We start from the raw sequence: 114,112 nt of genomic DNA on the forward strand, positions 1-114,112 counted from the left end.
TAAAATGAGAGAATATGCAATGAATATTTTAGGTGAAATTATCCTACCTAAATATTTCTATTAAACCTCAATGAATCAAGATTAAATATTTAAATGAACATCATATCTGATCACAATGAGGTATGGTGTATGCGAAACTTATTTTGAAGCAGGGTCTTTCAATTCTTTCAATTCTATTTGAAAGACCCTGTTTGAAGTGAATAATATTGCGTTTTATTACGAAGCATATCTAATGTACATATATATATATTCATATAATCATATATCATATTACAAAGTTACGCCATTAAATTTTACAATTTATGCACACATGCATTATATACAAGTGACTACGCACATAAAACCCTAAAAACTTTGTAAATGTTACTGTGTTATTAATATATTTTACTATTTATAAGTTCCGCTTCATCAATTTTAACTATCTTTGAATTTGTGAACTAAAATGATATTTTTTAGGCAACATCTTCCTTTAAGTCAACGAGAAATATAACAAAATCTTTGCCAAACGTTTTATTCATCATTAATGCATGAATGCTGTTATTTTAGTGGCATAAGAGTTTCCCGTAAAGGTCAGTACAGTCTTTTTTCTAAGGTTCTGAAAGACCCGGTCTCGTGAATCAGTGGGCGGAGCAATCTCTTCTCTGGCGTAATGTCAATTATGAAACAAGTGTACCACTGCATAATTTTTACGCGATTTATCAGAAAAGCAACTGCATCCTCGACCAGCCAATATTTCGTTGAAGTCCAAACCCGTCACTGTGCGTATATTATCGAAATGTAAACTTCTTGTCACCTATCTGTTTTTTTGTTTGTTTTTCTAGTTTTATACCAATCTTAAAACAAGTTTTGATTTCTCCCTAAGTGAACAACGACTAATCCAACATGATTTTTAAATCAACGGTGAGAGAAAAAATAACCATTAAATTCAGTCCCGTAATGTCAAAAAACCTCAGTGGAGTCCCTTTAAAACTTAATGGTCTATTTATTACTAAATTTCTTAACATTTTTTTTTTACAAAATTATATATTTTAAAATGTATTCAAGGGAATGTGAATACCTGCTTATGCATCTGACGATCCAGATATTTTTTTACAAAAGGGCATCAAAGTTTTGGCAAGGTGTAATACATACATGTAGTCCAAAGTGAGTTTTAAGATTAGTAGGTGTCATGGGTCAATAGTTTACTTATTTTTCATTAGGTTTTGCTTGATTTCCGCTAAAACAAAAAGTGAAATAATTGTAAAAAAATCTTGCAAATTTGAGAAAAAATGTAAGATTACGAGCGAATCGTTGTATTTTGACTTCCATATATAAAGTACTAATTCAATACTACAATGTTATTGCCAACAGAGCTTAAGATGCAAAAGATAGTTCATGTTTATAGCAAATGAGTATACTTTTAGAAACTGTAACAAGATACCAAAAATAAATAGTTTTTTTTTTAAATAAAAATGATACTGAGACATAATGGGCCATTAAATTGTTAGGTTAATTACAGAAACGAGTTTGTTTTACTATTCGAATTATTTGCGTGCACATGACCTGAAAATGAATGTGTAAGGCTAAGGAATATACTATTGTTGATATTTATTGACGATTTATATATATTTAGTATACAAAAATATGAGTAGATACATTGCTGTTTTTGCTCTATCGCACGTATGCAAACACATTTACTTTAACTATAGATATAGAAAAATTTGGGTATCTTTGTACAGTGATTATGGCTGACCTAGCAAGTTTTTATCTATTATACCAGGTATGACCTACATTTGTACAAAGAAAAAAAATAACGAAAGGATTTCCAAAATCGCGTATAAGTAAAGTTTTTATTACGTTAGTTGTTGCACCTTGATTTCAATTTTTGCGTGGGTGCGTGTTGGGAGAGTGGGTCCGTAATTGTGTACAAGAACAGCATTTGTTTACATTACACATCAACATTTTTATTTTTTGAATCCATTTTTGTGTGTGGGTGTTTTTTGTTGTTTGTTTTGTTTTGGACAAAAGGGGATGGGTGGAGACGGAGAGGTAGGGGGTCGGAGAAGGGGAGGGGTGGATGTAACAGTGTACAATTACAATACTTCATATCAAATATGTACTAAAATAGCATGAAAGAACTTTTCATAAAATTCAAAATAAAAACTAGAAATGGTCTGAAAGTTTTCACCTTAAAGGAATGACAGAACAGAAAAAAACAAAAAAGAAAAATTTGACTGTCGAATACAACAAATTCGACATTGACTAATCGCGTTAAAAGTTTCAAAATCAATCATTTAAAGATACTGACCTCCATCGTCGAAATTCTTTCTGCTGTATCGGTAAATTAATCCAAAAACACATAACATACTGGCAAATCCCAAACACACACCCAAAGTTTTGTAGTAAATTTCAATGGCGGTTAGAGAATATACTATATTATTACATTTTTTTCTTCAGATTTTGTCATTGTTTATTTTTAATATTCAACACTGCCTGTTTATGGCTGCTATTAAAGTCGAAAAAATTTTATCCGTGTCACAGCACGTGTTAAATAAAGGTTAAAGAGGTAAAAAAGTTTTGGAGGCGATAAGATGAGTATTAAAAATCCTTCATTTTGCTGTTTGATTTATTATTTGTAAATTTGATTTATCCAGCTTTGAATTTAGTATAGTCCCGATCAAAGTTTAAGGGTTTTCAATATCAAAATGAAAATTAAAAAAAATAAAATGGCTACAATAACTTTATAGAGCCTGATCAGACAGTAAGATTAAAATAAGGCTCGTCATACTGAATTTCCGCCTCTTATCGTAACCTACATTCGCATTGAAAAGTTTTTAAGATCAATTAATTCTTTTTGGTAAAATTTAATGCAAAATTTGTAGAAATGAGTGGCAAAAAGTAGAAGAAGATGTGACCATTTCTACCCGTACACCGCTTGCCCTAAGCCAATGGTTAATACCACAACAATAAAACAAAAAGGCGCTTACGGGGCACACCATCCGTCATGTTTTTATAGGGCAACCGTTATAATAATAATAATAATAATAATAATAATAATAATAATAATAATAATAATCTTTATTTAAAGAAGGTAACACATGAAAATACACCATCGTAAAACACAAATAACATATCTTAATTTTAAACGTGGCCTTCTAAATAATATATAAAGACACACCCACAAAACAACATCATCAAACAAGAACAACTATATCATTTGTCAATTAAGATTTGGCCTTATAACAAACATAACTTGATAGTTTTGGATAATAACATAACATTTCGTGCAATTTTCTTTAACACGTTATTAACAAATAAACATACATAATAAGTATTATGATACTATGAAAGGAGAACAGGGAATTCGGTTAAAAATATCGTTCATTTTTTCCGTTTTAAAAATGTATTTCAAAACCCCCACCTTTTTTGGTTTTTCATTCGGGAAGTTTTTAAAAAAAAATCCCAAAAAAAACAATTCGGAAACCCCCAATTTAAATTAAAATTAAAATTTTTTGAAAAAGTTTCCAAATTTTTTTTTAAAAAAAAATTAACCCCGCCCAAAAAAAACATTGAAGACCAAAATTAAAATGGCGGCCCCCAATTTTTAATTAAATTTAAAAATGTTTTTTTTTTTTAAAAGATTCAGAGAAAAATTTGAAGAAAAGGATTTTTAAAAAAAAAATTAAATTCCAAAATTTTTCAAACCCAAAGTGTTTAATAGGGATGTGTGGTGGTTTTTTTAAAATAAATTTTTTAAAAAATTTAAACTCCAAAGTAAGGTATTTTCTTCCCCAGTGGGGTGGGACGTCGGGAAAAGGGAAAGGGAAAATGGCAAACGGGAGAACATTTTGGGGGCTTGGGTTTATTTTTCTCCCCAAAGGAAAACGTTAAATGGTTAAGATCCCGGGCTTTGGGTTTTTTTAATTATAGGGTAGGTCCTGGAGACCAAACAACTCCTTCGCCGCGAATTTTCATGAAAAGTTTGAAAATGTATTTAAAAGTAAAATATTGACAATAAAAAGTGACAATACGCCTTGCAAACAGAACTTACAATTCACCTAAATAACCAAACAGATGTCAAAATATGCAATAATAGCACATACTGCATTAGTCACGCAATAAAAATAGGGTGATAGGCACAGCAAAATCAATGATAAATCGCTGATAACACTTGTCTAATAATCTTAACACATTTTTCTCAAGTCTGATTTTATTGAAATATTTTATCTCATCTAGAGACTTGCAGCTTTAAGGGCATGACTGGTGACATGTCCGGGGACCGTACTCGTAAGCTGCTTTTTGTGTGTAGGCCCACAGTAAACAGTATTCGAAATATTTCTCTGAAAAGAAGAGACATTAGCTTTGTTGTTCAAGAAGGAATCTATTTCAAGGAATTCATTTTTTTGAACACCTGGCTGTACGGCGTTTCTTAGCATTTTTGGAAATGCTAATACTTGTAATAATTCAACAGCTGTAATAGTTTTTAAATTAAATTATTTCTACCCAAAAATGTAAGGACTTGTCAACGTGTAATAAGTTATTGGCGTCCGCGCCGAAGCGCGACGCCCTTATGGAATGAAATCAGATTTTGTGAAAGGGCGGCAGCAACATCTCGGGCCTTTTCGTCGGCGGTCATAAAAGCCGATCATTCCGATTGGTATGAGAGTGTTTGATTGTCGCGAACAATGAATAGAGAACTGGAGAATTTCGCAATGCAAACATTTTCAAATGAAATTATCTTATCCGTCAATTAATCGCGCTCTTCGGGTTTTTTTCTGTACGAAATCTGCTGTGGTCATAGTATTATTTTTACAATAGGTTTATCTCTTAGATTTGGTTCGCTATATTGCTAATCATGGTCATGCAACTACATAGTTAGGTGAAGAAGCAGGCGCTTGTTTTGGTTGAGTCTATTATGTTTTGTTTAGGGGGTGAGTTGTCATACACAAATTTACAATTTATACGCATTTATTTTGTTCCAATGATTGTTATTATCTTAAATGCTTCTGTGATTGTTGTTTTATCAATTCATTTGTAAATAAGGTTGTTATATGTCTTTTAACGGAATAATTTTAATGAACACGAAATTAGTTCACACCTACATGTGTATTGGTAACGTGATGGTTTAAGCCAATGAAACCACATCAATATTATTACAATCAGGCAGAGAAAAAGTGTGCAAAGAGTAAATCGATAATCTTTATGTAATAAACAAACTTTGAATTGCAAGTATTTTTTCATATCTTTTCGGCAGGATAAACTGTCCGAGGAGGGCCAGGCATTTTCGTATCGTAAAATGGCTGCCATTTACAGTATCAAGTGATTATCCCAAGCACCACCGCGACTTTGCGCGGGAATTTTAATTATAGCTAACCTCGGCGCGTCGCATAGGATAGAAAATACCTTTTTCATATTTTATTGTAATAAATATTTACAAACTGTGTCTTTCGGGTTTTTTTTTTATCAATATATAACCAATAATGATGTTAATATGAATAAATAATCATATCTCAAATTTGTGATTATGCTTCAAAGCAGTCAATTGACCGTGAATTTTCTTTTCATATTTTGATTTCCTTGAAATCATTTTTCTCATCGGAAGGCATGCAACTTTAATATGATGATACATTAATTACATTCCATAAAAATGTTTAAAGATATAAAATATCTCATGACATGTTTGTTCATTTTACATTACACCTTTAATTCAGCAAACATAAAGTCTTTACAAAAAGTAGTATGCAATCGTACCTATATTACATACGAATGTATGTAATATTTTTCTTGTTTATTAATCATTATGTAGTACACACAATGAGTTATTGTGTATTGCTGTACCTATAAATAGAATGATGACCTTAACATTGCTAAAGTCCGAAAATCTATTTATAGAAGTAGTTTTAGTTAACGAAACGGTCATTCGTGTAGCGCTATGGTTGTAAATAACGAAATGGAGAATTTTGCAGGAAATGAAATATGAAAAATGAAACATATTCAAACAACTAATTGCACTTTGGATATTATAGACCTGTATATTTTGGATATTATCGTTAATATTGATAGAATTTCAAGTTCCTGTGGAAAAAAAAATCTAATCTCTAGCATGCCTACCAAAGTTCATGATGAACAATGTCTTTCCAACAATTAATCAAAGCACAGAAGGCGCTGAATTTGTTTGGGTCTCAGAATGTCAGAAAGAAGAAGGTTGTGAGATTATAAACCAATTTGTTTTGGCATAGTGCCACCAATGCTTTCTAGTGTTTTTACTGTATTAAATTGGCTATAAGACTAATTGCAACACTGATATTCAATTCAATGTTTATTTGACTTAAACAATTTTTAAAAAAATGAGTTGCCCTAACTTGGATTTGAACTCCAGACCTCCCGATTACTAAGCGAGCGTGAAAACCCCTCGGTAACGGCCTGAAGAAAATCATATTATTCTAAATAAGGGTTTGTAACTTATTATTTCGACGCTAAACCTGTTGTTTAACACAGATGTAAATAATCATGGAGCTTACTATAAGCATGTATATCTATAAGGAATAAAACAATATTAGAAATATTCGACCATTCGGGAACTATTTTGCTTTAAAATTAATGCACCTGTCATTTGACAATCTTTACGCAGTGGTCTCCCCTGAATTTTTCGGCGTTAGTGTACGTATGAAGGGAAGTAACCGCTTCAAAAAAGCGAACTGCTTTCGGCATTTGCAATTAAAAGCATCAGGGTCTGAAATTTCGCTTCCATTATTTGTTTGGTCTGTATTTGTTTGGTCTGACGACCCAAACAAATAATCAAAGGGCTGCAACCTCTGTGGTATTTTCTTATCTTTGCAATCTAAATCATACTGACTATCTGTATGTATTTTCCTATATAAGTTTATTTTTATATACTATAATTAATCTTACGCAGCGACTGCGTCTATAACAGTTTGAGATTGATACATATGGAATTTTGCATGACTAGAGTTGCATCAAAAAATCATTTTCATTTTTTATGACAGCCATACTTTATCCTTGCATATCGTGGCTACTTCCTTAAAAAAGACACTTCAAAAAAAAAAGTTGCCTCGACTAGAATTTGAACCTTGGGCCTCTCACACCCTAAACGAGCGCGCTACCTAAGCACCACGGTGAAGTAATACTTATGTAGCTTGAATAATAACAAATACATTGTAATTCTAAATTGAGAATTTCCATTCCGTGTTTGTAATCCTTACTAATTTCGAGGTATTTTCTTCACTATAAACCTGTTGTTTAACACTGATGAAAATAATTTAGCGAAAATCTTCTCGCCAAAACAGTACGACATGTATATATTCGACTACTCGACAGTCAGATTTATGTGTACTACGCTCTGGAGTATTCGGTAATCGACATAGCTAAAAATAGCATTTTCATTGATTAAGCTTTACGGAAATAGCCGAACATTTTTCATTGGGTAAAAAAGATATTCATCCGCGAAATTTGTGATCGTAACCTCATATTTCTATTGACTACTCTAAACTTTTAATGCACTGTAATTCGTTAAATGCATACATTAAAAATTATTCTTTATTTTAAATTGCTGGTTTTTAAGCAGTTCTGAGTGAGAACTACTTTGCGTTGTTAGGTCTGTTAGGAAAATTTGTGTTAGACCGTGGATGTTAGCTTTGTATTTACTGATCTTGCGATCAGAAAATACAAAAACCAATTCATTATTGAAAAGTTTATAAGAATATCTGGTCATCAGATGTCTACTTGTTCATCTTCACTTGCTGCATTTCTTGTATGGACGCCCTTTGATTCTTTGCATCAATGCTTTTCTTGTATAGGATTGTATGGACTGGCATCGCATAGTCTATAAATTCAGCAAAACAAAATCACTTCACATAGAATAACTTGTTATCATATGTTTACATTGGAAGCTTACATTTAAACGTCTTTTTAAGTGACATGAACGTTTTTCTCAAATAGTTTATCAAGATTTTCAAAGGAAAAGAATTGTTGCATCTTTTAAAACAAAACATATTAAGAATGGAAAAAAATATTGATGATAATTTAAGGCAAGTTAGAAGTTCTGACCAAGCAAAAAAACCATTGCACCAGGTTCCCCAGGTTCCACAAAGGGCCTCTGTGACGGAGTGGTTAAGGTCGTTGACTTCACCAAGGACGTTTGATTCTTTCATTTGAGGAAGTTATCCAGCTAGCTTAGTGAACGTCGGTGGTTATACACAAGTACCCGCCCGAGTCTCAAATACTGAAATAATGCTCTCTCCACCAGTAAGCTGTGAAGTCGCAATAAAACCTCTTCTGTGTTGGTACGACGTAACCACCCCCAGCACACACACGCACACACAAAGAAAATAAAATCAAAATGTTATAGCCAAATACTAAGTGGTTGAATTGAACTTGTTAATACTTGTTAATCTCTGATGATGATTTTGATTTAATTAAGTCTTATCATATTCCCTACACAAGTTCCTGGAACAGATTTGCCTTTGCCATTCTTGATTCTGTCGCAAACATACTTTTGTCAGAATGCCAAAACGTTACGTCTTCCATCCGATGCTTTGCATCAAAACATAAGTAATACGTTACTACCTTTTAAGTTAAATATGATTTTATGTTGGGTACATTTGTAATACATTCTTTTAAGGTAAGTGTGGTTTTCATATTGTGAAGAAGTAAAACGTTACTACTGTCACGGCATTGAACTGTTCACTTATTAGTGTAGATAGTGCTTAAGCGGCCGGATAGCTCAGTCCGTAGAGTCGCGGTATGGTACTCCGAAGGTCCCGGGTTCGAGTACCGGTCAGGCTGCACATTTTTCTCATCCTGTGTCAGTACCTTTAAAGTTAAATGCGTTTTCATATTGTTAAGAAGTAATTCGTTTCTACAGTTGACCTTGTTTCCATTAGTCTAACAACTATATTTTTCGTTCAAGGCCATCTCTGTATCAATATATTCATTAACATTTCAAATGATATAAAACACACAAGGAGAGATGTGTAGAAAGACTAAAACTTGAAACGCTGATAACAACAACAACAATAACAACAACAACAACAACAACAACAACAACAACAGAACATTTATAGTATGAATAATATACTTTTATTCGCATGTACTAGTATAACGTTGATAAAAAAAATGAAGTAACCAGCATTATATTTGTCCATCGTGAATATCTGTCAGAATGTATTCAAAGTTCCCGTGAAAATCGTTCCCTTAAACAGCCGGATATGCAGAACCGATCTGGCTCCCGGCTTTATGACTGATGTCATAGGTCTGTATGGATACACTGTTGCCTTTCAGGGAGAAGTTGCAGCGGGCGTTGGGGTGCGACAGGGCACAGATTGTGTAAACGGCTAGATCGAACTCAGGACTGGTTCCCAGAAAAAACGAACCTTTTGATTTGGTGCCGCCGAACCACCGGAAAGCCGCCGCCTTTATGTTTGGCTGCAAAATACATAACTTTTTATTTAGTTAATACATGAGAGTTAGTTACAGTTTAAGCAACATGCACCGATCCTTTAAATATTCAAAGTGTTTGACATATAATATCTTTGTACGGCTAAAACATGCTTTCATTTATATACCATTGAAGTTACCAACGAGCCTATATCATATATCTGTTCACTTTACTTTAGTAGATTGTCATACCTCTTTACAAAATGAGAATGTAATGTCAAATCTCTTAAATCAAACAGACTTGTCAGCACGTCATAGAGCTTAAATGGATCCTCCGATTTATATTTACCTTCCAGATTTGAATTAAGGTAACGATTTGCATTAGATTAAAAAACTGTTTATTTCCTCAAACATTATTTATTGCTTAAAGAAAAAGAAGGAAATCCCTTTTACGGGATAAAAATCCAAATGTCATCTAGCTTGGATAGTTGCTATGATATATGCATAACACTTATTACACCCAAAATCATAAATGTGACGCCCCAATAGTTCAATTTTTAGAACACAAGACAACACAGCTTTTCCTAGTTCTGATGCGTTACAAACATCAACAATCTGATTAAAATCAGCTCCTTATTAACGCTTCGCATTAGGATCTGACGGGCACCAATAGGAGGTCACCTTCACGTAACCTTTCAAACAGCCTATCATCGGTGAGCTTTCACAACTTTGAAAGTGATGTGGTCCGCTAGAAAATTAATACTAAGTATGTGATTTTCACGATTACAAAAACAAACATGGCGTTGACCATTCAACCGGCAAGTAAACTAGCAAAACAATTTTACCCATTAAAAATTGAGTCTTTTACTTCCAATTTACTTTTTTAAAATTACTTTTTTTTCTTACAAAAATTAACAATTTGTTTTACTTTCACGGCCATCGATATTTTGATACTTCGTCTAATACCTTTCTGTAACGTACAGTTTGATTGCTTAGCTAAAAATAGCTTTCTCGGGAAATCCGAATCAAAATGAAGGCGAAACAAATACGGTGGCAATCAGATCTTCATGCAAGAAATAACTTTAGTAGATCTGAACGTTAGTCAGATTGAAACATGAAAAACTACAAACCTCTGACTGGGAGACCATTGACGTGTATGTTAGATCACCTGCTTTCTCTTGTAGGTAAAGTTGAATCCAGCTATGAAATCCCGATATACTGGTTCCCTGAATTATCATAGCATAATAAAATAAATAAGAAAAGTGGTGCGATATTTTAAATGCAAACTGAACATTCAGAGTTTAGTTAAAAATAAGTGGATTCTATATTTTGTCTTATAATGCTGCACGTTTGTAACGTCGCATGTCATTGGATAATCGTGACGTTAACATAGTTTTATGTAAACAGCTGCTGTAAATTTATGAAGAAATCTTTTGTTTCTCTCTAAAAAGGAAGTTTGCTTTATTATAAATTAAATTCGTTAAGGTTATGTGATAAGGTCAAATGATATTGCAGGCAAATAAGGCTGAATTTATGTTACGAAATTTGATTGACCTTTATTTCTCCAACCATCACATGTTCGAACCCTGAACTGTCGTCAAAATTTTGACTCGAGGACCGTGGATAAAGGTTGAACCACAACTCTTTGAGGGCGTCTCTGAATGCGGTTGCACTGGTTCCGACTTTTCCTACAATAAAGATTATACTAGATATTTGAGTTTAATATTCTATATTTCGAAGTGGGAAATTGCGAATTCGTCATAGGCAGACTTCGCCATTAGCAGATTCGTTAAAAGCAGACTTCGCCAAAAGCAGACTTCGCTATAAAATGTCTCCCCGTAACTCAGCGTTAAATTTTGTCAGTACCATTCAGTTATTTAAATGAATTATAAGTTAGAAAATGTATTATATTCTCACTTAGTTTCTCTTTACATATTCTTGTCAGGAATAGCATAAAATTGTGTTTGCAATGTTTCTTATTCTATTTAAACTGCTATGCTTTTATGTAATTTCCATTTGAACCATTGCAAGATAATCTCCCTGTACTCAATTTCTACATTTTATGAAGTCTTGTAATAATTCATTACACTGAAGTAAACGGAGTACGTTCAAACCATAAGAAAAATCAATTTCGTAGACAAAAACAGTTACTGCATGAGTATTTTAAAAAGTAGTATTATAAGTATAAAGTAGATACCATTTCTAACAAGGAACGCATTGGCTAGGATCATGGATTCAGTTGCCATGACAACGTCAAGAAACGTTTCTATTTCATTGTAATTGTATTCCAGCAAGATTTCTGCAAGTCCGATCTTGCGCTCATAGTTATCCAGAAGATTTATAAACGCTTGAAACGTCGGAAGGGAAAACTTTGCTTCGTTGACATTTGTGAATAGTCTATACATAAAATAAGAAAGAACGAAAGTTGTCAGTTAAATTATTGTGTTCAATTCCAAAGTCCGTCTGTTATTAGTTTGACTTCCTGTAAAATTACATGGAAGGACTGAGTATAAGGAGAATTTTCACTGGTCATTTTAAAATTACAAACTAAAATCGGTGAATTTCATTGGTCTTTTTAAAATAAAATGTAAATGATAGTTCTAACCATTCTAACATAACATTTAAGGTATAGTTTTTGCCACTATAGAATAAAATGTAAAGGATAATCCTAAAATAAAATGTTTAGGAATGAGGAAAGTATTTAAACTGTTAAGTTAATTTGAAAATGATTTCAAAATTTATAAAGTCAAACATAAAACAAGTAAAAGAGACATCTAGAATAAAAGTTGTCCTGCTTTGAAAAATCATCAATATCAATATGCTACTGTATAATTTAATTTCAATCTTTACAAAATAGGCATTTTCTTAGCTACAAGAAATTATTATGTCATTGTTATGCAATCATTGCTAACATTTCTTTTTTTGTACTTAAAACTTAGAAATAACATAAGTTTGCATGTTAATCAGTTTTACTTCGGCCGAGTATCATTTTTAAAGATATTTCTTGCTTTCAGTTAAATTTTATTTTTAGATTGTATAGCTAACAAAAAGGATTTTGCCCTGTCATCGATAGTATATATAAAGACAAATAATCTTTTTTTTCTAATTCCGTTTCTTTTTTGTTTGGTTAAGTTTAAAGGGACTCCACTGAGGTTTGAAAGCCTAAAAACATAACATTTGAATTTCTTAGTTAATACATTAATGATTTGGGGCACTTTAAACAGAAATATATGCAAAGATAGATAAGAAAAATACTTTGAAATAAATTGAAACTCGTATTTTTATGCTTTTCTTGGCCCGATTTGAGTGAAAAGCGTTTAAAATATTTGAATAATTATTCTGGAAAAAACGAAGTGCGCGAATGATCTGAAATTTTGCACAAAGATTAGAGGTATAAACCTACAACAAATGGTACATTTATCTGGAAAAAATATTTTCAGTCCCATCATGTCAAAAAACCTCAGTGGAGTCCCTATAATGGATACACAAAATTTACCATGTCATGATTATTTGGAATAAAGATGTATATCATGACATTAGGCTTTTGAAGAAACACCCCTGGACTATAATGATTAAAATTTGAAATGTGATTTATCAGTCAGTAATCTTATGTATGTAGCGATTGGAACTGATGTAGGTCAAAACACTCGTGGGGTATTTGGCAGCTATCTTTGATGATCGAGTACATGCAAAGTTATTAAGATACCCTATGGACTTTAGATCACACATGCATCCATCGTCGAGTACATGCAAAGTTATTTAGATACCCCATGGACTTAAGATCAAATATGCAGCAGTGATATGACTGTCTGGGTGTTCTTTATGCAGTAGACACTAGATCACAGGTGCTTTAATTAATTTTGTTTGTTTGTTGGGTTAGATAGAGAGGTGGGTATTATTACTTATTCCAGTGTGAATTGCTTCTTTCGGCCTTTTTGTACAATACAACGAGAACGGTCATTTATTAAACTGATATTCAACGGCATATTGTTTTCTAAAACCATTTTCAACTTTGAAGAAATATTTTTAATATAGCTGATTATTCAGTCGCTGAGTGCTTTTGTTGGTTTTATAAAAGCCCAAAGATGCAACATTATGCTATGCAGCCGGATATTGGTCTATTTTACTTTTAGTTTATACAGTATTTATCTAGCTCGATTGTATAGGAAGCTATAAGTTTATAGACACACTTTCAAATCCGTTCCTGGAACCAACCAGTACAGAGCTATGAATGTAAAGGTTCTTGCTCAAGGACACAATGACTTATCCCCCGACGGGGTTTGAATCCATGCTACTAGCGATCATAAGGTTACTAGTCTGATGCTTTAACAACTCGGCCACGCCGCCACTTGATTTTTATTTATATCTATAATTTGTGAACAATTTACTGTTAGACATACTTATTTCCTGTTGTACTAAGAACAATTTCTGACGATGTAAAACGATTTGTGTCGCTATCCCAGATGTCATTTATTACGTCACTCAAAGGATCAACCGGGGTTACTGGGCCGCCACCTGAAAGTTTATATTTTAATATCTTAATAAGCTGTTATTTCATATTTAGACAAGAAAAACATAGCAATAAGACATTTGAGACAGAAAAAAGATCTTTAATACTTTATGATACAAACACAGCTTTACAAAATGGTTAATAATTTTGAACCACCTCTTAAACCGCACAGTTATAAGTTCGAAAATCGTAAGGCCAAAAATAAAAATTATGTTTCTTTCCCCTTCCCAACCCATTAAAATTAGGGTTGGGTAGGTAGGTAGTTAGGTAGGAAAATTATTTTTTTTATATGTGCATACTAATAAATAATCTGCATAAATATATAGTGAACTATTAAAATTAATCTGTGCAATAGTATCTGTACATACATTACCATTTTCACAACTGACATATGCAACAATTAATATTAATTACTATGCTAGCTGTCTAAAATATCAGATTAGATTGTACCTATTGAACTCTGAAAGAAAAAATACTTTCGTCCCCTAAGAACCTGAAAACATCTTTTGGGTAGGGGCAAATTTGTTGGGTAGGTAGGGAAGGCGAAAAAAGGCCTAACGGTTGAACATAAACCTCATCTTCATAAGATTTAAAAAAATAGATAGATGTTCAGCATCTTTATTTTTATTTTAACTACCATCAACATTCGTTAAACTTTGTCATTGATATATGAGCTCCATTTGAATAGCAATGAGTTGAAAAGTTCCAGATTTTTAGTTCATGCGGACGCTCATTAAATCGTTAAACGGAATATGGCGAAATATGCGGTGTGTTCACCAATCTATAACGGGTATATTAATAGTTATAAGGCTTTTTGACAGGTTATATGACCCAAAAGATGTTTATATACGGCCATATAACCTGTAAAGAATCTTTATAGCGAATTTACAATACGGCACACTTCCTTTTTAGAGCAAAACATGAAATAAACTGATTATTTCACTGCAGCCGTGTATATTGTTTATATTAACGTCACGGTTATCCAATGAAAAGCGACGTTACAAAAGTGCAGTGATTGTTAAAAAGAAGATATTGGATGAGTGTAGGTTAAAAACTGAATTTATTGAAAGAGTAATTAAATTATATTATGCGAGCCACTACTGAATGTATTGAACTCGTTGAATAAAATTATATTATGCTAGCCTCTGACTGGCAAAATTTTATTTTATTCAACGTGTTCAATAAATTCAGTAATGAACCTACACGAATTTAATGTCTTGTTTATCACATACAAAAATAAAGACCGTTTGAAGTAAAAAAAAGCCATTTTTCATTGACGCGGCTGTAGTTTAACGCTAATATTTAGCGCATCTTAACACTAGGTTTATATAACGCAAAGGACTTCGCGTCAAAATATATGCACGGCGCAAAATCAGCACGAGAAAGTGATGAAGTCAGACTTACTTACCGTTTAAGCATAGGGCATTGTAGTCCGTACAACAGTCACCATACGAACTACATAGAGTGTTACACTGACAGGGCTTTGCCGAGTTGGCCGATTGTCCACATCGTCCATAACATGTTGCTGCGACAAAAAATAACAAACTTTTTTTTTGTCAGCGACGTGTGATGAAAATGTTGATTTAAAAATTACATTATTTTAAAAGGCGGCATGGGATAAATGTGTTAGAAAATGAACAAGAAAGTGTCTGAAATAAGACATTGAACAATTAAAAGTTGTTATAGTAAACATGTATAGATCTAAATAAATGAAATCAATAAAATATTTTTTTTCTTGGATTCAAAAATTTGCCAAAAACCAAAGTTATGAAAGGGTTTTAAAGATTATTTTGTATTATCTAAAGCATAAATATTAATTATAAATTAATTATAAAAACATATTTAAAAACTGGCGGAAAATCAGAACGTTGAGATGGTGGTGGTTTTCTGCGTTTTCACTCCGGATCACGGCAGTAAGCCAAATTGAATTTACCAGAGAACAGTCACCACGTCATTCCTGGGCGGGCTGTTAAGCAGTTAAACAGTATTAGCTGCCTTCAATTTCGCATGGAACTAATAATTTCTGTACATGCCAGAGCAGACGTACAGTGGAAATGACTGTAGAAAGGATTTCATGATCATTTACAACGAAAGTGACATGCGCCGTCCGGGAATCGAGCCCGGATTGCCCTTGTTGTTTGTTTAGTCATAACAAAATTTTGTATTTCATACCTCCAAGACAAATGGTACTATAATCCACGCAGCAGTCCTCAAAGTTGATACAAGCCGAGTTACACTGACAGTTGTAATTTGAGTTTACTCCTTGGCCACACCTACCGGCGCATGAATCTATATATATGATATAAAATAGTTCCAATTGTTACATCATAATGGTGTAATAAAGAAATGTACAATTCAAGGATACGAAACTGTAGCAAAAACCATTCCAGTAACAAACAGTGATATTTTTGTTATGTTATTTAACTTTGGAAAACTAATTTGTAATTAAGCATTTTTACTCATTTTGTGTTATGAATAAAAATAAAATCATGTTGATATTCTTTTCGATACACGTGCGAACTACTTTAATTCGCAATTAAAAGAAAATGAGTGCACGCTTAGCGCAACACAGTAATTAATATCTCTATAATGATAATAATAATAATAATAAATAATAATAATAATAATAATAATAATAATAATAATAATAATAATAATCATAATCATAATCATAATAATAATAATAATAATAAAAATAATAATTATAATGATGATGATGATGATGATGATGATGATGATGAATAAAACTTTCGAGTCCGCTTCATGGAACCAACCAGTATTGGCATCATTTGAAACAAAAACATAGTTGTGTGCCGATTAGGGCTCAAGCCCATGATGTCTGGGTTGAGAGGCAGACACTTTATCTACTAGGCCACAGTTTCTCTTATTCCGCTCGAAACGAGGCAGACATTTATTGATGAAAATAACCATATTTTGAATAAATATGAAAAGTTTTTTTTTTTTATACATAAAGCTCTTAAAAGTCTGATATATATTTTTCATCAGTTTATATAGCTTTTTTAAGTGCTTGTAGTATAGGGGCGTGCCGCTTTAATGCATCGAATTTAATTGTTTTACATCAATTATTTTTTGTGATCAATTATAATTTATTACCACAAACATGGAATGCGGCAACGGCATAATTGCATTATTCATGAGTATTTTGTTTTGTATATATATTTGCATAAATTATCATTCATGCATAACATAAAAATACATCACTTTAAATAATTTTAAATACCTGCAGAAACATTTAGAAATATTCCAAAAAGAATCACGACGCCCTTGAAGAAAGTCATAGTTCTTCCCCCAATGAATCCTCCTCGCTCGTTAGAAAATAACACGCAGACGACACCGATTTTTATTAAATTTAAGGCATCATAAATATTGCTGAAAACTAATTTTAAGTTTAGAATTGATAAGATTTGTTTTGGTACCGTCAAACTTGTAGTTCAGTACACCTCGGAACTAAAAAATAGCTTCATGGTTCTTCACGTCTTTGTGGGGCGTCTATAGCTGAGTGGTAAAGGTCGTTGACTTCACACCACTTGCCACTCACCGCCGTGGGTTCGAATCCCGATAGGGACTTTGGACTTTTGTGTAAGGAAGTTATCCAGCTAGCTTACAGAACGTAGGTGGTTCTACTCAGTTGCTCGTTCGTGCCTGAAATAATGCACGAAATGGCACACCAGGTTGACTTATACTGTGTTGATGCGATGTAAAAACAAAAACCTGGCGTCTAAAAATATTTTGTTTTAAAATGACCTGTTATTTACAATCGTCTCTGAACAAAGACCAGTCATTTGATACGGGTTTGACAATCCGTTCATTTTAAATTGATTTTTTTTTCAAAATCTTAAAAAAGCGTACCACTAAAATTTAAAAAAAAGGCTAAAGAAAGATCAAGATTAAATTCAAGGCAAAGTTACTGCCAAAATTCGAATTGCAGCGGATATATCTGTACTGTTTATTTAAAGGAAATCTCACATACAGGCTACCATTTCAGCCACCTTAACCACTCAGACACGGAGGTCCGGATACACGAAATAAGCAGAGATGAGATACACAAAGTTGAAAGAGATAATCATACTGGGACCAGTAAAATCAGAAGTGAACACTGTTTCTTCAACAGTTAACGTTGTGTTCCCCAGAGTGTTATGAAGTACACTGTATTAGAACGTTGGTTTCTGTTTAGAGTTTGAATTTCTCAACTTGATATGGGAGTTATTGCCCTTTAAATGTTTTTCATTTATCATATACGAGCATCGTACAAAGCTTTTTAATAGCTATTCTTTTAGATATAAACATGTACTTTTTTATCGAAAGTTATGTACATTGTACTAGAAAGTTGGTTTGTGTTGAGAATTTGAATTTCTCATCTTTATACGTTAGTTATTGCCCTTTAATTTTTCATATATCTAATATAAAGCATTTTCATAGTTGTTAAATATCCTCGGTCAGTTCATAATGTGTTATCTCGAAAGTTAGGTACAACGTTCTTGAATTTAGGTTTGTGTTAATAATTTGAATTTCTCAACTTGATTTATAGGAGTTACTGCCCCTTTTATTATATATAAAATAAAGCATTTTTAATTGTTGTTAACAAAATTTCTCCATGGTGGATTTTTTCAAAACGTATGTTCACTGTATTTACTAGGATGTAGATGTGCATGAAACAAAGCATTTGAATTATTTTCCTGCTTCATACGGAAGTTATTGTCCTCTAAGTTGTTAAATATAGGGCCTATTCAATATAAAGCATATATTTTTTCCGGAGCATGACTTAAAACATAATAGGTGGATAGATCGTATCATTTAATCGTGTCCGAGAAACGTCACTCTTTTGTTTAATTTTAGTTATTACGCTTTGTAATTTTAATGGTTCATAAATATTATAAGTTCAGTCTCTGACAATAATGTTACTTTAAGGGAATCGATTTTTTGGCTAACTGGTCTAAAGCGCTGTTACTTTGTTTGTAAGCTCAAAGTCGCGGGTTCGAATTCGTCCCAAGGCACGAATTTTTACTAATATATTTGCATCTTTCTGTTCCAGAGAGCTTGCAACTTCGTAGGTAGAAATATTTATAAAAGAACAACTTAGTGACAAAGAAACATAACCCTTTTTGAATTATTTATTAAAGGTATAAAGTAATTTCCCTTTGTAATATTTCATATTCAATATTCAATTTTTGTACAAATCATAACTAAAAAAGATCAATTTGGAGGTATTAATTAAAAATTTAAAGATTAAAATATAGATGTTAAGGGTAACAAATCAGTCAATATCTATGCTAGAGCTATTATTATAGTGACCTACAATTATGATCCCAAAGTCATGTATTAAGTACCAATTGAACAACTTCAAGAGATTGAAAGATTAATGTGATTAACCAAGAAGTTCAAAAAGAGTCATATTTCCGTCAAAACTCAGGTTAGAGTTATGGGCCTCCGATTACATGACATACGCAATCGTTCAAGAAGTTAAAGTAAAACATTAAACAAATTATTAACAAAAAATATATGTAATTGGTCCGGACACTTTTCCCAATTGAAATGAACTGATTTTAGAAGTAACCTACAAAATATAATCTCATCATCATCATCATCATCAGCAGCAGTAGCAGCAGCATCATTACCACCATCACCACCACCATCATTTTCATCTTCATCATCTTCAACATAAACATCTTCGCCGTCGTCTTCATCATCATCATCATCATCATCATCATCATCATCATCATCATCATCATCATTATCATCATCATCATCGTCATCATCATTTCCATAACCCTCCTCACCACCACCATTATCATCATCATCATCATCAACAAAGAAACTTTAGCATCATAACCAACGTTGTCTTTATCAACTGCTTCACCGTTTTCGTCGTCATTGTTAACATGTTATAATACATTATATGAAAGTACACTGGCCTTACGTGATATTAAACACGTGTCATTTATTGTTTTCACGAAAGACAAATGCAAGCCCTACTCGGTAAAAAAGAAACATAGTAGTGAATCAAAAGTTGAGTCATCATGAATTATGTTGTACAGCGTTTACGTGTCCTGTTGTAAAATCCCACCGTGTTGGCGTTAGTTAACAAATGATATGTTGAAATTTCATTCTAAGAAAATAAATTAAAACCAACAATGCGGATTTTTTGCGTTTTTGTCTTTTATTTAACATATATATTTTTATATTTTATATTTTAACATCCTACAAAATTACCAAAGTCAATCCCATATAAGCTGGCTCAAATGTATAAATAGGCAGTTTCTGAATTTAATTAACATTTAGTTTTAATATCTAAAAACGTACATGAATATGTTATCCTTTATTTTGATATTTACAGTTGTGAACATTCCGCACGGTAAGTGTATGCATATATTAAATCATCTATTTTACTATGCATTGTACACTTTGTTTAATTCTGTTGGCTATATGAGAAGTTAATAATAAGTGATACTTACATCAGGTAAGTTTGTAAATTAATCGACTTTTTTTTAAAATCATACTTTAAATGAAATACTGAGAAATATTGATGAAATAAAATACGTATTTTCATTTTCAGTATTTTCATTGTAAAAAGTTATTTTTCATTGCAGTGAAACATATTTTCCGTATTTTCATTGCCATCTTGTCTACTTTTTTTTCAAAATTCGACTGATACACAAAATTAAAAGAGAAGTCTTTGGAATTGTAGGGTAAAAAAAGAACAAAGAATATAATAAACAGAAAATTCAAGTGTTTTTTTTATAAATATGTGATTTATATCATCTCATCGTAAAAATTATATTTCACTCTTGGCTGCCGCCACTTATGAAATATTTAGTTTCATACTACTCGATAAAAATAAATCTCGTATTTTTATGGTATGAAAACATCATATTTCACTCTTGGCTGCCGCCACTCATGAAATATTTAGTAAATATGCAGCACTGATAGTGTTTATTTCGTTTATTTATTTCGAGAGCTCTTTTTTAACTCGACTTATTGACATTGTCTTGGTCTATTTACTTGACATATTGCCTGATTAAATAATTCGTCATTAAGCTATTTTTTGTTTTAGTTTAACAGATGAGATTGATCATTTCTATAGAGGATATTATTTTAAATGCATCCAATCCATGCACTTTTGTTTTTCTATGTAATTGTTTTTAAAGTGTATTGTATTGAGTAGATTAAGTTTAAAGGCACATTATGCACATTTTTTACTTCTTTAGAAAGGGAACATATGAGTTTTAGGTCTGTAAGTAATGGTTTTAGAGCATGTTTCCTAAAAATGTAGAGCTAAATTTAAATGATTTATAATATAGGAATGTACTAGACAAATGTTATGTGTTTTCATTATGTTTTTGTTTTGTTCTAGTTGTACTGTCTGCCGGCCCCTACAGTGAGCCGCACTGCGCAGCCGGACGTGACACCATTGTTCATTTGTTCGAGTGGAAATGGACGGACATTAAGGCGGAATGCGAACGATTTCTAGGGCCTAATGGGTATTGCGGTGTACAGGTAACATCTAAGTCTGAGTATATAACAAAAAGCAAATGGGTTGGACAACAAGTTCTAGCAACATTAGAATAAATCCTTCCCAGATTAGTCATTTTAAGGTAGCCGTCGTGGAAGCCTGAAATAACGCACGTTATAGAGCCTTGGGCCGTCACCCTGTAACATGATTGAATCAAAGGGCTTCAAGCTCTGTGGTATTTTCTGATCTTTGCAATCTAAATCGTACTGTATATCTGTATGTATTTTCCTGAATAAGTTTATTTTTATATACTATAATTCATCTCACATGGCACCGAGATGCAGCGACTGCGTTTAGATTGTTTACTATAACTGTTTGAGTTTAATACATACGGAATTTTGCATGACTAGAGTTGCATCGAACAATTATTTATGTTCATTTTTTTATGACAGCCACACTTTATCCCTGCATATCGTGGCTACTGCCTTAAAAAATACGCTTGAAAAAGATAGTTGCCTCGACTGAGATTTGAACCCAAGACCTCTTACACCCTTAACGAGCGGGTTACCCCTGCACTTTGGGGAAGTTATACAAAGAAAGCCTGAAAAAAATCATGTTCATGTAATTCTAAATTTAGAATTTCCATTTCGGGTTTGAAATCCTTATTAATTACGAGGTATTTTTGTTGTTTAACACTGATGTAAATAATTTAGCGAAAGTCTTCTCGCCAAAACAGTCCGACATGTATATATTTTACTACTCGACAGTCAGATTTATTTGTGTACAACGCTCTGCAGTATTCGGTAATCGACATCGCTAAAATAGCATTCATTGATTAAAATGATATTCATCCGCGTAATTTGTGATTGTGCATTTATTGACATTTCTATAAGCCAACGCTACTTTGCGTTGTAATTTGTTGGATACTTGTAACAAAATGAAAATATTTCTTTCTTTTAAATCGGTAGTTTTAAGCTGTTTTGAGAACTACTTGTTGTTAGGTTTGTCGTGCAAGTCTGTGTCAGAGATTGAATGTCAGCATTATATTTCTTGATCTGCGATCAGAAAATACAAAAACGACATTTCTTTTTTTTGTGAAAATGTGCCTTAATTTTAAAAATAGCATAGTTTCTAAAATAATATAATGACGAGTACAAAAGTTTTTAAAAAAATACAAAAAACTACAGCAAGACGTTAGAAAGAAATAAAAACTTGGTAAATCTTGGGATGTTCCTTGTCAATACAAAAGTTTATTTGAATTACTAATTAAGTAAAGTATAAGTAAAACAATGCAGGCGCGGTTACCTAATATATGTAATCAAATATTTCATGAAGATTTTTATGACTAACAGATCTCGCCTCCAAACGAGAACGCAATAGTCACCAACCCAAACAGACCATGGTATGAACGGTACCAGCCCGCAAGTTATAAATTAATCACCAGGAGCGGTAATGAGCGGGAGTTTAAAGACATGGTAACAACGTGTAACAAGGTTGGTGTGAGGTAAGAGACGAAATACTTCGTTAAAGGCCCATCAGAAATGTTTTTATTTCTCAAAAGTACTTTTAATTTGGTGTACTTTTATAGTAAACAAAAAGTTACTGATTGGTGAATTACCTGAACCATCTTTTTTCTGTTGCTTTTTGGAAATAAGTATAGTTATAGTGAATTACTATTTTTGTTACGGAAGTCAGAATACTACTTTGTTTACATTTTGCTACTTTTATTACAAATAATTTTCGAATTTGTCGCTACTTCCTTCAAGTAATAGGCATCAAACATTCTCTGAAAATATCTTTTAAACATTATGAAATTCATGTTTGCCGTTTTTAAATATGTAAAATTTAATTGTTTCTAAGGCATAATGTGCCTTTAAGAAAAGTAATTAGCGGATATTTTAGTTTCTTGTAATTTAATATTGAATAGCATTAATATATTGTAGTTGATAATATGTATTGGTTTTATAACAATGCTCGTTGACTATATACTGATAAATACCTATACTAAAATCATTTGTATATCGAGATAACATAAGGGAAATAATTCTGCAATGCATATACACTCGGCTACGGTGATTTGTCCTGTGGAGTTATCTTTCTTATTAACATTGTTGTTTGTTTTTTAGGTTTTTTTTTAAATTTATGTTTTATGTGTATTTGTTTGTATAGATGATGTGATTAAATTTATTATTTAGTTAAACATATTTTATTTCAAACAATGATTCAACATAATAAGTAGATACATGAATGAAAAAGGATTAGAGCCGAAAGCTATAAAACTTATAAAGGTCTTCTTCTATATATTTGTACTATGCAGTTATAATTATCATGACAGTATTTGTAATATTGTTTGAAACAATGAAGTTAATTTGTTTTGACAATTATACAATATAATAGTGATTATTTTTATATGTCAGGGACATGTATCAAATCAACATTTTATACGAAGTAATAATATAAAACAAATGATTTTTATATTGAGTATAAATAAAAACACTTTTTTTGTTAAAAAAAAACTACCTCCTTGATGTGTGCTGACGATTGGATATTGGCTATATGTCAAAAAAGTAACAAAAATGACTATACTTGAGATAATATTGAAGCTCCTTTCCACGGTTATATTTGATTGATGTAGGAAAATCGCGGTATAATTTACATAATGAATATTTCATGTAAACTATATGGTATAGACCTACTTGAAAAATCTACTTAATTAATAAATCGGGTCATGTATTGACATAAGTGCGTTATGTATATGACACCTTTTTATTTTCAGAGAATTTATGTAGACGCGGTAATAAACCATATGACCGGAGGTTTCTCCGGAAATGGTACGGCGGGCAGTTATTTCGATGGTGCAAATTGTGACTTCCCCGGCGTTCCATACGGTAGTGGGGACTGCAACGGCCCTGACTTGTGCCATACAAGTGATGGGTCAATTCATAACTATGGAAACGCCATAGAAGTCCGCAACTGCAGATTATTTACTTTAGCCGATCTTCGTCTATCCGAAGACTATGTAAGAGGTAAAATTGTGGACTACATGAATAAACTTATTGATATAGGAGTGGCTGGATTTCGGGTGGACGCTGCGAAACACATGTGGCCCGGTGACCTTCACATCATTTTTCGGATGTTAAATGACCTTAGAAGTGACGTATTTGGGACAAGCAGAAGACCTTTTGTTTTTCAAGAGGTTATTGACATGGGCGGTGAGCCTATAAAAATGTCCGAATATTTCGGTACGGGGAGGGTTACTAACTTTATATACGGTGTAAAGCTAGCAGACATTTTCTTGCATAATTCGAATCAGGCCAAGTGGTTGGACAGTTGGGGCGAAAGATGGAGTATGCCTAATACGAATGATGTAGTGGTGTTTCTTAGTAACCATGACAACCAAAGGGGTCATGGCGCGGGAGGTAAGAACATTTTACAGTTTCTTTATTATTTATCTAACCACTACAATGATTGCCTTTTTCCTTATGTGAAAGACTTTCAAGCCAACTTCTTTTAAATATTTGTACAATGTGACCATACCCCGGGGCCTGTCTACACTTTTGCCCGATTCAGAAGTATCCTTTCTTATATTATTATAAATATCTTTGCTCTTACTCAACATAAAGTGCAGAACACTGTAATTATACAAGTTACCCATGGTACATTCATATTTCGAAAACATTGTTACTTTTGGTTTCCTGTTATAGTTTCTAAAAAATACTTTTTGGCCAATTACCTGAAATATCTTTTGCTTCCTGCAGATCCGTAAACATTACACAATTAAAGTGAGTTAGTGTTTTGTATGGAAGTCAATATACTACATGTACTTTGTATATTTTTACTAGTTTTATGGAAAATAATTTCACATTCAACGCTTCTTTCTTAAGGTGATATGCATCTGACATGCTTTAAAACTATTGTTTAAATTAAATAAAACTCATATTTGTCCTTTCTTTGGAAGGCATTTTTTTCTGAAGTATAATGAGCCTTTGATATAGTTTAGATTAATTTTAGGCTCGATTGCGAAAAAAAGTTCAACTGGTGTCATATAGAGGTGACAAATGAGTTTGTTTTGTTTAAAAATTGACAACATAAAAACATTTTACGGATGTATTTTGATATACGACTATTTGTTACAGGGGAGCCAATTACATTTTACCATCCCAAACAGCTAAAAATAGCAACAGCGTTCATGCTTGCACATCCTTATGGTTTTCCAAGAATTATGAGTAGCTTTTACTGGAACAGGTAAATAAACACATTATAAACTCTTTCAATTAGAAAACGGACTTTTAAAAATGTACGTGCCGTTAAACATTCAAAAAAGAAAGATTAAGTTACAAAATGGTACAAAATTGTGGTTACAAATAACATATATCCGAAATTGTACACATCTAAGGGGGAAAACTCGTCAGTTACTGATGAAATTGATGGGCATAATTTATGTAAAAAAACGATTTGCATTTCAAATAGTAGAAGCGTATTCTGTACTTTCGATGATTTATCTATTTCTGTGATGTTTGGTGTGAATGTATGATTGTTAAAGGCCCATGAAACTCCAAAGTTGATCTCACTTTTATTATTTGAAAACCTTTCATTCTTGGTGTCCTTTTAAATTTTCGAAAAGAGTAACTCCTTGGCAATAAAACTAAATCATCCTTGGCTATTTTGGCGTTTTGTAATAAAATACATTTGTACAGTTGTAGTGATGTAAGTAAAAATACCATTTTCTTTACATTTGGCTACTATTATGACAACTTATTTCACATTCAGTCCAACTTTCTCCGCGTGATGATAATCCGACATGTGAAAAGATGATAAAACACGTTTGTTCTTTATAAAGATATATTATGCTCAATTTAATATTTGAAAAAAAATGATAATTACTAAACAGTTTCTTTTGAAATGTAAAATAAACATCTTTTGTGTTTTACCCTAACATGAGCATAGTACATACGTATGTATCTTTAAAGACTAAAACCTGTACTCATTTCTGAGGGTAAATGGGCCTTTAACAAGACAAATTACATGATACTTATTGTCTTATATATGTTTAATCATTCCGATCTCGTCATTCTTATCTTCCCTTGTGTATTTTCATTCAGACAGAACAACTGGGAGGGACCACCACACAACGCTGATATGAGTATTAAAGATGTTGTCATCAATCCTGACTTGACATGTGGAAACGGCTGGGTGTGTAATGCTAATTAACTCCAATATCTGCACCACAAATTTATTGTCTTAATTGATGAAATGATATTTAAGAAAGGTGTAAAGCGAACTATTTACCTGTAACTTGAATGACATTATGCCCCAGACATAGTTTCATTTATTATCATTTCATTTCAGGTAAATCGCACATACCTTTCTTTATTTATTCTACATGAAAAGACGTTTCAAATTTTCATTAAAAAAACACCCCCACTCTGACCTGAACAGAGTCAAAGAAGCAGTCATTTTATCCTTTTCATCCCACAATAACGCGTTTATTCCACGAATATATCATAAAAATGTTGTGTGTATACAGGTACTTCACATTCTATAACTGTTAGTCGAAAACCGGGATCTCACAAAAGACAACTCAAACATGTAGTGAATAATATTGAACCACACAATTTTGATTCTTTTAATTAATAGATATGTGAACATAGATGGCGCCAAATTTTCAATATGGTTGCGTTCAGAAATGTCGTTGCTGGTACTCCTCTCACAAACTTCCGGTCATATGGCGGCCAGCAGATCTCATTTTCACGGGGAGGCAAGGGGTTTGTAACCCTCGTTGGTGACGGCAGCACTCTTAATCAGACGATAAACACAGGACTTCCGGTTGGTGACTACTGTGACGTCATTTCCGGGAATTACGTGAATGGAACTTGCAGCGGTAAAGTTATACGGGTCGAAGAGAATGGTGAAGCTCATATTTCAATCAAAGGTGATGCTGACGATCCAGTGATTGCTATTCATATTGGTGAGATATACAAGGCTGTTGATATTTATTCTTTCTTGTCAAGCAGAGTGACGATCTATTTAAGAAATAATATATTCCAAACTGTGATTTTATCGCACAATAACATCACTTTATGGAGTTCGGATGCGAGGAATTATATCACGAGGGCGTAGCCCGAGTGATACAATGATGCGCATCCGAACGACAAACAGTGATGTTATCAGGCGATAAAATCACTGATTTGGATATATATTTTCGATTCTAACACGACATCAACAAATAAATGCTGCCGTACCTATTATAAAGCAAAATTGCGCTTGTTTGTTTCCGTTCTTATTTTCAGCGCGGTTATGTCACATGTGTTAAGATTACGTCACATATCTACATATAGAACGTCAACAGTGATTCTATTGCACTATTGCATAATAACACACACTTTTGGTTCTTTTTTATTCAATAGGAAAAATTCGATTCGTGTAAGAATTAAATATATATCATTATTTGTTAATTATCTATGAGTTTCCTGATGAAAATACTGTCATTCACAACAGTTACTGACATCTGTAGAAAATGATACGTGGAAGTGAAAGATTTGGCTTGCCCGGCTATAGACTACACGTGTATATTTAAAAGGAAATCAAATAAAAACAATTAAAATTAAAAAGAATATATAGAGTGCAATCTATTTTCAGGTGCAAAGATTTGAAGCCCAAAGAAGGTGACGACATAGACCGATGTACTTGTAAAATAAATAATGAAATCCATTTTTTGGCTTTGTTAACATAAACTTCACATGCTCAAACCATGCAATAAAATTAATTTAAAATATGAAATGTATTTGTCTTTGTTTTCTTGTGTTTATTTATCTCGCCGTTATTTAAATATCGTCACCCCAAAACTTTAATAGAACGATATTGAGTGTGCATGTGTTTTAGCCATCACCCTATAACGTTACAGAATAATATTGAGTGCGCATGCGTTTTAGCTAACATCAACATTTACAACCTGAAAGCTGCAGAACACAATAATGAGTGCGCAGGCGTTTAGCTACAGCCTATAACGTTACAGAAAAATAATGAGTGCGCATGCGTTTTAGCTGCTAACTGGGACCGAATATATGTTATTTTGTGTCCAAGATGTCAAGAATGCGTCATTTACATTTTTTAACGGATGGCGTTACGTAATTATACTGAGTGTGCATGCGTTTAAGCAATCAATGTTGACGGACAGTGAGTTGTTAAAGATCAACAGAGTACGAACTCGTTTGCTTGCTGGTGACCTTTAAAAAGTTTTTCCTTACTTGTGTAATGAAAGATACATGTATTATGAATGATACAATTGTTAATGAATGATACATATTTTATGAACGATACATGCGTAAAGAATGATACTTTTACTCGTATAATGAATGATACATAATAATGAATGATACATTTGTTTATGAATGATACATATATAATGAAAGAAACATGATAATGAATTGCAAATTTGTAAATGAATGATACATGTGTTATGAATGATAATTTGTAATGAATGATGCATGATAATGGATGATGCATTTGTTAATGAATGGTACACAAATATAAATAAACATATCGGCATGTCTTGTCAAACCACCACAGTGTTCAATGTAAAAATTAGCATGTATTCAAATGATAAGCTGAAGTAAACATAATAAAAGTTTAAAGGTTAAAACAATCATACTGTGGTTCTATTGGTGTTAAAGTTGTATTTCTTCTTGTTGCTGTATTACTATTAATCAGTATTAATATTAATACACAACAATCTGATCTAATTAAAAAAAATGACACAAAATTTCAGTATCTAAACTAAGATGACTGAGAGCTGTTTTTTTTTTAAAAAAAATACTTGATTATGGCTGGCTTTCAAGAAAGTGAACTCCTCTTTGGTTGTCTTTTTCATTGGGTGAGATGTACGTCGCACCAACACTGTGAAGGTCTTTTGGCGACTTTCAACGATTATGGAGAATTACATTGGGTGTGTTCACCTACCCCACCACGTGTATTATTTCAATCACGGACGGACGCCTGGGTAGGATCACTGACGTTGCGTTAAAGCTAGCTTGATAGCTTCCCCACAGGAAAGAAACTTGCGTTTATAAATGCTATATTGTAAAATAAACTATAACATAATGGAATCTTATTATAATCAGCTTCTTAATTACGCTACGCATTAGGATGTAACATTCACCCATAGGCAATCACCTTCTCGTGGTCTTTCAAACAACCAATCATTGGCGAGCTTTCATTATTTTGAAAGCGTTTCAGTTTCTAATTCTAACCGTTTGAAACCCAATACTAGTTGGCAATTTTCACGATTTCGAGAACAATTATGACGTTGACAGGTAAACTGTCAAAACAATCTTGCCCAATAAAAATTGAATCTGTCATTTCAAGTTAATGTGTTAAAACTTATTTCAAACATTTTTTTTCACTGATATACTTCTTCTAATGCCTATCTGTAAAAACCGGTTTGATTGCATGGCTAAAAATAAGTTTCTCTGGGAATCCGAATTATAAAGAAGGCGAAAATTATACGGTTGTCATCAGATCCACATGGAAGAAATAAGTAGATCTGAACTTTAGTCAGATTGTAACAAAATGTGAATTGACATCTAATGAATTTTAAAACATACGACTTTTGATGCCCTTTCACTTACACTTTCAAAGTTTGAAACTATTCAAATAATTGTAGTCATTTATTCCTTATCAAGTTAGTGTAGTTCAGTTTATTTCTGTTGAAATTAGTATAGTTCAGTCATTTAGGGACAATATTAGGTCTCAAAGTAGTACAACTATGTCGTGGCAGAAATACAGAAGTTTTGGTTGATAAGAAGAACTTACATAAGGTCATTAACGCATTCAGTTCTTCCAGACGTTCGAAAAGATGCGATTTATTTTCGCTTCATTATTTTTTACGATTTTTGTTCCGCACGGTAATATTTTCTCTCTTTTTTGCTGTCTGTATAAATGATTGATTGTTAATTTTTAAAAAATGGCGTAAAAGTGTGTCAAATTTATCATCAAGTTGAGATTTATTTAAACATTTGAGATATTTAAAAAATATAATCAGTATGGTTGTTAATATGATAGTATACATTGACAATGAACTATGTTTGATTGGTCAACGAATAAGGACCATTCTTGTTTCATCCAAATTTATGGAATAGAAAAGGAATCAAATACAGATACTTTTGTTTCATTTCCGGTGCTGTTTTTATTTTTGATACATCTTTAATTGTAGCTGTGGTCGCTGGTCCTTACAGTGACCCGCATTGCGCGTCCGGTCGTGATTCCATAGTTCATTTGTTTGAATGGAAGTGGTCTGATATCAAAGCCGAATGCCAGAGGTTTCTAGGGCCATACGGATACTGTGGCGTCCAGGTAAATAAATTGAGCCTGTGAAAATAATAAGCTTTAATGCAAAGATATTATAATATCCAATGCCATATTAGTATGAAATATTTACTTTCCTATCTATATTCTTTGCTTCGCAAACTCTAGAAATACTGTTATGTGTTGGTTCGCAAACTCTGGAAATACTATCATAAGTTGATTCGCAAATTCTACAAATACACTCATTTGTTGATTCGCAAACCCTGCAAATAATCTCACGTGAGAGATAATTGTAACATATCATCACATACAACAACAACAACAACAACAACAACAAACTCGCAGTATACACATTTTCTTTACATACATGCCATACACACTTGTCAATTTAATAAATATTTACTTACTAACCTACCTACCTATATCTATAAACAGGAGTTGAATGGCTGGAATTAGTTGTTAGACACCATGATTTGTTCAATGTATAAATGGTTGGACCACATTTATTACAGAATCTACATCCATTGGACCCCTGAAAATTGACAGGGATAAAAATCCCTGATGTTAATAGAAAAAGACAAAACATTCGCAAAATGCGATTGAAACTCTCAGAACCTGCACATTAGTTAATATATTTCTATTCAATAAGTAAATGTACAGTCTGTAGGAACAAATGTTTAATAACCTACTTTTATCACTGATTATATTGACTTTGACCCTGATAACGCTATTCCCAATTCAAAGTTGAAGAACAATCAAAGCGTACTATTATATGAAGACATCGGTAAGTAAATTAGGACTATTCAATTAAGTGACACAAAAGGTCGAACGGCGACTTTATGCTCCCGGAAGGGCATAAACATTTAAAAAATGCCCCAAATGATTCAAAGGAAAGACACATTATAAATGTACATGCTCTGCACATACTGATGTTTTTGTAGGTGTCGCCCCCGAACGAGAATGCAGTTATAACTAGTCCAAACCGGCCTTGGTGGGAACGATACCAGCCCGTTAGTTATAAGTTAATATCAAGAAGTGGAAATGAACAGGAATTTAGGGACATGGTGAACACGTGCAACAAAGCCGGTGTAAGGTGATGATCGTAATGTTGTTGCTCAATTTGTTTCAAAATGGTGTTTTTTTTAACACATGAATATTTTTAATGCATATTTGTGAAGATATTCAGCTAGATTATCATTCAGCTTTTTATGAAAGCAAACGAAAAGGAAACCATGCATTAAAATATTGACATTCGGTTAAAAATAGTAGAACTTTTTTCTTTTTATTATTGTCCTTATCATTCCATATAAAAAAGAACTTTTAGGTTTAAAAATATGCATCTATATTAAATGCGTTGCATTTCACCAAAACATTTTTGACTTGTTGTCCATTATTCTCTTACACCTTACGTATTTTTTTCTATCGTACAGAATTTATGTCGACACCGTTATAAATCACATGACCGGCGGATACACCGGAACCGGAACTGGAGGCGACCAATTCGACGGTGTAAGCTGTACTTTTCCAGGTGTACCTTTTAGTAGTAAAGACTGCAATGGCCATGACAATTGCCATACAACCGATGGTTCAATCCATAATATGAACGACCGCGAAGAGGTTCGCAACTGTAAACTTTTTGGACTTGCAGATCTTCGACTGTCAGAGGATTATGTGAGGGAAACAATTGCCGGGTATTTTAATCATCTTATTGATATGGGCGTTGCTGGCTTTAGAGTTGATGCGGCGAAACACATGTGGCCAGGAGATCTGGAAAATATCTTTTCTAGACTTCATAATTTAAGGAGCGATGCTTTTGGCTCCGGGAAGAAACCGTTTATGTTTCAAGAGGTAATCGACCAGGGCGGTGAAACAATTAAAATGTCCGAATATTTCAATACTGGGAGAGTTACTAACTTTGTGTATGGTATTAAGCTAGCTGACGTTTTCCTCCGAAATTCAAATCAAGCAAAGTTGCTTGGTAACTTCGGTGAAGGGTGGGGAATGCCAAGTAGAAATGACGTCGTTGTGTTTTTAAGTAACCATGACAACCAGAGAGGTCACGGAGGTGGCGGTAAGTGATTTTTCCGTTAAAATGATTATATCAAAAATAATAGAAAGAAAGCCCGCTTAATCCGTTTTAAAATTTAACAATCCATTGATACATTAGTAATTGTATCTTTGTGAATATAACTGACTTTATCTTTAAGGTGCACCCATCACCTTCTGGGACCCGAAGCCGATGAAAATTGCAACAGCATTTATGCTTGCTCATCCTTATGGCTTCCCGAGGATAATGAGTAGTTATCGCTGGAACAGGTAACAATTCTTTATGTATGCACACCATGGTCTTAAATACGGACAAACAATTGGTCCAATGTGATTAGATTATAATAATTGTTTTAGACGCATTTACAAGGACTTAATATTGTTTTACTTAAAGCTCATTTTGCCTCAGAAATAAAGATTTTTTTATAAAATCGTAATAATTGATTTAGAACATGTGAGATACTTTCGACTTTTGAAAATATAGCTAAATATGAAGTGGATTGTCATAAAGATAGCAAAATGTAAACAAAGTAGTAATTTCACTTCCATACAAAATACTAATTTACTATTATAACTATACTATTTGAAGAAACGCGAAAGAAGTAATGGATGGCTCAGCTATATTGTCAATGAGAATTTTTTTTGAAACTGAGAACACAAACATAAAAAAACCTTTGAGAAATGATTTTAGGATTAATCGGGTTTTACAATCCGTGTTCATTTAAGCCTACCTTAAAGTGTCGCTGTAATATGACGAAATTCAAAATGCCTATATGTGTAGTATTTTAAGTCTGATCGTGTTCTTAAGTAAAACACTGTTGCTTAATCACATGGAGGAATCTAACGTCCTTGTAGGATTCGAACACGCAGCGGTGAGTGTCAAATGATTCTAAGCCGGATACCTTTACTACTTTGTTATTGATGACTCTATTCTTGTAAATTTGCATTCTAATACATTATATTCCTTAATGTATCTATCTTGTGTTGATAAAAAAAGAACTTTCGACGGCGGAGATGACACAAATAACTGGCAAGGACCACCCCACAATGCCGACATGAGCACACAGTCTGTTGTTATCAACTCTGACATGACATGCGCTGGTGACTGGGTATACCACTTATTGTTTGATTTTACGATATTCAAGATTGACATTTTAATTAGTACTACTCGTCCTTTTGAATTATGTACATTCCGAAATTTATGCAGTTATATCAGTTATGTTTCTTTCATACCATTTGTATGTAAAACGCCCAAATTTTGTTATAATTATTGAAAAAAAAAGATAAAAAAGATCAACAAGGAAAGGCAGCGTTCAATGAACGCAACCCGCACATGACCCAGCAACACTTTGCTTCACAATACCAAGATACTAAAATAGAGTTCAAGCATAAGCAGCGTAAACCTTAGAAAATTCTAAGGCAAGTTTATAGCCACGGGTGTTTGGGACTCAAAATATATTGATAAATTACATGCCTGCAGGTACTTCAATAACATAATACTTTGCAAGTCTTATTGAAGAATTAAGTTTTGCTATAAATGAAAACCTAAAGGGGGATCTAACTGCCGGTGTCATTCCTTTTGAAGAATGATGCCCCTGTGCACAAGTCCATAGTTCACACGTTCATTCGTAAGTGCAAGTATGAGCACTTAAATCACCCGCCAGTCAAGACATGGACTAAAATGATCATCTTCTGTTTCTAAATTTGAAGTCCCACTTGCGTGGAACGAGATTTCAGGGCAATGATAACTCAATGCTGCAACACAAGCTCGGTTTGGGGTCAAAACAGATGAATTGTACTAGTATTTGAAAGGCATATACTGCCTAAAAGGAAATTGGACCAGATGCATTGAGGTAAAGGTGGTTCTAGTGGAAATAAATGTTGAAACCATCTGTGACTTCAACGAACTTATTGAAATACCCTCGTACATGCTAATTCAGTTTATAACATTAATATACATGTGTTTATGACGCGAATTAGTTATTATAAGCACAACCGTCTGGTTAGCTCAATAGGCTACATATATACATTTTTACCATAACCATAACCGTCCAATAAGCTCAAACGGTGGACTGGGGATCGATTTCTTGACGGAGCAGGTCATGTTCGTTGTGAAATCTTTTCTTTAGTCATTCGCACTTTACCTCTGCTCTGGCGTGTACAAAACTTATCGATTCTATGCGAAAATAAAGACACTAGTACTGGTAAGCAGCCTGTCCTGATCGATACGGTGACTTAATTGTGCTCTGGTGCATACTGTCGTGATCCGGAGGGCAAACCACTATAATGTCGTTGGTATGCTTCTGACTGATTGCCGATAACATGGTTTTTTAGTTAAAGACAAATTTTTGTTGTTAAATAAGGAAACTGTTAAGCACATTTATTGTTTCAAAATTAAAGCCTTACTCAACCCACTACATGTATTTGCAAATTTGATTAGAATGTAAGGTTATCGGACATACCTTCTATGAATTTTTCAAATGAAAGCAACATACCTCTTAGAATTTCATAATTGATACTAATGTGTATTTGAAGGTGTGCGAGCACAGATGGCGTGAAGTTTATAATATGGTTGCGTTCCGAAATGTTGTCGCCGGCACGCCTCTGAATAATTTCCATTCGTACGGTAATCAGGCCATTTCCTTTTCACGAGGGGATAAAGGATTCATCGCACTTGTTGGTGACGGAAGTTCTATAAATAGTAATATTTATACTGGACTTCCGTCTGGAAGTTATTGTGACGTAATCAGTGGAAATTATGACAATGGCTCGTGCACTGGAAAGACAATTCACGTTGATGGAAGCGGAAATGCACATATCAACGTAAATGGTCACACAGACGACCCTATGGTCGCTATCCATGTTGGCAAGTATTTTACATAAATCTTGAACAAGTATTATTTATTTATTATAGTAATTTCATTTCATATCAGATTTAACTTAACATCTTACATGCACTTGTCATAATAAAAGTTGTTAGCAATTTCATACGACAGCCAATTTGTTTTCATTAAGCCAGAAGATAAATATATAAACACAAAAATCTTTAAGTAATTTCGTTAAAACAACTTAGGCATTCTTTTCATTAAGCATTTTCTTTCAAATTATTTTCAGGTAGACTTGCAACACGATTGTTAACTTATTTCTTCTTTTAGATAAGCGTTTTTTGTTGTTGTTTTAGGTGCAAAAGTGGGCAGTCCTAAGAAAGTCACAACATAGATGAACTTCAAAATGTAATTTATGATATGTTTAAATAAATTTTTATTTGACCCGATTCATATATAAAATTGTGAAAAAATTACAAAGTGTTGTAGTATTTCTATGGTAACTGAAAAGAAAATGTCACGAATATTCGTGTCATATCACTATTTATAAACATTCATAATCTATTTTAAAGTTGGCCTGTCTTTGTACCGATAAATTTACCATCAGTGCAAAGCCGCAAGTCCCACAGACATTTGGTAACAGACACTATCCCACACTTACCCTATCCAATCACTTTGATCCACCACTCTCAACACCTCATGCAGTAACCGTTCACATTGTATTGCAAACACTCGTAGGGTATCTGTCTCAAAACCTATTTTGGTATAACGTACCAAGTGAATAAAATCAACAACATTTACTACAAAGACAAATTAAAGTTTACATTATTATCTAATTGTAGACTCAAGAAAAGTACCACAAAATACCTAAATAATACTTAGTGCATGTTACAATTATAAATGAACCATCAATTATATGATCTATACACGAATGTTTAATAAATTGTACTGTCACACATTTAAGATTTTTTTTAAAACAAAACTTCAAAGTAATTTGTCATTTTTATTTTGTTATATGCCTAAAAAAGAAGTACGATATCAAAGTAGCTTAAGAGTAGCTAAACACATAGTAGGACACTTTAAATAGGAAATATGGAAAAGATTAAGATTGTTCAAGATATGTACTCAGAATTAAATGGTAAATCGATATTTAGTACGACTTTTAGCCCGATTTGAGTAACATAACAAACCACTTTTCTGGTCATTTTGCACAATCAATACAAAATGATTATTCTGGAATTATTAAGTAAATGATTTGTACGCATATTATTCATAAGCATCTACACCAAACGATATAAAGCTCTTGGAACAATTCCAGTTACGTTATGGTGACCCCTCTAGAAATAAAAAAAATAAAATAAAAATAAATAAAAAAATGAGGAGGAGGAGCAGTCCCTTTTATTGAAACCTCCTTTAAAAAAACGTGTGAGAAAATAAATATAAGCCCTATTAAATCATTGATTTGATGAAACTCTTTTTATTTCACATGTAGTTTTGCTGAGAATGAAATTGAACTTATATTGGTTGTTTTGTTTGTTAAGTTTCCGTGTTTAACGTCGCAGTTACACGAGTATGGTAACATTGTCAGCTTTATTGTGGAAAAAGACCTCAGGTGCCCCTCTGCACAATCAGGCACGAACGAGCACATGAGGAGAATCACCGACGTTCCGTAAACTAACTTTATAGCTTCATCGCTTGAAAGAAACTTGTCAGTTCATTTTGACATTTTGAAGATGATGAGATACGGTTCATTTTCGCTTCTGTATTTTTTTACTGTAATTGTTCCGCACGGTAATATTTTCTCTATCTTTTAAACTGTTTGAATTATTAAATTTTGAATGATTGCGTAGAAGTGTGCCTAATTCGTCGTAAATTAGAGAGAAGTTTAAAATTTTAAAATATATAAAAAAAAAAATGAAATCGATGAGGTTGTTAATATAGTGGGTTATGCAATCTGACTTAAGTTCAGATCTACCTATTTCTGTAGATCTGATTACGACCGTATATGTTTCGACTTCTTTATAATTCGGATTTCCTGAGAAAGCTAGTTTTAGTCATGTTATCAAACCGGTTTTTACATAGTATCAAAATACCGTTATTGAAATAAAGAAATTGTTAGATTTTTGTTAGAAAAAAATTGTTTGAAGTAATTTTTGACAAAACTTGAAATAATAAAGTCAATTTTTAATTGGCAAGATTGTTTAGCCAGTTTACCTGTCGGCTATATGGACAAGTTTGTTCTCGAAATCGTGAAAATTTTCTACTCAGCATTGGTTTTCCCAGGGTCAAAATTAGAACCGCAAGGCTTTCAAAAATATGATAGCTCGCCGATGAGAGCTGATTGAAAGATCACCAGAAATAACTTCGTAATTGGTCACTGTTAGATCTTAAAGCGGAGCGTCGTTTAGAGCTAATTTTAATCAGATTGATGGATTATGGATGAACTTTGACAAACAGTTAAATGTTTGATTGTTCAATAAATCTATGTCAACACATAAGAACAGTTTCTGATTCATCTTAATTGATATCAACAAAAAAAACAGTCAAATGCAGGTATATTTTCTTTTCGGTGATGTTTCATGTTTTAGCTGTGGTAGCCGGTCCATACAGTGACCCGCATTGCGCATCCGGTCGTGATTCCATAGTTCATTTGTTTGAGTGGAAGTGGGCTGATATCAAAAGCGAATGCCAGAGGTTTCTAGGGCCATACGGATACTGTGGCGTTCAGGTTACATATTTAATAAGTACTAATTACAGACAAAATTTTTATGCATGCATATTTGCTAAAGTATATTATTATGAGATATACATCCGATTATTGGTCCTCTTCCCTTTTTAATAAATGTTAATGACATTGCTGAAAACGTACTTAGTTTGACTCGTCTTCTTTATCAGTAACAAACGATGATCTAAAATTGATAGAAATGATCTTAAAACTATTACTGATATGGCAGACCAATGGCTTGTAACCTTTAATCCTAATAAGACAGGAGTATTTTTTTTCTCTTAAAAGAAATGAAAGACCTTTTTGTACTTAATCAATATTCAACTTAATTACACTCAACACCAAAGGCTTTGGATAAACCTTAAGTGATAATAGAACTTGGCATGAACATATTAATAATATAACTAACTCGGCGTCCAAAATATTAGGTTCTATGCGTTTATTAGAGTTCAAATTAAATAGAACAACATTAAATAAAATTTTAATTTCTTACATGAGGCCTTTATTAGAATATGCTAGTGGTATCTGGGACAGTTGTACCTGATATAAAAAAATGAAAACATGCAATAGGAAGTTGCGCTCTTAGTTACTAGTTTGACTCGCTCAGTGTCTATAAAAAGAGGTTGGGTCTCTTTTAGCAGATCGCCGTTTAATGCAAAAATTATCAATATATATTATCAATTTATAAAGCTAAAAATGAGGAGCTTCCAAGTTATTTGGACACTTGGTTTCTAAATTTTGTATCAGAAAGTAACCAATAAAACCTTAGAAATAACGATTATTACGTGACAATAGCACGACGAACAGAAATATTTTCTAGATCATTTATACCCTCATTAATTTCGGCATGGATAATGATATACGTGACTCGCCTTCTTTAATGCGTTCATTTCTAAACTTTAGGATAACTTGTCCCTAAATATTATTTAATTGGAGAAAGATTAACATCTGTTTATCATGCACGCTTAAGAAATAGATGCAGTAATTTGAATGATAATCTGTATAGAAATCACTTAGCAAACTCCGCTGTTTGTGAGTGTTGCAATATCGAGGAGGATGCTGAACATTTCTTTTTTAATTGTAAACTTTTTGGCGTTCAAAGACTCCAACTTTTCTCTTCCACTCGCCTATTTAATCCATTAAGTACAAGTACTCTCCTTTATGGAAAGAAAATTTATCAGACGAGGAAAACTCTTTTCTATTTCATGAGGTTCAAAAATATCAAAAAATACACATAGATTTAAATATTAAAAAATAAGTAAAATGTAAAATTAACAATCATTGTTCCAATTTAATCCATCTAATTCCCCTTATAAATGACATATTTTGACAGCCATTTCATACTACAATGCATGAAAATGATAATTCTTTTAATATTCAAAAAAATGATAAGCATTTTTTTATTCTGTTACATTTAATGTCAAATTCCTTTTGCTACTTTATTTTTGTATCCGTCTTAACATTTGTATTTGCTAATGCGTTTAGTGTTTAAACATGTTTTCGTTTCTATATCGTATATTGCATAAGTGAAAGACAGTGACTAATGTTGCTAAAACTTGTTGTTCAACCCTTTTGACATTTGTTGTTTTGTGAAAATAATGTTTTTTAAATTGTAAGCAAAGAGCAATAAAATATTATTAAACTTAAAAAATGATTATGCTCTTGAGCCTGTAACTATTTATTTTTAGAATGATGTCAAAGTTATATTTTTACCAGATATTATGATATCTTAGGCCAATTTGAACGCGTTTTCTTTAGGATACTTGTTCTTTCGGACGTCCGTGGCCGAGTGGTTTAAGTCGTTGACTTCAAATCACTTGCCCCTCACCGCTGTGGGTTCGAATCCCGACAGTGACTTTGGATTCTTTCATATGAGGAAGCTATCCAGCTAGCTTACGGAACGCCGGTGGTTCTACTCAGATGCCCGTTTGTGTCTGAAATAATGCACGGAAGGGCACCTGAGGTCTTCCTCCAACAGTAAAGCTGGAACGTCGCGATATGACCTATACTGTGTCACTGTGACGTAAAACCCAAAACAAACAAACAAACAAAACTTCTTCTTTGTTATGCAAACTTAAAAAAAAAGCATGAGTAAAACAACTCTATACAAGCCACATTTTAATAATGTTTATAAAATTGTCAAAATATTTCGCTAAAAACGATGGGCCTTTACCCTCCGAACCTGCAAATTTGTCAATGTATTTCAATGAACAACGGGAAAAAAATACAGGTTTAGAAAGTGTAAAAAGCTATTTTATCACTGATGACATTGACGTTGACTCCCGTGACCCCTTACTCTGTCTAAAGTTAGAGAACCATTAAAAGTATCTGTCGGTTAAATATGAAGACATTGGTAAATAAATAAAGAAATAATAAAAATAAAAGTATAATACAAACTTAATAAAAAAAGTTTTGGTGACAATCATCTAGTGATCTAAAACCTCACCTAAATAAGAAGACAACCGAATGTACTTACTTGCTAAATACGAAAGATATAAAATATGTACGGGAAAAATATATATCTTTTAGGCAATACCGACCATGATCTCACTAACTCTAAACTCCACTTTGATTTAATGGATAATTCAAAGTATCTACTTATATCTACTTATATAAATGATAATTGAAATATGAAGTGAAAAGGCTAAACCCGAGGAAAGAGAGAATGACCTACGGAAGGGAGAAACGGCGACTGTATGCTCGAAGAGGAGCATAAAAAATCGAAACAATGCCTCAAACCATTTAAAGGGTTATCATTTTGAATTAAAGACACATAAAACATGCACATGCGCTGCACGTGAATGTGTTTGAACATTTCATAAGGAAACTCTGGTATTGGTGTTATTGTAGGTGTCGCCCCCGAACGAGAACGCAGTTGTCACTAATCCAAACCGGCCTTGGTGGGAACGATACCAGCCCGTTAGTTATAAGCTAATATCAAGAAGTGGAAATGAACAGGAATTTAGGGACATGGTAAACACGTGTAATGAAGCCGGTGTAAGGTAATGATCGTTAATGATGCTTCTAAATCTTGGTGCTAAATGTTGTTTCATAATATTATTTCTAAACGCATCAATATTTTAACAAGAGCGGTCACGCAAAGGTGACGAATGCCGCCGAAAATGTTTCTTAAGCACTGCAGAATGGTATTATGAAAAAAAAGTATAAAAGTCAATTATTGCTTAATATTCTTCATGTGAAATTTATAGCAAACTTACCACTTTGGGACATGGGTCTTGGATGCGACACATCATCTGGATGTGATAGATATATTTATGCCAAGTTATTTTAAAATCTATATGCATGACACTATTACTGTATTGGAACTAATGTGTACCTTCATCTTTTTATGTGCATAAATACAATCAAACTATTAGAGTGGCCTTAACCTTGGAGGTAGGAACATGGGTCTTACACACAAAACGTTGTCTTGATGTGGTAGACACTTGTGCCAAACTATTCTAAAACTTTTAAATGCAGGCCAAAGTTACAGCCAGGACCCCAATGTTTATCTTCAAACTCTTTTGAGAAAATGAGTACTTCTAACTGTAAGAGTGAACTTGGAGATAGGGATATGAGTCTTGAATGCGAAATGGTGTGTTCATGTGGTAGACATACATGCTACACTATTTGAAAAACATTCTTTGCATAAAGAAATTACAGTCCAGACACAAATGTGTGTACCTTTAAACTCTACTAGTGATAATATGAAACCTTCAAACTGTGTCACCTTGTCCTTTGGCTAACGGACATGGATCTTAAATGAAACACATCACCATGATGTGATTGACTTTTGTGCCAAGTAATTTTAAAATCCTTCTATGCATGACAAAGCTACAGTTTGGACACAAATGTCTACCTGCAATCTATAAGTCTGACCTTGACTTTTTAGGTAGTGCACAGTCCGGACAGGAATGTGTACATTATTCAAATTATAAGTGTGACCTTGAATTTGGAGTTAGAGACATTAGTCTTAGACCCGATATGTTGTCTTGATGTTATAGACATTTATGCCAAGGTATTTTAAAATCCTTTGATGCATGACAAAGTTTCAGTCCTGACAGGAATGTACCTATAATCTTTAAACCTTCAAAATGTAAGTGAGACATTGACTTTTGAGATAGGGACGTGGTTTTTTGTACGAAACACAACGTAGTGCTGTGGTAGACATTTGTGCTAAGTTGTTTAAAAATCCATCAATGTTAGACAAAGTAAAATTATAGACATAATTGTTGTGTAAGTAGGGACGCACGGATGAACAGACGGTCATGAGCCTTAGCCGCGATACATCGTCTCTATGTGGTAGACATTTGTGCCAAGTTATTTTAAAATTCTTCAATGCATTACAAAATTAATGACCGGACATGAATATGTATCTTCAAACTCTTCTCGAGAAAAAGAGTGCCTTCAAACTATAAGTGTCACCTTGACCTTGGAGGTCCTGATGTGGTAGACATTTATGCCAAGTGACAGTCCGGACGATGCGATGTCAATACGCCTACCTTTGGGGGCATTAAATGCAAAATTGTGAAGATATTAAGCTAGGATACTATGCTGCTGTTGGTGATATGTGGCATAAACATATTATTTGTTGAAGAAATATGCATGTTTCCATCATACGTAATGAGTCATGATTTGATGATTTGATTCTAAATATTCCTCATAGAAAAATATTTATTTTTTAGATATATACATGTTTAATAAATGCATCACATGTCTCTCAAACGTTTCTTTTACATCTTACCTAGTTTCTGTTGAACTTTATACAAAACAGAATATGTGTCGACACCGTTTTTAATCACATGACTGGAGGATACTCCGGGACCGGAACTGGAGGTGACCATTTCGACGGAGTAAGCTGCAGTTTCCCTGGTGTGCCTTTTGGAAGTCAAGACTGCAATGGTGGTGACAATTGCCATACAAGTGATGGTTCGATCCATTATTACAACAACCCTGAAGAGGTTCGCAACTGCAGACTTAATGGGATGGCAGATCTTCGCCTGTCAAAAAATTACGTTAGAGGAAAAATCGCCGAGCATCTTAATCATCTTGTTGATATGGGCGTGGCGGGCTTTAGAAAATTGATGCATCAAAACACATGTGGCCAGGAGATCTAGAAAATATCTTTTCTAGACTTCATAATTTAAGGAGTGATGCTTTTGGCTCCGGGAAGAAACCGTTTATATTGCAAGAGGTGATCGACCAGGGCGGTGAACCCATTGAAATGTCCGAATATTTTAATACTGGAAGAGTAACTAACTTTATATATGGTATAAAGCTAGCTGACGTTTTCCTCCGACATTCAAATCAAGCAAAATGGCTTGGTAACTTCGGTGAAGGGTGGGGAATGCCAAGAACATATGACGTCGTTGTCTTCTTAAGCAACCACGACAACCAGAGAGGTCATGGAGGTGGCGGTAAGAGTTTTTTCTCGTTAGCTTTAGCTGGTTATATTTGAAATAATATAAAAAACCGGATTAATCCGGTTATATTTTCTTCTCGATGCTCATGTAAACATGAATTGGAATTAATTTCTAGACTTAAGAAACAGTATGAACGCCTGCATCTAGGGAATTTCTTATACGTATAAAAACGAGAGAAAAAACATCATGAGCAACAACAAAAAAAATGATAAAAGGGCATGAGATTCGATAATGGTCATGGTCCTATTTTGGATATTAACCAATGATCGTTTAGCAATGGGATACAAGAGCCGTAACTACTTCTGATTTTCAATGCAATATAACAATGTATTGGAGTCTTTTGAATCTGAATATTATTATTATTATTATTGTATTATTCCAAAAAACTGATTTTATCTTAAAGGTGCACCTATCACATTCTGGGATCCGAAGCCGATGAAAATTGCAACAGCTTTTATGCTTGCTCATCCTTATGGCTTCCCGAGGATAATGAGTAGTTATCGCTGGAACAGGTAACAATTCTTTATGTATGCAGGCCATGGTCTTAAAAACGGGCAAACAATTTGTCTTATCTTTTAGATTACAGTTGTTTTATATGGCTTTCACATTTAATAGTGATATGCTTACATTTTGTTTACGTTCCGTCTATTGCAAATATTTAGTTTTGATACATGTAGTATTACAGACACGATCGGGCACTTAGGGAGAAGATGGTAACTCCATTGCATGAAAGAAACCTACCACCTGGCTGGATTCAATCACGTAGCAGTAGGCGAAAAATGACTCTAAACTTGAAACCGTAGACAAGTTGTCATTTATTTCCTACTTTTGGTTAATTTTCATTTTAGTTATGAGTAATACAACCATGAATAATTTCAATAAAATATTTAATTTCATTTGATCGTAAAAAAGGAACATCCAAGGTGACGATGACAAAAATAGCTGGCAAGGACCTCCCCACAATGGGGACATGAGCACACAGTCTGTTGGTATCAACTCTGACATGACATGCGCTGGGGACTGGGTAAATAATAATTTGTTAATTTTAAATGATTTAAATTTGAATTAGTACAAATCATTCTTACTTATATACTTCTCAAAGTTTGCTAAACACCAAGTTTTCCACATAGCATCTAGCATTGTACATCATGTAATGTTTTGATATTTACATTGTTAATCGTGTGGTAATATATCGAGAGTGTACCCTGTATACACCTAACCTCTAATGACAGGTCATTTCCACGTGCAAGTAGTGCGAACAAGGTGACCCTGTATTTTTATAGTCTTTATTAGAAACAGCATACACGTACCGACACATGTAGAGTGTTCATTCATCATTTTCCATTAAAATATTGAACATTTACAATTAAATGATGGCGAATGCAAATGTTCAAATGCCTTTATCAGAATCACAGTTATTGCGGTGGAGCAGGGGGCTCGACATCGTGATGTTGATGAGGTATTTGGTGCGGACCATACGGTTATCACCCGAGCCTGGGCGAGATTCCAACAGCATGATACACCGGTTAGACGACACAGTGGTGGCAGAGGAATGGTGACTACTGAGGTAGAGGATCGTTTTCTGGTCATCCAGGCACGAAGAAACCTTTTTGCAACTGCAACTAAATTTCGTTTTCACCTTCAAAATGCTTCAGGTTGCATGTGTCAACACAAACCATACGTACACGTTTGCATGTAAGTGATCTGTGATCGAGAAGACTATGTTATGTCTAGAGACAACTGCCGGCTCCGATATGATTGGGCCATGGACCATGTTGGTTGGAGCAGGATTGGAGTCCAGTTGGTTGGAGTCTAGGCAGGTACTCCCTGGACTTCACAGTTAGGCGTGCTAGAGTATGGCGAAGGCCAGAGAACAATTCCATACGGTAAACATTGCGGAACACGACCGCTATGGTGGCGGATCAATTATGGTCTGGGATGGAATCAGTTGTGATGGACGTACTTACCTCATTGTACTCGACAGAGGCACAATGACTGTCCAGCGTTATCCAGATGAGATCCTCAACACCCAGGTAAGGTTGTTTGCTTGTGCAATTGGTAATGTGTTAATTTTGATGGCTGGTAATACCCCCCCTATACAGCCAATATCGTCCAAGAGTACTTGGCCCCATCCCCGGATCTTAATCCCATTTACCATGTATGGAATGAGCTTCAGGTCCGTATTTAAGCCCCTCAATAGATAAATACAGAATCCCTAAAGAAAGCCCAACACGGCAAAATTGAAAATGTTGCAGGCTCGGTTTGATTGAGCCTGTTCATGGACGGTACTGGAAAGTGCAAGTTACCGTCCACGCCCCTAGCACCGGCTTAAGCAGAATTCAACATTTAAACATGAAATAGTAAAATTTTGAATTTAGAAACATCCGCAGATGTGTACATACGGCGGTTATCATGGAACCTTCAATGTGACACTTCCGTGCCATTCCATGAAAAGCGGCGTATGGTCCCCAAGTAATAAAAAGCGTGTGCCCTAAACGAGAAAACAATGGGCAGAACTAAATAAAATGGAATTTTGAAAGGGGATCAGAGGTTATGAAGCCTGCATATCACAGATAAGACGTCAAAAAAAACAAATTTAAAAAGCAGGCAACATATCCTAAGGGTGATTCAACATTATTCAAGTAGGAATACTGGATCCACCCAACTAGAAAATGCCGAAAAGTTGAAACTAAAAATACCACAAGCACAACAATAATGTCGTGCTGAACGATCTTCAAGGATCGAAAATATAACATCATTGATTAAATGTACGGGGAGACTTTTTACAGCCGCCACACGGCACAAATAACACGGATGTGATCATAAAATAGATAAATACAGAATCCCTAAAGAAAGCCCAACACGGCAAAATTGAAAATGTTGCAGGCTCGGTTTGATTGAGCCTGTTCATGGACGGTACTGGAAAGTGCAAGTTTTCCACGCCCCCTGGCACCTCCAGCAATGAAGTACCCAGGAGCTTGGTGCCGCCCTTGTCGACGAGTGAAATACCATCCAACAAGCCGTCCTAAGAAACCAGATAGGGAGTATGCAGCGACGGTGCCAAGCTTTCATTGACAACACTGGGTCACATACTCGCTATGAAGGCAAAATCAGTTATTTGCAAATTTTTGGGGGCAAAAAAATGAGTTTATCACAAATTCGACCATATCCGTCTGAAACAAAATTTACAATCAAAACAAATCAACATAAAAACACATTACAGTTGGTCACAAATTCGTTAATGATGTTTATAAATCGCTATGTCATATTAAATCTTATATTTGAAATACAACATAAGATATAGGTACAAATTACTCTTGGTGCTTACTTAGAGTAGTATATTATACAATCTGATATTCATACATTTTAATTATATATTCATGGTTCATAAAAGTTGTAATTGTTTAACTTTGATGTAAAATGTCAAGGGGAAAACTATAATTATTGTTAGTGTAAGTAAAAATATATATGTGTAATATCTGTAAAACACTTATTATTCGCGAGAAATTTATTTTCGCTAATATTCGCGAGTTTTCTAAGACGCGAATTCATATTTCTCGCGAATATTTCACTTTGTCTATACACTTGTCCGAAAATGAACACTATCCGAAAATGCGTACACATGGATATATATCTGCGGGAAAGTATCGAAACCAGTTCCAGTTACATCATGTTGCTATTCAAGTGTTGCAGCATATACATATCGTACAAATTACTAGTATGAAATATTTACCTGTAACAATTTGGTATTATTGAGGAATTGGAAAGAAAAAACTTCTTCGCTGCATATTACCTGTGTTAAGGAAGGTAACTGTGACTTGCACTAGAATTAAGTATAAACAAATTAATGCGTCTCACAAATTTTAATGGTATTTCTACAGATTGTTATAATTAATGTGAAAATCTGTCCAACTTAATGAATTAATTAAATTTCCAACACAATTTATCAAGGTCAATGTCTATTGAACAATACCGGCCTGCAACCACCCACGCTTGATCATCTCATTCTCTGCATTTATTTTCTGGACGTTTTCCAGATGTACTAGCACGATCAGTGGCATCTTCAACGAACTTATTGGCTAAAGTCTCCTCCGATGTCTCTGGTACGGGCAGCCGGCTGTCAGTCATAGACGCCCTCTTAAAGAACGAAGTAATCTTTTTACTAGACATCACAGAAGTACGGCAGACTAGAACGTGATACGAAACATTCAATACTAGAATTACTAGTAACAATGCTAGAGGCACGTAGTATAATCAGGGACAATACATGACAAACATCAAATAATTATCAAACTTTATTGACATATTTTTAGACAGACGGTTTCATTAGCAAGCTATCAGAAAAATCGATACAGATATAAATGCATTTGTCGCACAATAAACGACGCAAAGTTAGTGAACGGACAGGACAGAAAATATTCGAAAGACATCGGGTTTCCGGTTTCACATTTTTCGGAAGACGCGAATTCATGTTGACGCGAAATAATTATTTTTGACATTTTGCCTCTAATTCGCGAAATAAGGTTCTCGCGAAAAATAAGTGTTTTACAGTAATATATGTATATATGAAAAAATGTGTGTTATAAAATATATATGTCTTACGATATGTATATAATAAGATACGTGTGCAATTGAATATGTATGCAGAAAGATATGTTATGGGATATAATTATGTGCAATAAGATATTAATAATGTAAAAAGATATGTTTGTTATACGATCATACCAAATGAAGAATTTTAATTTGGTCATGTAATAATAAAGAATTTGGTGAAAATCCTTTTGCAGATGGCCTAGGTGAATATTACATTAGCCAGGTTCATAGACTTTGATATTCACCACATCATCATACAATAAATGTAAAATAATATTGTGCAAATCAAAGCAATACATACTAAAATACAAATGTAGTTTTATTTCTTATTATTTTAGTATTATTTTAATAGTAATTTCTTGTTGTTTGATTTGGAAACTATTGAGCACATTTCTGGATTCCAATGAAGCCCTTACTCTCCCAGCATAAGAAACTATGACCACGTTCAGTTTCATTTCGTTTATTATCAGCTCAGTTCGTATATATACAAATACAAAATATTCTATAAATACAATTTGAACAAACTGAACCCGGGTCAATACAGTTCAACGTCATGCTTTTTCAGGTAACAGGACGGTTCTAACGTATAACCTCGAACACCTTTAATTTATATTTTATACGTTTGTTTAAAGGTATGCGAACACAGATGGCGTGAAGTTTACAATATGGTTGCGTTCCGAAATGTTGTCGCCGGCGCGCCTCTGAAAAATTTCCATTCATACGGGGATCAGGCCATTTCCTTTTCACGCGGAGATAAAGGATTCATCGCACTTGTTAGTGACGGAAGTTCTATAGATAGTAACATAAATACTGGACTTCCGTCTGGAAGTTATTGTGACGTCATCAGTGGAAATTATGACAATGGCTCGTGCACAGGAAAAACGATTCACGTGGATGGAAGCGGAAATGCACATATCAACGTAAATGGCCACACTGACGACCCTATGGTCGCTATCCATGTTGGCAAGTATTTTACATAAATATTGAACTAGTATTATTTATCTATTATAGCAATTTCATTTCATATTACATTTAACTGAACATCTTACATGTACATGTCATATGAATGTTGTTAGCAATTTCATACGACATCCAATTCGTTTTCATTAAGCCAAAAATAAAAATATTCACACAAAAATATTTAAGTAATTTTGTTTAGAAGACCTAGGCATTCTTTTCATTAAGCGAATTCTTTCAAATTATTTCAGGTAGACATGCAACACGGTTGTTTACTTATTTCTTCTTTTAGATAAGCATTTTTGTTGATGTTTTAGGTGCCAAAGTGGGCAGTCCTAAGAAAGTCACAACATAGATGAACTTCAAAATGTTATTTATGATATGTTATTAATAATAGAAAGATGTACAAGAAACGATATATATATATATAAAATTGTGAAAAATATCAAAGTATTGTAGTTTTCTGCTCCGCATATATAAGGTAGTAACTGAAAAGTAAATGCAACGAAAATTCGTGACATATCACTAATTATAAACATTCATCATTTACTTTAAAGCTGGCCTATCTTTGTACCGATCAATTTACCATCAATGCAAGTCTCACAGACATCTGGAAACAGACCCTATCCCACACTCCACCCTATCCACTCACTTTTATCCACCACTCTCAAGACCTCATGCAGTAACCGTTTACATTGTATTACCGAATACTCCAGAGCGTAGTACACAAATAAATCTGACTGTCGAGTAGTGGAATATATACATGTCGGACTGTTTTGGCGAGAAGATTTTCACTAAATTATTTTCATCAGTGGTAAACAACAGGTTTATCGTGAACAAAATACCTCGAAATTAATAAGGATTACAAACACGAAATGGAAATTCTCAATTTAGAATTACATAATGTATTCGTTTTTATTCAAGGTACATATGTATAACCTCGCCGTGGTGCAGAGGTAAGCGGTCTCGTTGAGGGTGTGAGAGGCCTATGGTTCAAATCCTAGTCGAGGCAATTCTATTTTTTTTTCATGCAAAATTCCATATGTATCCATCTCAATCTGTTATAGAAGAAAATCAAAACGCTGTCGCTGCGTAAGATGAATTATAGTATATAAAAATAAACTTATACAGGAAAGTACATACAGATAGTCAGTATGATTTAGATTGCAAAAATCAGAAAATACCATAGAGCTGCAGCCCTTTGATTATTTTAATATATGGCTAAAAATACGATCTCAAAGTAGCTTAAGAGTTGCTTAACACATAGTATTTAGAAATCTTACACAGATCGAACGGGACACTTTAAATAGGAAAATATGGAAAAGATTAAGATTGTTCAAGATATGTACTCAGAATTAAATTGTAAATCGATATTTAGTACGACTTTAAGCCCGATTCAATAAAAAAAAAACCCTCTTTTCTAGTCATTTTGCACAGTCAATAAAAATAATTATTCTGGAATTATCGAGAAAAACAGCTAACAATTTGTATATCATTTATAAAGATATACACCAAACGGTATAAACGTAATGGCGACCTCTGCAAAAAATAAATAAAAAAGGTCAATAAACAATTAAAGATTGAAATAAAACAAAAAATAAACAAACAAAGACCTCCTTTATAAACGTGTCCATGTATACTTGTTAGAAAATAAAGATAAGCCCTATTTAATCATTGATTTGATGAAACTAGTTTTTATTTGACATGTAGTTTTATTGAGAATAAAATTGAACTTATCTTTGGTCGTTTTGTTTGTTGGGTTTCCGGGTATCACATCGCAGGTACACGATCAGAGAAAGACTCCAGGTCCCTCTCTTTGCATAAAGTCATGAGAACCACAGACGTTCCGTAAGCTAACTTGATAGCTTCATCGCATGAAAGAAACATGTGTATATAAATGCTATGTACATAAAGTAATAGAATCAGTAACGAGTTATTTTTTTTTTTAAATCAAATGACATTTGACACCTTCGGTTTGTTGTTTTTCAAAGTTTGAAATTATTTAAATTCTTTTAGTAGATTAATCTTATCAGATGAGTATTGCTCAAACTATAAGGACAATATGAGGTGTGAAAGTAGAACAGATACTAAAGTCTGGGTTGATAAGAAGAATTTATATAAGATCATTGACACTTGTCAGCTCTCGCAGACGTTTTGAAGAGGAAGAGATGCGTTTTATTTTCGCTTCAGTATTTTTTACTGTAATTGTTCCGCAAGGTAAAATTTTCTCTCTTTTTAGCTGTCTGTATTTTTAAAATTAAGATTAATTTAGATATTTTAGAAATATAAAAATAATGAAATCAAACTGGTTGTTAATATAAAAGTTAATGTAAATTGACGAACTGTAATGTTTGATTGTTCAATAAATTAATGTGTCAGGCAACACATAAGGACAGTATCTGATTCAACCTAATTGATGGCAGATACAGATATATTTTCTTTTCGGTGATACATTTCATATTTTAGCTTTGGTCGCTGGTCCATACAGTGACCCGCATTGCGCGTCTGGTCGTGATTCCATAGTTCATTTGTTTGAATGGAAGTGGTCTGATATCAAAGCTGAATGCCAGAGGTTTCTAGGGCCATACGGATACTGTGGCGTTCAGGTAACACACTTTATCAATACTAAATAAAGATAACACTTTTTATGCATGTATATTTGCCACGCAGTATAAGTATAAGGAATACTACGGCTTGCTTTCTTAAATGTCTTTTACTGTTAAAAGAAAATGTAAGTTACAAGATATTATGATCTTATGCCGCATTTGAACATGTTGCCTTTACGATATTTATTTTTTGTTTTGCAAACTTGAAAGAAACAACTGTAAAATGTATTCCCATACAAGTCATCAACATTTAGATTATCTTGATAAAAATAGCAATACACATAATGCTAAAGACGATCGGCCACACTCTTGAACATGCAAATTTGTCAATGTATTTCAATTAATTACATTCAATTGATACAGGTTGTATGAGAAAAATATAAACGTCTATTTAGAGCACAATCAATCATGACCTTGACCCCAGTGCCTCCAAACTCCGCTTTGATTAATTGGACCAATCAAATTATCTACTTAACGGTATTAGTTGAAATATGAAGTTACAAGGCAAAACTTGAGGAAAGACCAAAGGTCCTGCGGAAGGACAAAACGGCGCCTGTATGCTCCCAGAGGAGTATAAAAAACGCAACAATAACACGAATGATTCTAAAGGTATCATTTTGAAATAAAGACATAGCAAGGATGCATGTGAATGTATTTAAACATTTTATCAGGATATATGTTATTGGCGTTTTGATAGGTGTCACCCCCGAACGAGAACGCAGTTGTCACTAATCCAAACCGGCCTTGGTGGGAACGATACCAGCCCGTTAGTTATAAGATAATATCAAGAAGTGGAAATGAACAGGAATTTAGGGACATGGTAACCACGTGTAACAAAGCCGGTGTGAGGTAAATGTCCTTAAAATGTTTCGTTATGTTGTAGCTACACATTGTTTCAAAATAATGTTTCTAAACTCATGAATATTTTAATAAGCAAATTCGTATGGATATTCAGCTAAGTTACTATGCAGCTGTTTGATATATATATCTTTATAATGTTTTTTTGTGGAAGAAATAGGCAGGTTCACATCATACGTAATGAAACATGATTTCACATACTGTTAGAAATGATTTAAATTATTTTTTTTACCAACAAATTAGATATTCCTCATGGCAAAAGATCTCTTTCGGTTTCAGATATATAATACATCACATTATTCTAAAACATTTCTGACGTGTTGTCCTAAATTCTCTAATTTCTTACCTAGTTTCTTTCATTGAACTTTATTCAAAACAGAATTTATGTCGACACCGTTATAAATCACATGACCGGAAGTTACTCCGGTACCGGAACTGCAGGTGACCATTTCGACGGAGGAAGCTGCAGTTTTCCTGGTGTGCCTTTCGGTAGTCAAGACTGCAATGGTGGTGACAATTGCCATACAAGTGACGGTTCAATCCATAATTACAACAACCCCGAAGAGGTTCGCAACTGCAGGCTTGTTGGTCTTGCAGATCTCCGACTGTCAAAGGATTACGTTAGAGGAAAAATTGCCGGGTACCTGAATCATCTTGTTGGTATGGGCGTAGCTGGCTTTAGAGTCGATGCAGCGAAACACATGTGGCCAGGAGATCTAGAAAATATTTTTTCTAGACTTCATAATTTAAGGAGCGATGCCTTTGGGTCCGGGAAGAAACCGTTTGTATTTCAAGAGGTAATCGACCAGGGCGGGGAACCCATTAAAATGTCCGAATATTTCAATACTGGAAGAGTTACCAACTTTATATATGGGGTAAAACTAGCAGACGTTTTCCTCCGACATTCAAATCAAGCAAAATGGCTTGGTAACTTCGGTGAAGGGTGGGGAATGCCTAGTACATATGACGTTGTTGTGTTCTTAAGTAACCATGACAACCAGAGAGGTCATGGAGGTGGCGGTAAGAGTTTTTTCATGTTTATTGGTTATATTAAATAATAGAAAAAACCCGATTAATCCGGTTTTATTAACTACTCAATTGTCATTTAACACATGAATTCTAAGTAAAATTTTAGACATTAATTACAGTATATCAGCCTGCATTAAGGGAATTTCTTAAAGTCATAAGAAACGAGAGAGAAGAACATCATTAGCAACAACAACAAAATGATGAAGAGGCATGAGAATCGATAATGGCCATGGCCCTATTTTGGATATTAACCAATGATTGTTTTGCACTGGGATTCAAAAGCCGTAACAACCTTGCTTAATTCGTTTTTAAACAAACCATTGATGCATTACTTATTGTATCTTTTTGAATGTAACTGATTTTATTTTAAAGGTGCACCTATCACCTTCTGGGATCCGAAACCGATGAAAATTGCAACAGCTTTTATGCTTGCTCATCCTTATGGCTTCCCGAGGATAATGAGTAGTTATCGCTGGAACAGGTAACAATTCTTTATGTATGCACACAATGGTGTTAAATACAGACACAGCATTTTTCTGATCTTTCAGATCACAGTTGTCCTATAAGTCTTTCAAGCAGCATTCAAAAGTGATACGCTTAAAATTTGTTGACGTCCCGCCTATGGCGAACTTTCAGCTTTAATATATGCAGTCTTACAGGCTCAAGTGGGCAGATAAGGAGAAGATGGTAACTCAATTGCATGAAAGAATCCAGCGACCTAGCTGGATTCAAACACGTAGCAGTGAGGAGTATCCAAAACTTTTTGACATGCCAAAGCTAGAATCTGAGAACTTTTTGTTCTGGGTCAGAATTAAGCTTACAGTATATCGGGGATTTATATATAATTGCCCATACATAAAAATAGCACAATATCTCAACGTATCATACTATTAGTTGGACTACATTGAGGGGTAAAATTCTTAGCCTGAGAGTTTGAACAATTTGTTATTTATTTACCACTTCTTGTTAATTTGCATTGTTGCCTTTATACATCTATTTCACATTTTCAATTAAAAATACTTTCATTTGTATCATTTGTGTTCGTAAATAGGAACTTACAAGGTGGAGATGACAAAAATAACTGGCAAGGACCACCCCACAATGGAGACATGAGCACACAGTCTGTTGGTATCAACTCTGACATGACATGTGCTGGCGATTGGGTAAATAATAATTTGTTTATTTCGAATGATTTAAATTTCATTTAGTACAAATCATCCTTTTTCTATTTTACATAATCCGATATTTGTACATTTTAAATATATATTCATTGTTAATAATATTTGTAATGGTGTAATTTCAATGTAAAATGCCAAAAAACTATTATTTTTTATTGTAAGTGTAAGTAGTAAGATATGTTATGTAATAGATATGTGTGTAATAAGATATGTGCACAATAATATATGTGTGTAAGGAAGCATATTTGTATGTGATAAGATATGTTTGCAATAAGATTTTTATGAAATAAGATGTATGTGTAATAGAATGTAATGTATTAAGATATGTATATTACAAGATATGTATGCAATAAGATAAGAATGCAATAAGATTTGTATGTTATAATATATCTGTGTGTAATAAAATGTTATGTATTAAGATATGTATGTTACAAGTAATGTGTTTAATAAGATATGAATGCTTTAACAGTTATTGTATGAATATTTTATGATATTTGGTGAATATACTTTGGTCTCGTTGAATATGGCATTAGCCAGGTTCATAACCTTTGATATTCACCACATCATCATACAAAAAATGTATAATAATATTGTGCAGATAAAAGTAATATATACTAAAATAGTTTTATTTATAATTATTTTAGTATTATTTTAAGAATCATAATCGTTTGATTTGGAAACAATTGTGCGGTAATGAAACCCTTACACCACCAAGTATAAAAGAATATGGCTGCGTTCTTTTTCTTTCCGCTAATTATCAGGCCTGTTTGCATATATACAAATACAAAAAGCAGAAACATTCTATCAATAAAACATAGTCACAATGATGAACGGCATCATATCTAAGAGTGTTAGGCCATTTATCAGTCCATCCCTGGATACAAGTCCAATAAAAACTACGTTCCACTTGTTGTAGCGTTGGTAGTTAACCCTCCAGAAAAAAGGCAGTAGGCCATTTTGTATTCACCAGAGCACAGGTCAGACAACGTATCGTATTCGTTACTGGTCAACTTACATTTCACAAGAAACTCAACCGATATCTGTACATACCATATCTGAGGTACAGTGCGTATGTCCCTAGAAAGGTTTAATGAACAATTACGACGAAAGAGACCGGAATCGAACCCGGGTCGCCCGATACAGTCAAACGCTCGTCCTATCCAGGTATCACTTTAAAACAATTTTGTAGTTTATACTTGCGTTTGTTTAAAGGTATGCGAACACAGATGGCGTGAAGTTTACAACATGGTTGCGTTCCGAAATGTTGTCGCTGGCACGTCCCTGAAAAATTTCCATTCATACGGGGATCAGGCCATTTCCTTTTCACGCGGAGATAAAGGATTCATCGCACTTGTTGGTGACGGAAGTTCTATAAATAGTAACATAAATACTGGACTTCCATCTGGAAGTTATTGTGACGTCATCAGTGGAAATTATGACAATGGCTCGTGCACAGGAAAAACGATTCATGTGGATGGAACTGGAAATGCACATATCAACGTAAATGGCCACACAGACGACCCTATGGTCGCTATCCATGTTGGCAAGTATTTTACATAAATTTTGAATTAGTATTTTATTTGTTTTATCAGTCACAATTCGAATACAATTAAGCCCTAGTTTTTATTACTATCGTTATTTATATCTATTAGAACAGTCGTTAGCATTTCATCAGGCAGCCAGATTGTTTCAGTGTTTACAACCTTACTAAACAGTGGCTTTTTTACTTTTTTGTGATCTGTGTAAAGGAGAGCCCACGAAACTTCTGATGTAGAGCCCTCGGCCAAAACATAGCTAAAACAGGTAAACACATCCGACTAAAAAGAACCTTCAAAACATCGGAGAATACTATGCCACGTAGAACATTTTTCTTCTCATTTGTGATGCAATGTCGATTCGACGTTGCTAGAACGTCTACAAAATATTAACTGGTGTGTTATCTTTTACGGCGAGACACACCTCTAGTGATTTCCCTACCATATAGTTAATGTTGACCTACATAAGCTTGCATGTAACATTGTGCCTACCTCACCTTTGGCACATCACAGAAAATAGTTCTTAGTTAATAGAACTTCGTAAAAAATAAAATACTTACATTTATTCAAATGTTATCCAGACATCGATACGGTGATTGAGGCATCGACAATATGAAAGTGCCCTGGCAAATGTGATGGAGTCAATATTGGCGATTAATAATCATTTTTAGACAGAATTGCATTAGTTGATGCAGACTAACTTTCATGAAGTGTTTAAAGTGACATTATGTCCATCAAGGGGTATACAGTGACTGAACAGTTTAAAGTCTAATTAAGTTTACAGTTTGTCATAATTCCTTTCAATTTTATTAATTACCTCGCATGAACTGTAAATAATTCACGTAGCTCAATGACATTACGCCAAAGCAATGCAACGCTATTTAAAAGTTACTGTCAAAACAGTGATCACTGAACCAAAGAATGAATCTTTGACGCACCACATCGGCGAAAACAAATAAAAGAATGCGCATCCAAGGACCAAATTTCCAAAAGTTAATCAAATTATCTAGATGAAAGAAACTATTTTTGCAAATTTAACATTCCACTTCAAGGAAACGCTTTAAAGAACATTTAATTTTTAACTAGAAAGTTATCCAATCAGTGATGAAGAAGAAAATGGCACATTTTATACTTTGACAGATACATATAGTGCGGTAGTAGATAAAGAAGGACCTATCTTATACAATTTTGAAATTCTCCTTTAGTCAATCCATGAATATAAATCGGAATGATTCCACAATATCGAAACTTATTCTTAGTTGTTTTGGCTCCGTCACATTTGCGAGAGCTCTTTCACATTGCCGATGGCGCCAGCACCATGTCGATGACTCGATCACATTTAAAAAAAATGTAAACATCAAGCTCTGTGAAACGTGTTTTTTGTGTTGAGCGAGTTAGTATCTTCGATAAACGATAATGAAATAACTGAAGATGCATCACAACGTATTAATAGGAAACACACACGTTAATAATTAGTAAAAGTTCTAAGATCATCATTTTGGGATATTTCGTATCGAACTAGCATTCTAAAATGATGAGGTTTAAAAAAAATAAGCATATTTTCTAAAAATGGATAGTTTTAGAAGCTGTGTTTACATGTTTTAGCTTTGTTTCGAGCACTAAACAGATCACGAAAATGTGAAGAGCCTTTCTTTTGTAGGGCAGTTACTTATAATTCACACAGAGCTTTCGGTAATTTTTATTTAAAACACGCAGACAATCTTTTCATTAAGCTTATTCATGTTGGTGAATTTAATTTGAGATATGCTTGTACTATGACTTTAAACTTATTCGTCTTTGTTTTTTTAGGTGCCAAAGTGGGCAGTCCTAAGAAAGTCACAACATAGTTGAACTTCACACATTATCTATATTATGTTAAAAAAAGATGTATTTGAAACGAATTTATATAAAGTTTGAAACATTATCAAAGCATTGAAGTTTTTCTGCTCCATATAACTAACTGAAAAAATGTGCATGAACATTACCCGCCATTTACCTGTCATTTTTGTAGAAATTCATCAGCTTTCTTACCTTTACTACTGGCACTTTTGGAACAAATCCCCAACTGCCCGACACTTCCACTCATACGCACGCATGCACGCACCCTCAGTCCACTTTCAAACTCTTAGTCAATTACCATTCATTTACATTTTAACGCAAATGGAACATCTCTAAATAATAAAGTATGTATAAAAGATACATTAGGACTTTGAAAAATTTCAATTAACTATAAACATGATAAAGGCAGAGTAAGTTGAAGATTGCTTACTGAATGCTAATCTGTTTCAGTTCCCTAGCCCCCCCCCCACACAGACAAATAACTTTTTAATAAAATTTAAGTATGTATTAGTGTATGTATATGTATGATATGTTTCAGTTCAACATTTTTTTTCCTTAGATTAAATTTCTTGTAACATTGTACCCTCGCACAGATTAAAATCTTCAAAATTATTGTTCATTTTTGTTATTTAGCTAAAAGAGTGGAAAGAAATTTGATGAAAGATATTAATTGAAACATCCCCACGTGTGTTTGTGAGAAAAAACCCAGATAAGTCCTCTTAAAGCATCCTTTTTAGAAAACATTTCTTTTATTTGACATCTAATTTAACATATTTTATAAATGAATCTAACATAAGTATTACTATTAAAGGTATTTTTTATTTAACAAAACGAAGGGTAATTTACGGCACCTGCTGACATGGCGAAGTATCAGCCAAGGGTCACGTACAGTATATATCTTTTGAGACTTCACAAAGAAGAGCTGTTACAAAACAGTGATACACATAATTTTATCCAAATTAACATTTCTCGATTTTATTCATTCGTTAGGCGTGAAGTATGCATGAGATCTAGATGTGAAGACGAAGGCCTTGATACTTCTTTATTACGTGGGAATGTTCGATTAGCTAGTTCGTAGTATTAAATAAATGTTTTAGTCATTGCCCTGTCTAATTAACTCAACGGGTGGAATAAGACGACACTGTCAACTGAAATTCAATGCAATTTAGAAACAATTTGTCGTCTGCTACATTTTTTTCTTGTTTTATCAGATAATTGCTAGGTAATTTATTTTGTTACCTAACTTGGAGTGGCAATTAATAGTTAATTCATTGTAGACATTTTTAATGTTTGAGAACAACCATAAAAAGACTTGATTTAGCTAAGGTGCTCATCGGACCGGAAATGTATGAAGTATCACAAGGTTCCCTTCACGAATCGGTTGGTGACGTCACGTACTGTTTCTTGTTCAGTAACAAACACTTTTTACGCACATTCAAATAGTTGTTAAAAGTGAAAAATTCTAGCATAAAAGAAACATATGGAGAAATTTACAATATTAGTCAGTCTATATATTTTCTTCTAAAAATCTTGACAATACTCGTATGACAAATTATATAATAAATTCCACTATGTACAGTAAAATAATAACGTCAATACTGCTTCCAACATGTCGACCATAATACTGAAGAGTCGATCAATCACATAACATTTCTAATAATCAGAGTTTTATGTTAAAAGTTAGATAAATATTTGTTTTAAATAATAGCTACAACAAAACATGAATATTACATTGTATGTCATACTTTAATTTCTGTATGTTCATTGTGAACATTAGTGTTAAGACACGGTACTGCTTTCTTACAATGAATTAATAACTTTTATTGTGTATAGCAAGATAGAGAACCTTACGTAGCAAATTAGAAAACATAGCAAGCTAGAAAAGTAACGTAGCAAGCTAGAAAACGTAATGTTACAAACTAAAAACGTAGTAAGCTAGAATCCGTAGCAAGCTAGAAAAAGTAACGTTATAAACTAGGAAGCAAGAAAACGTATTAAGGTAGAAAAAGTAACGAAGCAAGTTAGAAACTTAGCAAGCTAGTAAGGGAAAGAACAAGCTATAAAACGTAGCAAGCTAGAACGCTGCAAGCTTGAAAAGTTATAGTTAACTACATAACGTAGCAAGCTTAAATTTTTAACGTAGAAAGCAAACAATAATTAGATACTCTCTGAAAAATTTGTATTGTAATTGAAAACCCTGTTTAAAGCGGCCGTTTATTTGAATGTCATACAAACTTCTCCTCAAATAAAAAATTTCATTATAAAAAAAATGCAATAATAAAGAAAGTTTTTATATTTGACTTTGTGAACAAAATATCATGAAATTTCAAGTTTACTTCAGAAGAAATTACCCTTTATAATCTAACTTCATGTACCAAAAACCTTTGGATTTTGAAAATTTGATGTGAAATAAATATGAATGTAAAGTTAGTATTTGCATGTTCAACCATATTTCACACTGCGATGTTGTGTCTCGAGCAAAACGCACAAAACATCTGCTTAATTTTTGCCCGAAACTCCGTGTTCATAAATCCATAAATAAAAGGGTTTATCATTGAATTCACAAAGTAGGTCCTTAAAAACACATTGTAAAATATTTGTTCCACTTTACTTAGTTTAGTCGGTATGTCGGTGTTAGAATACCGCAACGTGACAATCACAAGGTAAGGGAGGAAACTCACAACAAATGCTATTGTAACCATCCGCATGATTAACGTATTCCTACGCAAAATGAACTCTTTCACTTCTGCGTTTGTAAGTTCATCGGAGATAATTCGGTTCAGTCTTGACCTACTTTCTATGCTTTGACTTCGATAAAGAATTCCTCTGACACTATCAGCAGACATTGGGGTCATTGGAGTAAGGCAACTATTTGTACTATTTGTAGACCCTGATGAAAGGCGACCATCTCTGATTTTATTTTTGTTATCGATTTCTAAATATAGCAATTTTGCATTCGGATTCTTTTCGTTTTTGGGTGTTTTAAAAGGAGTTCCGTTTGCGCTTGTGTCAAAAGTAGTTTGTTGCTTACAAAGATTATTACGTTTCATATCTAGTGAATCGTCTGACCTTTTGTCTGACCTTTTGTCTGATTCACTACAAACATCATCTAATTGTAACGACCTTCTTCTTTGATTTGTAATATTTTCAGTTTTAACTTCTTCTTTATTTTCCTTTTCAATATCGTTCACTACAATGCTAACAGAAGATTCATTGTTTTGTCTGGCTTGAGGCCTTGCCAGATCGTTTAGGGTTTTCATGTCCAGACGATTTATGTTTTCGAGTGAAACCGAGCGTGAAGTTTTGCCGTACCAGCTCAAACGCTCGCGGTTATCCGCCGGAGTATTTGGCACGGTTCCGGTGAATGCAGACATCATGCTTATGCCAAAATACCTTAGACTGTGCTTTTGTTCGTCAGTAAGGTCAGTGCTGGTTGACATAAAAAGAGTGCGTCCAATAAGTAGATAAACCATCGTCAATATGATGAACATTATGATGTGTCCGCCAAACAAAAAGAAGTAGAATCCGGCTGGTAACTTGTAATGATCGACGTAAAAATTTGATATAAGACATGTTTTAGCTTCAACTTTAACAAGTTTATTTGTAATGCTATCTTCTACCTCAACGTCATATGTATAAGTTCCGTAAAATATAAGTGACGGCCATGACAGAAAAAGACCGAGCAGGACCGCTGTAAGACATGTCCTCTTTGCGTACTGAATACCTAACTCTCTGCCGAAAAATGGTCGACATACCATAAGATATCTGTCTATAGAAATAGCCACTAAGACAAATGTCGATGAAACGGTTGCCGTAAAAGTCATGTATCGTGAAATTTTACAGATGACGTCATAATCAAAATTCAAAGGGTTCCACAATATGGCGGCTTCTGTGGGCATATTGACCATGCATGACATTAGATCAACACCGGCAAGTGTTAAAATAAAAATGGTCGTCTTTGTTAATTTCCATTTTGATGTAAATATATAAATCACAATAGTATTTCCAGTGAATCCAATGATCATATAGAAAATCACAAATACAAATGGGTAAATATTGATCCCCATTAGCTCACGCCTTGCTTCTTCAATTAGCGATTCATTGCACAGGGCGTTGCTGGAATTACTGTTTCCATATGACGTATTATTTGACGTCACATTCGACGTCATATTTGCTACCGTCATTGTTTCAGACTGTTATATCGCACATTGCATACTCTTGAGGTAGATGGACTCTTCTGCCAAATAAACTCTAACTTTATTACATCATGATTGTGACGTTAAACATCCACCTTCGGCCAGTCTGAAATATATAAATGACTTTGGTAAGTAACAAGTTACATACGTTTTCATTACCATTTTCATAACCACTCAAAATACTCCCAAAATTTACTTTACTGGTTGTTAGAAATTCTAAACCATTTAAATGCAATAATATAAAGAGAGGTTTAATAATCATATTTAAAATTAATCCATTTAAATATCCTTTACGCAAAATTTCAAGGTCCATAAACCACCAAATAATTATATCTTTATTTCTTTCTTTCTCATTTTTAGTACCCGTGATACTTCCGAAAACTTTATTTTATATATTCATGCTATAATACCATTTTTTTTACGTTTTGTTACTGTAATGTTTTATTTATTTTACATTCTGCGCTACTTACTTCCGGTAATAAGCAACCAATATGCTTTTAATCCATTATTTAAACATTATTAAACACGTGTTTGCACTTTGTTAAGGACAAAATAATCATGCAGTTTTTGGGTTTTTGGGTATAATGCGCCTTTAACCAAGATACTGAGTGAAAAAATAACACCCAAATTATTAAGATCTGTTCAAAGCAAGTAATATTGATGATACAGAAAAGTACATTACAGTACAATAAGTATTTTGACCGGTTGTATAGGGTTCAACTGTAGGTAAATTGAAATTGAAATTTAACGCATTGTGAATACATAGTCTAAATATTGTAATAGCCCACCATTAATGTTAGTATATACATAATATACGTAAAATAAGTATGATATCTGCAAATTAACTGCATGAACAGAAATATGATAATAAAACGTTGAAAGGGTTTACAAATATAACTGGCAAATTTACTGTTGAATTATAATGTTTTCATAAGCTAATGATGTTTTAAAAAAAGAACTTTAACAAAGAATCCAAAAATACAATTACAAGTACATTGTATATCTCAATATGTTTTAGGCCCTATATAGGTTGCCCTATTTATTTATCAAATATGTAGCATGTATGTAAAGTATGGACATATAATTATACAGCTTATGAACAGTTATATTATTATACAGTGATGCATTTAGAAATTATCTATAACAGCTTTTGTTTATACAAATTTATTTTAATTCGATTGTGTTGATAGCTATAAGCTTAGAATCCGTTCCTGGAACCAACCAGTACATAGCAATGAATCTAAGAAAAAACAACGGTTTACCCCCTGACATTGTTTGAACCAACGCGATCAGCAATCCTTATATTAAAATTTAAAAAAAAACATGCAAAGGTAGGATATCAAGTAAAATTTGTCGTATATAATATTGCCCAAAATTTGTCTAAATTTTATATTTCTATGAATATCATAGTAAACATGTAAAATATTTTAGACATGCACTTTATAATATATACATATATATATATGTGAGGTTAATGAACCATACCTTATTATCCAAACAAAACTTCCATTTCTGTTTTTACGACAACTTTAATCACCAATTTTATATTTATCCAGAGTTTGTCATAGCCATGAACTATTATACTTTGTACAATGGATCATAAGAGTTTCATTACGAAACGAATGTGGTACATTCAATTATAATAATGATACGATTTTCATGGCGAGAAATGACATTTGTTTCCTATAGCAACAAAAAAAGACATCTCTTACAAAAGAATCAGCGAGGGAATGTTTAATACGCATTTCACGCATATTATGATCTTTACATGTTTCGCCGCTTTAAATACAAAAAAAAACGAAACAAGATATGTTATCAAAATAAAATATAATCGTATGAATCGAGAGCATTTATGTCATGCACTTACAATTTTGTTTTATGATTAGACATAATCGTAATGTACTTTTAACTGTAAAATGTTAAACGTTTAACATAATGACACATCTTCATCCCAGTTTTAAAGCGAAATGTGCTAATTTGTGTTGTGATGTGGTGTTCTCCTAAGCAATTCATAAATACTTGTACATTAGTGTAGTCATTTGAAATGTGCCACAATATTTAAAAAAAAGATTTTTTTTTCTCGTACAAACTAACAATTAACAAACATTTAAGAATTTGTAACAAAGTGTAAAATTTATGAACATTTACTACAACATGTGTTGAAATTTTGCGTACTGGATTAATTTTAAATATTATCAAAATTCTCTTTATAAAATGAAAAAATTCATAACATTTATAGGATTTCGGCAAAAACTTAAAATTTCAAAATTGCAGCACATTAAAAAAAACAAAAACAAAAATGCGTACTTTAAAGGCTTGTAATAAACCATTAAATATAATATATTTTTATTATCTGACCTATAATTCTTTAACAAAACATAAAAGTTTAGATAGTAGAGTACAGTTTTCTTATACAAAGAGATAATGTTTACATTTATACTATGAAATGTTGACCAACCATGGAAATCAAGTTAATTGCAAAATTATAAAACGTCTTAAGTCGCAATATATAAAAATACGAAAATTAAGATATACGCTATATTTTGCCTCTAGACTTTTTACTTTAAATTTAATAATAAGAATCAAAAGGCATCAAGCATTTCCAACAATTACATATCAAATCAGGTAAGGAAATACATCATGATGTGTTTGAGAATTATTGATGTTCTAAGCATTCTTGAAAATTTCGAATTTCTTATCGTTTATATATATGTATATATCCTTTTCTAACACTCTGAAACTAAATCAATACTTTGTTCAATTAGGATCACCCTATTTCTGACTATGAATCACAAGAAAGTGTAGCGTACTTTGATGTTTACCTCCTACAACATTGTTCAAAAAAGGAACCTAAATGATAGAATAACAAAGTCGAGCTTTATATAGGCTAAATATTTTACTTTCAAACAACGTCTTTAGATCTTTGCCTTTTGTTTCAAAAATGTGCTCTTTTTTAAATCTCTATGGCTTGATTTTATAGTACAAGCACGTAACCATTTGCAATACATTACAGTTCAAAAAAGTAGTCTTTGTTTTTGAATTCTGTGGTCTAGTTTATTTTGAGCTTTAGGAATTAACGTATCTTAGCATTACGAATAACGTCAGTCAAAGAAGATAACCTTTGCATACTGCCTTTGATCTGCACTTTGATTGTTCTGAATTAATCTAATTCTTTTTTAGGATTAGTTGCCAATTGATAATCAGTCTTATGATTTACTTTGTTAAAAATTCTCTGGTATTTTACGTAAATTCAGACTTTTCAACTTTTGATACAATTTGCGTTTCTTTCTGAATAAATAATATTTTTAAGATATTACAAAAAAAAAAAAAAAAAAAGAAAAAAAGAAAAAAAATCGTGTTACAATCAATTTCTTAACAAAATATATTTAAGACATTTTAGCAAGAAAGTTAGCCTTTATCTGATGATGCAAACATTAAAAGTACTACGCCGAAAAATAGTGTATCGTTCAATTTAACTATCTTATTTTCTAAATAAATTACTATAAGGAATAGACAATTTTTTTTTGTGATATTCAGATGCAATTGATCCCACCAAACTTTCTACACGTTGACATTGTTTACAAATAAATATAGACCCACCTTACATCAAGTATAAAACGTTTCTGTCAACAACTCACCAAACAGTGACCACCCGTTGACATTTTTTTCTAATAAATTTTAAAATCACTCGTTATAATATCTGGAAAGTAAACGCAACTTTACTCAACGCAATACTCATCTGTGGATTGGTCGAATGTTCCACTATTGTTAACTATTTGAAGTAACATAGTGTGATATATCAAAAATGCCTTAGACATTCTTTCATTTGTATTTGATGTGTAAATAACAGCCGAAATGCATGATTTCCTTTCTCATTGTTTTGATGTAGATAGATTGTAAAAATAGACTAAAGGTTATCGCAGAAAAGATAAAACAAATGAAGCTATTCTTATCTTACTACGCCTCCATCTTTGCTGATTGTTTTCTGATATTGAATGATTCGTTCTGGTTGAAGACATTTCTGTATTTTAGAAAAAAATATTTCCAGCCATTATAATTTACTCGAAATATTTTATTGATCCGAAATATTTTATTACTTACTTGATTCATACCACTTAAATGATGTGTAAAAGCATTTCAAAATTAAAATAAATTGAAATCATCTGTGCGCTCATTTTTAATGATTGCAACATTTTGTTGGTTCTAATGCAAACAAATATTGTAAAAAACAAATCACTAAGACAATTTTCCAGGTATATTCCACTATTTCTTCAAATCCATTGTCGGTTTAATCAGATAGGTCCATTTATAAACAAAACATTTTTGTCATACATTTTACATTTAAATATACATATACCAAGATTAAGAACGAACAATTAATATATTTTTGTTCTACATATTCTAGATATATATAATAATTAGTTATAAATCAATTCATAAAATATATATTGATCACAATGTGTTTTACTTGATTATAGTGTTATTTGCCTGTTCATTTGAGATTACAATGCATACAAAGAAAAAAAAATATATAACAGGTTATGCAAAATCAGGCCTCCTTTAGCTTATGAGTGGAAGAAAACTATAAAATACTCCGTGTGTACTTTTGTACAAAACAACCACAAAACAAAACAAAATACTAGAATGCTCAAAGAACTTCTAATAAGTAAAGAAACTGCTAATTAAAACAGATTCTCCTCGCCTCTTTACCTTTTGAATATGCTTTTCTGTTTTATTAATCAAAATTGACATAAATTCTTACGTTTCTAAGCTTCCGTCTATTTCCTGAAGAATTTTAAGAATAATCGATGCGGTTTTTCACATGCAGTTAATTAATATCCCATATTATCAGTGTTAGAGCTATAACTTTTAATCTATCTAATTAACAAATATCTATCGTTAATAAATGGAATAATTATTCTTCTTTGTGATAGCCTTTTTTTACTCATACAGTATAATAGTTCAAAAATACACTATATCTATCCTCAATATAAAGATTTTTTTTGTAAATTTCATAGTAACCACTACTGATACAAGCATAGCAAAGTTTGAGTGTATACAGCAACTAACTAACATCTTAGAACTGAGATAATTACCACGAAATATATGTTAAATAGATTATGAATATGTAAATACACGAGGAAAACTTTAAGGCTTCTCGTCTTACAGCTTTAAGATGAAGGATTTGAACGAAGTAAACAAAGGTTCCTATGAAAGAGCTTTCTTCTGTACAGTTAGAACGGTTACCTCTAAACATTAACAGTATCAAATCTTCCTTTCCTAAAGTAAGACTTCTCAATAAATCTGTAAATCAAACCCTTTTCAAGCAACGCTTCTCTGTAGTTAACATCTTTGTCTTCCAAGGCTATTATCCTGCATAGAATGCAATGTACGTATGAAGAGAAAAGAATAAGCGCACATCCTATTTTTTATTGTATGTCGTTAAATTATATCACAGTATCACATAAGATGAAACATTCTTGTTACGGACACATCTTTTAATAGCAACAAGTTGTAATAGACAAACCAAAACAAGGCAATTTTAGTTTTACATACGTTTGCTTTTTAATACAAAACACCCTTATTTTTAAAATTCTTTCAGAGTAAAACAGAAAAAAGCAGCTCTTCTTTGTAATGAACGGTGTCTGTATGTAAATGGTTCAAAACAATAAGACAATATTTATGAGCAAAGACGAGACACATGATAAGATCAGACTTCGACAACTACTTACATATGATTATCAATAATTTAGCCTTTTGCATGCTGGGAAAATTATTTTTTGCTTAAATTGTCGACTGCTTGAATATTGGTGATTGCTGAACAGCTTGAGCTGGCGTCTTTTTAAGTAGCAAACTGTTTGCGAGGGCTGTTATTTAGCTAAGGCTTGGCTTATAAAACATTACATCAAATGACAGCAAATAGCCGATAATTTTACATATAATTTCACATACGCGTATACCATAAATGAACAACTGCTTAGTTGACACTATCAGTTCCATTGCCAAATACGTATTTCGAAAGCATTTTGTGTCTTGTTGTTTTATGTAACGGCGTCTGTTTTTCTTTCTTGAATACAACATTTCTTTTCTATTTAGAAATAGATAACAAAATAGAGAAAAACAGAATCTCTGATAATATGAATTTAGAAACCTCCGCAGATGTGTTTTTACGGCGGTTTCAATAAACCTTCAATGCGACACGTTAGTGCCCCTCCATGAAAAGCGGGGTATGGTCCCCGATTAAAAAATGCGTGTGCCCTAAACGAGAAAACAATAGGGATAACTTAATGAAATGGAATTTTGAAAGGGGATCTGAGGTTATGAAGCCTGCGTATCACAGACAATACGTCAAAAGACAAAATTTTAAAAGCAGGCAACATAACAAAACATACTTTTGTATTAACATTATTCAACTGAACATTCAGTTTACAACACTTTTATAATTAAACAACTTTTTAACTATAAAGGTAGGTGTGATATGTTGTTAATTTTTTTTATTATTCGAATAAGAATAATCAGTGATGCTAGTAAAAGATGGTTACGATTATTTAACAAAATATCTGTTCAATGCGTGAGCTTATCTTCACATTTCTTCATTGACATTTCTTGAAGATTAATTTAATATTTGTAAATCTCAAACCAACATTGAATACTGTTTTTATTCAAAATACTTGAAATAAAACAAATGTATTTCAGCTTAGAATTAAGTTAGATGTAATGTATTACATTGTTTTATCATCAAATACAACACTATATCAGTCATACGCCGTGCGCTAGTCAGTAATAGTTGTCAGTCCATATCTAAAACAAAGCTGATTTTTAAGAAGAAATTACATTACCAACTTGTCTCCGTAATTCATCCATAAAATCCCATGAAAGTCCATAAGATCATAGAATAATCAAAGAATATATCAACCCATAGGCAAAAATGTAAGTGCACTTTCCACAAAAAGGAATAAAATCCCATGAAAGTCCATAAGATCACAGAATTATCAAATAATATATCAGCCCATAGGTAAAAGTGTAAGTGCACTTTCCACAAAAAGGAATATAGAACGCATTTTTCTAAAATGAAATAATAAAATCAAACACTCGTTTCGTTAAATGAATAGCTTTCCTTCCAATTGGTAATTGACCAGATAAGCATCGCTCAGATCATTAACTACCAGAGATAGGTGAAATACGACCTCATTGTATCTGAAGAGAATATCAACACTTGCATTCTTATTTTTCTCACCTCACCGGATAGATCAATAAGAATAATTCAGGTGTGTGAATGGATCATAAGATAACTCTTTTAGTAAGAAAAAATAATTAAGGAACAATTAAGTATTAGTTGTTTATGGAAAATGCATGATATCGAAATATTTCAAATGCATAAGTTTTTGTTTTTATCGAGTTTTAATCATATTTATGTGATTTACTTCCCATTAACTGGAAATTATTGTTCATTCTCAGTATATACAATATTTTTCCATAGAGCATACTTTTAAGTCATTAAAATATCTAGTAATGGATCCTTATCTTTCTAAAAATGTTTTGTTTTCAAATGCATTAACAAAGTCCAATGGCGACCAAAGCTTACAGATTATTTGAAACCACTCTATAATCCGCTTTTTAGAACTAATTAATACGGTTTCATATAAGGAAATATATTCAAGTGACCCTTGAATGCACCCCTCGAGGCATGTTAACTATCAGGCCATCAGTTCAACTGGTATATAATTGATAAAATATGCTAACGTAGTTGCTATTCAGAGGTTTTACATATTCTTCTGCTTTATTTACTTCTCTAATCCCATATATAGCACAAGGAATCCAAAAGGAAACACTGCAGCTGGAAAATCTCCACATACAGCTGTCATCTAATATCAAAACTATATTTGGAACTTATTTGACTGGTTGGTTCATTCATGAAGAATTCTGCTTAAAGCTCTTTGCAAATACGTCCATTCTACCGACGAAAAAACAATAGTCTGTTTCTTCCAATGATTGAAGATGCCTTCTCGTATATGAGAGTTCGTTCATATTTGTTTGACGTTAAAGAAAATCAAATGAGAGTCATAGTCATGTTTTTACAGGCTCCACTGCTTGTTTAATATAAAATGTCAAGTTTGGTTACAATAATGTTCAAAGAAATTGTGTAGTTTGTAATTTTTGTGGTATGGATAATTAATCAAACAAACTAATCGGTCAATAATATCTATTTATCGAGTGTTGAATTTAGCGCTGAAATGAAATAAAATATAAATAAAAAAATAAATAAAAGAAAAGAAAATTAACTTAAGGGACACGAAAAAATGATATAAAGATACTTCTTTCTTTCTCTTTAAAATTGATAAAAACATGTAGATAGGTACACTGTATAGGTAATTCTTCTATGCAGTATGATTTACTTTATTCTTTAAATTTGATTTTCTTGGATAAAATAATTTTAATTTTCAAAGTAGACCTTACATGCGAACTATAAAGAAATATTCATCAATTCAATATGACATAAGATTTAAATGACAGTAAACAATGTCAGTTTTGATCTTTTGAAATTTATCAAAATACTTTTTTGGCGCTTTCTTGAATTGTTTTTACAACAGATTCTCTCCCATAAGATTTATTGGAAGTTAATCTGGCTTATGAATTATTAAGAGGAAAAAGACGTGACGATACATTGATTAGAAGCGACGCAATAAACTTTCAAGTGACCTGCATTTGTGCCATAATTTTAAATTTAATCCAAATTGAGTAATTGTTCCTGACCATGTTTGAAATATTAAAATTTTATGTTGAATGATAAATTTAATAGATTTATATGCAGGATAGTTATAACAAAATACAGGATCATTATGTTTTTCAATAGATAAAAAGTTTAATATCTAGATATTCAGAATTTGTTTCTATCAGTGATGTGTAGTAAGACCACATCAAAAGCGATTCCTCGAAAGTGTTATTTTTTTCGTCTTCCGTCTATTTCATGAAGAATTTTGTGAAAATAATGTTTTTATATCGATGCGGTTTTTCACATTCCGTAAAATTAATAACCCACATCTAATTAACACACAACTATCGTTAAAAATGAAATAATTAAGCTGAATTATTACAATAATACCGTACAATAGTAAAAAAAACACTATAGCTATCCTCGATTTAAAGTATGAATTTTGTAATTTTTGTAAAATAAACACTACTGATGCAAGCATGGCAAAGTTTAAGTGTATACATCAACTAACTGATGTTTAGAACTGAGATAATTACTACAAAATGTATGTTGAATAGATTATAAATATGTAAATACACGGTTAATTCTTTAAGGTTTCTCGTCTTGCAGTAATAAGATGAGGGATTTGAACGAAATTAACAAAGGTTCCTATGAAAGAGCTTTCTTCTGTACAGTAACAACGGTTACCTCTAAACATTAACAGTATCAAATCGTCCTTTCCTTAAGTAAGACTTCTCAATAAATCTGTAAATCAAACCTTTCTCTAGCAACGCTTCTCCGGAATAAACATCTTTGTCTTCCAAGGCATAGAATGCAATGTACGTATGAAGAGAAAAGAATAAGCGCACATCCTTTTTTTTATTTCAATTTTTTTTTATCAAATACAACACTATATCAGTCATACACCGTGCGGTATTCAGTAATAGTTGTATGTCCATATCTAAAACAAGCTGATTTTTAAGACGAAATTACATTACCAAGTTATCTATGTACCTTTTCCGTAAAATCCATTGAAAGTCCAAAAGATCATAGATATATCATAGAATATATCAGGCTTAATGTAAAAATGTTACTGCACTTTACATAAAGGAATATTAGAACGCATTTCTCTAGAATGAAATAATAAAATCAAACACTCGTTTCGTTTAATGAATAACTTTCCTTCAACAGATAAGTTTTGCCCAGATCATTAACTACCAGAGATAGGTGAAATACGACCTCATTGCAACTGAAGAGAATATCAACACGTTATTTTTTATTTTTCTCACCTCACCGGATAGATCAATAAGAATAATTCAGGTGTGTGAATGGAACATAAGATAACTGTTTGAGTTGGAAAATAACAACAACAACAAAAAACATCAAAGACCCCCCCCCCCAAGAAAAAAACAATATATTATTATACTTTTGTATTACATTTTCCGGAAAATGCATTATATCGAACTATTTCAAGTGCATATGCTTTTGTGTTTTTATCGATTTTTGTCATATTTATACGATTTATTGTCAATTAATAATTCACTGGAAATTATTGTTCCTTTTCAGTGTTAACAATATTTTCCCCATTGATCATGAAATATCAAGCAATTCATCCTTATATTTCTAAAAATGTTTTGTTTTAAAATGCTCAATGGCGATAAAAGCATGAAGATTATTTGAAACAACTCTCTTATCGCTTTTTAGATTTAATTAGTACGGTATCATATGTATAAGAAAACAATCAAGTGACCCGTGAACGACCCCTCTCCCTCCTCACTCCCTAAGGCATGTTTACCATCAGGCCATCAGTTCAAGTTGTATATGTATATTGTAACTGATCAAATATGCTAACGTAGTTGCTTTGTTTTTATGAATATTCAGAGGTTTTTCTTCTACTTTATTAACTTCTGTAATCTCATATATAGCACAAGGAATAAAATAAAACAACACTACTAGAAAATCACCATCGACAGCTGTAATCCAGTATCAAAACTATATTTGGAACTTATTTGACTAGCAGGATCATTCATGAAAAATACTTATAACGCTCTTTGTAAACACATTCAGTCTACTGAGAACAAAAGCAGTAGTCTGTTACTTCCAATGATCGTAGGTGTCTTCTGGTGTGAGAGTTTCGTTCATGACAGACATGTACATATAGTAATGCTTTTACAGACTCCTTTGCTTATATAATATAAAATGTCAAGTTTGACATTCCATTTAAAATTCTTTTATATCTAGTTCCGCCCATTGTTTTTCGTTTAGGGCCCACGCATTTATTGTAATTAGGGAAAAGTACGCCGCTTTTCATGGAATGACACGACAGTGTCAAATTAAAGATTTCGCTATAACCGCCGTATGAACACATCAACGGATGATTTCACCATTATCATGAATAAATGTTGCATTCTGCTTTGACCGGTGCTACGGGGCATGGACGGTAGTTTGCAACTGTCACAACCGTCCATAAATAGGCCCAATCAAGCCGAGTCTGCAACATTTTCAATTTTGTCGAGTTAATTTTTTTAGGGATTCTGTTTTTCTCTGTTTCATTTGATTACGTGTTTTTTATCAAAGAAGTTTGCACTGTTTGCAACTTTTGTTATGTAAATACTCTTCTGTGCGCTTTCTTTGATATTTTTTATTATGGGAACTTATTACAGTGTGTAACAGATTCTCTCCCACACGATTTATTGAAATATTAATCTGGCTTATGAATTATTAAATGGAAAAAGACACAATAATTAGAATCCACGTCATAAACTTTCATGTGACCTGCTTTAGAGCCATTATTTTAAATTAACTTGATAAATTTTTCATGGCCATGATGAAAATATTAAAAAATTATGTTGAATGATAAATTTAATAAATTTATTCTTTGATATTTGATGTAGGATAGTTATAACAAAAATGCAAACTCATTATGTTTTTTAATCTAAAGCGATTCCTCGATAGTGTTTTAAAAAACAATGTAAATTATGTTAGTTTACTGTATATTAATTTTCTCTTATGCGTTTCCGAAGTAGCATACTCGTTACTTTTTTTTTAATCGAAAACCTTAATTGATATATGTTTTCATAATAGCAAAGTGATGTTTCAGCAAAATAATAATAATAATAATGAATAATAATGAATAAATAATATTTTTTCTTGGTAAATGATAGAAACTTTATTGACAAAAACATAGTATAAGTCTTATTTCATATGCAGTAATAGTAAAAATGCAGCAACTTATGATTAAATAGAGGCAATTGTTTGTGAAATATATTTAACAGATCATATTCATGCCAGTGAATTGATTAAAGCTTTCTTTTAAAAAAATACATAACAAAAATTATAATTAGCAAAACATATACATGTTGCTACCAAAAACCTTAATGGGTCCAAAACGCATATCAAAATAACCACCCTTATCACATAACATTTTCAAGTATGTCTAATATATAATGAGCACACGTGTCTTTTCTTTAAAAACAAGGAACGTGAAGAACATATTTCGGCTATTGTCGCTGACATGCTAACTTAAATTAACGCAACAAAATAACAAAATAGTAATTGCTAGATTCGTTGAACTTTATTATGTTTTTATAACTCTTCTTCAAAAGGTCCAACATTAATTTAAGGTTCTTTACTAAGAGCATTATTGCAAAACATATTTAAAGAATTAAACTAAAACTTTTCAGTCAAATGGTATCCGAATATTTATAAGTAAGACACTTGTTACAAAATATATGCGTTATGTCAAAACGTTTGTCTGCCAATTTCTATGTACATACCTGTAAGTGTAAAAGACGAGATGACATAACCTCATCTTTCACTCTTTCTTTTAAGTATATTGTAGTGTAATGCTGTTGTATACATTCAAGTCATTAAAAAATCTTTGTTTATTGGGTACCATTTATTTAATAGATTTCTGTGCTGGCACACAAGGCTTGGAATTCACTGAATAAACGATTAAAGATCATTATGAAACATACTTGAGAACATTCTGAAATAGTAAGAGCATATCATAGTAAATTTATTCTTTTAAAGGGACTCCACTGAGGTTTAAAAGCCTTAAAACATACATGTAACATTTGAATTTCTTACATAAATGAGCTTGGGCACTTTAAACAGAAATATATGCAAAGATAGTTGAGAAATATACTTTGAAATAAATTGAAAATCGTATTTTTATGCTTTTCTTAGCCCGATTTGAGTGAAAGTGTTTAAACGCTTTTCATTTTGGGTCATTTTTTACAATTGGAATAATTATTCTGGAAAAACGAAGTGCGCGAATGATCTGAAATTTTGCACAAAGATTAGTGGTCTAAACCTACATCAAATGGTACATTTATCTGAAAAAAGTATTTTCAGTCCCATCATGTCAAAAAACCTCAGTGGAGTCCCTTAAATAGGGAGATATCGCGCCTTCCATCATCACCCATGGACAGACTCAATTAAAACGGACTCCGCGATATATTTATGTATTAACTTCATTGCTTTAGGAAAATCTTCCTTTATACAGTATTTTACAGGGTCATCCAAATTGCATACATGACTAACTGATTTAACTAAAAAATATTTTATGTATATTGAAATTTAGAAACGATAAATGATTCTTGTTTAATTAAAATATATAGTTTCATTCATTCATTCATTCATTCATTCATTCATTCATTCATTCATTCATTCACTCGCACACTCTTAAAACATATATGTCTTTGAATGTAAATTTCTAAATGTTTCACGTTTTTCGTACGTACATTTTATACTTGTTTGCAATAAAAATAACTTCTTTTGGAACTTTTGGAATGAAAATAATGAGACGTACAAAAATAAATCCATGGAATGTCCTCAATCAAGATAAACGGTTTTGACAGTTTAAATAGGAATTTAATGATCACTTTTCGAAAGCACTTCACAAGCTCTTCGTGCCATAAATCCATATTCAAAGTTAAAGGATTCTAAAGTTCTAGTAAAAAGACAGCTTTAAGTGAGTCCTTGAATCATCAGTCAGCGGAATATATTTTCTTAGAAAAGCCTGAGACAAAAAACTCTTATTTATACAAGATTCAAAGGTAAAGCATAATAGAACAATGTATTTAAATACTTGTTTGTCTAGGATAATACTTTGAAGTTTTGATATTTGTTTTCTGGTGGCCACTTTGATGCACCAAATCAATTTATCAGTATAATTTTACAGCAGTTCATAAACAGAAGAACAATATTGTTTTACTGTACGTACAATTGAAAAAGTTATGAAATTAATGCAATGCTATTTTTTGAGGATAAACGTTCTTGTGAAACATATTTCTCCTGCCAATCAAACTGTTTTAAGGTTACCTGAAATGTATGTACAGGATCAATTTAAAGATATTATAAAGCCAAATTAGAGAATTAAAACAAGTGAGACACTTGGTATGATATTATTCAGATATTAAATCTTAGTTGGTAGGGGTATAACTAAATCGTTAATAATAATAATAATTGTTAATCATATTATAAGTTATTTCTTGATATCTTAATTGCTTCTTATACATGTATATATCACCACTACTATTATAACGAAAACAAAATGTGGAATAATAATGTCAGTGTCAAATATGTTTTTATGTCTTTCTTTGACATTCTACTGTACACTCCCTCTCAATACTTAACCTTCCCGATGGACATCATATATCAAAACGTCTGTCTGAGCATTTTATTCCCCTTATGACTTTCTAAACAGTCAAGTATAGAGGAAACGGACAGGGGATTATTCTTCAAGATTGTGTAATCAATGGATTTGATAATACAACTATAATGTATTTGAAAATAGCTCAGATAATGTAGTACGAAAAGGACTGTTAACCAAAACATTGTGGACTAAATATGATTATATATTTTACTGTAAAATTGTAATTTTTAATAAAGGCAGTAAACAAACTGGCAAAAAAACAGATAATAAAAATGCTGTTACACAAACTCCACACTATTTGTTGCACAAAAATGAAAGTTTATGTTTCATTTCTACGATCGATGCGTTCTTTTTACGATCTTAATTAATTAGAATCCCAAAAGTATGCGATGTTTGAGCAATAATTTTTAATCTAACAAACTGCTGGTGGTAAAAATTCTTCGCTTCTTGCTGATAAGGATTTCAGCCGCCATGTCGGAGAAATATGGGGAATACCGTTGTTTATTTCGCATTTTAGGGCCAAAGCTGTGTAACAAAAAACTTAAGGTTTGCAGGATTGAAATAATGTACATGTTCAGTATACTAAACTAAATTTCAATAATGATTAAGAATATCATAATTTAGGACAGTGCATTCATAAATCATTTTTTGTATTATCCTTTTATCATGTTATTTTAGATATATGCATTCATTATGCAATTTTCGAGGGTCACCCTTCGAGACGTAACATAGGAACAAATGGTAAGTAAAAGATAAACACGTACTCAACACTAGACCAGAGCGAAAACCATCAGAATGATGAATTAAAAGAGAAATATCTTGTCGAAAGAAGACATTCACAAAAGCTTGCTGAAATTGGCTGGTGATAAATGTAACAAATTGTTGCTGAATTGTCAACATTGCACCGTTGTTTTACAGGCATTTTATAATGATATGTAACAATAGAATACTTGACAAATCAAGAAATGATGTCGATGTATGATTGTCTGAAGAACATCATGAACTGCTATAACAATGCGATATGCTGTTTTTCATCAAAGAAATCAAACTATTAATATCATTCAAACGTGAAAATATGTTACCATAAAATTTTACCTTATTCATTTTAATAAATTTACCGTAGGAGTACCTTTAGAGCTGTGGTTGCAATCTTGACAGCCAGATTTACTTTTAAACCATTGCAGATAACTATTTCTATCATTGCTTACAAAGTATTTAAAAGTAAAACGTGTCTCTCACAGAAGTACTCACAAAAATTAAAATACGATTTCTTCTTTAATGTTGATTAGTTGGTTGTCATTGTTCTCCGTCCAGAGTTACAGAATGATAATTGCATAAACTTTTGTAGGTTAACATTTTATTGCTATGTTGTGACTTTAATTAGTTGAATTGATCTGTTTAGTGGATTTTTAGGAAATAAATAATTGGAATTAATTTTAACAAAGCTCCAAAAATTGTTGAGCTACATGACTTTGTATTTTTATAATAACTTTCAATACGGTTTTATAAATAAAGTAATATTGAAGAAAAATAATGTAATATATTAAAGAATTCTAATATTTACAGCAGTCAAGGTGTGCGAAAATACTTTTGAAATTGTTAAAACATGCATGTGAGTAAAAATTTAACTTACCTACAACCATCCTTGTTTTTTCTAAATCTTTACATTTATTTGATTAAAAGAATATCCTAGAATTGCAAAATAACGATGAATAATATACCTGATGTGTGATATATTACAACTAAATTTAAGTGTAAAACACCTGTATTTTATCTTTTGTTTAAACAAAGGTGTACAACATTTTCGAATTATATCATTAAAACTTACTTAAATTTTTATAATATTTACAAAGCATTCCAAAGTTGCTTGTATTAATCCTATGTAAAATCCACTGAAAGTTCCGAATAAAGAAAGATTATAGAATATACCAGTAACAACGTTAGAACGTAAGTACCCTTTACTTTGGAATTTATAACATATTTACAAAGAAGTGGAACACTCGTTTAGTTTAATGAATAGCTTTCCACCTAATTGGTACATGTTAAAAGACATTGAGTAGATAATCATTGCATGCTTAGATCATTTACAACCAGAGGTAGGTGAAAATGACCTCATTGTATCTGAACAGGTTAACACTATCAATTTTTTGGAAGAATATATGTTTGCACATATGTATATATTCAATATTTACCATATTGCCATGTATAATTAAAGTGACATTATGCCCATCCAAGGGTATATAGTGAGTGAACGGGTGAAGATCAAAATAAGTTTTCATTTTGTCATTATTCCCTTTAATTTTATAATTTAGTTCACATAAACAATAAATAACTCACATAACCAAATGAAATGTCTGTAAATATGCATTAGAATTTACCTATAACGCTTAGTTTAAAAAAAGAGTGGGGCAGTCTTTTTATATTTTAGGCAGATGTATAATTTTATCCTGAACATTTTTCAATATCAACTGTTGGTTAAACACCATTTTGACAATCAATCTTTTGAAATATAAAGTCAATTCAGTTCTACTTGACTATGAAAATATGAGCATAATGTCACTTTAATTGATCACATATTTTATTTATGTAAAGCTCACTGATCCTGTTTAATAAATTGCATTATAAATCTACAACTTTTACTCTCTGTCTTTTCCCAGTCGTTTGATAAGGCCAATTCGTCATTTTCAGGTATGTTTACTTTATTTTCGGACCAAAATGAATATCATTATTTAGTCAATTAAAATAATTTCATGGGCATAATAATCAATAAATTTGTGCGAGCTGTACATTTATCAGGTTCATTCATTATTATTGTAAGAACCTGATATGTATGTATGCATGGTTAACTGTGTTAGAATCGCATGTAGTTTATATTCAAATATGGAAAAATCAGCTATATTACTATCAGGCGTGTACGTCCATAAACGAAACGTTTAATTTTCCTTTCCGAACATTTTGTGTTTAGTTGAAAGTAAATCTATTGAATTTATTCATTTAAAATTATTTGTTACACACAACTTAATTAGAATAGATACATCTATTGTTTTGAATTACTAAACAAGCCATTTCAAATTAAGTTAATTAATAACAATTTTGCATAATGCACACAAATGTAAATCTATTAAATAAACGATGATTTATAAAAATGCTTACATGCGTCACACTTTTCCCCTATCAAACAGTTAGGGCGATCAAATGCATTATTACACAATAAATGCCCATAATAAAAACGTATGTTTACACGTCCAATGACGTCAAAGATAACGTCAAAAATCCAAATGATGTTAGATAAGTAATATTGCACATGTAATTATTATAGCTTAATGATGATTTGTGTGTGATAATGGATTTTTACAGCGGTGATTACCTAGCAAAACTGTTTGACAGATCATAATGTTGCTAGAAAAGGATTTTAATGTTTTTGTTTTATAATATAAACATTGCAAAAATAATAATTTGTAAAACACGGATAGCAACTGTCGGATAAATGACAACAAACAACGCTGCTGTTATTGCACACTTTGCTTTCCTAATGTTTTATACAAATACTTGCTTTAAACTGAAATCGTGTAGGCTATAAAAAGAAGTCAGGTTGCTAAAGTGTAACTTTAAAAACTTTTGTTTAATCTATCAATTTTCACCTTAAAACCAATGCAAAAAGTATAAAATAATAAAATATTACAAAAGTATCATATTTAGCACTATTAAACATTTACCTCATTGACTGGACACCTACCTGTTGCTAACACAATTTGACAGCATCCCTAACAAGTTTTGATTGAATTCCTTTATCCTGTCTCATTCGACACATTGCTTTCTTTTATCAGCAATAAACGCGCTTTCTATTCCTTCTGTTTTCATTTATTTTTCCCATTAACTTGAAACTACTTCCAGTTTAGCTGAATCGTTTTTCCAAACTCCAAATTTTTTTTAAAAGAGCAAAATAGATAATCAGATTTCCAGAATCAAACGGCTTTCGTATGCTCACATTCAAGTATTGTTCAGATGCTTCTTACAAAATATGGGTTATGTCAAAGCGTTCGTTTGCCAAGACACTTTTTATGTACATACCTGTAAGTGAAAAAGATGATATGTAGATAACTAGTTACATATGATTATAAGTACCTAAATATAAACTTATGTCATGTTTTATTCTAACTTTGAGTGTTGGAATGTTGTAGGTTAAGGTCATTAACCTTTACAAAGAAACAAAACTTTCTTATTGGACACAGACTTCATTAATTTCTTTTGAGTCGGTCATTCACAAAACGCGAAAGATACAACAAAGAAATAATGCACTGCCACTTAAAAAAAGGCTATTGGCAATGTGGTGCAATAAGAAAAAAAAACATTTATTCAAGAAGAACAATGCAAAATTGCCAAAGGCCAACTAGCACGAAAAGTTCATAAAACATCAAGGTACACAAAGATCCTGAGTATCAATTAAAATGCTTTATATAACATATTAATTGAAGTAATAAAACTATGTACATGTTTTGAAAGATTAAGTTAAGAATTGTCTGCTTAATTTATCACTATAACAATACATTTATTTTAAAACTTTTTTTGAACGAAGTATTTATATTTTACAATAAATGTACTTTGCATAAGACTTAACATGTTTCTTCTGTAAACTTAAATTATAAATAAATAATATTTTTAGTATAAATAATGAGCAGTAGACAATTGAATGGAATGTTTTCAATCAAAATAAAATGTTCTGACTGTTAATATAGGAAAATGAAAATTTTTAGGAGGCACTTTAAATGTTATTAGCGCCAACAGTTCTTGTTTAAAGTTCAAGGGTTGTAAATTCAAAACTAGATTTTCCTATTATATAACATAAACTTCGGCACAGGACTGTAATAAAGCCATTAAAAATACGACCCCCCCCCCCAAAAAAAAAAAGATTACCAAAAAAAAAAACACCAACAACAAACACCCCCCAAAAACAACAACAACAACAGCAGCAAAAAACATAATTTCATTATTGTAATAACACCTTGACGTGACGTCATTTCCGTTATATAAAACATAGCGTAATTTAAAGCGCGCTTATGTTAGCGTAACACTATATGCGCGACTGTTAAAAAACACTATAATAGATGCTATAAAAGCCCATTAATCGATTTATTTCATTATGTGCCTGTTTTCAATGAAAATAATTCTATTTTTATTTGGAATAAAGGTATTTAATTAAGATTTAAAGAAGACTACGCCCGTCATAATTGTTAATTAGTACAAGGTAGAAACAAATTTTTATTTCTTTAGAAAGGGCAAACATGGAATTTATAATGCTTAAGTAACGGTTTTATAGTATGTAAGGTGCTTGTTATCTGGAGACATTAGCGATAAATGTAAAAGAATTTGTCATGAAAGTACATGTAGCAAAGTGTAAACAAAGTAGCATTTTGCTTTCCATACTAAATTCACTATAATTCACAAAAGCAAGAGATGAAAAAGATGATTCAAGTAATAAGCGAATGAGATACAGTAAAAGTACACCAAAATTAAAACACTTTTGAGAAATAAAATAAAAACATTTCTGATGCATAATAGGCCTTTCAAAACTATTAAACAATTTACAGTAGCGGTAAACGGTGTAAACGATTTTCCAGCCTATCATAAGCTCTTGTGAAGAACGTATAATTATCAATCAAGAAGTAAACTACTATATCCTTGAGCGATATAAAGATTTATTTTATTCTAAACATACAATTGCTCAAACCTTAAATATATTAACTTCTTTTTTCAATATTTTGTTAGTCATTTATGATTTAAAAGAAAACACATATAATCAAACCCATTATTAGTTTACAGTTATGATTTACGTAAAATATTCTACTTCATCGCAAAACAGAACTAAAAATATAGTACAAGCACTCGCGATCGGTGTGTTGCTTTATATTACCATCATTAAAACCATGTGCAAAGTTTGCTTACCTTTGCAACAGATTGTTTTGTTATTAATTAACTATTATGTAATCAAATTTAATGACCTTGAACCTCTTCTATTGGCATATCTCCGTACATTCAGATAAAATAATTCGTTTTATATCTATCTTGAAATCTTGGTTATTATGTGATATGCAATCAGTGTATTTTATTACAATAATAAAATGCGATATTTGTGTTTAGTTGAAGTTATATTTGTTTCTTTCCGTGAATAACAATAATCTTGTTGATACGTAGATTGATCTAATTTAGAACGTTATAAACTAATACATGTACTAGCAATTTCTTGATACTTTTTTTGGCTTTTTACATTTCACCTTAAGTATTACAGCAACTATGTGTTTATTTCAGTAAAAAGCATGTTGAAATATTTTTATTTTTGAGCTCGACAATAAAATCCCTCTTCATACAAAATTCACCGAAATGTGTTATATAAGAAATTCTTTCTCAGAATTTTATTTCCCTTATGAGTTTCAGGTATTGAAGAAACCGGCAGACGACTTACATTTAACACGATAAGTTTGGCAGATGACGCAAGATTACTCTCATTTATACAGTGTTAGCAACGTGTACTTTCAATTATTTCTTAGACACCATGTCGTCTTATATGACAATAAACTGTTTTCAAAATATTGAGCACTGGCTTCACAAAAGTTTTGATGTTACAAGTAGGCGATATAATTATGATTACGTAAACTTATTTCTAATATTTCGAAGCAGTGACAATGCAGAATATACAAAAACAGTTTTAATGGAAACATAAAGCTAGCCAAATGCGAAATTAACATATTTTCAATATGATTTTGTGTGTGTTACTGTTTATTTTACAGCGGTAATTACCTAAAAACTGTTTGACAGATCATTATCTTGCCAGTAATAGACTTTCTTGTTTTATAATATAAACATTGCAAAAATTATAATTAGTAAAACACGGATAGGAACTGTGGTATTTATGACAACAAACACGCTCCTGTTATAACATGTTCCTTCCCTTATATTTTCTTCAAATACTTGCTTTAGTTTTAGACTGTAATCGTGTCGGCTATAAAAAGAAATTAGGTTGCTACTGTAAAACTTTAAAAGTTTGTATAAGCTATCAATTTTATCATTTAGAACCATTACAAAAAGTATAAACATGATTACAGAATGTGTCAAAAGTATCCTATTAACAAATACCTTATTGAAAGGACACCTACATGTTGCTAACATAATTAGGCAGCATACCTAAGTTTAGATTGAATTTCTTTATCCATTCTCATTCAACACATTGCTTCCTTTAATCATCAATATTCCTTCTGTTGACATTTATTTTTTCCCCATAAACCTTTAATTTCCAGTTAAGTTGATTATAAAATCCAAATACCACAGTTCATTTGATTTTTTTTAAAGGAGCAAAATGGATAAGCACATTAAAAGAATCAAACGGCTTTCGTATGCTCACATAGATACTTCTTACCAAATATGGGTTATGTCAAAGCGTTCGTTTGCCAAGACACTTTTATGTACATACCTGTAAGTGTAAGGTAACTAGTTACATATGATTATAAGTACCTAAATATAACCATACGTCATGATTTATTCTAACTTTGTAATGCTGTAGGTCAAGGTCAATGATCTCTACATAGAAACAAACTTATTCACAGGATACTTATTTCATAACAATACAACAAAGAAATTAAGCACTGCCACTTTTAAAAGGCTATTTGCAATGTTGTGCAATAAGAAAAAAAAACATTTATTCAAAAAGAATAATATAAAACTGCCAAAAACCAACTAGCACAAAATCTTTCAACATCAAGGTACAAAAGATCAATAAAAATGCTTTATATAACATATTAATTGAAGAAATAAAACTATGTACATGTTTTTTCATTTTTGTGAAAGATTAAGTTAAGTATTTATTTATTTATTTATTTATTTTAAAACTTGTTTAAACAAAATATATAACAATGAATTTAAAATAAATGTACTTTGCATAAGACTTAACATGTTTTGTAAACTTCATTTCTAAATAACTAATATTTCAAGTAAATATAATTAGCCGTAGAAAATTTTAATGGAATGTTTTCAATCAAAATCAAAGGTTCTGACAGTTTAAATAGGAAAATGTTCTTAGCGCCATCAAATTCTAGTTTAAAGTTAAAGTGTTGTAAATTCAAAACTAGATATTCTTATTATATAACATTAACTTCGGCACATGATTGTAATAAAGCCATTAAAAATACCCCACCAACCCTCCTCCAAAAAAACCCCAACAAAAAACAACAAAACAAAAACAACAACAAACACACCCCTCCCAAAAAAAAACAACAAAAAACCCCCAAAAAACACAAAAAACAACAACAACAAAAGAACAACAGCAAAAAACATCTTGACGTGACGTCATTTGCGTTATATAAAACATAGCGTTATTTAAAGCGCGCTAATGTTAGGGTTACACTTTATGCGCGACTGTGGAAAAAAAACACTAGAATAATATATGCCATAAAAGCCCATTAATCAATTTATTTCATTATGTGCCTGTTTTCAATGAAAATAATTCTATTCTTATTTGGAATAAAGGTATTTAATTAAGATTTAAAGCAGACTACGCCCGTCATAATTGTAAATAAGTACAAGGCACATTATGTCTCAGATAATGATTATATAATGGTTTTAGAGAATGTTAGATGTTTTTTATCTGGAGATATTAGCGATAAATGTGAAAGAATTTGTCATAAAAGTAGCAAAATGTAAATATAATAGTATTTTGCTTTCCATACAAAATTCACTATAATTGTCTTTATTGACAAAAGTAATTGACCAATGAGTAACTTTTTAAATACAATTAAAGTACACGAAAATTGAAACGCTTTTAAGAAAAAAATCTGATGCATAATAGGCCTTTTAAAACTATTTAACAATTTACAATAGCAGTAAACGATGAAAATGATTTTCCAGCCTATCATAAGCTCGTTCATATCATAGTTCAGTCTTGATTTAGCAACATGTGTGCGAAATATTCTGAATCATTTCATGGATATTATTTGATATTTATTGACGTCTTGCATAGATAATGTTTTAGATAAATAGTTTCACACCGCCTGGCTAATACATGCTTCTGGCTAATGTATGTATTCATTTATAGAAACATTTTGTATAAATATCGCCCTCTTTACTAATGCATTCTGTAATACAAAGACGCCTGAAAGCACTTTACTTCACATAAATATAAATAAGTATACCCCTTTTACACAAAGATTCTAGCATATCATAAGGTTAAGATTTCAGGACTATTTTCCATATTTGAAATAAATACCTACAGCTATTTAGTGAAAGAGCTTATTGAGAAGTTTGAGATTTTATTAGTTTTGCTGAAGATTTCTTATTTAACTATTGACTACATTTATTTAAGAATATTTCTTTGCACCTCTTTGTGAGTTGTTTGATATAAGATTTTCTTAGTTTTGCCGAAGATTACTTTGTTTACTATTGACAACATTTTTTTGATCATTTGTTTGCCCCATTCATTTTGCGACATATTTTCAATATTTGCATATTAAGAACGTATATCTAGAAGTAATCTACTAATATAAAAGGTGTGTGTTTTATTTTTTTTTTCTAATCCTAAACATGTATCTTTATTGGACTTGGACAAGTGCTTTAACGTTAATTTTATTAATGTCTTTTCAATATTTTGTTAGAATTTTTTTATGATTTAAAAGAAAACACTTGTCATTTAATCAAACACATTATTCGTTTACAGTTATGATTTACGTAAAATATTCTACTCTGTTGCAAAATAGAACTAAAATACCCCAAACAATATATTGCTTATAGTACAAGCTCTCGGTTTGTTGCTTTATATTACCATCATTAAAGCCATATGCAAAGTTTGCTTACCTTTGCAACAGATTGTTTTGTTATTAATTAACTATTATATAATCAAATTTAATGACCTTGAACCTATTCTATTGGCATATCTCCGTACATTCAGATAAAATAATTCGTTTTATATCTATCTGGAAATCTTGGTTATTATGTGATATGCAATCAGTGTATTTTATTACAATAATAAAATGCGATATTTGTGTTTAGTTGAAGTTATATTTGTTTCTTTCCGTGAATAACAATAATCTTGTTGATACGTAGATTTATCTCATTTAGAACGTTACAAAATAATACATGTACTAGCAATTTCTAGATACTTTTTTTGCTTTTTACATTTCACCTTAAGTATTACAGCAACTATATGTTTATTACAGTAACAAAAAACATGTTGAAATGTCTTTGTTTTTTGAGCTCGACAATAAAATCCCTCTTCATACAAAATTCACCGAAATGTATTATATAAGAAATTCTTTCTCAGTATTTCATTTCCCATATGAGTTCCAAACATTCAGGTATTGAGATAGCGACAGACGACTTAACACGATAAGTTTGACAAATGACGCACGATTATTCTCATTTACACATGGTTAGAAACGTGTACTTTCAATTATTACTTAGACACCATGTCGTCTTATATGACAATAAACTATTCTCAAAATATTGTGAACTGACTTCTAAAATGTTTTGATGCTACATGTTATAATGTTATAATATGTCTACTTAAATAACACAAACGCAAACGTGTCCAATTATCTTTTCGTATATTAGTTGCTAGTTTTCCAACAGTTAATTTTAGGATTGCTTTATTATTTTCTCGTCATTTGAGATAATAGATTTTCAGAACACATTAAGTTTGGAATAATAAACAGCTTAAACCGGTGTTAAGTATCATTTTGATAAGACCCGACCGACTGGTGTTGCGAAAGTAAAACGATAGTTTTTAAGATAATATTATGATACGGAAAAGACAATTTCAAAATGATAATACTGTGATATAATAATTCGTTAAAATGACCTACTGAAGTTTTTTCTATCGATTTATAAAGAGTGAAATTAATTGTTTGAATATGTTTGTATTTCATTTCCTGCAAAATTCTCAAGTCCATAGCACGACACGAATGACCGTTTCGTTAAACTAAAACTACTTCTATAAATAGATTTTCGGACTTTCACAATGTTAAGGTCATCATTCTATTTATAGGTACAGCAGTAACATACATTATAACCCATATGATTAAAAAAAACATCCAAAAGCGCGATTGATTGACGGGTAAGATAATTTCATTTTGATATGTTTACATTGCGAAATTATCCAGCTCGCAATTCATTGTACATATCGCGACATGTCATTTTTGATAATCAAACACCCTTATACCAACGGAATGATCGGTTATTATGACAAACGAAACGCAAGAGAAGTTGCAATTGCCCTTTCACAAAATCTGATTTTATTCAATAAAGGGCGTCGTTCTCGGCGCGGACGCCAATAATTGTACTTATTGACAAAAAACAGATGAATAGGTGGTTTAAGTTATAGCAATTTGCCAATGAGTATTTTTTTAGGTACAAAAAGTAAAAGTACACCAAAATTAAAACGCTTTTAAGAAATTAAAATAAAAACATTTTTGATGCATAATAGGCCTTTGAAATCTATTTAACAATTAACACCGTTGTAAATGATTTTCAAGCCTATCATAAGCTCGTTCATATCAGAGTTCAGTAACATGTGTGCGAAATATTCTGAATCATTTCATTTAATATTTAAGACGCATAGATAATGTTTTATATAAATCGTTCCTCACAGTCTGGCTAATACATGCGTCTGGCTAATATATGTATTCATTTATATAAACCTTTTGTATAAATATTGCCCACTATACTAATGCATTCTGTAATACATAGACGCCTGAAAGCAATTTTCTTCACATAAATATAAATAAGTATATCTTTATTACACAAAAATTCTAGCATATCATAAGGTTGAGATTTCAGGACTATTTTCCATATTTGAAATAAATACCTTAAAGCTATATTGGGAAATGTTTTATTTTATTAGTTTTGCAGAAGATTCCTTTGTTAACTATTGACTACATTTATTTAGGATAATTTGTTTGCCCACTTTGTGAGATGTTTGACATTTTATTAGTTTTGCTAAAGATTCCTTTGTTTACTTTTAACAAATTTATATTAAGATCATTTGTTTGCATTGTTATGAACTTATTTTCAAGATTGACATATAAAGAACGTATAATTATCAAGAAGTAAACTATTATATCCTTGAACAATATAAAGATATATTTTATTCTAAACATGTATCTTTATCAAACAAAAGCTCAAACCCTGAATATATTAATTTCTTTTTTCAATATTTTGTTAGTCATTTATGATTTAAAAGAAAACACATATAATCAAACCCATTATTCTTTTACAGTTATGATTAACGGAAAATATTCTACTCTATCGCAAAACAGAACTAAAATCCCCCAAACAATGTGTAGCTTATAGTACAATCACTCGGTGTGTTGCTTTATATAACAATCATTAAAGCCATGTGCAAAGTTTGCTTACCTTTGCAACAGATTGTTTTGTTATTATTTAACTATTATATAATAAATTTTAATGACCTTGAACTTATTCTATTGGCATATCTCCGTACAATCAGATAAAATAATTCGTTTTATATCTATCTGGAAATCTTGGTTATTATGTGATATGCAATCAGTGTATTTTATTACAATAATAAAATGCGATATTTGTGTTTAGTTGAAGTTATAATTGTTTCTTTCCGTGAATAACAATAATCTTGTGAATGCGTAGATTTATCTCATTTAGAACGTTACAATCTAATACATGTACTAGCAATTTCTTGATACTTTTTTTTGGCTCTTTACATTTCACCTTAAGTATTACAACAACTATGTGTTAATTTCAGTAAAACAATATGTTGAAATGTCTATGTTTTTCTAGCTCGACAATAAAATCCCTCTTCATACAAAATTCACCGAAATGTATTTTATAAGAAAATTCCTTCTCAGTATTTCATTTCCCATATGAGTATCTAAACATTCAGGTATTGGAGAAACCGACAGACGACTTATCACGATAGATTTGACAAATGACACACGATTATTCTCATTTACACATTGTTACGAACATGTTCTTTCAATTATTTCTTAGACACCATGCCATCTTATATGACAATGAACTGTTTTCAAAATATTTAACACTGACTTCGCAAAAGCTTTGATATTACAAGTAAGCGATATAATTATGAGTACGTAAACTTATTTCTAATATTTTCGAAGCAGTGACAATGCAGAATATACAAAAATAGTTTTAATGGACACATTTTAGCTAGCCAAATGCGAAATTAACGTATTTTCAATATTGCAACTGCCTGTTCATGAACAAAAGCAAGTTTTAATACAACCCATGCACACCGTCAGCAGCTCCAGAAATTCACTTTTAGAATTTAGCTTTAAACTCGTTAAGAATTGGTGACACATTTCAGCGTGCACAATATCACAAAAGATAACACAAAATGGGCGCAATGTGACTTCTTTTGGACAGTAGAATTGAAAGTAAAAATCATTTTTGCTGCTTTTGACGACCTTTCATGGTTAGTGCTCTTTTATGTTTATAAATTGTAATGTATTTTCAATGTTTAGCTTGAAATTAATACACGTTTAAAATAATTTGAATAATGATTTAGAGAAATATGACATTTTTGTATAAAAAGACGGTTTAAATTGTTCATAAATTTGATTCAACCATTTAAAATTTTACAAAGTATTTACATGGATAATTTCAACATTTTCATGCATAACAAAACAGAAATCCCCTTCATTACATGAAGAAACGTTTTAACTTTCATTATGCCTTCAGTTTATTTTCAGAAACTCCTTCTGTAAAAGACTACTTATATTTTTGCATATTTTGTAAAGTGTTATATCATTTACATTTGTTGTATTCAAATTCACCTAGAATAATCACCTAAATTGTTTGACATCAGAAATAATGAAATAAACATGCAAGGATGAATTTTCTTCACATTTACATATTTTGCACATGTGAGTTTAGTTATTTCACAACTATTCGTATCCTTCTTGCTGACAGTTAATCAGCAATGCTTTCTTTATTTGTATCGTATTCCCTAGAGAAATTATTTCATTGCATTTAATGGAATAAAGGTAATTAACGGTGACTAAACAGAATATTCTTAAAGGAGATAAAGCATCCTTCCAAAATGAAGTGTGGAGTGATACTAAAGCAATGGGGATTTATTTTTTTCTTGTCTTCAATGCGTAGCCAATACAAAACAAAATATGTATACCAATCAATGATAAAATAAGTTAAATATTAAATTTCTTAGATTTGTAAGAAAGAGTCGTGACGGAGTGGATTAGGAAGTTGATTTCAAAACCCTTTCCCTCATCACTGTGGGTTTGAATCTCGATAAGGACTTTGGACTTTTTATATTAGGAAGCTATTCTTCTAGCTTACGGAACGTCGGTGGTTCTACGGTTCTACTTAATTATATGTTTGTGTCTGAAGTAATGCATGGTAGGGACCTTAGGTCTTCCTCCACCAGTGAAGCTGGACAATTGCCATATGACCTACACTGTGCTGAAGCGACGTAAAACACAACCATCTTATCTTGCGCAATCGACTAAGCGGAAAACATTTTGCTTTCTTAAAGTTAAAGGCGATACTAAGACTGTGAGGATCTATATAAATCTAACAGTTTATATATTATGCATATGCTTGACTTACTTTTTGATTGAGGGTGTGCAGCTTGCAAAACATTTTTAATATCATATTAGTTTTGATATATTTTTTTAAAATGTCGACCCAATGCTGTCATATTTCTCCCATCCTGTTTGATAATTTCTTCCAAATTTTGCATTCGATTTTGAACATTGATCAAGACACTTTTGGTTTATACAGAATTTATTTTAGTTCGATTGTGTAGGAAGCTATAAGCTTATAGACACACTTTCGAATCTGTTCCTGGAACCAGCCAGTACTGAGCAATGAGTGTAAAGTTTCTTGCTCAAGGAAACAACGACTTGCCCCTGACGGGGTTTGAACCCATACGGCTAGCCAACATAAGATTACTAGTACGACGCGTTGACCACTCGACAATGCCACCACTTACAACACTTTTAAGGAAATTATTTTCAAACATTAAAAACAAATGTGCGCGCAGTTTAACTCTTAGTCTACTACGCTCGTATTTTGCCCTGTTGAGTCAACTTGAGTGCAGTTTCAGTATACGCTTGGACTTTTTCAATCATTTTGCTAAAATTGCTTACAACAATATCATCAGTTCTTTATTTGAGGTTTTCATCTGACCATATTCAGTAATTTTTACCTACATTTGTATATACTTGTATAAGGATCTAAAAGAAATCAGCAACTCGTGATCTGTTTCCTTAAATAAATGAATGATAATTGTAAGTTATGTTATTGCAATTTAAAAATTCACTGTAAAAATGAGTCTGTTATTGGTGCAGCTCCCTGCAGGGAGTGTCTATACAAAGTATAACTGATCAGATACTTCATGTACAAGTACTTATAGGTAATTTGGTGAGTGCGAAATTTCCGTATTAAAAGTACAGTAATAGTGATTAATTATAACAAATTTAACATTCACGTTTCGGCAAATTAGTGCAATTTGGTACATTTGAAGATACTTAAAAACTCTTGAAAGCAAAATAGATAATGTAAGGCTTGACTTGTAAATAATTTCCTTTCAGGTTATTGTTTTTATTTAAAGTTCAAATCGATATGAATAGTCCGTCACAAATTAATGTTTACCGGGGACATTAGTTATTTCTCTTTGAAAATTAATAATTTGATATCGCTATTCATCCCACGCAAAAGTAATTCTATTTATTGTTTTCCTTTCAGGTTTTCTTAGTTAATTAACTTTTTGTACTTCATTATGAAGGTCTATGAAATGTGCACTTTATGTTTTTTTTTGTTATAATATGTCTACTTAAATAACACAAACGCAAACGTGTCCAATTATCTTTTCGTATATATGTTGCTAGTTTTCCAACAGTTAATTTCAGGTTTGCTTTATTATTTTCTCGTCATTTAAGATAATAGATTTTCAGAACAAATTAAGTTTGGAATAATAAACAGCTTAAACCGGTGTTAAGTATCATTTTGATTAGACCCGACCAACTGGTGTTGCGAAAGTAAAACGATAGTTTTTAGGATAATATTATTTTATATTCACTGCTGGTTAGTTGTGTTGGTAGTTTAGTAAGCCACGTAGAACTAAATGAATGAACATATATGCACGTTGGTAGATAAGTAATACTTCACATGCAATAATAGTTAAATGATTATTTGTGTGTTACTGTTATTTTTTGCAGCGATAATTACCTAACAAAACTGTTTGACAGATGATAATCTTGCTAGTAAAATAATTAAAGCTTTCTTGATTTATAAGACAACATTGCAAAAATTATAATTAGTAAAACACGGATAGGAACTGTGGTATTAATGACAACAAACACGCTCCTGTTATTACATGTTCCTTTCCTAATATTTCCTTCAAATACCTGCTTTAGTTTTAGACTATAATTGTGTCGGCCATAAAAAGACATCAGGTTGCTACTGTTAAACTTAAAAATTTTGTTTGATCATTAGAACCATTACAAAAAGTATAAACATGATCACAAAATGTTTCAAAAGTATCCTATTAACAAATACCTTATTGAAAGGACACCTACCTGTTGCTAACACAATTAGGCAGCATACCTTTCAAGTTTTGATTGAATTACTTAATCCATTCTCATTCAACACATTGCATCCTTTAATTATCAATATTCCTTCTGTTGCCATTTATTTTTCCCCCATAAACCTTTAATTTCCAGTTTAGTGGATTATAACATCACAGTTCATTTGATTTTTTTAAAGGAGCAAAGTGGATGAGCAGATTTAAAGAATCAAACGGCTTTCGTATGCTCATATTCAAGTATTGTTTAGATACTTCTTACAAAATATGGGTTATGTCAAAGCGTTCGTTTGCCAAGACACTTTTTATGTACATACCTGTAAGTGTAAAAGATGAGATGTAGATAACTAGTTACATATGATTATAAGTACCTAAATATAAACTTATGTCATGTTTCATTCTAACTTTGAGTGTTGGAATGTTGTACGTTAAGGTCATTAACCTTTACAAAGAAACAAAACTTTCTCATTGGATACAGACTTCATTAATTTCTTTTGAGTCGGGCATTCACAAAACGCGAAAGATACACCAAAGAAATTATGCACTGCTACTTAAAAAAGGCTATTGGCAATGTGGCGCAATAAGAAAAAAAACAACATTTATTCAAGAAGAACAATACAAAATTGCCAAAGGCCAACTAGCACAAAAACTTTCAACATCAAGGTACAAAAGATCAATTTAAATGCTTTATATAACATATTAATTGAAGAAATAAAACTATGTACACGTTTTTTCATTTATGTGAAAGATTAAGTTACGTATTTATTTATTTTAAAACTTGTTTAAACAAAATATGTAACAATGAATTTAAAATAAATGTACTTTGCATAAGACTTAACATGTTTCTTCTGTAAACTTCATTTCTAAATAACTAATATTTCAAGTAAATATAATTAGCCGTAGAAAATTTTAATGGAATGTTTTCAATCAAAATCAAAGGTTCTGACAGTTTAAATAGGAAAATAAATATTTTAGGAGACACTTTAAATGTTCTTAGCGCCATCAGTTCTACTTTAAAGTTAAAGAGTTGTAATATTCCTATTATATAACATAAACTTCGGCACAGGATTGTAATAAAGCCATTAAAATACCCCACCCTCCAAAAAAAACAACAACAAAAAAACAACAACAACAAACACCCCAAAAAAGCAACAACAGCAAAAAACATAATTTCATTATTGTAATAACACCTTGACGTGACGTCATTTGCGTTATAAAAAACATAGCGTTATTTAAAGCGAGCTAATGTTAGCGTTACACTATATGCGCGACTGTGAAAAAAAACACTATTATAGATGCTGTAAAAGCCAATTAATCAAATTAATTCATTATGTGCCTGTTTTCTATGAATATAATACTATTTTTATTTGGAATAAAGGTATTAAATTCAGATTTAAAGCAGACCACCACAAATTAGTACAAGGCACATAATGTCTCAGAAACAAATTTTTACTTCTTTAGAAAGCGCAAACATGAAATTTTATAATGCTTACGAGGTTTTATAGTATATAAGGTGTTTGTCATCTGGGGAAATTAGCGATAAATGTAAAATAATTTGTTATAAAAGTAGCAAAGTGTAAACAAAGTAGCATTTTGCTTTCCATACGAAATTCACTATAATTCACAAAAAAACAAAGGATGAAAAAGATGGTTCAAGTAATTAGCCAATGAGTAACTTTTTACAGTAAAAGTACACCAAAATGAAAACGCTTTTGAGAAATAAAATACAAACATTTCTGATGCTTAATATGCCTTTCAGAACTATTTAACAATTTACAATAGCGGTCAACGGTGTAAATGATTTTCCAGTCTATCATTAGATTGTTTATATCAGAGTTCAGTCTTGTTTCTGCAACATGTGTTCGAAATATTTATATCTTGGATATTATTTGATATTTATTGACGTCTTGCATAGATAATATTTTATATAAATCGTTCCTCACCGTCTGGCTAATACATGATTCTGGCTAATATATGTATTCATTTATATAAACCTTTTGTATAAATATTGCCCACTATACTAATGCATACTGTAATACAAAGACGCCTGAAAGCAATTTTCACATAAATATAAATAAGTATATTTCTATTACACAAAGATTCTAGCATATCATAAGGTTAAGATTTCAAGACTATTTTTTACATATTTGAAATAAAGACCTAAAGCTATATTGGGAAAATTTTGATTTTATTAGTTTTGAAGAAGATTCCTTTGTTAAATATTGACTGCCTTTATTTAGGATAATTTGTTTTCCCACCTTTGTGAGATGTTTGAGATTTTGTTAGTTTTGCTAAAGATTCCTTTGTTTACTATTAACAAATTTATATTTAGATTGTTTGTTTGCATTATTTTGTTTACATTATTTTCAAGACCTAATTCAAAATTGAAAGAACGTATTAAATCATCAGAAAAAAGTAAAAACCTTACTTTTTTAACCAATCCCCCCTTGGAACAAAAAATTTAAAATAAAAAAGAAATTTAATTTTTATTCTAAACATGTATCTTTATCGGACAAATGCTCAAACCTTAAATATATTCATTTTTTTTCAATATTTTGTTAGTTATTTATGATTTAATAGAAAACACATATAATAAAACCCATTATTCGTTTACAGTTATGATTAACGGAAAATATTCTACTCTATCGCAGAACAGAACTAAAACCCCCCAAACAATATGTAGCTTATAGTACAAGCACTCGGTGTGTTGCTTTATATAACCATCATTAAAGCCATGTGCAAAGTTTGCTTACCTTTGCAACAGATTGTTTTGTTATTAATTAACTATTATATAATAAATTTAATGACCTTGAACTTATTCTTTTGGCATATCTCCGTACAACCAGATAAAATATTTCGTTTTATATCTATCTTGGAATCTTGGTTATTATGTAATATGCAATCAGTGTACTATATTAAAATAATAAAAATGCGATATTTGTGTGCAGTTGAACTTACATTTGTGTCTTTCCATGAATAACAATAATCTTGTGAATACGTAGATTTATCTCATTTAGAACGTTACAAAATAATACATGTACAAGCAATTTCTTGATACATTTTTTTGCTATTTACATTTCACCTTCAGTATTACAGCAACTATGTGTTTATTTAAGTAACAAAAACATGTTGAAATGTCTGTTTTTCGAGCTCGACAAATAAATCCCTTTTCATACAAAATTCACCGAAATGTGTTATATAAGAAATTCTTTCTCAGAATTTTATTTCCCCTATGAGTTTCAAAACATTCAGATATTGAAGAAACCGGCAGACGACTTAACACGATAAGTTTGGCAGATGACGCAAGATTACTCTCATTTATACATTGTTAGGAACGTGTACTTTCAATTATTTCTTAGACACCATGTCGTCTTATATGACAATAAACTGTTTTCAAAATATTGAGCACTGACTTCGCAAAAATATTGCTGTTACAAGTAAGCGATATAATTATGATTACGTAAACTTATTTCTAATACAAATGTATTTCGAAGCAGTGACAATGCAGAATATACAAAAACAGTTTTAATGGAAACATAAAGCTAGCCAAATGCGAAATTAACATATTTTCAATATGATTTTGTGTGTGTTACTGTTTATTTTACAGCGGTAATTACCTAAAAACTGTTTGACAGATCATTATCTTGCCAGTAATAGACTTTCTTGTTTTATAATATAAACATTGCAAAAATTATAATTAGTAAAACACGGATAGGAACTCTGGTATTTATGACAACAAACACGCTCCTGTTATAACATGTTCCTTCCCTTATATTTTCTTCAAATACTTGCTTTAGTTTTAGACTGTAATCGTGTCGGCTATAAAAAGAAATTAGGTTGCTACTGTAAAACTTTAAAAGTTTGTATAAGCTATCAATTTTATCATTAGAACCATAAAAAAACCAACAAAAAGTATAAACATGATTACAGAATGTGTCAAAAGTATACTATTTACAAATACCTTATTGAAAGGACACCTACCTGTTGCTAACACAATTAGGCAGCATACCTATCAAGTTTTAATTGAATTTCTTTATCCATTCTCATTCAACACATTGCTTCCTTTAATCATCAATATTCCTTCTGTTGCCATTTATTTTTTTCCCCATAAACCTTTAATTTCCAGTTAAGTTGATTATAAATCCAAATACCTCAGTTCATTTGATTTTTTTAAAGGAGCAAAATGGATGAGCACATGTAAAGAATCAAACGGCTTTCGTATGCTCACATAGATACTTCTTACAAAATATGGGTTATGTCAAAGCGTTGGTTTGCCAAGACACTTTTATGTACATACCTGTAAGTGTAAGGTAACTAGTTACATATGATTATAAGTACCTAAATATAACCATACGTCATGATTTATTCTAACTTTGTAATGCTGTAGGTCAAGGTCAATGATCTCTACATAGAAACAAACTTATTCACAGGATACTTATTTCATAACAATACAACAAAGAAATTATGCACTGCCACTTTTAAAAGGTTATTGGCAATGTTGTGTAATAAGAAAAAAAAACATTTATTCAAAAAGAATAATACAAAACTGCCAAAGGCCAACTAGCACAAAATCTTTCAACATCAAGGTGCAAAAGATCAATAAAAATGCTTTATATAACATATTAATTGAAGAAAAAAAACTATGTACATGTTTTTTCATTTATGTGAAAGATTAAGTCAAGTATTGATTGATTTATTTATTTTAAACCTTGTTTAAACAAAATATATAACAATGAATTTAAAATAAATGTACTTTGCATAAGACTTAACATGTTTCTTCTGTAAACTTCATTTCTAAATAACTAATATTTCAAGTAAATATAATGAGCCGTAGAAAATTTTAATGGAATGTTTTCAATCAAAATCAAAGGTTCTGACAGTTTAAATAGGAAAATGTTCTTAGCGCCATCAAATTCTAGTTTAAAGTTAAAGAGTTGTAAATTCAAAACTAGATATTCCTATTATATAACATTAACTTCGGCACATGATTGTAATAAAGCCATAAAAAATACCCCACCAACACTCCTCCAAACCCCCCCCCAAAAAAAACAAAAACAAACAAAAAAAAAAAAAAACAAAAAAAAAAACAACAACAACAACAAAAGAACAACAGCAAAAAACATAATTTCGTTATTGTAATAACACCTTGACGTGACGTCATTTGCGTTATATAAAACATAGCGTTATTTAAAGCGCGCTAATGTTAGCGTTACACTTTATGCGCGACTGTGAAAAAAAAAACCCACTAGAATAATATATGCCATAAAAGCCCATTAATCAATTTATTTCATTATGAGCCTGTTTTCAATGAAAATAATTCTATTCTTATTTGGAATAAAGGTATTTAATTAAGATTTAAAGCAGACTACGCCCGTCATAATTGTAAATAAGTACAAGGCACATTATGTCTCCGAAACAAATTTTTACTTCTTTAGAAAGGGTCAACATGAATTTTATAATGATTATATAATCATGGTTTTAGAGAATGTTAGATGTTTTTTATCTGGAAAGAATTTGTCATAAAAGTAGCAAAATGTAAATATAATAGTATTTTGGTTTCCATACAAAATTCACTATTATTGTCTTTATTGACAAAAGTAATTGACCAATGAGTAACTTTGTAAATACAATTAAAGTACACGAAAATTGAAACGCTTTTAAGAAAAAAAATCTGATGCAGAATAGGCCTTTTAAAAGTATTTAATAATTTACAATAGCGGTAAACGATGAAAATGATTTTCAAGCCTATCATAAGATCGTTAATATCAGAGTTCAGCCTTGATTTAGCAACATGTGTGCGAAATATTCTGAATGATTTCATGGATATTATTTGATATTTATTAACGTCTTGCATAGATGATATTTTATATAAATCGTTCTCACCGTCTGGCTAATACATGCTTCTGGCTAAAATATGTATTTATTTATAGAAATATTACAATTTACCATCTATACTAATGCATTCTGTAATACAAAGATGCCTGAAAGCATTTTCCTTCACATACATATAAATAAGTATATGTCTAACACACAAAGTTTTTCATGCAGCATATTACCAAGGATTAGATTTCAGGACTAGTTTCTAATTTTGAAATAAATACCTAAAGATATTTAGCGCAACAGTTTATTGAGAAGTTTTTGAAGTTTTGCAGAAGATTCCTTTGTGAACTATTGACTACATTTTGTTTGCACCACCTTGTGAAATGTTTGAGATTTTCTTAGTTTTGCTAAATATTTCTTGTTACCTATTAACTTTATATTTAGATGATCATTTGTTTGCATTATTTTGTAACATATCTTCAAGATTGGCATGTGAAGAACGTATAATTATCAAGAAGGAAACTACTATATCATTGCGCAATATAAAGATTCATTTTATTCCAAACATATATCTTTATGGGACAAGTGCTTTAACGTTACATATATTGCTTTCTTTTTCAATATTTTGTTAGAGATATTTATGATTTGAAAGAAAACACTTGTCATTTAATCAAACGCATTATTCTCTAACAGTTATGATTACCGTTAAATGATCTTCTCTGTTGCAAAGTAGAACTAAAATCCCCCAAACGATATATTGCTAATAGTACAATCTCTCGGTTTGTTGATTTAAATTACCATCATTAAAGCCATATGCAAAGTTTGCTTACCTTTGTAACAGATTGTTGCGTTATTAATCAACTATTATATAATCAAATTTAATGACTTATTATGTCGGCATATCTCCGTATAATCAGATAAAATAATTCGTTTTATATCTATCTTGGAATCTTGGTTATTATGTGATATGCAATCAGTGTATTTTATTACAATAATAAAAATGCGATATTTGTGTGCAGTTGAACTTATATTTGTTCCTTTCCGTGAATAACAATAATCTTGTGTATACGAAGCTTTATCTTATTTAGAATGTTACAAATTTATACATGTACTAGCAATTATAATTTTTTTCAAGAAAATAATGCTATCTTTTAAAGCCATTTCATAATACTTTTATTGCTTTTAACATTTAAACTTAGGTATTAAAGCAATTATGTGTTCATTTCAGTAAAAAAAACATGTTGAAGTGTCTTTATTTATCAAGCTCGACAATAAAATCCCTCTTCATACAAAATTCAACGAAATTTGTCTTCTCAGTATTTTATTTCCCATAAGAGTGTCTAAATATTCAGGTTATTGGAGAAACCGGCAGACGACTTAACACGATAAGTTTGGCAGATGACGCAAGATTACTCTCATTTATACATTGTTAGGAACGTGTTCTTTCAATTATTTCTTAGACACCATGTCGTCTTATATGACAATAAACTGTTTTCAAAATATTGAGCACTGACTTCGCAAAAGATTTGCTGTTACAAGTAATCAATATATAAATGATAACGTAAAACTAATTTCTAATATTTTCGACTTAGTGACAATGCAGAATGTACAAAAACAGTTTAATTGAAACATTAAGCTAGCCAAATGCCAAATTAACATATTTTATGTGTTTACAAGTTTAATATAATTCATGGCAAATCAGCGTGTTCATGGACGACAGCAATGTTTAATGTATCTTACAAAGTATGTACACCGTCACCAGCTTCAGGAATTCACTTTTAGAAATTAGTTTTAGGCACATTACAAATTTATGACAGTTTTTAGCGTGCACAATATCGCTTCAGACAACACAAAATGTGCATATTAATTTAGTTTATGACTGGTGCACTTTTTTATATATTGTAGTACATTTCAATAGCTAGCTTGATAATCATTATACCGGTACTCGTTTTAAATGATTTGAAATATGTTTTAAAGAAATTTAACATGTTTGATAGAGAGACGGTTAATATTGTTCAGAAATTTGATTCAACCTTTTATAGATTTTACAGAGTATTTTTATGGATAATTTCAACATTTCTTGCAAAACAAGACAATACTTCCCTATTATTACATGAAAAATATTTTAACTTTAATTATGCTTTCAGTTTATTTTCAGAAACCCCTAATGTAAAAGTCTACTTATATTTTTTGCATGTTTTGTATTTGTGTAGTATTAATTTACACATGTTGAATTCAATTTCACCTTGAGTAATTGCCTGTTGACATCAGAAATGATATTAACATGCAAGATGAATTTCTTCACATTTGCATATTTTGCACATGTGTGTTTAGCTGTTTTACATCTATTCGTATTTCTTTTGCTGACAGTTAATCAGCAATGGTTTCTTTATTTGTATCGTATTCCCTAGAGAAATTATTTCATAGCATTTAATGGAATAAAGATAGTTAACGGTGACTAAACAGAATATTCTTTAAAGAGGTAAAGCATCATTCCAAAATGAAGTGTGGAGTGAGAATTAAGGAGTGGAGAATTTATTTTTTTCTTGCCTACAATGCGTAACCAATACAAAACAAAAAAATTATACCAATCAATGATAAAATTAGTTAGATATTAATTTCTTTTAGATTTGCAAGAAAGGAACGTGACGTAGTGGATTAGGTAGTTGAGTTAAAAACACTTCCCCTCATCCCTGTGGGTTTGAATCTCGATAGGGACTTTGGACTTTTCATATCAGAAAACAATCCTTCTGGTTCTACGGTTCTACTTAATTACATGACTGTGCCTGAAATAATGCATGGTAGGGACATTGGGTCTTCCTCCACCAGTGAAGCTGAACAATGGCCATATGACCTACACTGTGCTGAAGCGACATAAAACCCAACCCTCTTATCTTGCGCAATTGCCTAAGCAGAAAGCATTTTGTTTTCTTAAAGTAAAAAAGCTATAGTAAGACTGTATATATCTGTATAATTCTAACAATAAGTTCATATATTATGCCTATATTTGACTTACTTATTTGACTTACTATTGAAATAATTTAATCACTTGAGGGTGAGCAGTTTGTAAAACGTATTAATTCTCATATCAGTTTTGATCTACTTTTTAAAATGCTGCCGTCATATGTCTCCCATCTTGTTTTATAATTTCTTCCAATTGTGTTTTCAATTTTGAATATTATCAACACAATGTTAAGGAGATTATTTTAAACATTTCTTTCGACTATTTTGCCCTGCTGGAAACACTTTTAGTCCCGCTTTGACTTTGTCACTTAATTTCTAATTCTAACTTCATATTATTGGTTTCAAATATTGATATGAGAATACCATCATCTCTATCATACCAGGATCTATAAGTCAACATCAATTCGTGATTTTCTTTCTTGAATAATAGGATGGTAAATTACTACTGAACTTTAAGATCTGAGTCAGTTATTGGTTCAGGTAGTATCTATAATAAGTTTAACTAATCAGATACTTCATATACTAATGATGATAGTGAATTTGGTGAGTGCAAAAATTTCCGTAACAAGAGTGCAGTTATAGTAAGTAATTATAACAGATTAAACATTCACGTTTCGGCAATTAGGTGCCAGTTGGTAACTTCGAAGACACTTCAATTAAAAAAATAATTTCCTTTGAGTCAAATCTTTTAAGTTCAAATCGATATAGAACGGTCTATCACTAATTAATGTTAACCGGGAACATGAGTTAGAATTATATCTCTTTTAAAATATATGTGTAAATGATTTGATATCACTATTTATCCCACGCAAAAGTAATAGTATTTATTGTTTTTCCTTTCAGGGTTTCCTCAGTTATTTTACTTATTGTACTTCATCAAGAAGTTCTATAGAATGTGCACTTTACTCGGAAGTTTTGTAACAATATGACTACTTAGGTAACACAAACGCAAGTGTACCCATTTATCTCTTTTATGTTAGTTGCAAGCTTTCCAGTACTTCATTTCACAGTTGCTATTTCAATTGTTTTGGTAATTTTAGACAGTACATTAAGAGCACATTAAGTTTGGAATTATAAATTGTTTAAACCGGTGTTGAGTATCATTATGATTGGACTGATGTTTCGAAAGTAAAACGATAGTTTTTAAAATAATATTATCTAATATTCACTGCTAGTAATGGTAGTAGTTGCAGTTTTCACTCCGGATCAAGGCAGTTAGCCACGTTGAATTTATCAGAGCACAGTTCAGCCACCGCATTGCATCGTTCCTGGGCATGTTGTCAAGCACTTTACTAGTACTAGTTGCCTTCACTTTCGCAAGGAACTGATTACTTCTGTACATGACAGAACAGAGGTACAGTAAAAATGGTAGTAAAAATGGTCGTAGGAAGGATTTTATGATCAAAACGAAAGTGATCTGCACCGTCCGGGAATCAAACTCGGACTCCTGATTCACAGTACAGCGTAATACCTATTGAGCTAACCGGACGGCCTATTAACTGCTCCAAGGGGATCTCCCTACATAGTTTCAGTCGTCATATATTCCGTTACTCAAGTTCACTCATTTTTACTACTTTAAGAAAATAATACCCTAAGGATATTTGCCTCCATACATAGACTGCAAATGTTTACAGCACATGAGAATTAAAAAATGTAACTGTTTTTTCCACAGTGACACAAATTTATACCTCTATTTTGAATGCATAACATTTGACTTTTCAGGCATTCCATATTATAGCCAGTTGCGACCGATACGTTCTATGGTGTTTAATTATTCCATCTACGCTTTGTCTAAACATTTTCACTTTTATGTTAGCATCAAAATATGTCAGACAGTTCAGTTTCAGGCATATACATAACTTATATTTTACCATTTATGTCTCTAGTTGTTAGAGGCACATTATATCTAAGAAATCAATATCTTTTCAATTCTTTGGAAAGGTTATAAAAGTGTTTAGTAATGTTTTTACAATGGATAAAGAACATATTTAATGTTTAACAACTGAAGACAGTAGTGCAGTTTGCCGTAGAATTAGCAAAATGTAAACAAAGTAGTATTTTGACTTCCATAAAATTCTTATTCACTTACTGAGCAGATGTTGCAAATGATAGTTCATTTAACTTTCACAATTGGGAATTTTTCAGAAATAGTAACAAGAAGAAACTGTAACAAGATTTCAAAAATAAAAACAGATTTTGGTAAACAAAATTGATAGCATTTCTGAGGCATAATATAGGCCTTTAAATGTGACTTAAGATTATTAGCTTTAGATAAAGACACCATTACGACCGGCCCACGTTCGTGTATGTATTTATTCGTCTCATAAATGACAATAATAGCCACGGGGCTTATTATCTTGTCAAAGATGGTCAAATAATTTGGAATAAAATAATTTCCCAGGAGTATAAGCAAGTATATCAGTGATATAAAGAATTCTTTTCTGGACATGTAGTTTTGTATGAATTATATGTCAATAAAGTTAATATAGACAAAGCACATGATGGGTTTTTAATTTCACAAACATTGACCTCCTTTCTCAGGCTTATATTTAATTGTGAATTTTCTAATATCTTCTTGAGTTTCAAATTTTATTTAACTATTTATTTCTATATTTTAATACTTTGACAAAACATTCACAATCTGCTATACGGAATACTTACAGTAAAATATGTAAAATAGATAAATACAGAATCCCTGAAGAAAGCCAAACACGGCAAAATTGAAAATGTTGCAGGCTCGGTTTGATTGAGCCTGTTCATGGACGGTACTGGAAAGTGCAAGTTACCGTCCACGCCCCCTAGCACCGGCTTAAGCAGAATTCAACATTTTAATATGAACTGGTAAAATTTAGAACTTTGAAACATCCGCAGATGTGTAACACTAACTTTAAATACTTATTTAAAAATAATAAAAATACAAATTAAAACACGAAACAATTACAATAACAACAAGAAAAAAACAAACGAACACAAAATAAAGTATGAAAATTAACACCCCTTAACTCCCTCAAACTTTATTTTTTTAAACCAAATGATACTGTGCCATTTATAATATGATTGCATTGTATATTGATGTTAGTAAGTCAGATTAAATCTTTTTATCTCCACGGTCTTGATATTTTATATGGTGCCTTATTTCTTCCAACAGTTAATCATATAACTCACTGACTAACTTCCGCATTATCTATTAACTGAAAATGTACCTAGTTATACAGATAATTATCTGATTCTTTACTTAACAAACACAAACGTTTTATAGATAAACAAATAATTATCTGTTTATTTAACTGGTAGGTGTTGGCAGTTCTGGGCACTGTTTGTGGTTTTGGAAGTTAGATACTTATTCGTTATTTATCTATCTAACAGACAAAATATCTAGCTAGTTTGGTAAATATATTTACAAGAAAACTAACTAGTTATCCAGATAGTTAACACGATAATTATAAGGTTAACTGTTGGCAAAACTATGCCACAATATAACCCAGTGTATTGTAGTGGATTAAAGGATCTTTTACTCATCAATATAAGGCTTAAAACAACTATAACGCAAGGAAAATGACAGCAAATAGTACGCGTAAAATATCCGCTTTTTGGACCGTTTTGTTTCGTTAATGTACCTTTTTCTCGAGTTCAAACGCTATTTGCCTGATTCCGTTGCGGATTCGATTTTTTTTATCAATTTGGAGGATCTTCTTTGCACCATAAGAGGCCCAAAGCCCTAAATTCAAGTAATGTGTGCGTGAGATTTCCGCGTGGCATGGTCCTTTTTGTAGCGGCGATTAGACTTTTACGATTTTTCGGAAAAAGCACCATCATCTCGAGTTAGCCGTTCAAACAATATTTTGTCTGATTCCGTTGCGGATTCACTTTTGTATCAATTAGGAGGGTCTACTTTGCACGATAAGAGGACCAAAGTCCGAATCCTACCAATATGTCCGTGAGTGGTTTCACTGTTGCATGGTCGTTTTTTTAACCGGCGATTTGGAAAAAGCACCCCATTTTCTCGAGCCAACCGTTCAAACAAACCATGTGTCTGTTTTCATTGAGGATTCGATTTTGTATCTAATTTTCTTTCTAAACTAATTATATGATTCGTTTCTTGGTGTATTTGTTAGCCATTTATACACACTCAGTGTCTTTACTGATTTACAATAATCGAATATTTATCGGAAGAGATATTATAAATAATTTGGTGCGAAGGAATTCCAAAATAGGTCGAATCAATAAAATCATCAAATCTTAATGGCACATTATACCTTTTTACTCTTTTGGAAAGGGCAAACATAATCTTTATAATGTTAAATAATGGTTTTAGAGAAATGTGAGATGCTTGTTACCTGAAGAAAGTAGCGAAAGATGTAAAATAATTTATCATAAAAGTAGCAAAATGTAAACAAAGTAGTAGTTTGACCTCCATACAAAATACTCATTCACTTAAACTGGTGGTTATTTTCAGAAAGCAGCAGATGGAAAAGATAGGTAAGTTTATTAGCCAATGAGTAACTTTTGGATACTATAAAAGCACATCACAATTAAACAGCTTTTAGTTAATAAAAATAAAAGCAATTCTGAGGCATACTTGGCTGGCTTGTAATTGACTTTAAACAGACATCACGTGTTGGTAATTATGTTTCTTTCAGGTATTTCAGGGACACTTGAGGAGACGCTCCTGAGATATATTTCAGGAATATTTTAATAATCTGTTTATTATAACCAATAATTTTTGAATGTATCATCTTCCGTACATAGAACAAACTAACATGATTAGTCAATTAGAGAACTATGGCAATTTTTGTAAGTTAAACAAAAGATAAACATCTGTTATAAGTATTCATCCCTGGTATCAATGTTTGGCTTTCAAAGTGTTTGGTGCTTCTAAGATTATATCCATTTTGCATCATAAAGCTACTCTACAATGTGTGCACTGAACTTACAATAATTACTTTTGCTCTCGTGTTGTACAAGTCTTATTGTCCTGCTGGGTGCATTATCAGTGGTTCTGTGGCTACATCTTGAATAGGGACTGTAGTCAATAAAGGTCGCCCCCTCCCCCCTCTTGATATTCCTTGGAAAAAGCAAAAGAAAAAAAAAAGTTTCTTTTTTTATAAGTTTCCATTTTTTTCTTTTTCCTAACACACAGAAATAAGCTAGCTCATGTTTAGTAGTAAACGTTGTGATCGCTGCAACGTACTTTATCTCAAAATTGTTTTATCATTTCCGGTCGTTTGTGTAATTGTCTCAAATGAATTTTGAGTTTAAATATAATTGCAGATGTAGTAAGGCAAAAGCAATTAACCACTTTCCCTGTTCTCTTATGAACAAACTGTCGTATAATCGCTATTTTTTATTACGAATATCGTTTAATGTTTCATTTTCTCCTCTTAATTGTATACATCTTTTGAAATTGTCTCGTTATTTATGTCGTATGCTTCTTTTTCTATGTAAGAATGGCTGTTTATGTCTGTAAAGGACATAAACAAACGCCTTGATAACTTAAATAAATGAAGAGCAACAATATCTGGCGTAAACCAAAGAAATGTATTTATCAAAGGGCGCATGCTTGAGATGAATTGTCAAGGAAGTTTGTAAAAACTGATGACAGGCATGCAAGTTATGTCTTTAATGAAAATGAAATAGTTAGGATGTTAGGATGAATTGGTGATGAAATGGGAATGATAAAGGATGGTGGCTGTATATCGGACTGTAAAGAAATATATATTTTATAATTAAAGAGACAATTACACAAGATATATACCATTACAAGGGCAAAATGAAACATAAAACGATATTTGTAATAAAACGAACATTGGCCACATGGCACAACCAACCGACCGACCAACCGACCAGTACACAACCTATAGTCTCAACAACAACAGTATCCACGGAGATAAGTTTTTTCGCTAATATCTTCTTCGACAATTACCAGTATTCAGTCTTTTCAAATGCAAAAGTACTTTATATCATCCGAAATGTTATCAAATTCATCATTTATCATCATTCTATTGTATAATCTTATTTATTATTGAGATCATAATACGCATTCTCAATAAACTATATTCGGCTGCAACATACTCTGCTTGTTTATTTTACGATTATCAAAACCATATGTAAGTGTATTTACATATACAAAACAAGCAGTTTGCGTGATACATAAAATATTGTATGGATTCGTTTAATGACCCAACTGCAAAAAATACAAATAATTTAACAAACAGTACAATGATCATGGTGTGCATACAATTTAAGAGTTTGTACTTTTCTATAATTGCACGGATTCTATTTTTGTCTGTTTCTCAGATCATGCCAATTTTCTTGTTGCTTTTGTTTTGTCAATTTTAAGTCCCAACGACGAAGAAATGGTTATATTGTCACTTTCCAGCTTTGCTCATAAAGCATTTTTTTTTAAGTAGAACAACCGACTTTCCATTTGAAAAGCTTTCTCACATGGAAGAAACCAAAGTGCCAGACGAGATTCGAACCCACAGCAGTTGAAAGCAAGGGACTTGAAGTCGGCGGTCTCAACAACTCGATCACGGAGCTTTTATAAATATATAAGAACGCTGATTTTGCTTCCTAATAGTTGAAGAGAATACGACGACACGAGGAGAAATAACTCCAGGATTCAAGCAGATAATATAACTTTATATCTTTTATAATTGGCATTTAGTTCCTACATTAGATTATATCATACTATATAGAAGAAATTTCACACATTTCAGGTTTAGAAGGAAAGTAATATGTTTTCCGATATATTGTAGCCAGTTTAAGTTAAAATTCTAAGGCTTGCTTAACAGTTCATGTTGTAATACTTAGACTTGCTCGTAAGTTCAAGTTATAATACTAAACCAAAGACAAAAAATGTAGCAGTAAACATTTTATTTGTGCTGACTTTACACTTAATCATGAAAAGAAAACCGATGCTAAATGCATTAAGGCATACATTCATATTTCTATAGTGTGTGTTTTGCACGATAAACATCAAAACTAATTTGTTGGGCTGTTTTTCATTCGTATGTAAAGAAATGTTAGACGTGCAAGAAGAAATTCTATGCTAAATTCGAATATTTTCTAGCACAAACAGTTTCATGAAAATGTTAAATAATTCTCATAAAAGTGTAAAAAAGAAGTGTTTTACTGTTGGTGTTGATAATGAGAAACATCTTATTTTCGAAAAGGGTTTCAATAAGTATAATGTACTATTCTTCTTTAAAGATAAAAGTTAAAAATGCAGTTACTTTTATCAAGAATAATCTTTTTCTAAAGATAAATAATTTTATTCTGATTATAAGCGGAAGGTAAATAACGCTGTTATCATTTATATATTCAAGTTATTGTCAAGAATGTATCAAGAACTGCTAGCTAGATAAGTAATTTCTCGGATAAAAATCTGGAAACAAAGTGATCCCTCGGAAGCATTAATCACAACAAAATTACATAAGAATTGCAGACTCGGTTTGATTGAGTCTGTACATGAGGGATACTGTATAAGTGCAACATCCCTCACGCCCCTAAGGGCATCGGTCCTCGATACAAATTAAGAGCGGTACTCAATTCTCAACCACATTAATAGTGCTGGATCAATGATCCCGAACGGACCAGAAAAAACTCTGTCACAGTGCACTTGGCTTAGCTAAAGAACATTTAAGAATTGCTGTGACCTCACCCTCTCACGATCTCCGATTCCTAGGAATCCCGGAAAAGTTGCGACTTCAACAACTGCCTTATGATGGCTTTTCTGAACTCATCCACATGTAAATCAAGGACAGTGTAATACAAGCTAAAAAATACAAATATTGCAGAAAGCTTCATAATTTCAGTTGACTCTGTCATCATATTCTCGTGCAGCTTATCTGCTGGAGTCCTTCTAATATTAGTACGCTGTATGGCATTTGATGACAATCGCTTATAAATGCCAATAGGGAGAGTATCGGATTTATTATACTAGTGGGTTGCTGGTCCAATCCTCGTGTAAGACGAAATTTCTTCGCGAAAATTGATATCGGACATTGTATATAATGGTCATTTGTCTTTCACCTTCATAAGAGATAAATAATTGGCCACGAACAGAAAGACTGGTTATTACTGGTAATGATCCAGAAAGCATGTTAATTTGGACAAGCGCCGAGATATGTCAAAATTGTATTAAAATCGTTGTAAAAACAAAGATAATATTAAATATTACACATTAAATGTTTTAAAGTTCAAAGGTTACCTAATTATTGTATTATATATCAGAGCAGGTTGAAAGTTATTTAAATTAATTAAAATCTTCATTCAGTTAATTTATTTGCATACTTTTGCGTGTCGTTCTGTCGCCTACGATGATTTACTTTAAATGACCTACATGTGTAATAATGTTTGATAATGATTTATGGGTATTTTACCTCTTGAATAATTGAAGAAGTAGCGCTAAATATGTAGTAGTTTGTCGTAAAGGTCACAAAGTAGTATTTTGACTTCCATTTAAAAATACTAATTCACTATAATTATATACCAATTGTCAACATTTATGTATATGTCAAATGTGTATTTTTTTAGAAACGGTAACAATATACCAACATTATTATCATTATTTTAATTATTAAATTTTTATTATTTTAATGCCAATGATAATTTCTGAGACAGTAGTTATTTTTTGTTCGCGGAACAAATTTAGACTATAAGTACATTGTAAAATTAATAATAATGTTCTCGTTATTAAAGCGGAACAAATTAAGTAAATTAGTGCATACCACCATAAGTACATAACAAAAATAGTTACATTCTCCTTATTAAAGCAGAATAAATTAAGATTATAAGTCCATTACAAAAATACGTACACTCTTGTTATTAAAGCGGTACAAATTAAGATTATAAGTCCATTTAAAAATAGTAACACTCTTGTTTTTAAAACAGAACAAATTGAGACTATAAGTTTATTACAAAAACAGTAACATTCTCCATATTGAAGAGGAACACATTAAGACAATAAGTCCAATACAAAAAATGGTAACATTCTCGTTATTAAAGCGGAATAAATTAAGACAATAAGTTCATTACAAAAATAGTAACACTCTTGTTATTAAAGCGGAACAAATTAAGACAATAAGTCCATTACAAAAATGGTAACAGTCTTGTTATTAAAGCGGAACAAATTAAGAGTTTAAGTCCAATACAAAAATGGTTACATTTTCGTTTAAAACACACGCGTTTTTAATGCAAGCTACCGTGTATTAGATAAATGACACCCGTGAGGACACAGCCATTCAGTATAAAGAAGCACAACCATTTTACTTTTATCATATTAATACATCATAATATATTGTTCAAGATAAACCATTGGAAGGAAGGCGAGCTACTTCTGATATTTACAACAGCTCCCCGATGACATTCTGAAAGTAGAATTACGATATGTAAGAGACAACTGTTAGACACAAATGACAAATTGGCGAGAGGAAAACGATCCGCACGCATTAAGTTGTTATGTGACATTGTGTGAAACTTTTATGATACATTGCAGCACACTGAAACTGTCTTTGTGCTATTAACAGGAAACGTTTTAAAATACGCAGGAAACTGTACACCTGAGCGTTGTTAAACTTTAAAAAAAATGCAATAACAAAGCGATAGCAGATTCAGTTTGGTTGAGTAAATTAACAAGAGGCATTAAAATCTTGATTAATGGACTGAAGAAATTAAAATTTAACTTTGATGTTAATAGTCTAAAAAATAAAGTAAGGCTAACTAACTAACTAACTAACTAACTAACTAACTAACTAACTAACTAACTAACTAACTAACTAACTAACTAACTAACTAACTAACTAACTAACTAACTAACTAACTAACTAACTAACTAACTAACTAACTAACTAACTAACTAACTAACTAACTAACTAACTAACTGACTAACTAACTGACTAACTAACTAACTTGCTAACTAACTACTAACTGACTGACTGACTGACTGACTGACTTACTAACTAACTTACTTACTTACTTACTTACTTACTTACTTACTTACTTACTTACTTACTTACTTACTTACTTACTTACTTACTTACTTACTTACTTACTTACTTACTTACTTACTTACTTACTTACTTACTTACTTACTTACTTACTTACTTACTTACTTACTTACTTACTTACTTACTTACTTACTTACTTACTTACTTACTTACTTACTTACTTACTTACTTACTTACTTACTTACTTACTTACTTACTTACTTACTTACTTACTTATTACTTACTATACTTACTTACTTACTTACTTACTTACTTACTTACTTACTTACTTACTTACTTTACTTACTTACTTACTTACTTACTTACTTACTTACTTACTTACTTACTTACTTACTTACTTACTTACTTACTTACTTACTTACTTACTTACTTACTTACTTACTTACTTACTTACTTACTTACTTACTTACTTACTTACTTACTTACTTACTTACTTACTTACTTACTTACTTACTTACTTACTTACTTACTTACTTACTTACTTACTTACTTACTTACTACTTACTTACTTACTTACTTACTTACTTACTTACTTACTTACTTACTTACTTACTTACTTACTTACTTACTTACTTACTTACTTACTTACTTACTTACTTACTTACTTACTTACTTACTTACTTACTTACTTACTTACTTACTTACTTACTTACTTACTTACTTACTTACTTACTTACTTACTTACTTACTTACTTACTTACTTACCTTACGTACTTACGTACTTACTTATCTACCTTCCGTACTTACTCACTTACTTACTTACCTTCTGTACTTACTTACTTACTTACTTACTTACCTTACTTACTTACTTACTTACCTTACTTACCTTACTTACTTACTTACTTACTTACTTACTTACTTACTTACTTACTTACTTACTTACTTACTTACTTACTTACTTACTTACTTACTTACTTACTTACTTACTTACTTACTTACTTACTTACTTACTTACTTACTTTTACTTACTTACTTACTTACTTACTTACTTAACTTACTTACTTACTTACTTACTTACTTACACTTACTTACTTACTTATAACTTACTTACTTACTAACTACTAACTAACTAACTAACTAACTAACTAACTAACTAACTAACTACTAACTAAACTAACTAACTAACTAACTAACTAACTAACTAACTAAACTAACTAACTAACTTAACTAACTAACTAACTCACTAACTAACTAACTAACTAACTAACTAACTAACTAACTAACTAACTAACTAACTAACTAACTAACTAACTAACTAACTAACTAACTAACTAACTAACTAACTAACTAACTAACTAACTAACTAACTAACTAACTAACTAACTAACTAACTAACTAACTACTAACTAACTAACTTACTAACTGACTAACTAACTAACTTACTTACTTACTTACTTACTTACTTACTTACTTACTTACTTACTAACTAACTAACTAACTAATAACTAACTAACTAACTAACTAATCAGAAATTATCATTTTTCTCAGCAAGCGTCCGATAACTTAACCATCGTTTAGAGACAAACAACCATTAGACATAATTTCTATGAAGAAATTTCATCCTGCTTGAAAAACCAGCGACCTCTGGATTTGAAATCTAATGTAAGCGAGCGGACTTTTAAAACATACTATAACAAACTATTCAAAATAAAGAAATGAATCTTTAAAAGTAGACAAATTTAGTATTAAGTAATACATGACAATATAAACATTAGATTGAAACACAATTAAAGGCAATATATGAATATATACATTATCAATAAAAATGTTTTGGATTTAATTATAACTCAACTAAAATAATTTATGAAATAAAATAAACTTAGTAGGAATATTTTAAGACAAAATACCACGTGATAAATAATCTTCACTCACAAATTTTGAAAGCATTTAAAGATGAGTTTCTTAAAATTCATAGTGAACAG

At 31.7% G+C, this 114,112-nt stretch overlaps 6 protein-coding genes and 1 pseudogene across 10 annotated transcripts in view; 4 read left to right on the plus strand and 3 right to left on the minus strand.

Annotated features, from left to right (window-relative positions):
* Positions 1 to 2,373, minus strand: part of LOC132727792 (glycoprotein-N-acetylgalactosamine 3-beta-galactosyltransferase 1-like) — a 12,544-nt gene extending 10,171 nt beyond the window's left edge. The window contains exon 1 of the mRNA XM_060713377.1: positions 2,288 to 2,373. Coding sequence (XP_060569360.1) covers positions 2,288 to 2,345 — 58 coding nt within the window. The 5' untranslated portion in view covers positions 2,346 to 2,373. The remainder of the gene's footprint in view (positions 1 to 2,287) is intronic.
* Positions 2,374 to 9,062: 6,689 nt separating this feature from the next.
* Positions 9,063 to 17,308, minus strand: LOC132727790 (uridylate-specific endoribonuclease-like). Its single transcript, XM_060713374.1, has 8 exons — positions 17,127 to 17,308; positions 16,058 to 16,174; positions 15,294 to 15,410; positions 13,776 to 13,890; positions 11,573 to 11,772; positions 10,930 to 11,063; positions 10,506 to 10,601; positions 9,063 to 9,423 (listed from the first exon to the last, which is right to left on the minus strand). Exons 1-8 carry the CDS (start codon positions 17,182 to 17,184, stop codon positions 9,193 to 9,195), a joined length of 1,068 nt encoding a protein of 355 aa, XP_060569357.1. The 5' UTR covers positions 17,185 to 17,308; the 3' UTR covers positions 9,063 to 9,192.
* Positions 17,309 to 20,100: 2,792 nt separating this feature from the next.
* LOC132727800 (alpha-amylase-like) lies at positions 20,101 to 28,140 on the plus strand. The gene is made up of 8 exons (XM_060713386.1): positions 20,101 to 20,258; positions 21,258 to 21,400; positions 22,709 to 22,860; positions 24,135 to 24,775; positions 25,493 to 25,601; positions 26,459 to 26,549; positions 26,994 to 27,324; positions 27,996 to 28,140. Exons 1-8 carry the CDS (start codon positions 20,207 to 20,209, stop codon positions 28,007 to 28,009), a joined length of 1,533 nt encoding a protein of 510 aa, XP_060569369.1. The 5' UTR covers positions 20,101 to 20,206; the 3' UTR covers positions 28,010 to 28,140.
* A 1,959-nt stretch (positions 28,141 to 30,099) lies between these two features.
* Positions 30,100 to 36,010, plus strand: LOC132727787 (alpha-amylase-like). Its single transcript, XM_060713370.1, has 8 exons — positions 30,100 to 30,259; positions 30,568 to 30,707; positions 31,601 to 31,752; positions 32,090 to 32,730; positions 32,867 to 32,975; positions 33,703 to 33,814; positions 35,241 to 35,571; positions 35,887 to 36,010. Exons 1-8 carry the CDS (start codon positions 30,211 to 30,213, stop codon positions 35,922 to 35,924), a joined length of 1,572 nt encoding a protein of 523 aa, XP_060569353.1. The 5' UTR covers positions 30,100 to 30,210; the 3' UTR covers positions 35,925 to 36,010.
* A 1,227-nt stretch (positions 36,011 to 37,237) lies between these two features.
* Positions 37,238 to 49,671, plus strand: LOC132727786 (alpha-amylase-like; annotated as a pseudogene).
* A 1,625-nt stretch (positions 49,672 to 51,296) lies between these two features.
* Positions 51,297 to 58,393, plus strand: LOC132727788 (alpha-amylase-like). The gene is made up of 8 exons (XM_060713371.1): positions 51,297 to 51,445; positions 51,695 to 51,834; positions 52,532 to 52,683; positions 53,072 to 53,712; positions 54,094 to 54,202; positions 54,773 to 54,884; positions 56,112 to 56,442; positions 58,244 to 58,393. The coding sequence occupies exons 1-8, from the start codon at positions 51,397 to 51,399 to the stop codon at positions 58,279 to 58,281; spliced, it is 1,572 nt and encodes a 523-aa protein (XP_060569354.1). The 5' UTR covers positions 51,297 to 51,396; the 3' UTR covers positions 58,282 to 58,393.
* Positions 58,394 to 60,551: 2,158 nt separating this feature from the next.
* Positions 60,552 to 93,534, minus strand: LOC132727801 (uncharacterized). Of its 5 annotated transcripts, none has more exons than XM_060713390.1 (2): positions 93,392 to 93,534; positions 60,552 to 62,575 (listed from the first exon to the last, which is right to left on the minus strand). In XM_060713390.1, the coding sequence occupies exon 2, from the start codon at positions 62,455 to 62,457 to the stop codon at positions 60,727 to 60,729; it is 1,731 nt and encodes a 576-aa protein (XP_060569373.1). In that variant the 5' UTR covers positions 62,458 to 62,575; positions 93,392 to 93,534; the 3' UTR covers positions 60,552 to 60,726. The 5 variants fall into 5 exon arrangements, with proteins under 5 accessions (XP_060569373.1, XP_060569370.1, XP_060569372.1 ...); XM_060713387.1 differs by lacking the exon at positions 93,392 to 93,534 and adding an exon at positions 80,557 to 80,819; XM_060713389.1 differs by lacking the exon at positions 93,392 to 93,534 and adding an exon at positions 69,309 to 69,575.
* Positions 93,535 to 114,112: the final 20,578 nt, after the last annotated feature.

This window comes from Ruditapes philippinarum, unplaced genomic scaffold (genome assembly GCF_026571515.1).
Source record: "Ruditapes philippinarum isolate M1 unplaced genomic scaffold, ASM2657151v2 ctg432_1_1_1_1, whole genome shotgun sequence".
Classification (NCBI taxonomy): domain Eukaryota; kingdom Metazoa; phylum Mollusca; class Bivalvia; order Venerida; family Veneridae; genus Ruditapes; species Ruditapes philippinarum.

Bases quoted from the DNA above. Each gene is read 5' to 3' on its own strand.
- LOC132727801 (XM_060713390.1), bottom strand. From the start codon at position 62,457: ATGACGGTAGCAAATATGACGTCGAATGTGACGTCAAATAATACGTCA.
- LOC132727787 (XM_060713370.1), top strand. From the start codon at position 30,211: ATGCGATTTATTTTCGCTTCATTATTTTTTACGATTTTTGTTCCGCAC. The intron at 30,260-30,567 runs GTAATATTTTCT...CTTTAATTGTAG, and splicing joins TACGATTTTTGTTCCGCACG to CTGTGGTCGCTGGTCCTTAC. The intron at 30,708-31,600 runs GTAAATAAATTG...ATGTTTTTGTAG, and splicing joins ACGGATACTGTGGCGTCCAG to GTGTCGCCCCCGAACGAGAA.
- LOC132727788 (XM_060713371.1), top strand. From the start codon at position 51,397: ATGCGTTTTATTTTCGCTTCAGTATTTTTTACTGTAATTGTTCCGCAA. The intron at 51,446-51,694 runs GTAAAATTTTCT...TTCATATTTTAG, and splicing joins TACTGTAATTGTTCCGCAAG to CTTTGGTCGCTGGTCCATAC. The intron at 54,203-54,772 runs GTAACAATTCTT...GTTCGTAAATAG, and splicing joins AGTAGTTATCGCTGGAACAG to GAACTTACAAGGTGGAGATG.
- LOC132727800 (XM_060713386.1), top strand. From the start codon at position 20,207: ATGAATATGTTATCCTTTATTTTGATATTTACAGTTGTGAACATTCCG. The intron at 21,401-22,708 runs GTAACATCTAAG...TATGACTAACAG, and splicing joins ATGGGTATTGCGGTGTACAG to ATCTCGCCTCCAAACGAGAA. The intron at 26,550-26,993 runs GTGTGTAATGCT...TTTAATTAATAG, and splicing joins TGACATGTGGAAACGGCTGG to ATATGTGAACATAGATGGCG.
- LOC132727790 (XM_060713374.1), bottom strand. From the start codon at position 17,184: ATGACTTTCTTCAAGGGCGTCGTGATTCTTTTTGGAATATTTCTAAAT. The intron at 11,773-13,775 runs GTATGTCTAACA...TTTTATGTATAG, and splicing joins CTTAGTACAACAGGAAATAA to ACTATTCACAAATGTCAACG. The intron at 10,602-10,929 runs GTCAATCAAATT...ATGATAATTCAG, and splicing joins TGATGGTTGGAGAAATAAAG to GGAACCAGTATATCGGGATT.